Genomic DNA, 144179 nt, shown 5'->3' on the forward strand with positions numbered 1-144179 from the left:
TTCCGATGAGATTCATTCGTGATCTTTCCATAAGCAGCGTGAAAGTCTTGAAGTGGTCTTTGATGATGATGATGATGATGATGATGATGATGATGATGCCATTAAATCGCACAAATGAACTACACTTCGCAAAGCACAAACTCACTAATACGAGAACTTACTAAAATCTTAGGGGTAGATTTTAAAAGCAGCACGCGTGATACCTGGCGCGTTCACATGTACACCCAATTTTATAACTTGTGCATGCAGGCGCGAGTATGTTATAAAATCAGAGGTCAGTGCGCGCAAGGGAGTGCACAAATGTGCACCTTGTGCATGCCGAGCCGCGCTGCCTTCCCCCGTTCCCTCCCAGGCCACTCCGAGGAACTTCCCTTCACCCTAACTTGACCTTCCCACCCCTTCCCCTAACCTTTCCCCCCCCCCCAGTCCTACTGTAACCCCCCAAAATTATCTTACTTTTTGCGCCTGCCTGTTGTGCACCACAAAAAATGGCCGCTCTGCCTGGAGCCTCTGACCTCGCCCCCTGCCCCGCCCCCATTCCCGCCTCTTTAGTAAAGGCCCAGGACTTACATGCGTCCCGGGGCTTTTCGCACATCACCAGGCCTTTTGAAAATAAGCCTGGCACGCGTAAGGCCTCTTGATTTACGTGCGTAACCTTTTTAAAATCCGGCCCTTAGGGGTAGATTTTCAAATAGCGTGAATTGGCCTACTTTTGCTGGTGCATCAGGCGCAAGCAAAAGTAAGCTGGATTTTAGTAGATACGCGCGGAGCCGCGCGTATCTGCTAAAAACCTGGATCGGCGCGCGCAAGGCTATTGATTTTGTATAGCCGGTGCGCGCCGAGCCGCGCAGCCTACCCCCATTCCCTCTGAGGCCGCTCCGAAATCGGAGCGGCCTCGGAGGGAACTTCCTTTTGCCCTCCCCTTACCTTCCCCTCCCTTCCCCTACCTAACCCACACACCCGGCCCTGGCTAACCCCCCCTTACCTTTGTCGGGGGATTTACGCCTCCCAGAGGGAGGCGTAAATCCCCGCGTGCCAGCGGGCCTCTTGCGTGCCGGGACGTGACCTGGGGGCGGGTACGGAGGGCATGGCCACGCCCCCAGACCGCCCCGGGCCGTAGCCATGCCCCGTACCCACCCCCAAAACGCTGCCGACACGCCCCGAAAACGCCGCTGTGCTCGGTCCCACCCCCAACACGCCCCCGACACGCCCCCCTCCGAAAATCCTGGGACTTACGCGAGTCCCGGGGCTCTGCGCGCGCCGGTAGGCCTATGTAAAATAGGCTCACCGGCACACAGGGCCCTGCTCGCCTAAATCCGCCCGGATTTGGGCGGATTTAGGCGAGCAGGGCTCTGAAAATCCGCCCCTTAATGAATAGAACTGTAACTTGAAATCTGTGTCTGAACTTAGAAAACTGCCTTACTGGCTGTAAGACTTGAATTGAACTGGCTGAGAGTTGTTGAATGATGTCATATATATATATATATATATATATATATATTTCTCGGAACTTTCCTGATGGTAGTAGAACCTTCTAGAAAGTTCTAGAACCTTCCACAACCTTCTATAAGCTTGCAAAAGCATTTTTATTGCAAATTAAATTCTTTTTCAATCATATTCTATACTTCTTTTGAAAATTATGATAAAGAAGATAAAAACAGTTTAATATAAAAAATATCAATTTTTTTTTAAAGTCTAAAACTTCAGGGCCTTTGGGGGCCATTTTAATATTATCTGATTGAGCTGAAATTTTACAGAGAGTACTTTTACATGGATTGGAACAATTTTGGAGGTTGTGAGATGAAAAATATTTCAGTTCACAAAATCATATACAACTAAGGGCCACCCTAGGACACACCTACCAGGCTTTTCTGCCCCAATAAAAATACCTGTTCTTAACTGGTCTAGCTTCCTAAAGCCCTAATGTTTGTGGCAAGCTTAATTGTTGGGGGATACTGGATGCTTTGGGAGGCTCTCCACAGACAAGACAAGCAGAACAATAGCAACCTCAAGGAAAGGCAAGGCCAGTTCCAAGACCTCCTAGGGAAGTTCCTGCATGGAGGTAGAGCCACAGGTCCCACAGGGTCAGGGTCCAGGGCAACGAGTGGCACACAGACAGCCATGGCGGAGGAGATGCAGGGAACCCATGTTTTCTCCATGAACATCCTTGCTGGGCATGCCAGAGGATTATGTGGTTTATAGGTATCACCTCAGCTCTCGTGCTACCTTGGAATTATATGAAGAAATCCGAGGGGATTTGGATCCAGTCACCAAAAGGTCCCATGCTGGCCTCACCAAACTGTTGGCCACCCTACATTTCATGGCAACTGGCTCCTTCCAAACAACAGTAGGGGTCATGAGGGGAATGTACCAAACCAATTTATTATGCTGTCTGGACCAGGTCATAACTGCTGTCTCTGACCGCATTAATCACTGCATAGCATTTCCTCAGGACAGGCAGGACTTGTTGGACATGAAGAGAGGCTTTTAAGCCTTCGCAAACTTTGGCAATATTCTGGAAGCTATCGATTGCACTCACATGGCCATCATTCCACCCCGTGACGGGGGAAGATGTACCGCAACAGAAAGCTCTTCCACTCCATCAATGTGCAAGTGGTCTGTGATGCTTGAATGCACATCCTCAGCAAGGTGGCCAGGTACCCGGAAGTCGCACACAATTCCTTTATACTTAGGCAATCAGGTCTGTGTGAAAATTTTGAGGACAGCATGTATGGTGACAGTTGGCTTATAGCTAAGAGAGACTCTTCTTTCTCTGGCTATGTGTTTGTAGCAAACGGCATGGACATGAGGGAGGGAGCTGGAGGGGAGGAAAATCATTATTGCCATGACAAGCGACTTGTACATTTAATTCAGTAGCCCATTGCCCCAGGGCCTAGCTTTTTCTCCCCTTGCTGCAGAGGCTTGCTAATCTTATGATAGCAAACAATGCACCGGCCCTAAAGCTTGCTGTATGAGCAGGCACTATACACTTTCTACATGTTAAATTTCAAAATGGCCCTGTTCCTATCATCCATTTGGGAGCTATTTAAATCTCATTGGTTAATGACAAGCTTGAAGTGTCCACACTTCTGGTACTGCACAATCACGTGTGGCTGGTTAGTGAAGAGTCATCCACATTGTCAGTCACAGTTTGTCTTCAGTCTCACACAGCTCAACCAGAAGCAGTGTCCTGTAGGGATGTGAATCGTTTTAGGACGATTAAAATTATCGTCCGATAATTTTAATATCGTCTTAAACCGTTATGGAACACAATACAATACAGATTCTAACGATTTATCGTTATAAATCGTTAGAATCGTGAGCCGGCACACTAAAACCCCCTAAAACCCACCCCCGACCCTTTAAATTAAATCCCCCACCCTCCCGAACCCCCCCCAAATAACTTAAATAACCTGCGGGTCCAGCGGCGGTCCGGAACGGCAGCTGTCCGGAACGGGCTCCTGCTCTGAATCTTGTCGTCTTCAGCCGGCGCCATTTTCCAAAATGGCGCCGAAAAATGGCGGCGGCCATAGACGAAAAAGATTGGACGGCAGGAGGTCCTTCCGGACCCCCGCTGGACTTTTGGCAAGTCTCGTGGGGGTCAGGAGGCCCCCCACAAGCTGGCCAAAAGTTCCTGGAGGTCCAGCGGGGGTCAGGGAGCGATTTCCCGCCGCGAATCGTTTTCGTACGGAAAATGGCGCCGGCAGGAGATCGACTGCAGGAAGTCGTTCAGCGAGGGTTCCGGCGCCTCGCTGAACGACCTCCTGCAGTCGATCTCCTGCCGGCGCCATTTTCCGTACGAAAACGATTCGCGGCGGGAAATCGCTCCCTGACCCCCGCTGGACCTCCAGGAACTTTTGGCCAGCTTGTGGGGGGCCTCCTGACCCCCACGAGACTTGCCAAAAGTCCAGCGGGGGTCCGGAAGGACCTCCTGCCGTCCAATCTTTTTCGTCTATGGCCGCCGCCATTTTTTGGCGCCATTTTGGAAAATGGCGCCGGCTGAAGACGACAAGATTCAGAGCAGGAGCCCGTTCCGGACCGCTGCCGTTCCGGACCGCCGCTGGACCCGCAGGTTATTTAAGTTATTTGGGGGGGGGTTCGGGAGGGTGGGGGATTTAATTTAAAGGGTCGGGGGTGGGTTTTAGGGGGTTTTAATGTGCCGGTTTTTCGATTTTTCGATTTTTCGATTTTTAACGATTTTTAACGATTTTTCACGATATTTTACCCCCCCAAACGGCAACAATACGATTCCCTCCCCCTCCCAGCCGAAATCGATCGTTAAGACGATCGAGGACACGATTCACATCCCTAGTGTCCTGTACATGTTGGTGGCCTGGCATATTCCCTGTGTCAGGCCTCACAAATTGGTTTCTATGGAGGACATAATGTGGAGCTGGCAAGGACATTCACAATCACACCATGAGGTATCGTTTTTTCAGATTACACAGGTGTGGCAGCTCTTATGTATTGCTTCAAGGTTAGAAACCTGCTACACACAAGTAGCCTTAGCTCAGTTGTGAGGGCTTGGCACACAATTGTTGGAATACCAGATGCGATTTAGTAGTCCAGAAGAGCAGAGCTACTTTTGGCTACTACTATCCTGCACATATACTGGCCCAGAACAATGTGACATGCACTTAGGCTAAGCAAATTGGCCTTTAAGGCTCAGGGAAAGTTACAGGCTCCCTTATACAGTCTTTTAGGATGCTTGGTTTGCAAGCCAGTAGGGGTGTGCATTCGTTTTCGCCGTATTGGCGATCCGCAACGTATATTACACTGTTCATAGTATTTGTGGGGAAGCGAAACGTATAGCGATTCCCCACGAATACACAAATCTTCTCCGAATTATACGGCCACCTAAATAAAAATTTAAACAAACCCCCCACCCTCCTGAACCCCCCCCAGACTTACCAAAACTCCATGGTGGTCCAGCGGAGGTTCCGGAAGCCATCCCCTGCACTCACACCCTCGCTGCCGGTTTCATCATGGCGCCGATAGCCTTTGTCACAGGGGCTACCGGTGCCATTGGTCAGCCCCTGTCACATGGCCATCGGCGCCATCTTGTGCTCCTACCATGTGACAGGGGCTGACCAATGGCACCGGTAGCCCCTGTAACATAGTACCGACGGTCGGCCCCTGTGACATAGTGAGGGCAAAGGTGATCGGCGCCATTTTGAATACTGGCAGCAGATCGCCTTTGCCCTCACTATGTCACAGGGGCCGACCATTGGTACCTGTGACATAGTGAGGGCAAAGGCGATCGGCGCCATTTTGAGTACTGGCATCGGACGGCCAGCGTGCAGGAGGTCGCTCCCGGACCCCCGCTGGACTTTTGGCAAGTCTTGTGGGGGTCAGGAGGCCCCCCCAAGCTGGCCAAAAGTCCCTGGGGGTCCAACGGGGTCCTGGAGTGACCTCCTGCACACCGGCCATCTGATGCCAGTACTCAAAATGGCACCGATAGCCTTTGCCCATACTATGTCACAGAGGCTACCGGTGCCATTGGTCAGCCCCTGTCACATGGTACATTTACAGGACCTGGCTTCTGACCCCTGTTGCCTTTCCCAACATGTTAGCAGAGGCAAGACACAATGAGGCCTTATGTGCTACCTGCTGTGTCATCGAACACACCTTCAGAGTTCTCAAAAGTCACTTTCGCTGTTTGAACAAGGCAGGAGGAGATTTAATGTTTACCCCACCCAAAGTTGGAGATATAGTGCTGTTCTGCTGTGTCTTCCATAATATCACTTTACACCATGGACTACGAATGGATATAGTTCCTGATCTCCCCCCGGAGCCCCCATGTGTTCCCGCACGAGCCAAGGACACCATGCTGAGTGGCAGACAGCTTTGTTAAAACCTTATACAATGCTACTTTGCCTGATATGCCTTACCTACCCCATTCCCTTCCAGGGGAGACTGTTAGCTGCTGCTCTCCTCGCTATCATCTTTCTTTCTCTCACTGCTTCTCTGTCTGGTTCACTGTGTAACAGAAAACACGTATGCCTACTCAGGATTCATCTTGATAATGGAGCCATACAGTGTACTGGAAAAATAGTCGTGAAAGTACAAATGATATAAAATACATGTGGTTTGTCTCATACTGACACAAAAAGAGGCATGTGTGGCATGTGAGTTTGTGAATGATTGCCAACACAGAATTCAGTTTGGCCTAGCTAGTGCCATGTGACTTGCCAGCCCTCTACTGCGGACCCCATCCTAGCACACACATGTGGATGAGATAGTGCCACAAGTGTGATGCCACCCCTGCTGGTCTTCATGCATGGAGAGCAACAGCTCTAGAAATGCTGTAAATATCAAATAGCTCTGATGCTTAAAGGCACAGTCTAAAGGTACAAGTAGACAGTTAAAGGTTTCAATGACAGAGTTCCCATTTTACTGCCTCATTCCATAGCAGACAAACATGTGCATGTGAAGTTGTACACCTGCACTGGGTCGGCTTACTGACACATGGGTGTGCCAAGACACAGCTAACACCACAGCATCACCAATTTTAGAGCCACTGCTGACTCAGTTTTCCAATTCCATCCAGATTTCCTGGATATGTTGATCCAGTCCTGGTCTTACGCCCATGCATGCAGGTTTTGATAGTGATGTTTTGGCTTGGAAAAGCTATAGGGAAATCTGATGAAATCCCTGCATGTAATTTGTTCCAAACCAGGACAGGATTTACTTGTCCTGAAAATTGGAGCCAGTTGGCAAAACCTTTGCTGACATCAGTGTGCTCTAATAGCACGCCTTCCCTTACAGCCTTGCGTAAAAGACTTGTGGTACCTGGTGGCATTCCCACAATGCAAATAGGTCCTTCCAAACTAGCATATCTCTTGGTGGTTGCATTGACCCCCAACAAACATGCACTGTACTACACCTATCTATGCAATTTGTAAATGATAATGTGCAGAAAGTGAGGGCTTTGGCCATTGTGATGTCATGTGGGTTTGTTTAGCTTCTTGGCAAGCCTACACCAGGATGGAAGTCTGGCTCTGTGAAGGCAGGATTGGGAATCAGATGCTGTCCCGCCTTCACTTGTATTTTCCTATGAGTTCGGAGACATCATCCTCAACATATAGTTTGTAATTACTCCAAGAGCACAAACACATATTTCCTGAGCAAAAGTTGACATCATAGAAGCCACACAAAAGACAAGCACAGAAAGGCCTTGAGGGGCCCATGTCAGTACCTCAGACAAACCTGGTATATATGCCTCTGACAGTTGTATTTTAGATGGCCAGGTATTCATAATTAGTGCTGAGGGAAGACTAGCAATACCTCATTAGCAGTTATGGCCAAGTTGCCACACACATCAACGTTGTTTGATGACAAACATTCCAGAAACATACGCATTGTAGGTGCACAAAATGCTGTAGGTAGTCCCTACTCAAAAGATAAGTGTGCTAGTGGGCAACTCAGTGAGTGTCGTGCTCTTACCCTCTTTCAATCTCTGTCTTTGGGGGAGCTGTTGCACTAGGAGGTCCCTCCCTTACCACAGCAATCCATTACCCAGAGTGGGCAGTGTGTGCATTCATTTTGCACACACTGCTTTTAAGAACATAAAAACATAAGACATTGCCATGCTGGATCAGACCAAGAGTCCATCAAGCCCAGCATCCTGTTTACAACAGAGGCCAAACCAGGCCACAATGGCTGACAGTAGACAATCTCTTCTGGGTGCTGGCACAGGAATTCTGTAGGGAGAATAGTCCCAGCAGGCTTCTTCCTCTAGCCAGCACAGGAACTCTGTAGTGAGGACAAGCCCAGCAGGCTTTTTCCATCTAGCCGGCACAGGAATTCTGTAGTGGGGTCCACCCAGGATTGCTGGTATAACTCTTCTTTTTTGGCGTTCGAACCCACAATGTTTGGCCCTTTATGGCCACTTGCCATGTCATGGATTGCCACTTGGGGGGGGGAAAGGGCATGTCTTTGGGTGGCCTACCTCTCAGGCATCTCTCAGCCTGGGGACTGCTGTGGGGTGTGGACTCCATTGATGCTGGGGAAGACTCTAATGGCTGTTCAGGCATCCTTTGCAGGATCTGCGTCAGCAAGTTTATCATGCTATTGACTGCTGCAGCCAGTGTCATTAAATTCTGTGTGTTTGCAGCAGTCTGATCTCACAGGATTTGGTTCTGCTTGCTGACAGCCCTCCTGAGGTGCACTAGCTCTGCCCGTATGTGTCGGAGGTGCACCGCATGCTTCCTTTCCAGCTGTTCATGCATGGACTCCTCTGTTGATGGTGGGGATGTTGGTGCTGGGGTCAATACTAGTTGTGGTGCTGGAATTTGGGCCTCCAAATGAGGCATAATGGAGCTTCTGGGTAGCTCCTGCTAAGGGTATGGTGCTTCAGGCTGGTGCTATAGTGTGCTGGCTTGAGGTTGTGATGATTCTATAGGCTCCCACTCAAGGCTCTGTTCCTTCATAAAGCAAGAGAGGTTGAGGGGCACATTGAATGGGCTCAGTGAACCCAGGGTTTGAATCTGCAATGGCTTCTGAGCCTGTGTCTGCTGCTACTCTTCCTCCTCCTCCTCATTCACTTGGGTAGGAGCATCTATTAGGAAGGGCCTGTGCAAAAGGAGTACTGTGCTGCTAGTCCCTGGGGCTACCTGGCTGGGACCAGCTGCTTTGTGGGTGAGAGCTGGAGAAACAAAACATAAGTACCAAAGGCAGCAAGTATCTTTTTTTAATTTGGTATCAGAGGAGCACTTTGCTACTTAGCATTGTGAGCAACTTATGCCAAATGATGTGTACACTTGTTGCAGCCTGCACATTTACAGGTGAGTTGAACTTACTGGCTACTGCTTGCATGGTGTCCAGCCGCTCAGACATGCCCCCAAAGACATCCAGTCCTAGCTTTTCATGAGGCACTACTCCATGGGGGTCAGGATGATGAGACAAGGGGCTCCTCCTCTGGTTCACCTTATATATTTATTTCTGGTCTCCACCTTGCCTTGATGTCCCAGTACCTATGGGCCACCTGCTCCCCACTTCATTGGACTCCACACTACCTGGAGATACTCTGGGTTATGTTTCACCAGATCTGGCCCTGGGCTGCCTTTGAGGTCTTGGATGGCTGGTTGCCAAACAGCAATGCTCCAGGACCTCTCCAATAACCATCTCATTATCCTGGATGCTGACCTAAATAGCCCTGAGACAAGGCTGCCTGGCTGAAAGAAGGGGGTGCTATTTCTGCTTCTAGAGAGGTGTCCTCCCTTTCCTCACTCTCCCTCCCATTCCCCTCCCTTCCTCCCCCCACCCCTACCCTGCCAAATCCCTTCCCCTCTGCCTTCTGAAGTCCTGAAGTCCTCCTCCCTCCATCTTCACCTGCCTATCCCCTTCCCCCTCCTGCCTCCTCCTATCCCTTCCCTCCTGCCTATCTCTACTCCTATCCTTATCCCTACTCCTATTCCTCCTTCCCTAGAACTCCTGCCCTCGTCCTCTCGCATCCTCTCCTTCCTCCTCCCCTTCCTCTCCTCTCACCTTTCCTCTCCTCACATGCTCCATCCTCCTCACCACAAATACCATTCCTCTACAAACACTCCTCCACTCCTCCACCAATACTCCTCTACTCCTCCACCATTTTTCCACTCCTCCACAGTCCTCCACAGTCCTCCAGCAACACTCCTCCATTTCACCAACACTCCTCCACTCCTCATTCCTCCACACTCCTCCACCACCACTCCTCCACACCAAAAGACAAACAGACAAACTGCACTAACAAACAAATACTTTTACTCCAACAGAGAAGACAAAAGACTAAGGTAAACGGAAACAGATGGCAACAGAAAATAAGACAACTCACTCAGTAATCACTATAAAGAACCTTCAACTAACCACCAGCAACACCTACCTACCTCCTCTCTCCAAACTCCTGACCCATCCTCAAAGAGGCAGCTGCAGGAAGCCAGGATACATAAACTGAAACAATAATGCACCACACACTAATTTGAGGCAGCTGCAGGAAGCCAGGATACATAAACTGAAACAATAATGCACCACACACTAATTTATGCTAGCTGCATAAAATGATGCAGCTCGCGCTGACGCAACCCGTGACACACTGACACAATGTAGCATGCATTATTTACCTATGCCGATGTGGCAGGCTGCAAATTTTCCTAATCACGCCCTTTTTTTTTTTTATCGTGAGCATTATTTTTGCTATATTTATAGCGATTTGATGAATCTAGGTTTTTGTTTGTTTATCTGAAAGCAGGATCTCACTGAAATGAACAGATTTAGGGAAAATATATTAACAATTTGGAAATAGAAATCCAATATTTAGCATATGGTATATTCCCCTTTTCATAACTGGTCAGCTTCTTCAAAGTGGATTACATTCAGTTTACTATATGTATTTTCCTGTCCCTAGAGGGTTTACAATCTAAGGCATAGGTGTCCAACTCCAGTCCTCGAGGACCGCAAACCAATCAGATTTTCAGAATAACCCTAATGAATATTCATGAGATATATTTGCATGCACTGCCTTAATTGTATGCAGATCTGTCTCATGTATATTAATTATAGATATCCTAAATCCAGACCGGTTTGTGGCCCTGGAGGACAGGAGTTGGACAACTCTGATCTAAGGGCTTGATTTACTAAGGCTTTTTCCCATAGACACAGAATGGGAGAAAAAGCTTAGTAAATCAGTCCCTAAGTTTGTACCGGAGGCAACTGTGGATGAAGTGACTAGCTCAAGATCACAAGAAATGTCAGTGGGATTTGAACCTGACTTCCCTGCTTTACAGCCTGCTGCTCTAATTACCTAGCTACTCCTCCACTCATTGTTCTGTGCTGGCAGAATAAATAGATTGAAGAGACAAATTAAGGGTAGATATCTTCTATAACCTTGAACACATGGGTGTGGGCTAAGGCAAGAGTGACTACTGTTCAGCAGAAAAATATGTTGGCATTAGAGCTGGATTTCTCATTGGGCAGAGTAGGCAAATACCTAAGGTCACCTTGTTTCCAGAGGGCTCCATGCACCCTTCAGGGGGCAAGGCCTAGATGAGAGAAGATAATTTTGAGGAAGGATTGATTGTAGCATATCTTTGGAGTGGTCCTCCCTCTTGCCCCCAATTCTGTGACTTCCAAGGGAACCCCATCCCCTGCCTCCCCATTCTGATCTTGCAGCTTCAAAGTATCTAGTGGCCTCATTTTCTAAAGTATTGCAGGCCTGCGATACTTTAGGTAATGAGGGGTGGGGGGCCGAAATGGGGGGCGGGCCTGCGCTAGCCGGTAGCGATCGTACCGTCGCGGTGCGATCGCTGCCAGTTTTGCACCCAATAGTGCCACCAAAGAAGGTGTAGCTATTGGGCGCGAACTCGGACGCGAAAAGGGCCTTACCTTTTCGTCGTCCGCGGCGTCTTCGCGGAGTCAGCCCTGGTGACGCCCCAACTCCTCCTCTTCCGGGCTGACTCCGCCCCCATTTTGGTATTGCACGCGATAAGGGACTTTTCGCTTGCGAAACGTCCCTTATTGCGTGCGATCCGGATGGAAAATGAGGCTCTAGGTGTGCTCCAGACATAAATCTGGCTCTGGATATTCTATTTCTACTTGTCTCTGTTCAGGGGTTTCATGTCGGACCCCTTTCTATTCTTCTAATGCATCTTGGTCAGGGTGTGTTAGTCACATCATGATAATTTGGAAGACCAGGGAGCCAGCCTGCAATAGGCAACAGCTGTTAAGGCAGCTGAGGATCTCTCCTCCAAACCAGTGGAAAAGTCCTGGGAAGAGGTCAGTGAATCTAGGTGGGGAAGATTTCATGACATTTATTCCCACATACTGCAGTTTATTTATTCTTCCCTTCGAGCAGTGAGAATTTGAAGTGCATACTGTACTATAAAAACACCATTGAAAAATAAACCTTACAGGCTTCTGTACGACAAAACATAGTTCAACAGAAACTCAGTATACAGTGGAATTATCTCAGTTTTTATATTTAAATGTATATAAATATTTATGATATAAAAAATCAGATGAAACAGAATACAAGCAATGCTTTGGCTGATTAGAGGCCAGAGGTAATTTAATATGGTGGCTGAACCTTCTGCAGCATAATAGAAGTAACAATTAGTCAAATCAATAAAAAATGTTTCCATTAAGGGAGAAAATCAGAAAAATGTGTGTAAGTTCCACCAATTTTTAATACAAGCTTAGTACCTGATTCAGTAAGAGATTTTTCCCAAAGACACAAAATGGGAGAAAAGCCTTAATGAATCTGTCCCTTGGTGATTACGTCCACATTGAGAATGATCCCACCAAATCTACACACCCAAGTTCCGCCTGCTAAATCGTTCACACAAATGCTACCTGAAAATTTCTGTGTATATTTTTGAAACCTCAAAAGTGTGTGGGTTAAGTCCAAACCTCTCTCCTCAGCTCCACCCAGTTTGAGTAAACTTATACGTGCAGGTAACATACAGTTTGTTCACTTGCATGTCAGGCAGGCAACTTTGTAAAAGGTCGAAGCTGCACATAAAGCAGCACTGTTTTACTTTGAAAATTACCCTCCAAATCATTTTTTCAATGGTTTTAAGTATATGTGGGTGCCACAACGATCCACGATGATCTTACAAATGACATCACACACGCTGCATGAACTAATCTTGAACCCCGACCATGTGTGGAATTGGGTGAATTTGACAGTCATAAAATAAAGCTGTTACATTTTGCAATGCATTTTAAGGAACAAAACAGATGAGCAGAGCGGGTCAAGAGCACTATGTTTAGTAACACATTGGGAAGTCTTTCATCCAAGTAGGAGTTTTGAATGTGAAGTGCCCCCAGAAAAAGTCAAAAGGAAGCCTTTGTGCTCATTCTTTGCCAACCTGCAAAGCCTCTGCTTGCCCGCATATGAAATTTGACAACACTCCTCCCTGTAAACACCACCACGCCAAGTGCACTAAATCTGTACATGTCTATTTTTGGTAAGGGAGAGGAAAAATAGCAGCCTGCGTAGGAGAGAGCCTGGGATGCTGCCAAGGCCATGATGCGAAGCTTTCCAAGCCAGGGCTCAGCTGAATCAGTGCAAACATGCCTGAGTCAGGATGTGTGCTGCAGGATCTTGCCTTCTGACATTCAATCCCAGAGCTGATATTTCAAGTTAACCCTTTCCACGGAATGGGAACTTTAGGGCCTAATTGCCTGAGAGGAAACATCCATTGTGTTGGAGGCTGAAAGCACTGTATTGAGCTGAAGTGCTCTTTTCAGCTTTTAGTCTGACAACTATGAACAATGGAGTCAAAATGAAGGCTGGTAACAAATTCTCATGGGAGAAACTGAGAAAACCAAAGACAATTTTCCTAGTGTGGAGCCTTTCTTCTTTACATACCGCTGGTTATTTAACTGTTATACAACAGGGTTAGTCATTGGCCTGTTTGCATATTGAATACAAAGAACAGAGTTTAGAAGGAAGCACATAGGTCACTATATTGGTGTAGTGTTGTGCTTCATTAAATTAAATGACAATACCTTTAATTCTATTTTCTGAGGGATATAGACTGCTTTCTTGAAAATATCTTGCTACCATGGCAGAATTCTTTGCAAAGTCATACCTTTTATTGCGTTGTCAGAAAAATTATCCAGTGGTTGAGGTTTTTGGGGAAGAGAAGGAAGCAGGAAGCTTCTAGGAGCCCCTAGTTAAATAATTTTATGAAAACAGCATTGCTTACTGTGTACATCAGAACTGACGAGAGCCCCTGGAAAAGGATTTGGTAGGATGGTATAGAAATTATCCATGCTCATTGTACATGGGCTTTCAAAACTATTAGAGTCCATCTTCAGTGTGATGGAGGACTTTGCTTCAGAGATTACACTGGAAGATGGAAACTATGTGTTCCTGAAAATGTAGGTACGGTAATACTTTTGGATAATTCTTGTGTTGTGCAAGAAGGCTATTTTATAACCTACAAAGAATCCGTTTTTCTAGGACAATTATAGCTACTAGAATTCTGCACCATGTATTTGCTAGCATACAAAATCCCTTCAGCACACAGTGCAGACATTGATGCAGACCCCTTTGCTCAGGCCTTTTCAAACCTCTGCTGTTCCCTCTCCATTTCTCTCCATCTGTCTTTCCTTAAAACTACATTATTATCCTTACCTGACTCTTCTTTCTCAATCGTGTAACCAATTTGATAATTTATAAAGGAGAGTCAAGTATTTTTTTGTCATTTCAAAATTAATTTACAGCATGTTGCTTCTGTTTTGCTGAGGCCAGGAGCAGGCCTTTAACTGCCCTGTTCTGAGTATAGCTGCATGGCAAAAGTACAGTCAGTGAAGAGACCAACTTATTATAGGATTTTCTCCTTTTCTGTACCTAAGGCAAAAAGATTAAAAAAAAAATATCTGGCCCAGTAGGGTTCTTTTGTAGAAATGATGCAACAATACATAATTTGGATCTGGAGATTAATGTATGAATTAGGACAGAGTAAGCAGTTAATGCATTTATTGAAAAACAAGATGGAGGCTGTGTCAAGGCCCAAGATGGGAAGAGAACCAATAGATGGGTAGGTGAAAAAGGTGAAAGAATACAAAAGAAAAACAGGATTTTACTTGGACAAATGATAAAAAAGAAATTGATAAATAGTACAAGATTAATATTTATTATAGTTGTATCTCTCTCTATATATGTACATATATGTTTTATTTATTATGGACTCTCATTTATGTTACTGTTAGTAAGAACGTGGCAAAGGGATGTCATTGGGGTGAAATGGGGTAGGGGTGATTTCAGGATCTGTATGAAGGTGGTAGAATGGGAATATCACTATTGGCATCAGAACTATGCCTTACTTAGCTTTATATATTTTATTTTCATTTAAATTATTGTATACTTACTGTATTTTATATTTGATTGTTGTTAACTGTCTTGGTCAACTTGCTGTGTGTGCTGTAAAGAAATTTGAGAAAAAAGTAAATAAATACTTGGTAGTGAGGAAGACTAAAAGTGATGGAAGTGTGTCTATCAGGAAGTACCTGAGAGTGGGAAAGAGGATGGCTAGAATTGCTGGAAGCAGCGCATAAAGTTGGGGACAAAACCAAAGGGTTTGCTTTTTACACTGTCTGCGAAAAATGTTTGTTCATTTCTGGTTGCAATAGTAGCAGCAATATTCCTCTTGATGCTGACCATATTTCACTCTCCACATATCAGATGGCGGGGTAGGGGGCGGGAGAGGGGAGAAGCTGGAAAGAACTGTATTTAAGGTCCCCAAACAGAACAAGGGGAGGTGACAATGAGCAGGAGGGTAAGAGAAGGAGCACAGCTGAGAGGAAAAAGTAAAAATGGAGATCGGGGAAGGGAAGGGGAGAAGGAGAAACAGAAGACTGAGGAGACTGGCCAGGGATGAGGTGTAAGGAGGATGGATGCCTTTCTATGTGTGTGTGTGTGTGTAAATAATATATATTTATATATATATCTTGCACTGCTGGTGTTTAACTTACTACTTAACTATAGGCATGCAGTTTATATCCATTGCACCCCCTCCTTATTCCTACCTAATGCACCCCACTTCTTATCTATTTACCTGCAATCTACCTCATATTTGTATATCATATCTAATTTATTCATTACATAATTATGTACTCTTATGTGATCTGCCTTGGGCCTTTTTGTAGGAAAAAGTAGAGTAACTCATTTTAATAATTACAAATAAATAGTAGAGATGTGAATCGTGTCCTCGATCGTCTTAACGATCGATTTCGGCTGGGAGGGGGAGGGAATCGTATTGTTGCCGTTTGGGGGGGTAAAATATCGTGAAAAATCGTGAAAAATCGAAAAATCGTAAAATCGCAAAACCGGCACATTAAAACCCCCTAAAACCCACCCCCGACCCTTTAAATTAAATCCCCCACCCTCCCGAACCCCCCCCCCAATGAGTTAAATAACCTGTGGGTCCGGAACGGCAGCGGTCCGGAACGGGCTCCTGCTCCTGCATCTTGTTGTGTTCAGCCGGCGCCATTTTCCAAAATGGCGCCGAAAAATGGCGGCGGCCATAGGCGAACACGATTGGACGGCAGGAGGTCCTTCCGGACCCCCGCTGGACTTTTGGCAAGTCTTGTAGGGGTCAGGAGGCCCCCCACAAGCTGGCCAAAAGTTCCTGGAGGTCCAGCGGGGGTCAGGGAGCGATTTCCCGCCGCGAATCGTTTTCGTACGGCAAATGGCGCCGGCCATACGCGTATGGCCGGCGCCATTTTCCGTACGGAAAATGGCGCCGGCAGGAGATCGACTGCAGGAGGTCGTTCAGCGAGGCGCCGGAACCCTCACTGAACGACCTCCTGCAGTCGATCTCCTGCCGGCGCCATTTTCCGTACGGAAAATGGCGCCGGCCATACGCGTATGGCCGGCGCCATTTGCCGTACGAAAACGATTCGCGGCGGGAAATCGCTCCCTGACCCCCGCTGGACCTCCAGGAACTTTTGGCCAGCTTGTGGGGGGCCTCCTGACCCCTACAAGGCTTGCCAAAAGTCCAGCGGGGGTCCGGAAGGACCTCCTGCCGTCCAATCGTGTTCGCCTATGGCCGCCGCCATTTTTCGGCGCCATTTTGGAAAATGGCGCCGGCTGAACACAACAAGATGCAGGAGCAGGAGCCCGTTCCGGACTGCTGCCGTTCCGGACCCGCAGGTTATTTAACTCATTGGGGGGGGGTTCGGGAGGGTGGGAGATTTAATTTAAAGGGTCGGGGGTGGGTTTTAGGGGGTTTTAGTGTGCCGGCTCACGATTCTAACGATTTATAACGATAAATCGTTAGAATCTCTATTGTATTGTGTTCCATAACGGTTTAAGACGATATTAAAATTATCGGACGATAATTTTAATCGTCCTAAAACGATTCACATCCCTAATAAATAGATATATGAATTTCTGTGTGAATGTGTATAAGGTTTTTCATCATATTCTATTAGCTTTTGGTTATGGAAGCTGCATAGAATAAGAATGAAAGATAAAGACCGTGAAGTACATTTAGTCTGTTCAGTTTTGTTCCAGTGTAATGTCATTCACGTGGTTGATATCTGGCTTCCCCCTCTGTTCTCTCTTCACATTCTATTTGATATGTTTTCCTTGTTACACTGTCCCCTTCTGTCCTGTGGTTGTATTGTTCAACTTAGTTTCTCTGCAGGCATATAACCTTTGCTCTAATAAGTCATAAGAGCTGCAGCGTGATTGTTCTGAACTTGCTGACTGGTTATCACCTGTTTTGCCTTTTCTTATCTCTCTTCCCAATTGGTCCCTTTGACCCAAGGCATCTAGGGACAGTTTCTTCAGTTTGAAAAATGCTCTCAAGCTAACCCAGCAGCACCTTCCATTGTTCTATATTACAAAACTCTTAGGAAAAGCATTCCTTCTTCCCAGCTGCATTAAACAAAATCTTTCAGGGAAAGCACATTAAAGCAGTGACAATTCCATTTCATTGCAGCGAGTGCTATGTTTATTCATTGTTCTAATAAACATTGTTGGAAGTTAAGAACTGAATTGAGTATATCTGATATCTACAGTTGGATCAAGTTGGATCCAAGTTGGCTGTCTAGCAGCACAAGTTATAAAGTACATTCTTGTGAGGACAGCACGCCCTCACTTCTTCACAAATTGGGATCCTCTATGCTTTTCCCCTGCTTTCTTGAATTCTGCTATTTTTGCCTTTACCACTTCCACAGGGAGCTCATTCCATCCACACACCATTCTTTTCATGAAGAAATATTTTCTGATGCTGCTCCTGAGTCTACCGCCTTGGAGCCTCACACCACGACTTCTTGTTCTAGAACATTCTTTCCTCTTAAATGGTTTGCTTCTTGTATATTATTTATAGCTATGAGGTATTTGAATGTTCTGTCATATCCCCCTGTCTCTCATCTACAGTGTGTGTATATATATATATTTGTCCTGAAGTATCATTTCACATGGCTTTTCAAGCAGATCATACACCATTTTGGTAGCATTTATCTAGACTGCCTCAACCATGTCTATATACTTTTGGAAGTATGGCCTCCACAACTAGATACAATATTCCAAATAGGGTCTCACCAATTTCCTGCAAAAAAAACCAAAACATCATCTTCTTTCTTCTACTGTTGATTACATCTCTCCTTCTGGAAGCAGCACACCTCTTAATACAGAGTGAGCTTTACTCCAAACATGATCATTAGGCATGGAAATTGGAAGGAACAGCATATAAACTGTTTTTAGACAAAATACAGGGGGTGAGGAAAAAGAAAAGACGATGCAGTAGGGTGCTAGAAGGAGCAATGCAGGGGAATAGAAGATTAATGGTAACCAACTGCCAGAAGACAAATGCTGAGGCCAAGAAAGATATGTGTGTGTGTGTGTGATCAAGGTTGTCTGTATGATGAAATCAATGCATGAGTGTGTATGAGTGTTTGTGCCAAGGTTAAGTGAATATGTGACCAAGGCTAGATGTGTGTGCATGTATGACTGAAGCTTTTTGAGTTTGTGAGACCAAGACTGAGTGTCTATGAGTAAATAAGTCTGCATAAGCATACACATGCAACTGTGAGAAATTGGGACCAAGACAGTTGGGGTGTGTGTGTATAAACAAGTGAATGTGCAAGCTGATTTTCTACGTAATTCTGTTCACTTTGGGTTGCAGCAGCACTCCTTTTGATTCAGACTGACTTTCTGAGGATACATGATCTTCTCGGGGGAGAAGGGGGGGATGAGGATGGAGATATAAAGCCAGAAAGGACTGCATTTAAACTGACTCTGGCCAACTATTCGGAGTGGGAGAAGAAGAGGGTGGGTGGGAGAAAAGGATCCTGGCACCTACTAGTCTGGGATTAAGAGTGGAGGCGGGAGGGAATGACTGAGTTGCAAAACTATTCATTCGATTGTGTGAGCAACTCTGGTCAAATATGCCCCTGTGTGCATATGACTGTAAGGAGCTGGATCTGGCAGAAACGTGTATATGTGTGAATGTGAACAAAGCTGTGCACTTGTGCACATGAAAGTGTATGTGTGCGTGACTTTGTGTGTCCATGTGACTGAGGCTGTGTACTTGTGCGACTGAGGCTATGGGTAATACTGGACTGCTGAGCATGTATCCATGGGTGAAACCAGGGCTTTGTGTACATGTATGACATATATGTTTGTGCATGTATGTGAGAGACAGAATCAGAATCTACCTGTACAGCTGGGGCTATTATTGTGTGTTTATGTGTGTTGAAGCTCTGTATATGTGTATCTATAACCAAGGCTGCAATATATTTGTGTCTGTAACTGATGATGCATATGTTTGAGACAAGAATGCTTGTGTGCATCTGACTGAAGAATCAATGTTCCTTGTAAATTGTGCATATGTTTATGTGAACAGGAAAACATAGCATGGACAAGAAAAGGAAAATAGAATGTTTTTCAAAGAACTCTACGCATACATTTGTACACTATATTACACGAGAACCTTTTTTGCACACCCAGCCTACAAAAAACTAGAAGGACCATTGCTGAAGATGTGGATGTCTTACAATAAATGCACATCTTGTAGGTTATGCTCATATACTTGTAGCTTCACTTGCAATAAACCCATAGAATAATCCCATTGGGATCCGGCGTTCCTTCTATTTATTACCATGGCAATAAATTCAGCCTGCAGACAGGCTTCCCCTCACCCCCTATTTTTAAGGTATTACCTTGCTTTTGGAGTTACTTTTTTTGTTGTTGTTCTTATTGACAATGTGTGTGACAAAATCACCTCGTTTGACATTTTGATGAGTTCTGCAGAAACTTCCTATCACCTGTAATTGAAATCTAAATGATTTTTTTCCAATTGCATTTTCTCCATCATTCATGAAAAGGAAATTATGCTCTCACTCTCAGGGTGGCTTTACCATTCTTAACTGGTACATGCATTTCACAAAAATGTTCTTTGTGAACAAAAAGAGAGTTTTTAAAGCTCTAAAATCTCTTCATTGATCTCTTGCTGGGCTTCCTGAGCTCCTGATCTTCTCGGCCCCCTGGCTCTGGGTCCTCCTGCCTGACTTTCTGTTGTCATGGTGACCTTTTTGGTTTATTTGCAGTCTGCATTTCATATCTCTTCCGACTGTTCTCACCTCCTTCTTTCAGACTGGAGAACTTATGGTGCAGGCAGAGTGCACAGAGAAAGTGGCAGCAAAAGTTATTTGCTGTCAGCATTCAATACTCTTGTGACCGGCAGGGGCTGCAAGACTGGCCAGATCTTCTTTGGTTTATTTGGTGAGCACGAAGCAGGGGTGTGCATCTCCAGTCCTTGAGGGCTGCAAGCATGTCTGATTTCCAGAATATTCTAGACAAATATTCTGGAAGTATATTTGCATGCATGTGGGTGAGGAACAGAGTTAATTGGTACATTTTGGTTACAGTGGAAACCAGATCTATATGGACTTCAAGGACCAGAGGGCTGCACCCCTGGCCCCCTAGTCAGGTTAGGAGATTGCATTTAAAATCAGAGTTTCTGTGATCTTTTCTTGTGCATTTCAGTGTGTGAGTGGTTTTCTAGCAAAAAGTAACTGATGAAATTAGTCCCACTGTTCAAAAGTAGTTTGAAGGACTGTATTTTAGCTGAGTAGTAGTATAAAGGGATCAGTTCCAGGTTCTTTTCAAAGAACAGTCCCAAGTATTTTAAAGCCAGTAATGCCCAATTGGATGATGGTTGGTCTAAATAAAGCATCTGACCTAGTCCAGCTTCCTTGGAAATAGGCTTGTCTGGTTCGGTGTGAGCAAGGCAAATTCAGGTCTTGACAGTTTGTGTAATTAAGGTTTGCCAGCTTATATTCAGTTTCATGAAGACAAAATACACGCATTAACTAGAAGACTTAGCACAATGCAGCCACCCACTATATCATCTCGCAAATGGAACTCTTCAAGCTGATTACTTTACCACAGGTATTCCTACAAGATTTCATATTCAGATAGCTACGGTTTCCCATGAAATTGTAATTTAAAACTGAAGGGCTGCTGCAGACTTGATGAGTCAGCTTTGTCTTTTGACATTTGTTGCCTTGGGTTTAACATTGAAACAATCTCTGACTGCTCACACAGAGGAAGTACTTACCAGGACAGCTGTATCTTGATATACTGGGTCAGTTTGATTAATAGACACCACCATAGTGCTACATGCCAATCTGTGAAATAAATGCAGCTCACGATTCATACATTAGAAGCACTGAACCCAGCTTTACAGTTCAAAGTGCAATTGAACCCCGCAGTGCTGGTGCATTGTTCAGTGCTCCAGTAAAATTATATGAAGGTAACAATGGATTCTTTGCAGACTGTGATAACTAATGTCCTTCAACTTCAAGTTCTATAACACAACCAGCTCATTTAACTGTTCGTTGTAAATATTTAAAATGCTATTAACCTTTTCTTTTTCCTTCCTCTCCCAGTTTAAGCATCCCTGTTTTTTGTAACTGCCTTCTTCCGCACTACAGTTCCAGTTTGTTTTTTCTTTCTATGCACCACTGTTTTAATGTAAACCAGCATGATGTGATTTTATCATGAATGCCGGTATATAAAAACCTTAAATAAAATAAAAATAAATAAACTTTCACTGGACCAACATAGGCATTATCCAAAGAAGGTCATTTACATAAATCTTTAAGAGCCCATAAGTCCCTTTAGATGTTTATAGGGAAGGGGTGGCCAGACAGCTGTATTAACAGCTCTACTTTGCTATTTTTGGATAATTCTTTTGTATCGCAGCCTGCAAAGAATGAATTAGCAATGGTGGAGATAAATGATCAGCTTACTTTTACCTCTGTGGATATGTATGTACTACTGAGCTGTATCTCCACCATCTCTGGAGGAATGGCATAGGTCCTTGAAGGTGTCATCACATTCAGATTAGAATTGTTAAGCTGCTGTGCCCATGGGTCTCTAATTGTATGTACATTTTCTAAAATGTTGTATCCTGCCTTGAGTAAATTTCTTATTTGAAAAGGTAAGAAATAAATGCAAATAAATACAATAAAACAAATAAATCATCGCCTTGTCTCTGGTCCTGTGGCTTTTCAGATTCTCAGCAATTGCTGCAGTCATAGTAGCAGTTCATCTGATTGGATCTGCTAACTTCCAGAGACTTGGGGGGGTCATGTAAGCATCCTGACATCAGGAAGATGCCACACCAACACTCCTAGGAGTCAAGCAACACAAGGGCAGCCTTTGGGAGTTAATTGTGATATTTCACTGTTCCAGCTGAGGGGCTTCTTTGAGCTCTGAGCTCCCAATCTTCTCTGTGATCTCATTGAGAACAGTGCAGAGCACTGATTAAGAGTAATTAAGAGCCAGTTATGGACCATTTAACCCATCCCTCAATTGATCAATTTGGAGTCTTTTGCATTGGGAATTGATTCATTGTATCTTATTTGGATTTTTATTGCTGTTTTCTAGTTTGCTTCCCCCATGCGCTTCTTGCTTCTACATTTTTAAAAGCTCAGCTTTTACGTGATTTTATTAGGGCTACTCTTCTCCATTCATATGATTGGTTTAGAGGCATTTCATTCAAAGCTTTAGATTAAAATGTACTGAGACACTTTGGATCAATTGAAGGCAATTAGCTGTGGACTTCCCACCAATTTTCAAAGGGAAAGTGTTTGCATACTTTCCATTGGAAAATATTCCCTTCAAAACTATCTGCACTCAATTGTAGCTGCTAATATGCATGCATAGTTTTTCCTTGGAAAACTTACACACATACTTTTGAAAATGCATCCCTAACTCCCCACTCCTCCCCCCCCACAGGAATGCCTTTGCTCATTGTGGGTAAACTTAGATGCAAATAGTTCAATGTTCATAACTCTATCTACCGTGCACCTGGTCAACATGATGAGATGGGCAGTGAAATGCTAAGAGAAATTAGGGAAGCTAACCAAGGGGGTCATTATCAAAATGTGATAAGGCATTTTTGCATGCGATCACACCATATCATATGGTGCGATGCAATTCAGAAAATAGGAGGAGTTAGGGCTGGGTTATCCTGTCTGTGAAGAGCTATTGCACAGCTGTAACACCAATTTTAACTACACCTCTTTGAATTGTGTTAGGCTGTCATGATGTAAGGTTTCATTGTGATGTCTCCTGTAAGGTCTATTGAGAGAGAGAGAGAGAGAGAGAGAGAGAGAGAGAGAGAGAGAGAGAGAGAGAGAGAGAGAGAGAGAGAGAGAGAGAGAGAGAGACCATAATGTCATGGCCCATAGCTAGGTATTTGTATCCCTATGGTAGGCCCACCTAGTAACTCGAGGTGGGGATTAGGTAAGAGTGTAGGGGGTTAGGGGCCACTTTGACATTGTACATGACACCTACGAACAGAACAGTGGTCTCATGAAGACTTGATGACCTTTGGAGTGAGGAAACTCACTCCAAGATGAGATTTGGGCAAGGTTCTCTCAACCTAGCTTGATGGACTCTCTACCTGGGTAACATCAAGCTAGGTTGAGAGAACCTTGCCCAAATCTCATCTTGGAGTGAGTTTCCTCACTCCAAAGGTCATCAAATCTTCATGAGACCACTGTTCTGTTCGTAGGTGTCATGTACAATGTCAAAGTGGCCCCTAACCCCCTACACTCTTACCTAATCCCCACCTCGAGTTACTAGGTGGGCCTACCATAGGGATACAAATACCTACCTATGGGCCATGACATTATGGCCAGGCTCTCTCTCTCTCTCCAATGGTCCCCCAATGGTTGAATGCAGGAAATACAACAGGTTGGCACTTATTGCAGAATCTGAAAAGGGTATCATAATTTACACTAACTTAGCTCTTCACACAGGTAATTAGTGCAAATTGCAATAAATGCTATATTAGCATAAAACATGCCCCTTTTGCTATCGCATGCTGTACTTACCGCATTTTGATAAATCCAGGCCCAAATTGGTAGTGCTGTAATAATGGGAGACTTCAATTACCGCAGGTGAACACGTTGTACAAAAATCCTGAATTTTTCAATGTGTTATATTTTTTGATTATTTTTTAGTATTTTTTTAATAATATATTTGGGACCATCATAACACCTGCAGCCTGCATGCATATTATGCCTGTATTTTCAGTCGCTACGGGTCATTTTTAATCATCGGTCCAACACTGTAAATGTCTTTATTACTTTTTTTCTATTTTTTTCTTTTTTTCTAAAAATATTTTAGTTTCTTCAATAGAATATGTGGAATGGGTACTTCCCTTTTTGGAGCTGCCATACTGCCGCACAAATCCAATCCAGGTACTCCCCTTTTGCTGGCGATACCGCGCTGCCGCACAAGTCCAGTTCTACTTCCCTTTTGCTGGCGCTTCTGCGCTGCCGCACAAGTCCACTCCGACGTACGTTTCACAGGGCTGCTGCTTCAGGGACTATGATGGACCAATGTACTTGGAACGGTATCTTTATCAGTAGTGTACTTCTTCAACTCCACATACGTTTCCAAAGCTCGAAAATACTTATTACTTTGTTTCTATAAAATTAGATTCAACATATTTTAACACATAGAAACTTTAAAACAATACTGCACATCCCAGGGTCAATTACCCCAATACTGACCGGGTAAATGTATCATCGGGCATGCTAGAGAGATAACGAACCTGGATGGAATAAATGATAGCTTTATGGAGCAATTGGTTCAGGAACCAATGAGAGAGGGAGCAATTTTAGACCTAATTCTCAGTGGAGCACAGGATTTGGTGAGAGAGGTAACGGTGGTGGGGCCGCTTGGCAATAGTGATCATAATAGGATCAAATTTGAGTTAATGACTGGAAGAGGAATGGTATACAAATCCATGGTTCTCGTGCTAAACTTTTAAAAGGGAAACTTTGATAAAATGAGAAAAATTGTTAGAAAAAACTGAAAGGAGCAGCTACAAAAGTAAAAAGTGTGCAAGAGGCGTGGTCATTGTTAAAAAAAATACCATTCTAAAAGCACAGTCCACATTAAGAAAGGTGGAAAGAAGGCAAAACGATTACCAGCATGGTTAAAAGGGGAGGTGAAAGAAGCTATTTTAGCCAAAAGATCTTCATTCAAAAATTGGAAGAAGGATCCAACAGAAGAAAATAGGATAATGCATAAACATTGGCAATTTAAACGTAAGACACTGATAAGACAGGCTAAGAGAGAATTTGAAAAGAAGTTGGCCGCAGAAGCAAAAACTCACAGTAAAAACTTTTATAAATATATCCGAAGCAGAAAGCCTGTGAGGGAGTCAGTTGGACCGTTAGATGATCGAGGGGTTAAAGGGGCACTTAGAGAAGATAAGGCCAACGCAGAAAGATTAAATGATTTCTTTGCTTCGGTGTTTACTGAAGAGGATGTTGGGGAGGTACCCGTACTGGAGAAGGTTTTCATGGGTAATGATTCAGATGGACTGAATCAAATCACGGTGAACCTAGAAGATGTGGTAGATCTGATTGACAAACTGAAGAGTAGTAAATCACCTGGACCAGATGGTATACACCCAGAGTTCTGAAGGAACTAAAAAATGAAATTTCAGACCTATTAGTAAAAATTTGTAACCTATCATTAAAATCATCCATTGTACCTGAAGACTGGAGGATAGCAAATGTAACCCCAATATTTAAAAAGGGCTCCAGGGGCGATCCGGGAAACTACAGACCAATTAGCCTGACTTCAGTGCCAGGAAAAATAGTGGATGTGAATCGTTTTTTGACGATTTAAAATATCGTCCGATATATTTTAAATCGTCAAAAAATCGTTAGGGCCACGATACAATACCAATTCCCCCGATTTATCGTTAAAAAATCGTAAATCGGGGGAAGGGGGAGGGCAGGAAAACCGGCACACTAAAACCCCATAAAACCCACCCCCGACCCTTTAAATTAAATCCCCCACCCTCCCGAACCCCCCCCCAATGCTTTAAATTACCTGGGGATCCGGCAGTGGTCCAGAACGGCGGCGGTCCGGAACGGCCCCCTCAATAGAATCGTGTTGTCTTCAGCCGGCGCCATTTTTCAAAATGGCCACCGCAAAATGGCGGCGGCCATAGACAAAAACGATTCGACGGAGGAGGTCGTTCCGGACCCCCGCTGGACTTTTGGCAAGTCTTGTGGGGGTCAGGAGGCCCCCCCAAGCTGGCCAAAAGTTTCCTGGGAGTCCAGCGGGGTTCCGGGAGCGATTTCTCGCCGCGAATCGTTTTCGTACGGAAAATGGCGCTGGCAGGAGATCGAGTGCAGGAGGTCGTTCAGCGGCGGTCCGGAACCCCCGCTGAACGACCTCCTGCAGTCGATCTCCTGCCGGCGCCATTTTCCGTACGAAAACGATTCGCGGCGAGAAATCGCTCCCGGAACCCCGCTGGACTCCCAGGAAACTTTTGGCCAGCTTGGGGGGGCCTCCTGACCCCCACAAGACTTGCCAAAAGTCCAGCGGGGGTCCGGAACGACCTCCTCCGTCGAATCGTTTTTGTCTATGGCCACCGCCATTTTGCGGCGGCCATTTTGAAAAATGGCGCCGGCTGAAGACAACACGATTCTATTGAGGGGGCCATTCCGGACCGCCGCCGTTCTGGACCACCGCCGGATCCCCAGGTAATTTAAAGCATTTGGGGGGGGGGGTTCGGGAGGGTGGGGGATTTAATTTAAAGGGTCGGGGTGGGTTTTAGGGGGGTTTAGTGTGCCGGCTCACGATTTTAATGATTTTTCACGATAGTTTACACACCCAAATGGCAACAATACGATTCCCTCCCCCTCCCAGCCGAAATCGATCATTAAGACGATCGAGGACACGATTCACATCTCTAATAGAAAGACATGGTTTAATGGAACAAAGTCAGCATGGCTTTACCCAAGGCAAGTCTTGCCTCACAAATCTGCTTCACTTTTTTGAAGGAGTTAATAAATATGTGGATAAAGGTGAACCTGTAGATGTAGTGTACTTGGATTTTCAGAAGGCATTTGACAAAGTTCCTCATGAGAGGCTTCTAGGAAAAGTAAAAAGTCATGGGATAGGTGGTGATGTCCTTTCGTGGATTGCAAACTGGCTAAAAGACAGGAAACAGAGAGTAGGATTAAATGGACAGTTTTCTCAGTGGAAGGGAGTGGGCAGTGGAGTGCCTCAGAGATCTGTATTCAGACCCTTACTTTTCAATATATTTATAAATGATCTGGAAAGAAATACGACGAGTGAGATAATCAGATTTGCAGATGATACAAAATTGTTCAGAGTAGTTAAATCACAAGCAGATTGTGATAAATTGCAGGAAGACCTTGTGAGACTGGAAAATTGGGCATCAAAATGGCAGATGAAATTTAATGTGGATAAGTGCAAGGTGATGCATATAGGGAAAAATAACCCATGCTATAGTTACACAATGTTAGGTTCCATATTAGGTGCTACAACCCAAGAATGAGATCTAGGCGTCATAGTGGCATAGTCGCTAACACATTGAAATCGTTGGTTCAGTGTGCTGCGGCAGTCAAGAAAGCAAATAGAATGTTAGGAATTATTAGAAAGGGAATGGTGAATAAGACAGAAAATGTCATAATGCCTCTGTATCGCTCCATTTTGAGACCGTACCTTGAATACTGCGTACAGTTCTGGTCACCACATCTCAAGAAAGATTTAATTGCCATGGAGAAGGTACAGAGAAGGGCTACCAAAATGAGAAGGGGAATGGAACAGCTCCCCTATGAGGAAAGACTAAAGAGGTTGGGACTTTTCAGCTTGGAGAAGAGACGACTGAGGGGGGATATGATAGAGGTGTTTAAAATCATGAGAGGTCTAGAACGGGTAGATGTGAATCGGTTATTTACTCCTTTGGATAATAGAAAGACTAGGGGGCACTCCATGAAGTTAGCATGGGGCACATTTAAAACTAATTGGAGAAAGTTCTTTTTTACTCAACGCACAATTAAATTCTGGAATTTGTTGCCAGAGGATGTGGTTAGTGCAGTTAGTATAGCTGTGTTTAAAAAAGGATTGGATAAGTTCTTGGAGGAGAAGTCCATTACCTGCTATTAATTAAGTTGACTTAGAAAATAGCCACTGCTATTACTAGCAACTGTAACATGGAATAGACTTAGTTTTTGGGTACTTGCCAGGTTCTTATGGCCTGGATTGGCCACTGTTGGAGACAGGATGCTGGGCTTGATGGACCCTTGGTCTGACCCAGTATGGCATTTTCTTATGTTCTTAACTCTGCCCACAAACTGGATGGGCATTGCCACAAGTGAAGCAGTGTTTTCTTTCTGTAAAACAGCTTTGAAAAGTACCCTTTTTATTTCTACATATGTAAGATATATTTCTGAGATAATATATAGTATAATGTTTTATAGATGTAAACACATCGTTTTTGAATTTTATTTGATATATTTACTTATCAATCATATTTTTTTCTTTTTCTTCTGTCATCCTTTCTCTGTATGTTCCCCTCCTTTTTTTTACTCAAGCATTTTTATTTATACAATCTATAGAATTAATAATAGGACAACATTTCCATTGTATTCAGTTATGTTTACAAAGAAATATAGAAAATGTCAGTAGAAAAGGTTCTGGCAAGACCCATTTAATCTACATATTCTTGATGCCCTGATGCAAAACTGCAGAAGCTCTCTGATCTCAGGCTTTACCCTTGCATTTTCTCAACTAATAATCCTCCATGCTTATTCCAGGATTTCATGAATTTTGTTACTGTTTTACTTACAATAGAAGACTGATCCACATATCCAGTACCCGATATTCACCAATACTTTGTAATATTTGTATATTAGTTCATTTATAGATTTTATTGTGGGCAATTTATTATCTCCCCAGTACTACAGGCCCATCTGAAGGATACATGCTCTCTAGAGATGTGAATAGGAACCGGAATCGGTTTGGTTCTGGTTCCGATTCAAATCGTGCATTTTTTTTCGTCCGGCCCAATCGTTTTTTTTTTTATCGGCTGCGCCCGATCTGATAAACAAAAAACCCATCCCGACCATTTAAAACCGCTCCCTTAGCCTCCACCACCTTTCCAACCCCCCCAAAAATGTTTTAAAATTACCTGGTGGTCCAGCGGGGGTCCCAGGAGCGTTCTCTCGCTCTCGGGCTGTCGGCCGATAAACAAAAAACCCACTCAACCCTTTAAAACCGCTCCCTTAGCCTCCACCACCCTCCCGACCCCTCCAAAAAATGTTTTAAAATTACCTGGTGGTCCAGTGGGCCCCGGGAGCAATCTCCTGCTCTCGGGCCATCGGCTGCCACTAATAAAAATGGCGCCGATGGCCCTTTGCCCTTACCATGTGACAGGGTAACCATGCCATTGGCCGGCCCCTGTCACATGGTAGGAGCACTGGACGGCCAGCGCCATTTTTAAAGATGTCCTAACTCTCGTTAGTGTGCACTAACCCGATTAATGATTTTTTCATGATAAATCGGTGGAATTTCTATTGTATCGCACTCTTTAATGATTAATGACAATTTAAAAAATATCGGACGATATTTTAAATCGTCAAAAAATGATTTACATCCCTAATGCTCTCTGCAGCACTCCTAGACACTACTATATGTAAGAGTTGTGTATATAAGGGTGTTGCCAAAGCATCCTTTACTACATGCATCTGAATCTTCAGAGATGCTTAATGTATGAAGTCAGAAAGAGTTGAAGTGTAAGGTTCCCTGTCACTCTCCAATGGGAGGTATCTTTTTAAACCCAACTACACTAGCTACCTTAATCACATCCTCTGGAATTCATTGCCAGAGGATTTGGTTAAGGCAGCTAGCGTTTCCGAATTAAAAAGGTTTGGATAATTTCCTGAAGGAGAAGTCCATAAACTGCATTAATCAGTAGGGAATAGCCACTGCTTGTTGCTGGCATTAGTAGCATGGGATCTATTTAATATTTGGGTACTTGCCAGGTACTTGTGACTTGGATTGGCCACTGTTGGAAACAAGATACTGGGCTTGATAGACTCTTGGTCTGACCCAGTATGGCATATATTATGTTCTTATGGAAAAGAGTGTGTATTTAACAAATCTCATGAACCCATTCAGTTTCTTGTCCAGAGAGGGTGGTTGGGACCTGGGGGGGAGGGGGTGCAGATGGCCTAGGAATTAGTAGATTTTTTTGGAATCCAAGGAGGACTTTGAGAGTTGAAAGGATCAAGAGTTGATCTAAAGGAAGAAGGGAGTCAGCTTTAAGACTGCTAGATTGGGAAATCTACTTGCAGAGTTACTGTTGAAAGAATCTGTAGTAGAGACTAATCTCAAGGTGTATCTGAAGGAATTTGTAGTTCTGCTAGTGAAGAGTAGTCTGTATCTAACAAACAGGTATATCTACAAGGGAGCCCTAGAGGATATTGCCCAGAAGTGAGTCAGGAAGCCTAGAGGACCCCCTTTGGCTTGCTGGCTGAAACCCGGAATTTAAAATGCCAGTGTTTATCAGGAAGGAGGGAGGATAACCTCTAGGGCCCTTGGTGTAGTTGTTGAGACTATTCTTCTGCTCCTCTCTCACTCCCCAATTTGCTCTCATTGGTTAATCTGCTCTCATTGCAAAAGGGTCTTCTCCCAGGGATATACTTGCAAAAAACTCGGACTCTGAAGATTGTTTTCAAATAAAAGTTTACTTAAAGTTTGAAAAGCAAGATCCAAGCCAGTATGGCAAAAATCAAATACAACATCAGAAAAACCATAATAAAAAAAGCCAAAGTCTATTTATCCATGGTAGATCCCCAAGTTGTTCCTCTCCCAACTGAACCAGTGTCCATCTCTAAAGTATCCCTTCCCCTTGGAGGGTTGGGGCAGTGTCTTCAAGCTCCAGTTTAAAGTTAGGGCTGGAGAGGTGAAAATCCTCTTGTCCAAAAATACTACTTCCAAAACAGTTAACAGACTGCACAAAAATCTCAAAGTCCAAAATCTACAAAAACTCAGCATTCTCCCACTTCTATTGTTGACTGGGCCAAAGGTAAAAGATCCAGAACCCAGCCCTTCAAGATACCGGGGGCTTGCCCTTCTGTCAGGCAACTGGTTCAAAATCCTGGTCTTCCAAAGTCTTCAGAAAATTCAATACTCTTCTACTCTCAGAATCTCCAATCCTCTCCACAAAATCTCTTCTCATGAGATTCAGTGGTGATCTTAAGCTCCTTACTCTCTTCGGTGTCACCTTCCCTCTGGCTCTGACCATGCCCACAGGGCATTTTATACCCCTGAGCCACAATTCACAGAAAGGTGGGAATAAAACATGGGAGGAACTACAAAAATATAGGGAAAATATTAGTGACAGGCAAAGCCAAGTCACATAAGATTTTACCAGTGACTGTATGTTATTTATTTATTTTAAAAATGTTTCTGTACTGCTTAGTCAAAAAACTTTACTAAGCAATTTACAGTGAAACATAAACCACACGTTTGACAGACACATACATTAAAACAATTAAATATAAAACAATAAAAAGTAAATAAAACCAAATAAATAATTAAATTTAAAATCAGAAAAATATCATCTATGACATCAGGTCACCAAAAACTTCCACAAATAAAATGAGCCTTTAACTGTTTGTGAAGCATTTTTATATCAGGAGTAAATCTTAGTGAACCAGTTAAGAAATACCAAATTGTGGTGCCAATAATACAGAAGACACGTGATCTTGTTTTTACAAGCCAATTTTCTTTCGATGACAGTAAAAACAGTAAAACATCATCCTGAGAATGTAGAATACGAGTTGGTTGATAACAAACTATCATTTCTGACAAATAAGAAGGACAGTTGCCTGTTACAATCTTGAAGATTAGGACTGCAATTTTAAACTTAATGCATTGTTAGGCCAGTATAGGAGACGCTAGGCCAGTATAGGAGATGTTGAACAGAAAAGAGAAACCGTGCAGCAGCATTCTGTAAAAGCTGAAGGGATTTTAAATAACATTTGGGCAAGCCAATAATAAGACAGTTCCCTTAATTTAATATAGAGAGAAAATAAGTTTGAACCACAATTCAAAATCTTCTCTTGATAAAATGTAACATAATTTCCTCAATAGATGCACTTTAAGGAATCTAGTTTTTTTCAGTAATTTACGTATATGTGAGGTAGTACTTAAATTAGAGTCTAGGTGGAAATCTAAATTCCCTACCAATTCAATAAATGGAACACAGACACAGCTATGTCCTTAATAAGAAGTAGAGAGGTACATGGACGAGGATGGTGAGGGCCGCAGGGTTACTTTGCCACTTCTTTCTCCCTTCTGTTCCTGGGGGGCAGGCTCTTACTAAAAGTGGGGAGAAATAGATCATCCAAGGCCCAAGGTGGCTTTTAACCTAGGGAAGTATCATTTAAAGTTCACCAATAAGGGATGTGAGTGCAAACAAAACACTCTGGAAGCTCAAGTTGAGTGTCCAAACTAACTGTAGAAATTCTTAGATGGCAAAAATGGCACTTTTCTCATCAATTCTTGATGCAATCAGCTGAAAATCATGGTTTTCCACTTTTCTCTATCTGTGCAAGTGTCTCTCAGCAGCTGAGCCAGGGAAAACACTCTCGAGGGTTTGGACAAGCAAGATTCCCAGGTGGAAAGGCATATGCTAGGTGGATGAAAAAAATCCCCTTTCAAAATGAGTGAGGGCAAACAATACAAGATTACAGTTTCTGCCACAAAGTCCCACTTTTACCTCTTCTCCTCCAAGTATATAAGAAAAAGTTCTTACCAACAGTTCTCTTCTTCAAATGACAAACAAGTTATTTCTTTCCAAAGATCTAGACAGCAGGAAACACAGCAGATCACTTAGATGTCCCCTCTTCAGGGTAGGAAGTGTAGCAGCAAACTTACCCCTCCCAGGAAACTCGAGGCAAAACTCTTCACAAAAATTACACAAATCTGAAAATCTCCTGCAGCGAGTCACCCCTGATCCAGCCCACTTTCTGTGGGACAAAGAACTGTGGATTCTTCCTGATCTCCTGATCTAATTTAGCCAGTAGACTCCCCGAAATCCTCCAGCCAGGAATACCAGGGCTTTCACAGGAAGAAAACTCTCAAAATGATGTCCAAAATCCTTAATAATCCCCAGGAAGTAGTACCAAAAAGGGTACTGGTTTCCTTCCTACTCCAGGCAGTATTCTGGGTGATGAGGCCTAGTGCAAAGAGTAGCCACAAAAAAAAAAAAAAGCCACACCTAGCTGTGCTGCGGGCTTTTTTTTTATAACAGCAGGGGTCTGGCCCTTCCAGCAACCTCGGTGGAGGAGCTGTTCTGCAATGGTGCACCCCTCCCTGCCTCCCTCTCCTACCTAACTCATTACTCCTATTTGAAAGGGATTTAAGAACTAGGGCTGATACAGTGGTGATCCCAAAGGGCTGTCACACTACTTTTTATTTGGAATCAGGCTTCTTTCAAAGGAAAGGAGGCTCTAGAATGAGGGTTCATAGACTGAAGATGAAAGGGAATAGACGAGGGCTTCCCAAACCTGTCCTTGGAAGCCATGATTTGCAAATCATGGAGACACAGTAATGAAAATGTATCTCATGCATATACATTGGGAATATCCTGAAAATGCCCTGTCCCTACGACAGGTTTTGGAAGTCCTAGAGTAGACTCAGGAGTAATCTAAGGAAATATTTCTTTACAGAGAGGGTAGTTGTGTTGCACTCGGGGGTGGGCTCCTGTCCTGTGGCAGTACAGGGGCTTTCCACAGGGGGCGGAGCACGGAAGGAGACAGAGGCAGTGTACAGCTTCACTACTGGAATCCCCCCAGGAGGAGCCCGTAGGGACCCGGGCCGCTTGGACTTAGGTGGGCCTCGCAGGGTCTGCTGGGAGAGTATAAGTCCGGCGTGCCCAAGTCATTAGAGGAGCGCTATCGGGTTCGAGGCTGGAAACAGGTTGGAGGAGAGCGAACCAAAATAGAGATGGTGAGAACAAGGCTAGTGACAGAGCCAGAATCAAGCAAGGTCAGGCGAGCAAGGTCAAAGTCCAGGAATCAGTCCGAGGAGTGGTCAACGAAGCAAGGGTCAAGATCCATAGGTCAGGCAAGGTCAAAGAGCAGGCAGAGGTCTTGGGCAGGCAGAAGGCAAGCAGGCAGGTCTGGAACAAGCTGAGGTTTTTGGCAGGTAGCAGGCAGGCAGGCAGGTCAGGAACAAGCTGAGGTCTTTGGCAGGCGGCAGGCAGGCAAGTCAGGAACAAGCTGAGGTCTTTGGCAAGCGGCAGGCAGGCAGGCAGGTCAGGAACAAGCTGAGGTCTTTACCAGTAAGTCAGTCCGGGTTAAGACCAGGGAGACGAAACTCGAACACTGGAACAAGCAGGGCAAGGAAGCATGTACAAACAGGAACAGAACAGGAACAAGACTAAGAACAAGCAGGCAGGAACACAAGCAAGGGCAATCTCAGGAACAAACCGACCCGATTGCCAAGGCAAGGAAGTGAGGTCAGGAACTTCCTTTTAACATGAGTTCAATCAGGGTGTGCCGTGGAACTAGGCCCCGCCCTGGAACCTACATCAGGGAGGCTGGTCCACGCACGCACACATGCGTAGGGGCGTGGCTAGCTGCTGAGACGCCGAGGTCGGCGTCCGACCGAAGGCCCGGCAACCGCTGCCGTGGGACTTCGGGGCCTAGCTGGACTTGCAAGGGCCACGAGGGAGACAGGACCGGGACCCGCTGTGTGACCCCAAAGGTGAGCAGTCCAGTGCGCTGGATGACCGCGGGTGGGGCGCGTAACAAGTTGATATGTGGAACATTTTTGCCTTGGAGATGGTGGAGACAAGGACAGTATCTGAATTCAAGAAAACATAAGATAAAGATGGGATTTCTGAGGGAATGGAAGGGATTGTAAAGCTGAATAGTTGGTGTGGACAGGCAGATTAGATAGGCTGTAATGGCTTTTTTTCTTCTAGTATTTTTTCTCTGTTTCTTTTTTCTATTTGAGGAATCAGTAATTGGTTCATAACTCTTTACCATTTAAATGTGTAAGGGATACTTCATTTCTTTACCACCAGTTTTTCTCTTTGCCATCTTTGGAGAGAAGTTTTTGAGATTTTTGGACCATCTCTAAGATTTTTCCCTGCCTTGGCTGCTGGGATTGGTCCTGCCCATCCTATATAACCTAGGTTGAGCCTGTGCAGTGTGTGCTTTGTTGTAGATTTTGGTTTTGAAAGGAATGGAGTTGTGTTGGTGGTTCCCCAGATTTAGGCCCTACAGCGTGTTCCAGAGAGGTGGGAGTTTTGCCTTCACAGACCTGGAAGAGGGACTATCCTGTGTGCAGAGGACAGGGATGTGTTTGCTCCTTTTGATAGAGCTGGTTTTGTTTTGACTTGCTCCCAGCTCAAGAGGGCTTTTACCCCCTGCCTGAGGGGATTGGGATAGGGTGCCACTTTGCCCTGCGTTCAGTTAAAGTGTAGTTGCCAAGAAGTAAGAACTGTTGTTGGAGAACTTTTCTTTATTCTTGAATGGGAGGAAGTCATTTTACTAGCACCTTCCTACCCACATTTTGGAGATGAGATTTTGAATAATTTTTCCTATCACCAGGAAGGGACATTGACTCAGAGTTGGAGAGAGAGAGAGAGAGAGTGAGAAAGAGACTATGGCACTTGGAGTTTTTCATTCCCTACATATCAAAAGATTTTTATTTTATATTTTGTGATTTTTCTAATTTTTTTATCACATTTTTATGAATTACAATAAACTTTTGTTTTGAACATCACTTCAGGCGTGTTGCCTGCTCTTACTGAATTTGAAACCCAGCCTGCTGAGATCTGCTAGAATGAGTACCCTTGTAAGAAAGGTCTAGTGGGACTGGAAAGATTGTGCAGTGATCCTCACCTTGATTTCACATAGGGCCCCGGTGGTTTGTCCTCCTCTCCGCCGGTGGAACTCCGGCACCAGAGTGGCTAAACATGGTGGCAAATGGAGAGAAGAGCTAAAATCCTGGGAAGATAGCTTGGCCCTGGGGACACTATGTGGCCCCTAAATTCTGGATTTAAACCGAAGAGGGGGGTTACACATAAGAAAAAGAGACTTTGAGGAAGCGTATTTAGGAGTGAATTTTAAACGCGTTGTTTGCACTAAAAAGGCCATATATGTGAGTATCTGCAATGTGTAATGTTTAAATGAAAAGGGATGGGGCAGGGCCCACAGTTTCACGTGCAACTCTGTATTTTAAAAGCAGCCACCGTGCTGCAGCCACTACTGCTTCTAATGAGAAGTAAGTGTGCGAAATCACTGTTTAGGGCTAACACAACATGGTGACAGGTCTGAGTCAACTGGAAGGAGTGCAGGATGAAGAACCAGAGGGATCTCGATGACCTCAAGATAGACTGGGCAAAATGCCGGGATAGTGGGGAAAACTGGCTCTCACATAAGCATGTTTTAAAAAATGCTTAACTGCATGGGCTAAAGCCAACAATTCTTAAGAAAGATACAAAAAATACATTTGTTCGAGTAATAGCTTAAAATTAGGAGCACACATACAGGCTAGGTGTATTTTAAATCTTACGCGCATGATTTAAAATTCCAGCGTATGTTCACTCGCAAGCACATGTGCACATGTAGGGGCGCCTGCGCACCTGTTTTAAAGTTCCCATCCCTCTGTGTCCATGTGGTGTTTTGGCAAGAAGGCGAAGAATGCTCATATTCACCGGAAGGCCTAACAGATTTATTCTGTCCCCCATGAAAAAGAACCCTGCGTACAGAATGGTTTTTGTGTGACCTAATGAGCAAGGTGGATACATATGTAATTTGTAAAGCTCAAGTGCTACCACAGAGATTGGCAATGCTTTCTGGTAGAGTGACAAAAACACCCAAACCATCTCTCAAATGCTGGTGTGCCAACCTTTGCCTTTGGATGGGGGAAGGCAGTGAATTCCTGAATCCTGAAGGAGGAGGAGGAGGAGAAGAGAGAGTCGAAATCTTGGCTCCCGTGGCCACCCAGCATACTGCCTGCAGAACACATCGTACGCCTTGAAATGTCAGCACTGCCTCAGAGCCAGGACGGGGGTGGGGAGAAAGCAGGGGTCAAAGGGGCATCACGGGGGATGCTATGGGTATAGGAGGGGGCCCATTGCATATGCACACAGGGCTCTGCCCTGAGGACTCTATTGGTAGGTGCCCTGGCTCTCAGGCGGAGAGCAGCCCTCTGCTTCCTGTTCCAGCCTTTTCCCCTACCAGACAGCATACAAGGAACAGGAGGGGCGTGGAGTGTGAGCCTGAAGACGACAAAGTATAGTGCAAAGCAAAGAAGAGCCCTATGTTCCTTAATTCAGCCCCTCCTCTCCCCCCCTCACCTGTTTGCAGGGAACAGGAACGGAGGGGGTGAAGCTGGAGTGAAAAGCCGAGCAAAGATGTTAACTCCTGGGTGGGACAGATCCTTTTACTTGCACCCAGGGACATATAGAAAAAAAAAAAAGATGGACTCTTTTTGCAGAACACTCTGTCACTGTCTCTCAGTCTCTTTTTCACTCCATCCTGAGTCCCAGGATTCCAGTATGGGGACAAACAATAGTTCTTATACTCGGTTCCTTTTTGCAATAAGCCCTTTCCATCCCTTTCTACATCACTAACAACTATCACAGTCTATGCATCCAATAACCATGCATGAGAAGAAGGGTAGTTTACAACTCCTTTACTGATAGTTGGTAGGATAGCTTGGTAATATTTACAGCTCCAATTTGGATATCAATTAAAATCCATAAATAATATGACAGCAGATAGATTAATAAACTTGTGATTCCACTTCTTTATCAAAGTCTGTACTTTTCTCACCATTTGCTTCAGAATTACCAAATTGAAGTTAGTTCAATCTCCCTTTAATGTTCCCAATTTATTTTCCCAGCTCTTCCCACTGAAAGTGGTCAGAATACCATCCCAATAGTTTAGCAAAACTTAGTCCCAGTTTTAATACACTTCCTAGATTATTTTTAAATCTTTTAACTCATTAGGCAGCACCTGAAGGGCACTTCATTTCTCTTTGTATTTCCCTGAGTTAGCAGCAACAGGGTTCTTGTTATTTTACTTTATATCTTCTAGTTCCTTTCCCTTGTATGCCATAAGCAGGGATCCTTTCCTCCAGATGAAATCCTACAAGATACTAGGTTCTTTCAGGGTTAAAGACACTGCACTCTCAATGGTTTGGCCATCGAATCCGGGGCATCAAGGGCCATCTGCTCCTAGAGTAACAAAAATAGCCTTTGAACCCCAAAGGGGGAAATCAATCAAGAAGCAGGAAGGGAGAATAAAACATCCTTGCCTTGAACAGAGGAGTTAGTGCAAAAAAAAAAAATTACTTCAAAAATGTAACTCCTCTGCATCATATCACTGTCAGGTCTATCCTCTGAAGGAGAGAGGGCACACGGCACATCATTCTTACCTCAAATCCAGCTTTGAAGACAGGGATGCCCCAATCCACTGCAACAAGGAGGACTGGCTCCCACAAAAGGATCCTCAAAAATTGACTCAAAAGCGTTCAAAGCAAGCTTAAAGGCTGGATAGACAAGTCAACAGGAGGCTGACCCCTAAATGGGAAAACTTCCCCACTCCTTTCCCACAAGTCAGGAAAGGAGTGGGGAAGTTCAATAAAATCCAAATTAAATCCAAAAGGATATATGGTGCTTTGGGATGATAAACAGCTAGAATACACCATCTGCAGTTCCCACATGGGGAGCAAATCCCAAAGTTCTCTCACTAATCTCCACACAGAGCCTCCCCATTTAATTGGTACATTCCTTATAGTTAGGGAAACCAAAGGTTTCTACAAAAATTAATATTTTGACTGCACAGGATCTGTGTTCTGTGTGTGTGACCAGGGTGATTATTCTGTTAGAGTGTAGGTTCTGTATAGGGATCTATAGCAGTCCAGCTTTTTCTGTTTTCCCAATAAGAGGTGTATTGGTGTTTGTTTGTTTTTTGGCTCAGTGGAGTATTTGTAATGTTACCTTTTCATACAGAGTTGCTGCTGATTGAGTTTTGGGAGTTTGTATTGTTTAGTATGGCAAGTTTGCTAAATAGGTTCTGACTATATATATGTGTTTGTGTGTGTTTTACATTTTTTTTTTTTTTTTACAGTTTATCCATCAAATTCACAGATGACACATTCATTGTGACGTGTTTCTTCTTTGTCCAAAATATTTTGAGAACCGTAACACTATTGTAAATCAGGACTCACATGTAAATTGTTTCCTTTTCCTTAGTGGTCTTGCTGTCTCTCTCAATCCCTTCTCATTCCCAGCAGTGTCTCTGTCTTTCATTTCCCCCAAATCTCTAGCTGTCACTTTCTTTCATTCAATCCTCCCATCCCACTCTCTCAATCTCCCTGCCCTCCATTCTCAGCATTCTCTCTCTTTCTCTCTCTCTCTCAGTTCCCTTATCCCCAGAAGTCTGATGATCCCCTACCTCATTACATCAGTCTCTCTCTCAATCTCTCCCTCATACCTAGAAATCACTCTCTTTCTAACCACATCCCCAGCTGTAACTCTATTTTTTCTCTCTCATCCACATCAGTCACTTTCTCTCTCTCTCGCTCTCAAACCTTTCCCTCCCCACCAGTCACATCTTGTTTTTTTCAATTTCCCTTCATCCCCAGCACTCTCTCTTAAACCTCCCTTTCTTAGTAATCATTCTTTCATTCCCCCCCCCCCCCATTCCACGTGGTCTCTCTCAATCTCCTGCATCCTCAATAGTTATTCTTTCAATCCAACCATCACCAGCTGTCATTCTCTCTCTTAACACCCCTCATTCCCCAGCAGTCACTTTCTCTCTCTCTCTCTCTCTCTCAATCCGCTCTCATCCTCAGCATTCATTCTCTAGCTCCCGCATCCCCAGCAGTCACTCTCTCTCAAACTCACCCCCTCCATCCCCAGCTGCCAGTTTGGCTCTCTATCAGCCCCATGTCCAGGCTTTTTTCTCTTTGCATCCTGCCATTGTGCACCAGCACCCCCCATTATGGAGCCATATTCAGGTCCAAATAGCCTCAGATTGCAGACCCCTGGACTGGGGCATGTTACATGAACACAGAAGATTTGCTTTTTTTCAGATAAATACGGGATACTAAGAGACGTTACAAAACGTAAGATGTCATCTGGTATTACTTCTGCCTGTATGATTGAAAAATTACATGCGTGCCTAATGATTTGAAAAGGTAAGGGGTTAACAGATGTGCCACTATATATTTGACAGTGCAGCATAGAAAAAAATATGATTTCTACTAACCTATGTTGAAAACTTCTGGAAAGAAAAATATTCATTTTGTGGGATCCCTGGGTAAAAGTTTGTGATTATGGAGGCAATAATCAAACGTTTCTGCAAGCCATGTGGGTACTCTTCACCCGTGGGGTTTGCTGGAATAATCAAAGCAAAACTACACAGGGAGTTCTTGCATTAATTATTATGCCATGGAAAAATATCAGTACAAATTGGCCCCTGTTTTCACTTTCAGTGTGGATGCATTTTTTAGGAAAAAAATATGTTGGTGGTTTTGATTATTCGAATCTACCCCATGTAAGTGCATCCCCCAATCAAGCCCCGAGAATGCCTCCAAACATACAGGCCGATACAGCACAGTGCGCTCCGGTGGAGCGCACGGTTAACCCGCATTTGGATGCGCGTTTCAGTAAGGGGTAATAGAGCGTCAAAAATGCATGTCCAACCCCCCCAAAACTAATAGCACTCATATCCTTGTTTGCAAATGCATGTTGATGGTCCTATTAGTTATTCCCGTGCGATACAGAAAGTAAAATGTGCAGCCAAGCCGCACATTTTACTTTCAGAAATTAACGCCTGCCGGCGCCGGGGAAGTGCACAGAAAAGCAGTAAAAACTGCTTTTCTGTGCACCCTCCGACTTAATATCATGGCGATATTAAGTCGGAGGCCCAAAAGTAAAAAAAAAGTTTAAATTAAAAAAAAAAATTAAAAATCGGCCCGCGGGTTGGAAGACGGATGCTCAATTATGCCGGCGTCTGTTTTCCCGAACCCGTGGCTGTCAGCGGGTTTGAGAACCGACGCTGGCAAAATTGAGCGTCGGCTGTCAAACCTGCTGACAGCCGCTGCTCCTGTCAAAAAGGAGGCGCTAGGGACACGCTAGTATCCCTAGCGCCTCCTTTTACCATGGGCCCTAATTTGCATAGGCCACCATCCTGAATCACGTGCCCAGGAGAGTTGCCTGTGTGCTCGACCACTCTCCTGCGCATTTTTCTGAATCGGCCTGATAGACGGGTAAAAATACCCTCATTGCTGACATATGCAGTCCTTTTATCCGCGTAGAGGGTGGGCAATAATAAAACAAAGCCCATCTATGAGGATAAAACTGCATTTTACCCATGGGATTGACTTTGATCGTTTCCCTCAAAATACTTACAAAATGTGCTTTACATTATTACCTAGAAGTTGTGCTGGGGAAAAAAAAAAGCTTTATGCATTGGCATTTTAATTTCTTGACATAATAGTCAAGGTCAGTGAAACTCAAATACTTAGTGGCAAATACCCCACAATGCTTTGAATGCACAGGTACGCAGGTACCTCGGTATCCAAACATAGGAGGTGTTAATGTTAACTGAATGTGTTTGCTGCTGGCAAAGTTATGACTACTGGTCACCGGTATCTAGTAATCAGCTTTACTGGCCTTTTTCTTTTGCTGTTCGGATTCTGGGGTGAGCCGTGCGGTACAAGTAGAGAAGGCAGAGAAACCTGTGGCTTGTCACGGCATACGGACGTCTGCTAAAACACATGCTGAACCTTTCTAGCACTTTTATTTTCTGTGTGTGTGTGTGTGAGCCTGAACTGAAGTCTGCCTGAGCAATTATCCTCAAAAACTGTGCTTTTTATTCATGCTTTATCAGACGATTTCCCATGGTTCGCATTCCAGCTGTGAGATGTGCAGAAATATACTGTATGCACTTTACATTTCAAAAGTACACGGAACAGGGGTGACTTTTTAGATTACACTTCAATCAGGAGCCTTGGCAGTGATTAGTAGGTTGGGAATCACAGCCCTAATAATTAACGCGGTGATTTTGATGTTCCCTCTGATGAAAAAAAAAAAAAAAAGAAAGGAAAGAAAAGAAAAGAAAAGAAACAGTTTCCCGGAGTTTGGACTCTCCTGATAACTCTCACGGTTTGCCTTTTGTTCTGAGGCAGACAATGGGAAGGATGCGCTTATCTTCCGACTGACAAAGAATGCCTCTGTCTGTAGGCAGAGCTGCAGCGGCAGACTGTAAGGGGCCACGTGGCTGGGAGAAGGCCTGTGTGCGGCCGGCGCACACACCGAGCAGTGATTTTTTTTTTTCGGTCATGCGCCAATGCACCTGCTGTGGATGGAGAAGTAGCTGGGGCTGCTGACAGCTATCACTGACGTTTGGCACTTCACGGCGCACGCCAGTTATTGTGAAGCATAATTGGATGGTTTTCTTTTCTGATACTGTTAATGGCAAATTACTGTGAAAACCCGGGTGAATGATTGATGTTTGAGCAGAAGTACAGAAACAGCCGTCAGAAAGATGCAGCCAGCGTTGTGAGTGCTGCACCCACCCTCCCTCCTCCCCCCCCCTTTAGAGCGTTTTACAAAATAAGAAAAAAGCGCCTGTGTTTTCGGTTTGCCTGTCTGTCACTCTGTCCATTGGTCTGTGACAACTGATGTCCAGGTGGGGGAAGCAGGCGGACCAAACAAGGATACGAGTGTTGGTAGTGGGTTAAAGACCAGAGGGAAAAGAGTGGGGCTGTGATGGTGAGGGGGGGGGGGGGGGGGGGAGGTCTCCTAAGCCAAAGATGAGGCAGAGCTACAGTTGATGACCTCAGAGAAAGAGCTGCATTTCACGGAACCCGATCCTACCCCAAACACTTTCCTGTTTCTACACACACATTCGCACCCACACCCGTACCCCTTATAAAAAGCCCCTCCCCACCTTTCTACTCCACCACACATACCATCCACCCCACCCCCACGTTTACACCCTCCACTCCCACTACCCCACTACTCACACACAAACATACCCCACCCACACAACCTAAACTCGAATCCAGCTACCCTCCACCCCCGCCAAAGACACCCACAATCACTCCCCACACCCCACACCACATGCATTATCCCTTTTACAAATCCTAGGCACAATCTCCACTCCAACATGTACATATAGACAACCCTCACTCACTCCACATATATCCTCTCACTGATCTATTCAATCACCTGATCCCATCCACACACACACACACACACCACCCACCTGCACACAATATTTCCCCTACTTTCCCTATCCCCAACCCTACCCCTTACATATACCCCACTCGTGCCCTCCTACCCACACCCATTATCCACACATCATATCCACACATCTGCTCCTACACATAGTCCTCACCTGCCCACACCCCCCACACCCTCTACCTCACAACCCTTCATCTCGACCCCCACATATGCTCTATTCACACACCATTTCCCACCATACTAAACCATAACACCCACACCTCCACTTCCCTTTACCCACAAACTAACCACCCCAGACTCCTTCCCTTTATCCACCATCCCCCGACATCTCCAACTCATGTCTTCCACAAACTATCTCCCACCCATCATCACATTCCAAATAGCCCTCCATACAGTCCCCTCTTACCCCAAGCAAATGTAAGAAATATCCCCCCCCCCCCCTCCCCCCTGGAGCTTCTGTAACACATGCAAGCAGATCATGGAATCATAAAAGGTGCAATTCTAGACTTGCTGCACACCGTAATTCCTTTCTAACAGGGAGAAAGCTTAATCTTAAATTATAACTTTCTCGAGACATTAAGTTACTTTATTATTCAAATACCTGGCCTGGTTGGATTGTTCAGAAATAACTAACTAATAGCAAAATGCAGTTCTTCAAAGCTAAAGTGCTCTCCTGCTCGCTCTGCTGTGACATGTTGCATTTGCTTGTGCTAACTGAAAGCTATTGCTCCCTTAGACTGTGGTAATGCCTGAGAAGTTAGTGCAGGCCCGTCATACAATATTGTGGCAGTATGCAAGTTAACATATGTCGCTACTAAAGCTTGAAAATGTGAGCCTCTTTTATTCTCCCATATGAGAATTTCACAGCAGGCTAAAAGCTTAAATTGTTGTCTAGTTCTCCTTATCCTTTGCAGTAGCAGGGTCTGTTACAGTGTTTTCCTATATCATGATGGCAAGAAGAAGCTTTTCTTTTTCCCTACCAGTCTGGCAATGGTGGAGTGCTCTCACTTTGGTTCTCTAAAATGACCCCATAGCCTGGTCATTGGCTTGATTACACAACAGAGTCATGCAGACTTACGTGCCACTGTTTCAAGGGCTGGACAGCACTTTACATGCATAACTACAGACTGCAGTTGCATGTTTGAGCAGAAAAGCAGCAATCATTTATGCATTCGTAGCTAAACCTGATTTCACTGCCACTTTTGCAAGGTGTCATGGGATTTAAAATACCCACAGAGCAGGAAGGCCTTGTTATAATGTCTTCTTAGAAGCTCAATAACCCTTTAAGTACTGTATAGGTTGATCCTAATGTGGATATAGTTCACACAAGCTCATGGCTTAGTGTTCAAAGTGTAACCAAGTGTGCAATATTAACAGTTATATAATGCCTGTGTACCTAACCCTAGTGAATTGCATACTTAATTTACCTCATGAATGTTTAATTCGGTTCCATGTTGCATCATATACTGTTCTGTGTTATATGTACCGGTTCCGTATAAACTGTGCTACACCACATTGTAGTATATGCTGTTCTATCTTATATTAGTTGTAACCATTTTTATGTAACTGTAATTTATTATATTATTATTATTATTATTATTTATTTCTTTTATATACCGACATTCAATCGAGATATCACATCGGTTTCCAGATAACCAAGAGAATAGGGCGTAGTCCGCCCTATTTTACATTATAACATGGTAACCAAAAAAAACCCCCAATTATAACATATTATAACAGTGGTACATGGAACAAAAGGTTATAGGATATAACAAAAGGTTATAGAAAATAACATATGTACATGAATGTGTTGTTGATAAAATAAATTTAGGATTAGGGACTTGTTGGTAAGGTAATTTAGGAATAGAGGTGGGGGGGGATGAGGGAAGGGGGGGGGAAGGTGGGGTGGGAGGAAGTAGTGGAGTGAGGGATTCAGGGGGGTGAGAAGACTGAGTATGGGATGAGGTGTGTTGCGTTCGGGCAGGTTAAGGGTCGGGTGGGAAGGCTTTTAAAAACAGCCATGTTTTAGGTGTTTTTTGAAGGTTTGCAGTGATGGTTCATTTCTGAGACAGGTGGGGAGGGTGTTCCATAGGGTGGGTCCCGCTATTGTTATGGCTCGTTTGCGGGTTGCGTTGAGGTGTGCAGATTTGAGATTGGGGATGGCTAGGAGGCCAGTGTTGGTGGATCTGAGGGTTCTTTGTGTGGGGTGTGGATGTATTGCGTTGTTTAGCCAGTTCATTTTGTTGTTGTGTATTTTTTTGTGCATGAGGGTGAGTGTTTTGTAATGGATTCTTAGTGTGATGGGTAGCCAGTGGAGTTCTTTGAGGGTAGGTGTGATGTGGGAGGATTTTTTGTTGTTGGTGATGATTCTGGCGGCGGCATTTTGTAGAACTTGGAGGGGTCTGATGTGGATTTCTGGTAGGCCGATGAGAAGGGAGTTGCAGTAGTCGAGTTTTGAGAGGATAATTGATTGAAGGACTGTTCGGAAGTCGTGCGCTTGGAGAAGGGGTTTAAGTTTTTTCAGGGTTTGGAGTTTGAAGAATCCATCCTTAATTGTATTGGAGATGTGTCGTTGAAAGTTGTATTGGATCACTTCTCACAGCCTTCTCAGCACTAGGCTTCACTCAATTAGTTAACAAACCTACCCACAAAGCCGGCCACACGTTAGACCTGATCTTCGTTAACGCTGCAATCAATCCCGTATCTATCCCAGATTGCACAAAGGTCCCGTGGTCAGATCACTACCTCATAACAACTTCATTCTCTATAAAAGATACTAGCCCGGCTTGCATTCCTTCGCCCTCCTTCACATACAGGAAAACTTGCTCCCCAGAAGACCTCAATAATCACCTATCACCTCAACTCCTCCAACTGGACCTTACAGATCCGAACTCAGCACTTCGATCATGGAACACAATCACCGAAACTATAGCTAACAAGCTATGCCCTTCAATTACAAAAAAACCACACCAGAATTCCTCCAAAAGACAGCCCTGGTTCTCCTCAGAACTAAGAAAGCTCAAACTCCAACTAAGACAAAATGAGGCTAAATGGCGCAAAAACCCAGGAACCAACACCCTTTCAATCTACAAATCATCTCTGCACCAATACAAATCAAGCACCCTAAGATCCAAGAGGGACTATTACGCCTCGAAGATACACGACCTGGTATTCGATGCCAAAGCCCTCTTCAGCTATGTAGCCAACCTCACACAATTAAACCAACCAGAGATTCCACATGACCAAGCTCAATCGAAAGCGGAAGAATTAGCTCTATTCTTCAGCAACAAAATCAACACTCTTCTATCTCAGCTCCCCACTAACCATACTGTTCCACTAACCACTCGTCAACCCTCAATCAACTACACTCAGTTAGAAGAACTTGACACAACTTCATCCATGGAGATCCAAGGAATTCTAAGGAAAATGAAACCTTCCTCCCACCCTTCAGATCACATCCCAGCTAAACTACTACTATCAATTCCAGATTCTATCGCCAAAACCCTGGCAGATATCATAAATTGCTCCCTCACTCAAGGACTCTACCCGGACAACCTCAAACTAGCCTCACTCAAACCCCTTCTCAAAAAACCAAATCTGGACCCAAACGATCCTAACAACTTTAGACCTAGAGCCAACCTCCCCTTCATAGCCAAGATAATGGAAAAATTGGTAAACTCCCGACTCTCAAACTACCTTGAAGACAATAACCTACTATTCCCATCACAATACGGATTCCGTAAAACCTTAAGCACGGAAGCCCTTCTCATCTCTATGACCGACCACATCATCCTAGGCTTAGACAAAGGACAATCCTTCCTTCTGATCCTACTCGACCTTTCGTCTGCATTTGACACGGTCAATCACTCTCTTCTCATCAACCAACTAACAGCCATAGGTATCTCGGGCACCGCCCTATCTTGGTTTAGAACCTTCCTCAGCAACAGAGGATATAAGGTTAAGATTCATAATAAAGAATCCTCTCTTCACCCTGCGTCAGTAGGAGTCCCTCAGGGCTCATCCCTGTCTCCTACCTTGTTTAACATTTATCTGTTACCTTTATGTAAACTTCTCACTGACCTCAATCTCAAACACTTCCTCTACGCTGACGATATTCAGGTCCTGATCCCCATCAAGGAGTCACTCGCAAAAACACTGTCTCACTGGGAAACCTGCCTCCAAAATATCAAACAGCTTCTCACAAGTCTCAACCTTATACTAAATTCTTCAAAAACGGAACTTCTACTCATCACACCAGAAAACAGCTCCCTCACACCCACTCATCCAGCCTTACCAAATACTACACAAGTGAGAGACCTAGGAGTTCTAATTGACAATCACCTAAACCTGAAAGCGAACATCAACAAAACCACCAGAGACTGCTTTTATAAGCTCCAAGTGCTGAAAAGAATACGGCCTCTCTTCCACACACATGACTTCAGAACGATTCTACAATCAATCATTTTCGCAAAGCTGGACTATTGTAACACCATCATGCTTGGTCTCCCTTCTTCACACACCAAACCATTGCAAATGGTCCAAAATGCCTCCGCCCGTATACTCACTAACACCAGGAGAAGAGAACACATAACCCCTATCCTGATGGGCCTCCACTGGCTGCCTATCCACTTCAGAATAATCTACAAGACCATTCTCACCATTTTCAAAAACATCCATCAATTAGCCCCAATCGATCTCCATATCCCCCTCCGATTACACTACTCAACAAGACCGACAAGAGATGCTTACAAAGGATCTCTTCAAGTACCTCCAGCCAAAACTACCAGACACATCACGCTTAGAGATCGGGCCTTCTCCACAGCTGGTCCAACTTTATGGAACGCCATTCCCCCGGATCTTAGAATGGAACCCAGCATCTCAACATTCAAGAAAAGACTCAAGACGTGGCTGTTCACGCAGGCCTTTCCTAACTCCAACATTACTTAACCTCCTCCAATCAACATTCTTCGCTAGTAATAGCATTAATAGCCACCTCTTATAATGTTATTATATATATATATATATAATTATCTGATCTTCATTTTCCTTCTTACTCCTAGTTATTGATTCCCTGTTACATGTAACTGCTTTTCTGCACCATTGTTCAAATTGTAAAGTTTATTGCACCCCTGTTTCTTGTGAACCAGCATGATGGGACTACCGTCTTGAATGTTGGTATATAAAAAAAACTTAAATAAATAAATAAATAAATAAATAAGTTGAGTTGGCTGTCAATTGTTACTCCTAGGTTTCTTGTGGATGGAGTGAGTGAGATTTGTGAGATCTGTGGCACTCCCGTGTTGATTGAGGTTCCTGGGTGGTTGGAGGGGGTGCACTTGAGGGGATAAGAGGGACGGTCATCGTGGATGTGAAGGATTTCTGTTTTGGCTTGGTTGAGGCATAGTGATAGTTGGGATAGTAATTGGGACAGATTTGAGCTGAGGTTGTTCCATTTTTCCATGGATTAAATATGATCTGAGCTGAGGTTGTTCCATTTTTCCATGGATTAAATATGATCTGAGCTGAGGTTGTTCCATTTTTCCATGGATTAAATATGATTCTCATACTTATGTAAGCCCCCAATAATCATGTACCTTGCTCTGATTACCTTGGTAGTAGAATGAGTATAAAATCTTTGTGATAAATAAATAAATAGCAAATAACTTTTTGAAAGGAGTATCCAGTGTTATAAGCATGTACAAGAACTTAAAATAACCAAGCAGGATGTGGCAAATGAATAAAACACACACACACACACACACACACACACACACACACACACACATGCATATGCAGTCAAGGGAAAGGTATTTTGCATAATAAATGTATGATTTGCAAAGAGACTCCAATCCAATGATATTCTATTTAACAGTAGTTTAATGAAGATTTGACAAGCAATCCACAATCTGATGTGAAGGCAGCAAGCTTGTAAACATCTGAAAAAGTTGAGTTTGTATTCCACAATTTTAAATACCATTCTGGTCAAGTGCTAAAATTGATTCTTCCAAGCAGCTCTTACCATGTTAGTATCCATCACCTAAATCTGATAAATAATTAACAATGAACAAAATAATTCTCTCAAACATGTTTAGAGAGGGATAATAGCCGTGTGTAGTAAAGTCAGATAAGCGGAAAGGCTAAAAGTCCCAAAATGGTATAATCAAAATAAATCGTGAGTCACAATTTTTTTGTCTCATTTGGTAGACCTCATACGTGGGCATAGGTATCAATGCTATTTAGCAAGGACTTTTTGTGCCGATAATATAATCATAGGTCCAGAATGAATTTTTTATGCTCAGTGAAAACACCATGCATTTGTGATGTAAAATTCCAAGTATTTCATAACTTCTCATTACATTTGTAATATGTTATAATAAATAGTTACTTATCTTAATATGTACAAAGAAACGCCCTTAAGTACAGGATTGAGAGGCTTGAAATGTATGAGCCTGACACGGACTGTGTTTCGGCATCTGCCTTCTTCAAGGGGCCGAATATATCTGCGAATATTTAAGCAATAATAATGATACAACATTTTTTTTTTAACAGCTTCAATCAACACTTGACAAGGCGGTACTAATGCTTCAGCGGCATTTTTTCCAGCCAGTAATGCGTTTCCTCTACCAGAGGTGCCACACATGCGCCATTTTTAAAGGGACAATAAACCAATGGACGGGTAGCACGTAGATACACAGTGATGGCATCAATGGTTGCTATGGAACAGAAGCTCTTAAATGATAGAATACCACTCAATAGACATATTTAAACCATTGGGCTGCATGCTGTTCAAATGAAAAATCCATAGCTATTCATGTCGCCACTCTATTACAGTATATAAAGTCTGGGATGATCCCTCGTGGATTACGTCTAAATTTAGAACCTGCTATCTATGCGGATGATGAAGAATTTGTTCATAAGTGGATAGCTATCCTCAATAAATGTTCGCTGGACATCATGCTGCTTACCGTAGAAACCACCAATAAATTAGAAGAAACTGTTAAATCTACTTGTGATGAAATTAAAATTTCCTTGAAGCAACAGAAAATTTGGAGGACTATGATAAAAAACTTCATTCAATAAAACCATTGAAAAGTTCCGAGCTAATGTCCGCCAAACTAAGGCCTGGATTTATCAAAATGCGGTAAGTACTGCATGCAATAGCAAATATTGCTAATTACCTGTGTGAAGAGCTAAGTTAGCACAAATTTCAATACCATTTTCAGATTCTATGATAAGTGCCAGACCTGTTGTATTTCCTGCATTCACACACTGGGGGAGGGGGGAGAGGGGGAGAGAGAGAGAGAGAGAGAGAGAGAGAGAGAGAGAGAGAGAGAGAGAGAGAGAGAGAGAGAGACTGGCCATAATGTCATGGCCCATAGGTAGGTATTTATATCCCTATGGTAGGCCCACCTAGAAACTCGAGGTGGGGTTTAGGTAAAAGTGTAGAGGATTAGGGGCCACTTTGACATTCTACATGACACCTATGAACAGATCAGTGGTCTCATGAAGATTTGATGACCTTTGGAGTGAGGAAACTCACTCCAAGATGAGATTTGCGCAAGGTTCTCTCAACCTAGCTTGATATTACCCAGGTAGAGAGTCCATCAAGCTAAAGTCATGCATAGATGGTTCTTTTAAAGATAGACTGCACAATAACAAAGCAGAGACCTCTCTGTATTAATCCTTATTCACAAAAGAAGAGGTTGAAAAAATTTACACTCACCCCTAATTTACTTACATTCAAACAACTATTTACCAGATGTTGATCAATTATACATCCACCGCCAAGTGGTATCAGTAATAGAAAACCAAGTTATCTTTCATCTGCCGGTTCAATGGCAAGATCCTCTCAAAATTCTGTATTAACTTTTATCCCGTTGTGATGGATCCTCTCTAAATGACGGTATATAAAATTTTATAAATAAATTACAAATAAATCCCTATTATATTAACAACAACTATTTAAAGTATACACTTTACTTATCTTGAAGCAAACTTCATAAGGTCCTATAGAAAGCATGCCACCAGATTGAAATCATCCGACATGAGCTCATGTTTTGGTGGACACAGCTGCCTGCTTCCGGGGTTACCACTACTTCCACTAGAGATCTTTTTCACTTCATAAAAAGCTGCACACGCATCTTTTAGAAATTGTCAATCTGCTCTAACCATTTTATTTCTAATATTTTTTTCCCCAGCAGTAAGCAATCAGTGGAGCTTTCTTGAAAATTGGGTGAAGTGCCAAAACACTCCAATACTGGTGAATGCTTGAGGCACAATAGCCAATTTATTTCAATATGGCAAGTCACATGTCAATTGTGACGTGGTGGACTTAGATCAATTTTGTAATAATAAAGTCTGACCTGAATATAACACCCTCTGGTATGCTGCCTTCATTACTGCCAGAGGGTAACCTTGTTGGAAAAACCTTTGGGCCAACAGAAATGCCTAATGTTTAAATTCAACTATCATGAAGCATATGCATTTGATCTGAAAAAATTGGCCAACAGGCAATCCTTTCTTAAACACAAGGGGATGAAAGGATTGATATTTCAAAAAATTATTGTTTATGAAAAACTGATGTGCATAGCCCTTCTGGTTGACTGGTAATAAAATGCCCAAAAATGCATTTTGGATGGTATTGCTCGTCATAATAAATTGCAAGAACTGAACCACTGAATTCATCCAACTGTGGAAAGCTGTTAACTCTTCCAGTGAGGAATTCCAAATGAAAAATAAATCACATATGTATTTCATTCAGGTGATAATGTTTGAAAAAAAGGAGATGTGTAAATAAAAGCTTCTTCATATTCAGCCATAACCAAAGTGGCCACAGAGGGAGCTACAGATGACCTTCATTGATATGCCATGTTTTTGTAGAAAAAACTCATTATCAAACATGAAATGGCAGATCTGGTGATATGAAATAGCTATGTCCAGCTATGCCCAGGTAAAAATCCTCATTGCCGACTCACATGATACATTAATATATAAAGGCACCACGTCCATGGTTACTAGTATAAATTCAGATGTAAATAATGGTAAATCACTAATTTTATTTAACACATGGGTGGTGTCCTGTACAAAATAACGCATTTGACTGACATGTGGCCATAGACATTCGTCCAAAAAATGGATACATTTTCTAGCAATGATCCGTTGCAATGATCTATTGTTTTGTCCTCTGAATAAAGAAGAAAGATACGAGTTTCTCCTTCCATGCCACCTGTTTTCTGGTTCTTCATTTTCTTCTGCCCTTTACAGTTCCAGCCTGGTTCTCCCACCCTATTTGTTTGTAGATTGTACTGGGGTGTTTTGTCCCCAGAAAAAATCTGAAAAATGAAAATAAATAAATGTTTATGCTTCATTTTGTTCTAGCCCTCTACAATCCCAATCTGGTTCTCCTATTCTGTTTGTTTGTTGGTTATAATGGGGTGTTTTGTCCACAAAAACCCTCGGTCAGAAGGATGAAATACAGGCAGAACATGCAGAGGAGAACATGCAGAGGAGAGACCTTTACATATTCTGAATGTGGTAAAAGTTTCAGAAGGAAGAAAGAAATAATGCAACACCAGAAGATCAAGAAAGGGAAAAGACTCTTCAGCTGCAGAATGTAGGAAAAGCTAAGAACATAAGATTTGTCATACTGGGTCAAACCAAAGGTCCATCAAGCCCAGTATCAACAGGACTTAAATTTTTTTAGAAAAGGTCTTAAGACTATGATTTTTGAAGAAGCATTTGGATGAGGTTTAAAAGTTTTAGTATGACTGGGTTTATTTCATTTAATATGTTTTATTGGTATATTGTAATATTTTTATGACTGCATCATTGTAATCCACACTGGAAAGATATGAGGAAGTTGTATAATAGAAGTGTTTTTAAATAAGTAAGTAAGTAAGAAAGGAAATAAATAAACAAATATATAAATATATTGTGGCAGATTTTCAAAGGCTACATGCGTAACATACACGCGTAACCTGAGAAAATCTGCCCTGCGTGCGCTGAGCCTATTTTGCATAGGCTCGGCGGTGCGCACAAGCCCCGGGATGCCCGTATGTCCCGGGGCTTTGAAAAAGGGGCGGGAAGGGGACGTGTCTCGGGGTGTGATGGCAATCCAGGGGCGTGTCCAGGGTCAGGGGGCAGTCTGGGGGCAGGTCTGGGGATGCGTCCGGGGGCATGACGGCAGTCCGGGGGCATGTCCCGAGCCCTCCTCCGTTCCGGCCGTGCCGGAGGTTTACGCACAGATACGCCTGTCTCCGGCAGGTGTAAGACATAAAATAAGGTAAGGGGGGGGGGGGATTTATGTAGGGCTGGGGGTGGGTTAGATAGGGGAAGGGAGGGGAAGGTGGGGGGGGGGGGGCCAGAAAAAAAGTTCCCTCCAAGGCCGCTCCGATTTCGCAGCGGCCTTGGGGGGAATGGGGAAAGCCATCGGGGCTCCCTTCGGGCTCAGCGTGTGCAAGGTGCACATGTGTGCACCCCTTTGTGCCCGCCGAGCCCAGATTTTATAACATGCATGCGGCAACACACGCATGTTATAAAATCGGGCATAGATTTGTTCAAACCGGGTTGCGCGAACAAATCTACACCCGCGCATATATTTTAAAATCTGCCCCACAATAAATATCCTGTTTCCAACAGTAGCCAAGCCAGGTCACAAGTACCTGGCAGGGTTCCAGTGGGTAGATAGATTCCAAGCTGCTTATCCCAAGAATAAGCAATGGATTTCTGCAGCTCTACCTTAATAATGGTTAATTAACTTTTCCTCTAGGAACTTGTCAAAACCTTTTTTAAACACAGTTACACTAATAGCTTTCACCACATCCTCTGGCAATGAATTCCAGAGTTAATTATGCATTGAGTAAAAAAATATTTTCTCTTATTAGTTTTAAATATATCTAGTAACTTCATTGTGTCTCCTGGTCTTTGTACTTTTGAAAGAGTAAACAACTGATTAACATTTACTTGTTCCATCCCACTCATTATTTTATAGATGTCTATCATATTTCCCCTCAGTCATCTATTCTCCAAGCTGAAAAGTCCTAACCTCTTTAACCTTTCTTCATAGGGGAATTGTTCCATCCCCTTTACCATTTTGGTCTCCCTTCTCTGTACCTTTTCTAATTCTGCTATATTTTTTTTTTGACATGTGGTGAGCATTACCTCATACAATACTCAATAAAGCAAACCTCACAAATTACCAGGAAAGCCATACTAAGGAGAGACCATTATCATGTTCTGACTGTAATTAAAGTTTCAATTGGGAAAACAAATTTCAGAAGAAACCCAAGGGGTAGATTTTAAAAGCCCTGCGCGAGTAAATCCTGCCAGATTAACGCGCGCGGGGCACTCGCACAGGCCGCCGGCATGCACAAAGCCCAGGGATGCGCGTAAGTCCTGGGGCTTCGTAAAAGGGGCGGGAGAGGGCGTGTCCGGGGGGTGTCGGCAGGCCGGGGGCATGTCCAGAGTCAGGGGGCAGTCCGGGGTGGGTCCGGGGGCATGGCGACGGTTCGGGGGCGAGCCGGGAGGGCGGTCCCGAGTCCCCCGGCACTGAAGCCTGTCCCTGGGGATGCCGAGGCGACACGCGCAAGTTACGCCTGCTTCAAGCAGGCGTAACTTGCACAACAAAGGTAGGAGGGGATTTAGGTAGGGCTGGGGGGTGGGTTAGATAGGGGAAGGGAGGGGAAGGTGGGGGGACGCGGAAGGAACGGAGGCAGGCTGTGCGGCTCGGCGTGTGCAGGCTGCCAATTTAGCGCAGCCTTGTGCGCGCCGACCCCGGATTTTATAAGATACACTTGGCTACGCGCATCTTATAAAATCCGGCGTACTTTTGTTTGCGCCGGTTGCGCGAACAAAAGTACGTGCGCTCGTACTTTTTTAAGATCTGCCTCCAAAATTCCACCCAGCAGGATGATCAAGTTCAAGTTCAATGATAAAAGTTCATGCAACAAAAATGACAGTACAAAATCTGACAAGTGGCAATTGCTTTTACAGGAAGACAGACATTTACCATGGTACTCTGCTTTGCTGCTATACTTCTTATCTTTCATCTCAGAAGTGTTTCTTCCACTCAGCATTGCTGCCATACCCAGTATTTTGCACCTTGCTGTCAGTCTGCCTTGTTGTTATACCTCGGTCTCTACTCCTTGGGTGGCTGCTCTGTATATCTCATGGAGCTGTGGTATGTTGATGCCTCTTTTTGTGTTGCTTTGACCCTTTATTGGTGCTTTGGGGATTTTCCTGCCATTTTTTCTGTTTTGCTCCTTCTTCCTGGTGCCTTGTGATGCCACTTTGCCTCTCGTTCTGCTTTGAGGGTTCATGCCACTATTGTTGGTGCCCTCTTTTGAATCCTTGGGGTATTCTTCCCACTTTAGCTGTTTCATTGTTCCTCTGACATGCCTTGGAGAGCTCCTGCCACTTCTGGTATGCCTTTGTTGTACTTTAGGTTCTTCATGTCACTTTTGGTGCTATGTTGACATAGTCTTGGTGTGTTGGCGTGCCTTCTGATGATGTCTTCCCACCAGTTTCATTAGAAATGATTAGAAAACTGCAATTTGGGAGTCCAAAATAGGCAGCATTGCTTCCCCCATTGTCTTTAATGGGAAATGAAAAATAAATGAAACTAAGAAAACAAAATTTTGAAACTAATGAAATGAATCTAGGTGTCCTATGAAATGAATGAATGAACTAAACTGATTTTTTTCTGCCTCTGCACATCTCTGCTTCATATCATGGCTCCTTTCTCCTTGAATTTATTTTTCTGTGTAAAATTTCATCTTTCATACTTTATTGAAACCCATCAAATATTTAAAAGTTTCTATTATATCTTACATCACGTATCCTTTCTTTTAGGCAGTGAGAAGATTTTGACTGCCTTTTAGCCTCTGTTTATTTCAGGCCTTGTATAATTTTAGTAGTCCGCTTCTGAATCATTTTCATCCTTTAAATGTCTCTTTGAAGGTACCGCCTCCTGAAATGAACACTTACTCAATGTGGAGGCCTCACAAGTGGCCTATAAAAGGGTAATATTACCTTCCTTTTCCTGCTGATAATCAAGTATGCTGTTAGCTTTCCTTCTTGCTTTATTACATTGACTGGTTACCTTGAGGTCATATGAGATGATTACTCTTAGATTAACTTTTTTGTTTGATAGTTGTCAACTCTTGTCCTTCTAACTGATATGTGGCTAATGGATTTTTGTATCACAAATGCAAGATTTTACACTTTTTACACTGAAACTCATTTTCCAAATCCTTGACTATTCTTTCAGTTTTTCAAGTTTTCTTTCATTTTTTTACAGCACTTTCAGCATGTCTGCTCAGTTACAGATGTTTGTATCACCCACAAACATATTTTCTCCTCAGATTCCTCACTAATGATGTTAATAATGATATTGAAAAGAAGTGATTCCAAGGCCAAGCACTGAGACCCCAATGATCACTTTGCCTTCACCAGAATGGATTCTACCTCTTCTCTCTGTGTCCTGTGACTCAACCAGTTCTTCACCCAATTTACAGCTTCTTTGCCTATTTTTATATTACCTAGCTTGTGTGCCAGGGTCAAAAGCCTTACTGAGTCCAGATAGACAATATCTAGCAGATTTCTCTGATCAGGCCAGGTTGGAGGTAAGAACAGCAGACTGTGCGGGAACCCATGGACTGTTCATCGCAACAGTTTGTCCATCTTTTATTCTGATTATGTGGATAGTTTACCCCTTCCAGAGAAACTAGGCCAGGACCCTCCTAGTGACCTATACTGGCCACTATCAGAGACAGGATGCTGGATTTGATGAAACCTTGGCTTGAGTCAGTATGGCAAATGTTACGATCTTGTAGATTAAATTTTCTAGATGGTTTGACTGAAAGGTCAGCAGTGCCACCCACCTCTAGAGATAATAAAATCATGAGTAAAAGAGTAACATCACAGAAAATGGAGTCAGCAACCAGTTGTATTATAGCCAACCTGTACTGTAAGGGATCGTGGTGTGACTTTGAAATTTTACCAAGCTGTATAGGTAATACAGGAAACAGGTGCAATAGGGTCAAAAAGAATAGAATTGGGCAGCATACACATAAACGGATTCTGATACAGTTCAACGGTCTATAATATAGCAGGAAACTGTGGCAAAGAGGTCCCAAGTATTTGTACTCTGTCACACAAGCTGTGTGATAACAATGAATAGTGTCAATAGAAAGCGATGTGTTACAAAATCTGCAACACCAGAATATATATTTTCTTCATGCTGTGTTTGTGCTTTGCTCTGTCACCCTTTCCTTCAACCCAAGACTTGTTAAGACATCAGAGATGTTTTCTGACTGAAGAGAGATAATGTTACACTTGACTTGCAATATCAAGACACTTTAACTGGCACACTTTATATTGAATAATTCATGGGCATTCAAGCTTTGCTTCACTCACAAAGAAAGTGCTTTCTCTTAGTAGTGGCAGTAGATATGAACAGCTAATTCATTATTTAAAGAGATAAGTGTTAGCAATTGGTATGAGTTTTCAGAGCTTTTTTATTCCTTTTATTCAAGCTATTTTCAATCAGTCATGCATAGTACAACTTTGGAATGCTTCTACCATCTTTGCTCTTTTTTCTTACTAATTTCTTAAAAATCTGAGTGCTTCTGAAATAGATTGGCCTATGTTCAAATGCTGAGAAACTGGCTTAAAAATACAGTGTGTATCCTATATGTGTTGTGCTTATGGCCATAGGAGACCGCGACCGGCAGCCCTACCTCCGGTCCCGGAAACCCGGCCTCCCACGTCGTCCACCATGCGGCCTCCCAGCCCGACCAGGCTGGCATTTCTGCCCTGACACCGACATCCCTCTGGCCCTCCCAGGTGTGTGTTCGCGCAATATGCCCCGCCTCTTAAAGAGCCAGAGTTGGGAAAAACACCAGCAGGCCCGCTGATGACATCAGGGCTTGGGGCCTATTTAACCCTGGCCCAGCCCATGGGATCTTGCCTTGGCAACAGGTCCTACTATCCAAGTTCCTGATTCCTGTTCCAGCTCCTGCTCCTGCATTCCTGATTCCTGGTCCTGTGTTCCTGATTCCTTCTCATTGTTCCTGTGTTCCTGTTCTCCGCTTCTGGCTTCCATCCTCTCCTTGCCCTCTTGGACTGATCTCCTGGCTCTGACTCTTGCTTGACCCTCTTCTGCCTCCTGCCTCGACCATCTGCCTGCTTCCGATGCTCCTTGACTGCTGCCTGCCCTGACCTCTGGTACGTCTGGCCCTGCATCTTCACCTCTCTCCTGGGAGGGTTATTCCTGAGTGACCTGTGCCTAAGTTCTGCCGGCCCGGTGCCCAAGGGTTCAACCTGTGGAGAATGAGGGCTGGTAAACGTGAAGCTCCTGTTTGGTCTGCTCTCCATTGCTGCCTTCTGACGACGAGAACCTGCAGGGGCCTTCCCCTGGAGGTAGCGTCAACCTCGTCTTGGCCAGGGGTCCACCAAACAACAGCTTGCTGAGGCCATGGACCTGGTGGATCTTCCCGGCCTATAAGCCATTTCGGGCCTGGCCCAAAAGATTCAGCAACAGCAGCAGCACTGCCTTGAAATGTCGGCCAACACTGTGGAACGCCTTGCTTAGATGCCACAACCTCCACCAGTTCCAGTGCTTCCACACCCGCGGCACCAACTCTATGTGTATCAGCCATAGCGTCTATCCGTCTTCCGGCTCCCCCTCTGTACCCTGGAGATCCCAAGCAGTGTTGGGGTTTTCTCAATCAATGCTTTATGCATTTCTCTCTTCAACCCGCTCAGTTTTTCAAAGACTCGATAGACGACCTTTATCCTCTACTTACTGGATGGGAAAGCATTGGCTTGGACCTCTCCACTATGAGAGCGAGGGGACCCCATACTGGAGGACCTAGAATGCTTCATTCTAAACTTCAAGCAGGTCTTCAATGAGCCTGGATGCCTAACCATGGCTGGCTCTGACATCCTCCACCTCCGGCAAGGCTCCCGGACCCTGGCCGAATTCGCCATAGAATTCCGTACCCTGGCGACAGAGTTGGTGGGCAGGAAGACAGCCTCCGAAGCATCTTCCTGGAAGGTCTCTCCCCCAGGATTAAAGATGAGCAGACTGCTTGAGACCACCCTGACAGCCTGGATGCCCTCATAGACCTAACAGGAAAAATGAATCGTCGTCTGCAGCAACGACTTCAGGAAGCCCGATCGCCCCACCGACCCATTCAACTGGCTCCCTCCTTCTCTCGCTCTCCGGGCTGAACACCCTCTCCAGATCCAGGGCTCCAATGCTCAGAAGAACCCATGCAGCTGGGCCGCACCCATCTCTCTCCTGAAGAATGACAACGGAGACATTCTCTGGGCCTCTGCCTTTACTGTGCCGGGCAGGGCCACCTCTTGGTCCAGTGCCCAGTATGGCAGGAAAACTGCCAAACCTAGGTTTCAGTGGGTAGATAACCCTAGGTTGTGCCACTTCTGCTCCCCAATGCACTCTGCCAGTCTCTGTCATCCTCCTCTAGCGTATCTACCCTACTTTGGTGCTGGTGGACTCCGGAGCCGGAGGGAACTTTATATCCAGTGAAATGGTGACCCAACTGGACTTGTCTACCTCACCTCGGATTCCTCCAGTTGTGATCTCTTCAATCCATGGGGAGCCCCTTCCCGGCTGGATTACCCGGATCACTACCCAGGTCTGCTTGCGCTTTGGAGTTCTTCATGAGGAGATGATTTCCTTTCTTGTTCTGAAGAGATCCATTCATCCCATCGTCTTGGGACTTCCCTGGCTGCAAGCTCATTCTCCTCTCATCAATTGGAGCACCCTCCAGCTGACCTCCTGGGGGCCCCAGTGTCTTTCCAACTACTTCCGCCAGGTCCAAAGTGTTCCGTTGTCCTTGGCCGCCACCTCCTGTGGCCTACCTCCCAGTTCATCGACTTCATGGATGTCTTTTCCAAAAAGATGGTAGAGACCCTTCTCGAGCATCGTATCTTTGATTGCGCCATTGACTTACTGCCCAGCACCATGCCTCCCAGGGGTCGGGTGTAACCTTTTTCTCATCCCGAGACCAGAGTGATGTCCCAATACATCAAAGAAAACCTGGAAAGGTGTTTCATCTGACCATGCACCTCCCCGGGGGAGCCGGGTTTTTCTTCATTGCAAAAAAGGACAGGTCACTCCGGCCCTGTATAGAATATTGCAGCTTAAACACCATTACCAGGAAGGATCGCTATCCTTTTCCCCTGATCCCTGAGCTCCTGGATTGCCTGCAAGGAGCGAAGATTTTCACCAAGTTGGATCTCTGGGGGGCCTACAACCTGGTCAGAATCTGGCCTTATGATGAGTGGAAGACCATGTTCAATACCCGTGATGGCCACTATGAATATCTGGTCATGCCATTCAGCTTGTGTAACGCCCCTGCTGTATTCCAGCACTTGATGAATGAGGTCTTCTGCGACCTATTGCAAACCTCAGTGCTGGTGTACCTTGGCGATGTCTTAGTCTTCTCTAAAGATCTCCCATCTCACCGTCGAGATGTCCAACTGGTACTCCAACGCCTTAGGGCTAACAGACTCTACGCGAAACTCGAGAAATGTATGTCCAAGCATTAGTCTCTCCCCTTCCTGGGGTATAATTATCTCCCGGAATAGATGGCTTGCATCCAGAAGTGGCCTCAACCATCCTGCCTCTGACCCCTACAATGCATCCTGGGGTTTGCGAATTTCAACAGGCACTTTATTCCACAATACTCTTAGCTTGTGGCGCCACTCACCGCCCTCACCAAAAAGGAGGGGAACCCCAAGCAGTAGCCTCCAGATGTCGTCTCCGCCTTCAATCAGTTGAAACAAGCCTTCCTCCAAGACACCTGCCTCCGCCACCCGGACCCCACACGTCCGTTTGTTGTGGAGGTCGATGCCTCCGACACCACCGTGAGAGCCGTGCTGAGCCAGCATTCCAGCAAAGGAGACCTATTACCCTGCTCTTTCTTTTCCCGGAAATTCTCCCTTATGGAGAAGAATTATGGTATCGGAGATAAGGAGTTACTGGCCATTAAGATGGCCTTAGAGGAATGGCATCAGTGGCTAGATGGCGCCCAGCATACCATTACCATGTATATGGACCACAAGAACTTGGAATACCTTAAACATGCCCAGTGCTTAAACGCCTGTCAGGCTCTCTGGTCCCTATTTTTCAGTTGCTTTGACTTCGTCCTGAGGTACAGGCCACAAGAACGACCGAGCTGACACCCTATCATGGGAGTATGAAGCAGAGGACACTCCCAGAATCCCGGGATACATCGTTGATCCTGCTTGCATCCTCCTGGCTGCCACCCAGCCTGCTCCTCCTGGGAAAACCATGGTACCTCCACAGCACCATCAAAAGGTCCTAGCATGGGTCCATGACTCCCCTATTGCTGGCCACCCGAGAGCTAAGAGGACCTTGGAGCTACTACACTGATACTATTGGTGGCCGCAGGTCAGAAAGGATGTCAAGGCCTATGTAGAATCTTGCCTGACATGTGCTTGTCAAAAGCCCATGGTAGGGTGACCTTGGGGGCTATTACAGCTGCTACCGGCCCCCAAGGGACCCTGGACCCATGTGTCCACGGACTTTGTAGTGGACCTCTCCCTCTCTAGCGGCTGTCATGTCATTTGGGTCGTCATGGACCAATTTTGTAAAATGGCTCACTTTACGGCCCTCCCAGGGCTTCCCTCAGCTCCTGAATTAGCCCAACTATTTACCTCTCACATCTTCCACTTACATGGTCTCCCTCAACACATGGCTTCCGACCGTGGAGTGCAGTTTACAGCTAAGTTCTGGCGCTCATTGTGTTGCAAATTCAATCTCCGCTTCGACTTTACTACTGCCTACCATTCTCAGGGGAACGGCCAAGACGAGCGAAATAACCAAACCTTAAAAAACTTTCTTCGGTCCTTTGTAAATGAGCATAATGACGATTGGGCTAGTCTACTTCCTTTGGCTGAATTTTTGCACAGTTCTCACATCAATTCAGCTTCGGTCTCTTCCCCATTTCTTATAGTATATGGCAAGCAACCTGCTCCACCACTTCCCATACGCCTGACTGTGCCATCCCCTGCAGCCCAGATGACTGCGTGACAGCTTAAGGAACTCTGGGAGAAGACCCAAGACATGATCTGACGAGAGGCTTTAAGGGCTAAGAACACGACGGAGAAGCACCGACGAGCGGCACCCCAGTTCAATATCAGAGACAAGGTCTGGCTCAGTACCCGGAACATTAAACTTCGGGTACCGTCAATGCAGCAAGCTCCCCTCTACATTGGGCCCTTCTCCATCTCTGAAAGAATAGGACCAGTCACATACCAGTTACAACTACCATACTCCTTAAGAGTACATAACTCTTTCCATGTCTCCCTGTTGAAACCTCTGATTTTTATTTATTTAGATTTATATTCTGCTTTTTGCACTTTTTTTCAGCGCTTCAAAGCGGATTACATTCAGGTTTTGGAGGTATTTCCCTATTCCCAGAGGGCTTACAATCTACGTTTGTCTAAATTTGATTTTGTCATGGCCCCACAGAAAACCTCCGGAACCACAGAACCTGTCCTCCGACGATGATCAAGTCTACCAGGTGAAGGAAGTCCTGGATGTCCGGTGGTGTAAGGGGAAGTGGGAATATCTACTCTTCTGGGAGGGGTTCTCTCCGGAAGAAAACTCCTGGAAGGCGGCTTCTAATATTCTAGATAAAAGTCTCCTCAAACAGTTTCATTTGGCTCACCCCAAGAAGACCAGACCCACTGGGAGGGGGCATAGGTGAGGGGGTACTGTTATGCTTACCAGCTGCGGGAGATCACGACCGGCAGCCCTACTTCCAGCCCCAGGAACCCGGCCTCCCATGTCGTCCGCCACGTGGCCATGTCTGCCCCGACGCTGGCGTCCCTCTGGTCCTCCCAGGCGCGTGCGCACAATCCATCCCACTCTAGCCAAGCCCATGGGACCTCGCCTCAGCAACAGGTCCTACTCTCCAGAGTGTACATTGTCTGCTTCCAGTTCCCACGTTGCTGATTCCTGTTCCAGTTCTTGGTCCTGCGTTCCTGATTTCTGGTCCTGGTCCTGTGTTCCTGATTCCTTCTCCTGGTTCCTGTGTTCCTGTTCTCTGCTCCTGGCTTCCGTACTCTTCTTGCCCTCTCGGACTGATCTCCTGGCTCTGATCCTTGCTTGGCCCTTGGATTCCGCTCATCTGCTGCCTGCCTCGACCATCTGCCTGTCCACGATGCTTCTTGATTGCCACCTGCCTCAACCATCTGCCTGTTTCTGATGCTCCTTGACTGCTGCCTACCCTGACCTCTGGTACATCCAGCCCTGCTTCTTCACCTTTCTCCTGGGAGGGTTATTCCGAGTGACCCGCGCCTAAGTCCTGCTAGCCCCGGTACCCAAGGGCTCAACCTGCGGGGAACGAGGGCTGGTAAAATTGAAGCTCCTGTTGGGTCTGCTCTCCACAGCCACCTTCCGACGACGAGGACCTGCATGGGCTTTTCCCTGGATGTAGCGTCAACCTCGTCTCGGCCAGGGGTCCACTGAACAACAGTATGCTCATGGAAAAATATCATACGAATGCCATGAAGAATAGAATACAAAGACTGAAGCCAAACTAGTGTTGAGAATTCAGAGATTTTACACCTCAAACAGGGGAAGAAAAGGGACTTGGCCTTAATAAAGGGGGTTTCTCAGAGGAGGGAAGGTGGGGGGGAGGGCGAAGGAAAGTTTGCTCCGAGGCCGTTCCAATTTCGGAGCGGCCTCGGAGGGAACAGGCAACGCTCGCCGGGCTCGGCACGCACAGGTGGCACAAATGTGCACCCCCTTGCGCGCGACGACCCCGGCTACGCGCGTATCTTTTGTTTGCGCCTGGTGTGCGAACAAAAGTACGTGCTTGCGCAAAAATATAAAATCTACCCCATTGAGAATTTAAATTTGTTCTCATCAATGCCTATTGAGATATCCAAGAAATGAATCTCTTTATCACTCATTTCAGCTGCAAATTGCAGATTAGAATTTTGTGCATTCAACCAACCCACAAAGTTTTCTACATCATCTCGTGAGCCCACCCATATCATTAAGGTGTCATCGATGAAACGTTTCCACAATTTAATATGGTCTCTGAATGGAGTGCTAGCTAAGATTTTTCTTTCAAAGCAACCCATATACAAATTTGCTATATCGGCCGCTATGGAAGCCCCCATGGCCACCTCCTTGACCTGTTTAAAAAACCAATCACCCACACAGAAAAAATGTTGTTTCATTGCCCATGATGTGAGTTCAACTATGAATTCAGTCGATATCCTGTTCCTCCCTTCTCTCATTGCCATATATTCATGCACAATTTCTATCGCTTCTTCTTGCGGTATATTTGTATAAAGCTGTTGCATCTGTCTGTCTCAGATGGCTTTGACTTCTGTGCCTCACTTTTCTTCCTTCTTTCTCCTCAAGCCTTGGGAAGATGGCTGCTGCCATGTCTTCATGCCTATCCAGTGTCCCCGAATCAGCAACGGCCACGGTGTTCGCCATGATTTTCCTGAGGGCATCCTAGGGTGGATGCGCGCCCCCCACCCACGTCTTTATACACATCATGGCGGGAACCTCGGGGGCGTCCCTCCGAGTGACGTAATCACATCCTGGTATTTAGCCTGCCCTTCGTTTGCTAACAAACTGAGTTAGCAAGGATTAGATTGCCTCCGGTCGAAGCTGCTCTGCCGCTTCCCAGCTGCTGCAGGAAGCTCTCTCTGCCCTTCGGGGTATTTTCTCACTAACCTGGGTACCCGCTCCTTGGGGGCCCTTCTGGTCTATTTCAGGTATCTATCTTGGGATACTGGGTACTCGCTCCTAAAGGGCCTGTTCTCCCTAATCTGGTGCCTGCCACTGAACAACTTCTGCCTGCCAGACCTTCAATATTACAGCTTCTGCTTCAGTGAGTACTAACCTTTTCAGTCTGTCTCACCTTCAGCTTCTGCACTCTTTGTCTACATCTGGGACCTGTTCCTGCTATGCCGCGCTGCCTATCACCTACTCGAGTGTGAGATTGGTCTCCTGCTGAGGACCCCTGGACTACTTCTGCTGGGTTACCTTCACTGTACAATAAATTCAACTTCTCTGTGTCTGCATGTATAGAGTCTAGCCTAGTACTGCGGTTCCTCATGGGGCTCCTCCCCATGGGAGTGGCCATCACCGCAGTACCCAAGAATCTACTCCAACACCTCATAACCATAACAGATTGCTAACTCCATGGATTTGGCTCAGCTCACCACTTTGCAGGCCATTCCGGGCCTGGCCCAGCAAATCTCCGAACAACAGAATTCGATAGACAACTTGACTGTTGCTTTTAATCAGCTACACGAACAGATGAATGCACCAGCTGCCATAGGTAAAGAAGTTACACTGCCAGAAGTGACGGTCAAGTCTACAGTACCTCTCTCTGCTCCGACACGCTTCGCAGGTGAAGTTTAGAAATGTAGAGGATTTATTAATCAATGTTGCATGCACTTTTCTCTGCAACCTATTTCCCTACAGTGTATGCCAAGACCACCTATATCCTTTTGTATCTGGACGGAAGAGCACTGGCTTGGGCCTCACCACTGTGGGAGCACAATAACCCTATCCAGATTGTTCTTGCCACATTTCTTGAACTATTTAAGTCAGTATTTGATGACCCAGCCCGGTATTCGATAGCAGGATCAGCTTTGGTTCATCTAAAACAAGGTAATAAACCTTTACCAGATTTCGCCATTGAATTCAAGATATTGGCTTCTGAATTACATTAGGACCCTAGGTGCCTGAAAACTCTATTTTTTGAAGGCCTGAACTCCCGGTTGAAAGATGAACTGGTGACTCATGAGATGCCCGAGACTTTAGCAGAACTTATGCAGTTGGCAGCAAAAATCGATCGCCAAATTTGCGACAAAGTTCAAGAGGTCAAGAGTCCCAGAAGACCACTCCAGGGAGAGATTCGTGTCAAGTCTGTACCCAGGCCTATATTCCCAGGGCCTGCTGCTGGTGAAGAAGAACCAATGCAATTGGGCCGCAGTCTTTTGACTTCTAAAGAGAGATGATTCCAAAAGAGGTTGGGACTATGCATGTATTGTGGACAAGCTGGTCATGCTGTACAAACATGCCCTATATGTCCGGGAAACTGGAAGACCTAAGTCCTGTGGGAGGACTCTTCTTAGGTCTAACTGCACCCTCTCCTCCACTCTCTCTTCCAGTATCTTTAATCTGCGGGTGTTGGAATATCAGACCTTTGCTTTAGTAGACTCTGGGGCAGGGGGAAATTTCATTTTGAAACGTCTAATGGAACATTTGCGGATCCCTACCATTACTATGATGCCTCCATTATTATTGTCCTCTATTCATGGAGAGCCCTTACCTGGTGAAGTAACTCTGCTTACAGAACCAGTGAGCTTGTGTACCGGTGCTCTTCATACAGAGACTATTTCCTTCTTTGTGCTAGAGAAGTCCATGCACCCTTTGGTACTTGGGCTACCATGGCTGCAGAAACACATGCCACAATTCAACTGGACCACTTTGGAGCTCTCATGTTGGGGTCCAGATTGTCATGGCAAATGCTTAATGGAAGTCTCTCCACTACCATGCATGCCAAGTACCCCATTGTTGTCTGGGTTGCCACCTCAATATGCATCTTATCAAGATGTATTCTCAAAAGAAGCTGCTGATGTGTTACCTCCACACAGATTATACGACTGTGAAATAATTTGAAGCCAAATACGGAACCACCCAAAGGAAGGGTCTACCCTCTCTCCGTGGTGGAGAATAAGGTGATGTAGGAATACATCCAGGAGAAACTCCAGAAAGGTTTCATAAGACCTTCTATGTCTCCTGCCGGCGCAGGATTTTTCTTCATGGGGAAAAAGGACGGAACGTTACGTTCATGCATTGTCTACAGAGGTATGAATGAGATCACCATAAAGGACTGCTACCCTTTACCACTCATCTCGGAGCTATTTGATAGGCTATAGGGAGCCAAGATATTCTCCAAGCTTGACCTCAAAGGAGCGTATAATTTAGTTCGCATCCGCTCTGGCGATGAAGGGAAGACGGCTTTTAATACCCGGGATGGACACTTTGAATACCTGGTGATACCCTTCAGCATATGCAATGCCCCAGCTGTCTTCCAAAACATGATGAACGATATCTGCATGATTTATTCTACCATTGTGTCATTGTCTACTTAGACGACATCTTGATATTTTCTCAGGACCTGCAATTCCATCAGGAAGATGTCAAAAGAGTTCTGCAGAGGCTTCATGAGAACTGCTTGTACGAAAAATTGTCTAAATGTGAATTTTATAAAGAATCCGTGCCTTTCTTAGGTTACATTGTCTCAAACAATGGTTTCCAAATGGACCCTCAGAAGCTTGAGAGTATTCAAAAATGGCCACAACCCACGGGCCTAAAAGCTCTAAGACGATTTTTGGGATTTACCAATTACTACCGACCTTTATTAAAAATTACTCTTCATTGACTGTTCCATTAACAGTAATGACTAAGAAAGGTGCCAACGCTGCTACTTGGTCTATGGAAGCTGTGCTGTGTTCCAGAAGTTAAAAGATGCCTTTCAAAGCAAACCATGTCTCCACCATCCAGACCCTACTCGACCCTTCATTGTGGAAGTCAATGTCTCTGACGTAGGTGTAGGGGCCGTGCTAAGCCAGACTGGTGATACAAAGATCTTGCACCCCTGTTCATTCTTTTCCCGACGCTTCTCACCAGCAGAGAAGTATGGCATTGGGGATAAAGAACTGTTGGCAATAAAAATGGCATTTGAAGAATGGCGCCCATGGCTTGAAGGTGCACAACATCAGATTACTGTTTACACTGATCACAAAAATCTGGAGTACCTACGTCACGCTCAATGCCTCAATCATAGACAGGTGAGGTGGTCCCTGTTCTTCAACAGATTTGACTTTTTGCTGAAATATCGCCCTGGTATCAAGAATGTCAGAGCAGATGCATTATCTCGCTCATTCCTCTCAGAGGACGTACCTGATGAACCCCAGCATATTATTGACCCGAAGAGAGTGGTTCTCACAGCTACACATCCAGTATCCCTGGGCAAGACCATTGTGCCCTGCAATCTAAGAAACAAATTGCTAAGATGGGCTCATGATTCGAAACTGGCTGGACACCCTGGTCAATGGCGTACACTGGCCAAGCTACAAAAAGTACTATTGGTGGCCCACCATGAAAGAAGACACTCTAGCTTACGTAGCCTCCTATTCCAATTGTTCCAGACAGAAACCTCTGCCCGGACGTCCTTGGGGCCTGCTTCAACCCTTTCCAGCACCTGACGACCCCTGGACCCATATTGAAACAGATTTTGTGGTGGACCTGCTACTTTCCGGAGGTAACAATACCATTTGAGTTACAGTGGACCACTTTCTAAGATGGCTCACTTTGTGGCTCTCCCTGGTTTGCCATCAGCCATGGAACTTGCTAAGTTATTCATCAGTCACATCTTTCTCCTACATGGCATGCCTAAACATATTGTTTCTGACAGAGGAGCTCAATTTACAGCAAAGTCTGGAAAGCCTTGTGTAAGAAATTTGATATCACACTTGACTTCACCTCTGTGTATCATCCTCAGTCAAATGGCCAAACCGAGAGAATGAATAGAACTCTCCAACAGTTCCTTTGTGCCTATGTCAGTTCACAATAGAATGACTGGGCTGAACTGTTGCCCTGGGCTGAATTTGTCATCAATTCACATCCAGCGACATCTACTGGATCTACTCCATTAGAAGTGGTCTACAGGCGACAAGCTTTAACACCTTTACCAATTCCACTTTCTGTGTGGTTCCCGGCAGCTCAATCTACTGCCAAAAATATACAGCAGCTCTGGAGAAATACTAAAGAGATGCTCCAAAAAGCAGGACAAAAAGCAAAGAAAGGCTATGATGCTCACCGAAGCAAGGCTCCTGAATTCCAGCCTGGAGATAAAGTTTGGCTTTCTACTAAATATCTGAGACTTAAGCTTCCATCTGCTCGATTTGCTCCACGCTTTGTCAGACCCTTTCCTATTCTCCGATGGTTGGGCTCACTCACCTATAGTCTGAGACTCCCTCTAGCTATGAGGATTCACAATGCATTCCATGTTTCGCTGCTGAAACTGCTTGTTCTTAGCGAGTTTTCCACCAAGACACCTGAACCTACCCCAGTTGATGCAGAAGAAGACATCGAATATAAGGTTGATGCCATCCTTGACGTAAGAAAGAGAGGCAGAGTTTGGGAATACCTCCTGTCATGGGAGGGATATGGACCAGAAGAAAACTCTTGGGAACCATTGGCTAATATCATGGACAAAGAGATGCTTCATCAATTTCATCAATCACATCCTCAAAAACCTAGACCAGGTAGGGGGTCTAGAGGGGGCCCTTTGAAGGGGGGTATTGTTGCGTCCGTTGGTCTCAGATGGCTTCGACCTCTGTGCCTCACCTTTCTTCCTTCTCTCTCCTCAAGCCTTGGGAAGATGGTTTCTGCCGCATCTTCATGCCACTCTCTCCGGTCCCCCCAGATCGGCAATGGCGACAGTGTTCACCATGATTTTCCTGAGGGCCTCCTAGGGTGTGCATGCACACGCCACCCACATCTTTATCCACGTCATGGCGGAAACCTCGGGGGCGTCCCCTCCGAGTGATGTCATCACATCCTGGTATTTAGCCTACCCTTCATTTGCTAACAAACTGAGTTAGCAAGGATTGGATTGCCTCCTGTCTAAGCTTCTCTGCTGCTTCCCAGCTGCCGCAGGAAGCTCTCTCTGCCCTTTGGGATATTTTCTTACTAACCTGGGTACCCGCTCCTCGGGGGCCCTTCTGCTCTATTTCAGGTACCTGTCTTGGGATACCGGGTATTCGCTCCTTGAGGGCTTGCTCTCCCTAATCTGGTGCCTGCCACTGAACAACTTCTGCCTGCCAGGACCTTCAACATTACAGCTTCTGCTTCAGTGAGTACTAACCCTTTCAGTCTGTCTCACCTTCAGCTTCAGCACTCTTTGTCTATATCTGGGACCTGTTCCTGCTACGCCGCGCTGCCTATCACCTACTCGAGTGTGAGACTGGTCTCCTGCTGAGGACCCCTGGACTACTTCTGCTGGGTTACCTTCACTGCTGCCCACTCCCCGGGCAATACCATCAAACTGTACAATAAATACAATTTCTCTGTGTCTGCATGTATAGAGTCTAGCCTAGTACTGCGGTTCCTCACGGGGCTCCTCCCTGTGGGAATGGCCATCACTGCAGTACCCAGGATCCACTCCAACAGCTCATAACCATAACAAAAGCGAGGTGACATTTAATGTGACCATCCGTCTGCGCGGTATTGAAATTACAGAAACCCACGGGGAGACCCATTATGTCATTGAAAGGGTCTCTTTTAGAACCTCTCTCCATTTTTGTGGATCACCTTTTGCGACCATTTGTGGATGATCTTCCCTCATATATAAGGGATTCAGGCCATATAATAAGTATTTTGGAAGATTTTGTAGTCAATACCGCGCAGATGTGGATGGTCACATAAGATGTCACCTCGCTTTATACAAATATACCGCAAGAAGAAGCGATAGAAATTGTGGGAGAATATTTGGCAATGGGCAATGAAATAACATTTTTTCTGTGTGGGTGATCAGTTTTTTAAACAGGTCATGGGGGTGGCCATGGGAGCTTCCATGGCACCCGATATAGCAAATTTGTATATGGGTTGTTTTGAAAGAAAAATCTTAGCTAGCACTCTATTCAGAGACCATATTAAATTGTGGAAACGTTTCATGAATGACAAATTCAAAGCTGTGTTCAAGAATTTTTTGCTGAATCGTGTCTATAACTCTTGACAATGTACTAGAATAAGTTAGTGCATATTGCAATGAATATTAGACAATTTTTCATAAGCTAGTCTTTACGAATTTATTTATATGTAGTTGTCTTTATTTGTGTTGTTTTTATTATGTATGTAAATTTTGTATATCGCTTAGACCTAACAGTGTTAAGCGATTAATAAATTTTATAAAATGAAAAATGAAATGAAATCTTCAAGATATGGGTGGGCTCACGAGATGATATAGAAAACTTTGTGGGTTGGTTGAATGCACAAAATTCTAATCTGCAATTTGCAGCTGAAATGAGTGATAAAGAGATTCATTTCTTGGATATCACAATAGGCATCAATGAGAACAAATTTAAATTCTCAATCTATAGGAAGGAAATGGATCGCAATACATTACTCCATTTTCAAAGTTGCCATCCGGTTAAATTTCTTAGATTGAGAAAGTTATGCTCATCGACAACAGAAAGACCAAGAAATGTTTCAAAGATTCAGTGAGAGGGGGTATCCTAAGAAGGTTTTAAAGAAGGCAATGAAAAGGGGATGATGGGCTAATAGAGATCTATTATTAGCACCCCAGGCAAAGAAAAAACAATCTAATTTAGTCTGTGTTCTGCCCTTTACCCCTGACACATGGGAGGTACGGAAAAGCATAATGGATCATTGGGTTATTTTGAGGTTACACTCAGTGTTCAGTGAGAAGCCCATGTTTGCTTTTTCTAGAGCATCTAACCTTAGAGACAGTTTGGTGCATGCAGTGGCTCCGAATAAAAAAGTAGAAAATAAGATGAATACAGGACATGCTCCATGTGGTCACTGTAATATATGTCCACAATCGTTTCAAGGTGTCTTTACGGGATAGACGCCCATTTAAATTAAGATCATATACTACGTGTGAAACTGAGAGAGTAATATACTAAATATGGTGCCCATGTGGGTTGGGATACATTGGAAAGACAGTAAGTTGAAAACACACATTCAAGAAAACATGAGATGCATTAGATGCAATCAAATAGAGGCATCCCTAGTAGAACACTGGGGGGTTGCACATCATATTGTGGAAGATCTCAGGTTTACAGCATTAGAGCAAGTAGAATCAAGAAAGAGAGGGGGTGACTTAAATAGAATTCTCATCATGAAAGTACAAAGGTATATATTCCAATGGAATACAGTGGGTCCAGCAGGTTTAAATAAGGCAGTAGAATGAATGGAATGCTATGTTTTAGACAGATGGTTGGTGAAGTAGCCTGTGTGGATGTTGAAGATTTGAAAAGGGAGTTGTAAGGGCAATGCAGTATTGAGAAACATTTCAGGATTGGTCTAGGGTTTGATGGAAATCTGCATTTTGAAGAGAAACCCTAGTGGTAGGAAGAGTGCGTTCATAAGATGGTGCGTCAGTGATGTCATGACATGGGGCGGGGGAGGTGGGGGGGGGAAGGGTATATTTAAGTTACAAGGGAGCGGTTGGGCTCATAGCCGCTAAAAAATACAAATGATCGATTGAAATTATAGCAGACACCTGTGGGGGTATGTGAGGAGTGTTTTAATGGGGGGTTTTGAGGAGATACATGAATATAGATGTTACATTGTCTATTTATAGATTTATGTAAGAAATCCATTTGAAGCTCATTGAAATGTTGATGAATATTTCTTAAGTGATGCATTGGAAATAACTGCGGCAGCATGGGAATTTGAAATACAGATGGTCTTAGGCCGGAGTTAGTGTGGAAATTGTCCCCTGAGGAAGGTGGCAGGGATGCTGTCGAAACGCCATGGCGTCGGATGTGGCTAAATGAAGGCTTTGCATGTTCAAGAAAGCAAGTGTGCTTGGAAGCACTCTGGCGTTTTTGTTGTCTGAGGCTTGATGGAGGGCGTGCACTTGTGAAAAGCGAGTTGAATGGGAGTTCATGGTTTTGTTCAACCAAGGATATATTTGCAAAGGCATCAAGAACGAAGTAAAGAAAGAATACATAAGTTTGACTCAATGAAGGTTATGCCTTTTTGAAGGAAAAGGAACTTTTCACTTTGAAACAACAAGCACATCAGTATACATAACATTGAGGATTACAAGTAAAGATCAACATTGATTTGGATGGACTGCCATAGGAATATCATAGCAAATATCTGGGTTGTTGTATGTTGTAATAAGGCAATAACAAACTGTTTTATGATTGGATGTTTTTTATGATAGTGATGAATGTATGAGGATGTATGGAAGGGATATGAATGAGGAAGTATGGGGGTTGGGAAAAATTTGAGACACTTTTGTAACAATTTGATGGTGTAAATGGTCAGTTGTGTACACCAATATAACAAAGTATACTGAGTAAAATTAAAGGCATGTTTGAAAATTGAAAATGATACAGTAACATGTTTGAAGATATGAGCATGAATAGATAGGCTGTCTATATATAGTTTTACTGTTTGCAGGAGACAGTGTGGAAGCAGTGTATAGGATAAAGGGTGATGTGACACATAGAAGTATGACCAAAACTCTGTGGCTGCTATGTTGAGAAATCTTGTCACGAAAAACATCTGGTATACATAAGAACATGCCATACTGGGTCAGACCAAGGGTCCATCAAGCCCAGCATCCTGTTTCCAACAGTGGCCAATCCAGGCCATAAGAACCTGGCAAGTACCCAAACACTAAGGGGCGGATTTTCAGCGCCCTGCTCGCCTAAATCCGCCCAAAACCGGGCGGATTTAGGCGAGCAGGGCCCTGCGCGCCGGTAAGCCTATTTTACATAGGCCTACCGGCGCGCGCAGACCCCGGGACTCGTGTACGTCCCGGGGTTTTCGGAGGGGGCGTGTCGGGGGCGTGTCGGGGGCGGGCCCGGTCGACGCGGCGTTTCGGGGGCGTGTCGGCCGCGTTTTGGGGGCGGGTACGGGGCGTGGCTACGGCCCGGGGGCGTGGCCGCGCCCTCCGTACCCGCCCCCAGGTCGCGGCCCGGCGCGCAGCAGGCCCGCTGGCGCGCGGGATTTACGTCTCCCTCCGGGAGGCGTAAATCCCCCGACAACGGTAAGGGGGGGGTGTAGACAGGGCCGGGTGGGTGGGTTAGGTAGGGGAAGGGAGGGTAAGGTGAGGGGAGGGCAAAGGAAAGTTCCCTCCGAGGCCGCTCCGATTTCGGAGCGGCCTTGGAGGGAACGGGGGGAGGCAGTGCGGCTCGGCGCGCGCAGGCTATACAAAATCGATAGCCTTGCGCGCGCCGATCCAGGATTTTAGTGGATACGCGCGGCTCCGCGCGTATCTACTAAAATCCAGCGTACTTTTGCTTGAGTCTGATGCGCAAGCAAAAGTAGGCTGTTCGCGCGCCTCTTAAAATCTACCCCTAAGTCTATTTCATGTTACCGTTGCCAGTAATAGCAGTGGCTACTTTCTAAGTCAACTTAATTAATAGCAGGTAATGGACTCCTCCAAGAACTTATCCAATCCTTTTTTAAACACAGCTATATTAACTGCACTAACCACATTCTCTTGCAACAAATTCCAGAGTTTAATTGTGCGTTGAGTGAAGAGAACTTTCTCCGATTAGTTTTAAATGTGCCACATGCTAACTTCATGGAGTGCCCCCTAGTCATTTGATTTGTATTTTTTCCTTTCATTTATGTGTTTATGTATATGCTTTTGTAGCCTTTTATATGATCTGTCTTTTACTGATCTGCACTTTCATTTTATTTACTTTCATTTGTAGAATTGTCCCTCCTGACAAAACCGCAAGGTGAAACATGACCCGTGTCAGGAGACGGTGGTAGAATTAAAATTAGGGGAAGGGGTGGAGTTAGGGAGGAGTTTGGGAGGGGTTTAGGGAAATAGGGTGGCGGCACCACTGCCGGCGGTAATGTTTTGGACATTATCGCCGGCGGTAGCACGGGAAATAGCACCACTTTTTAGCGTGGCACTATGGTGGTGATATTGTGCGGCAAAGATGCACTGTGGCAGGTGAAACCGCACTGCCATGATGCAGCCAGCTGCACACTAGCACCCTCCGCCCCCTTTACTGTGGCAGCTCATCATTCCATGGGAATGATGAATCTAGGTCATTGGGAGTTAAACCTCTCCTGGTACAAAAGAGTGTTTTGAGTGTGCCGGCTGCGGCCTTGTCCTCTTACCCTCATCTGCCTGTTCCAGCATCTGGCTCCACTTCCCTCGTGGCTATGGTGCCGCCACTTTCGACCTTGGGCCACCCCCATTCCTCTTGTTTCTGCGAAAGACATCCGTGCTCCACAGCGAGCCTCCCTGCATGGTCCACGGGGAGACGCTGCCGTCCTGCGTTGTGCTCCTCCCTAGGTTCAAACGTATGTCTTTTCTCAGTCTATCAGCGGAATCAGTGTCCCTAAAGTGGCAAAAGACTGATTGGCATAAACCTAACACTCTTGAATGTTAGAGCGTGGGACTTGGATCTCTTGTCTCCACCACTGATGTTAACTCTGGACCTCTGGTGCTAGAAGTCCCCATAAGAAAATGTCCAAAATTCAATGGAATAAAAATTCCTCAAAACTCACAAACAGATTCTCTCTTTTTCTCTGACAGGTCACTGCTATCCCATCTGAACTGGGCATAAGAAATCACAGCAACTTATCCTAACCGTCCACAGGCAGGGTGAAAATTCTCTTGGGCAGAATCAGGATCCAGAAAAGAAAATTCTTCTCAAAACAAACAGCTCTCTCAACAAAATCTCGTTTTCTGCTATCACAAAATCCTCCCTTCCAGGCCTGGTGAGTACTGCCCTGGGATAATATGTGTCTTCCCCTGGTTTAAGCTGTGGGGCCTAAAACTGGGGACCACTGCAACACTTTCCTGCTTTCTAAAATTTAAACTCAAAATGCTCCTTATGCTCTGCCTGCTCTCATACAGGCTTATGACCATGACTAATTTAGGTAGCCTCAAAGAAAGTTCCTACAGGGATAGCCTGCAAACTCCTACCTCCTACCTAATCCTAACTTAGGGTTTAAGCTAGGGGCAAAGTAACTAGTAAGGAACCTAGTGGGTACCTTAAAGAAACATGGCAGCTGCAAATGCTTGCACATGTGGACACAGATCTCAGGAAAGCAGCATGCCAGCTGGGTGTAATTCTATCTGGACAGGCCAAATATGCACTGACCAGCACAGGATCATCTCTCCTTCTGGCAGACTCCAGCCACATGGGCGGTAAGCGTGGTCTACTTACTAGATGCAGGTAGGAGAAAACAGTGCATGCATAATGCAGGGGGAGAATATCTTTCATTGCCATGGCCATTCCATGGAGTGAAGACCAGAAGAAATGAATACTGTTTGATGCAAACGCAGCTCCACAGATGGCAGAAAGGGATCCTGTTCGCATGCTCGTGGCTTGATTATAGCCAAGACAAATGGGGCACAGACACCAGAGAATCTAGGCAGCAATCCAATAGAGGCATCAGAAGATCAAAAAGAGTCAAAGAAAGAGCAGGACCTCAGTAAGGCATGTGTGCGAAGTGAAGTGCCTCCTCTCTCCAGTTTGGAAGGGAGAAGACAAACATGGAGGCAGATGGGCTTCCAACATGGCAGATATTGCAGAGACTGAGTATAGCACAGAAGATTGAATTGCCCTCGGGCAAGAGGCACAAAAAGGTGGAGACCCAAGTGAAGTACAGCAACCAATACATACTAAATATGTTTGAGGTGGGGGAGTTGATGGAAATTGTCACCTTGTCTATATGCATGATGGATGGTGAATCAAATGAAAGTGTGAATGCGGGTCACCTAGGAGATTCACTGCAAGAAGTTCCTGATTCTGGCCCATCAGGACATGTTTCAGCGAAGGCTGTGTGGGAATAGCCAGATCAGGCTTTTTCTAAGAATTTAAGCAATTGAACTATGTGCTTTTCTTCCTGTGATTTATTCAAGAGGACTAACATGGAAATTATTTATTTATTTATTTACCCGTTCAAATTTGATTGATCACCTTTTCCTCAAAGCCTGAGACAGATTACAATAAAAGTAATAATATAAACATATACAAGATAATTTAAAAAACATGATAAAAAAATTGTACAAAATACAACTGCAAATAAAATCCTAATAATAACAAATAATACAGATAAACAGAGATGGACAATCAAACCACAAGTCACAGCACAAAACAGAAATCCTCAACCTTAAATCATTAAAATGCTGACTCACTAGCTGACCGAAAATAATACATTACCCAATTACAAGCTACCAAAGGCCTGGATAAACAATCATATTTTAACAATCTTCCTGATTATTAGGAGGTCTCTAAGTGAACCTCCAAGGCACTCCTATTTGATAGGGCTTTGCCAGTCACCAGTATTGCTTCCATGTGGTAATCTTCCATTGGCAGGTAGTGGGACAGGTTTGGAAGATTTACGAACCATTCTATAACCAAAACCCCACCTTTTTGGGGGGTGGGGGGGGGGTGGGTGGGAAGGCTTATAGGAGTATATAATCCCATGGAGCATGCTCAGTTTTCAGAGGGAAGGTGTTGGAAGGAAGGAAAGAATCCAAGAGGATAGAGATCCCTACTGGATCTCAAGTTGAGATGTGGGCTAGGAGCTAAAGAGAAGAGATGAGAAATCCCTTCTGGATTTCAAACAAGAGAGTTTGGATTTGGAAGAGAGAAGTTCTGGAGGTGCTGACCTCATCCCTGGAAGTCCGGTGACTTGTCTGGAAGTCAAGGAGTAAGTTGCTGCTTTTCAAGATATTTTGGGTTGTGATTGATCTGTCTTAAGGAAAGGGCAATTCCCACTAATCTCAAAGGGCTGTATCAAAGCACTTTGTTTTTGCCCAAGCTATCGGACCTTAGTAATGGATAAAGACAATTTTTGAGGTTAAGAAGATACTCAAGAGACTTGCAGAAACTTCTAAAGAATTTGGATTATAGTTGAGTCTTGACCCATGTGAGGGATTTTTCTAATGGTTTTGTATTTGGGAATCATTTTCCTACAGCTTTTGCGTTTTGGGACTTTTTTCTCTACAAAATTTATGCTAAAATTCCATTCCAGTTATCCCACCCTCCAAGAGGAGTATATTTTCTGTAAGGATGAAGGTGCAAGAGAGCCTAGAAGGAAGTTGCAGTAAACATTTAATTTGAACACTACTCAGGAGTGTGTGAGTGTGGTTATTTTCCAAACCTCTAGTGAATGGATGGTGTGACTCTGATACTTTTGACTTCTTTGTTACTGTATTGAACTGTTTTGTAAATTGGGGAGAATATACAGTTAGAGTGTGACTCCTCAGATACATCAGTGACTGACTGTGCTAGATGCCCCAAAAGATAATTCTTTCTTTCCATCTGCACTCAAACAAACCCGGACTTGTAGTACATCTGATTGAGGCTAAAAACCCACACAGGGGACCCTCAACACCTGTGACTTTCAGTGGAAGGAGCTCTGTACTTCTGTATTTTGAGGAAGACTATGATGGCTGCATCAAAAAGGCAGGCAAAAATGATACCATATTTGGAAGAAAAAAATAGAGAAAAATGCATGCCAGATTATGCAATGACTCACTTCTGAGAGTGGAGGGTAAGTAAAGGGGCCGATTCTATTTTGGACATATTACCATATCAGGTTAAAATGTTTTGGTGTTTTTTGGTAACACAAAAGAGAAGACAGAAGAAAATGTTATAGTCAGGTAACCTCCAGTTGCACCAAGCAATGAAAAGGGAAAAGGTTTCAAAACAAAGTGAGTATAGAAATTGAAGGGGAAAGCAGTATAGTTCATAATAAAGGACAATATCCAAGGAATGACAAATTGCAAAGCAGGAAAAAGAAAGGACTGAGACATTTCCTTGTCTACATTTATTTCTCAGGAGACCGCAATTAAACACAAAACTCTACATATAACATAGACATTTTGCTCTGTCCTGTGTCTTGTTGTTCCACAATGAAAGGGACTACATACTAGCCTTGAAATGAGGACTTCATTCGGTATGGTTCAGATTTACATGCATTCCCTTTATCTTGACATCACCCTCTTTTATCCTATAGTTAAGGAACCATTCTGTATTGCATTATGACAAACTCATTCCAGCTGTAAGGGGAAGGAATCAAGACTCACAAACGTATGTATGCGGTTTGAATCACCCAGTCCCAGAGTGAGAGCAGAACATTGCCAATAAGGTTTCAAAACAATGGCTATCTTGAAATCTTTAGTGTGCAGGGTTTATTTACCCCCTACCATTATTTATACTCTACTGCTGTCAATTCTATTCCTTAGAGCTGAAAGAAACCACAAAAAAATGTATTGATTTAAGCACTCCTTTTGTCCTGAGTTTTGGGCCTACTTCACACACTTCCAATGTGCAGTGCTTTCTGTTCATTGAAAACTCATCTAAAAATGAATCACACTGAAGTTTACCCACAAACCTTTTCCAGATCCTAAGCTCAGCAAAAGAAACACACAGTACCTATCTAATCTAATTCTTTATCGCTTGTTTCACTTGTACTGAAAGTGCTCAGAACTTTTTCATTAGAGATGGAGTTTTGTTTCTTTTTTTCTTCCACTCTGCAGCTTGAGCTCATTGCTAAGAAGATTATGGTGGCTGAACTGAATTGCCATTTTTGACACAAGCTTTAGTCTGACTGAATTGAAGCATTGTTACCAGTGGACTCACTAGCACCCTAGTATGTGCAGCCACATGACATATTAGTTGGTACCAAAACCAAAATTGTTTACGATCTATTTATACTTGCACAAAATAATGCTAGCATGCATCAGTGAGCATTATTATCGCTTGGCCCATGTTCCAAATTATCTATAGCCTAGGACAGGCGGTGTCTCAAAAGTAAAAGGGATCGTGCAGTGCCTTACTCTAAGTAGTCCATGGGAGAGAAGTAGGGACTGTGCACTTTTGAGATTTCTATAGTGAAGGCTGTATATCTTGTAAAAGAAATGTTCTCTGACTATGGGAAACCTGATTATTTTATTTTGAATTATGCTGTAAAAAAAACCCCATCATGTATGAGTTTTATTTTGGGGTTTTTATTAGTGGATAATGGGGCCAATTGGTAAAATCTCTGCACAATTTGACTATACAATGCTGGAAAGAAAGTTGGTTTTCTAGAGGTTGCCACTGCTGAAATCAAAATAAGGATGTGCATTTTATTTTGATAATCTCTTAATGGTGCCTGAAGCTGAACACTTAAAGGTTCTTTCTTCATTCCCAAACGTGAAACTGTCATGGATATACCATCAGCTTGCATCTGACTTTGAAAACTTTTATCCTGAGGTCACTATTTTAACTAAACTTTGAAGAAAATAAGCTTGTTTCCTGAATACTGGATTTTTTTCTTTCTATTCAAAGTCAATTTTATGGTAGGAAAAATAATAAATTAGACCTTAGGTAGATCACAGAGTACAAAAAGATGTCTGAATAGTCTAGCAGCCTGCTACCAGCTCATTCGTTTCTATTAGGTAATAGAAGATGTAGGAATGAATCAGGCTGCTCTGCTATAGTGATTCAAACATACCTTGGCTTTAGATTACTGGCCTTTGGAGCTTACTAACTGGGTGGTCCAGGAGTATCACTGCCAGAAAGTATTATTCTTACTTTCTTGGGCTTTTTTCATTACTTTTATATGGATGACTTCTACAAGTGCATGACAAGCGTAATTGAAGGTATCTGAAAGAAAAATCCTCTGAAAACAACGCTCTGTCTGATTTGTTGGCTGGGGATGAAATGTGAGGTAAGAGAAAGAAATCATTTAAGAGTGGAACAGTGGTAGTGCCTCTTGAGATTTATCAGTGCCTTGATAACTATGAGCTTTTAGGAAAACACTCAAGCCGATTCTGTAAGAAACGCGGGAGAACGGAAGCTCTGTGTTGAGCGCCCGCTCTCCCGACGCGCGCCCAGCCACATCTCCTGGGCACGCAATCCTATATTTAAACGAGCATCCCCTGGCACCTCCTTGGCCCAGGAGAGGTAGCTCTATCAGCGGGTTCATGAGACCGACGCTCAATTTTAGGAGCATCAGTATTCCGAACCTGCTGACAGTGATCGGTTAGCAAAACAGACGCCAGTAAAATTGAGCATCTGTTCTCCAAACCAGACCAGCCGACACATTTTTATTTTTAAAAAATTTTCTGCTTTTCTGTACACTTTTCTGGGATGCTCATAAATTAATGCCTGCCCAAGGGATTAGACACACATTTAACTTTGCATGTGATGAGCGCTATTAGTTTTCAGGGGGTTTGGCTGTGCATTTGAGGCGCTAAACCCCTTACACGTGGCCAAACCCATGTTAAACAGTAAGCATGGCTGAGTGCACTTTACAGAATTGGCCTGACTGTGTGTAAAAGATGGTGGTGGTACCAAGAAATGGAAAATGTGCCATTGTTTTTTATTTTTAAAGCATCAATGCTTTCTATATATTATTAAAACTTTTTTTTTCCAGTTAGAATGAAAAATGTAATAAATCCTGGTTTGTTTTAATTTAATATGAAGGAAAACTTGTATTTTATTTATTAAAACATTTGTAGGCCATAGTATTCCTTGTTCTAGGGATACAAAAATACATAATAAAAATTAAAATAAAAATAAAATCAAACAAACAAGCCTATAAGTTGTTCAGCTTGGAGAAGAGACGGCTGAGGGGGGATATGATAGAGGTCTTTAAGATCATGAGAGGTCTTGAACGAGTAGATGTGACTCGGTTATTTACACTTTTGAATAATAGAAGGACTAGGGGGCATTCCATGAAGTTAGCAAGTAACACATTTAAGACTAATCTGAGAACATTCTTTTTCACTCAACGCACAATAAAGCTCTGGAATGTGTTGCCAAAGAATGTGGTTAGTGCAGTTAGTGTAGCTGGGTTCAAAAAAGGTTTGGATAAGTTCTTGGAGGAGAAGTCCATTAATGGCTATTAATCAATTTTACTTAGGGAATAGCCACTGCTATAAATTGCATCAGTAGCATGGGATCTTCTTAGTGTTTGGGTAATTGCCAGGTTCCTGTGGCCTGGTTTGGTCTCTGTTGGAAACAGGATGCTGGGCTTGATGGACCCTTGGTCTGACCCAGCATGCTAATTTCTTATGTTCTTACTTTAAAATAATCAAGTAGTAAAATACCTTCTGTCTCTGATTTAGCACCCAGTTTAAACTACAACAAGAGAAGAAAAGATTACCCTACTAGAACAGTGTATACACTGTTGCTGGTGTGGACCCCTAGGCTGAGGTGGAGTTGACACTACCTGCAAGGAGGAGCTCTGCAGATCCCACCATTGGCTGGCAGAGCTGGCTGTGACAGAGGCCCAGTTGGAGCTTCACCTATACCAGCCCTCATTCCCCTTAGGTCGAGCTCTCGGGTGCTGGGGCCAACAGGAAATAGGTGTGGGCCTCTGATGGTGAGGTGAAAATCGATAATTGAGGCACAAGCCAGAGTCTAGGCCAGACTGAATGCAGGTAGAGTCAGAGTCAGGCAGCGGTCAGGGCAGGTGGCATTCTGGTTAGTCAGAGTCAGGCAGTGGTCAGTGGCAGGCAGAGTTCAATTGTAGTTGAGAAGCAGGGAGTGGACAGTGGTGGGCAGAGTTCAATCAGAGCCAATGTCAGGTAGGCCGAAGTCAAGTCAGAGATCCGTCCGAGAACAGGAAGGACAGGTGGGCAGGCAGGGAGGCATGGAACAGAACAGGCAGAGGAGAAGACACTGAAGAACCAAAGACTGATTATGAAGACAAAGAACTGAAGACTGACCATGAAGACAAAATGAAGAAACTCAGGAACAAGGACCAGGAATTGACAAGATGAAGACCAGGAACACAGGAACGAAGACTAGGAACTACTGAGGCAACTTGCTTCTCCCTAGGTAGTCAACCTATTGCCGAGGCAAGGAACAACTTCAGGAGTGGCCATAGATGGGTCCCAGGAGGTGATGTCATCAGTAAGTGCAGATCACTGTTTCCCACTGCTGACCCTTTAAAAAGGGCAAGGTCAGGGCTGTTGCAGCATCGAAAGCTAGCTGAGCACAATGTTAGGACATAGGTATGGTGAATCCTTGAGCTGGCTAGGATAGATGTCAGCGCTCTGTGGGACAGCCCACAGAGGAAGTCAAAGCCGGGAGGCGGTCAGGAGAATCTTCGCCCTGGAAACCAGAGACCACCCCGAGAGGAGCTCCTAGTGGTCCGGGTCACTGGGACTTAGGTGGCTTTGCCCTGGAAACCCAAGGTCCCCTGAGAGGAGCTTGTAGGGACCCCCAAGGAGGTGTATCTTCGAAGCCAGAATCGCCAGGACCAGGACAGAATCCAAGCCAGAGGTCAAGAGCCGAAGCAGGGTCGGAGTCCAAAGCCAAAGGTCAAGAGCCGAAGCAGGGTCAGAGTCCAAAGCCAGAGGTGTCTTGCTCAATGGCCGGATTGCAGGGTTCGGGGGCCTTATTGTGGAAGACCGACAGAATCAGGGGTTTGAGGAGAGACACGTGGAAGACGTTGTGGATCCTCAAAGAAGGTGGCAGCTGGAGACGGTATGAGACCGCGCCCACTCACTCCAGAACAGGGAACGGCCAATGTACTTGGGAGCCAGGCGCATAGAAGGGAGCCGCAGTCGGATGTTCCTGGTGCATAACCACACTTTAGCCCCCTGGGCGAAGACTGGGGCAGGACGCCGCAGTCGTTCAGTGTACGTCTTCGCCCTGACACAGTTTGCCGAAGTCTCTCCTGCGTGGCCCTCCAGAGGCGTCTTAACTGCTGTGTTCTAAGTTGCACTGCTGGGGTAGGAACCGTCAAAGGCAAAAGCAAGGGGGGTTTTAGGCGTTTTCCATAGACCAACTGATAGGGGGACCTATCCGTAGCCGAGTGTTTATGGAAGTTATAAAAAAACTCCGCCCACGGCAGCAGCGCTACCCTGTCATCCTGGAGATCCCCTACGAAGGCTCGAAGAAAGGCTTTTAAAGTTCGATTGGTGCGCTCCACCTGGCCATTACCTTGGGGATGGAAGGCCGTGGTAAAGTCTAACTGCACCCCAAATTTCTTACAGAGACTTCTCCAGTATTTTGCTGTGAACTGTGACCCACGGTCCGAGGCAATATGAAGGGGTAGTCCATGCAAGCATAATGACATGTGAAGTGAACAGGTCAGCAAGTTCAGGTGCTGTGGGTAGCTTCGCAAGTGGCACGAAGTGGGCCATCTTAGAAAATCTATCAACGGTGACCCATATTACCGTCTTGCACTCCGAGGGGGGTAGATCCACTATGAAGTCGGTGGATAGGTGGGTCCAAGGTTCTGTGGGAACCGGCAATGGTTGTAAGAGCCCCCAGGGGCGGCCCACCGGGGTCTATTGATGGGCACACATTGGGCAGGAGTTAACGTACAGTCGGACATCTTTTCGTACCTGGGGCCACCAGTAATATTCCGTTAAGAGTTCCAGCGACTGAGCTATCCCTGGGTGGCCTGTGGTCAAGGAATCATGGGCCCAAAAGACCTTCTTCCGCAGTCAGGACAGGACCAACGTCTTACCCGTGGGGACCACCCCTGAAACTGCCAGCAACACTTTGGCCGGGTCAAGAATATACTGAGGCGGCGCTGGGTGATCCTCCACCTCCGATGTACGAGAGAGGGTGTCGGCCCTAACATTCTTAGAGGTGGGTCTGTAGCAGAGTACGGAAAATGGCGCCGGCAGGAGATCGACTGCAGGAGGTCGTTCAGCGGAGGTCCGGAACCCTCGCTGAACGACCTCCTGCAGTCGATCTCCTGCCGGCGCCATTTTCCGTACGGAAAATGGCGCCGGCCATACGCGTATGGCCGGCGCCATTATCCGTACGGAAAACGATTCGCGGCAGGAGATCGCTCCCGGACGCCCGCTGGACCCCCAGAGACTTTTGGCCAGCTTGGGGGGGCCTCCTGACCCCCACAAGACTTGCCAAAAGTCCAGCGGGGGTCCAGAAGCGACCTCCTGTGGTCGAATCGTGTTGGTCTATGGCCGCCGCCATTTTGCGGTGGCCATTTTGCAAAATGGCGCCGGCTGAAGAAAACACGCTTCAACAGCAGGAGCCCGTTTCGGACCGCCGCTGGACCCCAGGGTACTTTAAGGCATTTGGGGGGGGATTTAATTTAAAGGGTCGGGGGTGGGTTTTAGGGGGATTTAGTGTGCCGGTTTTCCTGCCCTCCCCCTTCCCCCGATTTAATTTAAAGGGTCGGGGGTGGGTTTTAGGGGGATTTAGTGTGCCGGTTTTCCTGCCCTCCCCCTTCCCCCGATTTAGCTATGGACCGCGCTGGACCCCAGGGTAATTTAAGGCATTTGGGGGGGTGGGGGATTTAATTTAAAGGGTCGGGGGTGGGTTTTAGGGGTTTTTAGTGTGCCGGTTTTCCTGCCCTCCCCCTTCCCGCGATTTACGATTTTTTGACGATAAATCGGGGGAATTGGTATTGTATCGTGGCCCTAATGATTTTTGACGATTTAAAATATATCGGACGATATTTTAAATCGTCAAAAAACGATTCACATCCCTACTGTCCTGTATTGCTGTGCCTGTTTGTCCAGGCTTTTTGTCCCTACAAGGGTTTGACCTCGATTGCTATGCCTGTTCATCCAGGCCTTATGTCCCTAGGTGGGATTGACTCTGTCCTCGACTGCTGTGCCTGTTCTTCCAGGCCTAATGTCCATACATGGGCTTGACCTCTGTCCTCGATTGCTGTGCCTGTCCATCCAGGCCTTATGTCCCTAGGTGAGATTGGCTCTGTCCTGTATTGCTGTGCCTGTTCATCCAGGCCTTATGTCCCTAGGTGGGATTGACTCTGTCCTGTATTGCTGTGCCTGTTTGTCCAGGCCTTATGTCCAGTCCTAATGGCTGAACCCTCGTTGCAAAGGGAAACCTTAGTCTCTGGTAATTAAAACTAGTAATCCTTCACAGCATGGATCCTTAAATAAAACAAACAGTTTTCTTTAGTTTCAGGGCAGAGAAGAGAACTTCCTCCATCTTGCTTATGAAGTCATGATCTGTTTGCAAATGTTTAAATCCTAACAATTTGTATCATTATACACTCTAGGGGCCAATCCATTCCAGGGAGCCCTTTCCTGCTCAAAGAAAGGGAACTCTCCCCGGTGTTGCAGCCTATCTTTTAGTACCTGTTGACCCATGTTCAGAATGAGAAAAGATCTCCTAGGTACTTAGACTGTGGCAAACACAGTGAGACCATGCTCACAGTGAGACCTCCTCCACGTCGCCACACTTTGAAGGCTCGTGTTCCACTCTAGGGGCCAACCCATTCCGCGGAGCCCTTTCCTGCTCAAAGAAAGGGAACTCTCCCCGGTGTTGCAGCCCATCTCTTAGCACCGGTTGACCCATGTTGAACAGCTGTTCACATGGCACCCTGCTCCACATCGCCACGCTTTGAAGGCTCATGCTCCACTCTAGGGGCCAACCCATTCCGCGGAGCCCTTTCCTGCTCAAAGAAAAGGAACTCTCCCCGCTGTTGCGGGCTATCTCCTAGAACCAGTTGACCCATGTTGAACCTCTGTTCACATGGCACCCTGCTCCAGGTCGCCACACTTTGAAGGCTCGTGCTCCACTCTAGGGGCCAATCCATTCCAAGGAAGCCCTTTCCTGCTCATAGAAAGGGAACTCTCCCCGGTGTTGCAGCCTATCTCTTAGCACTGGTTGACCCATGTTGAACCGCTGTTCACATGGCACCCTGCTCCACATCGCCATGCTTTGAAGGCTCGTGCTCCACTCTAGGGGCCAACCCATTCCAGGGAGCCCTTCCCGGCTCAAAAGAAAGGGAACTCTTCCCAGGTGTAGCCAGCCAGTATCTACCCTCTGACCCATGTTGAACCGCTGTTCACATGCACCCTCCTCTGTCTCAGCCTTGAAAACTCTCGTTTGTATATCAGCTACGTCCACCAGATTTTAAAGACCAGCGAGAGCTCACTAGACACCAATGGAAACACCCTTCTCTAGGGGCAAACCCATTCTAGGGAGCCCTTTCCTGCGCAAAGGATAGGGAACTCTCCCCGGGTATAGCCAGCCTGCATCTACCCTCTGACCCATGTTGAACCGCTGTTTACTTGGAAATCTACTCCGCCTTGGCCTTGAAAATTCTTGTTTGTATATCTGCTAACTCCACCAGATTTTAAAAGACCAGCGAGAGCTCACTAGACGCCAACGGAAACACCCCACTCTAGGGGCAAACCCATTCTAGGGAGCCCTTTCCTGTAGAAAGGAAAGGGAACTCTCCTCGGGTGTAGCCAGCCTGTATCTACCCTCTGCCTCTGTGCCTTGCTGCCATACACTAGATGACTCATTCAACTCCTTGTGTTCTGGCCACTATCATAGTTGCTCAGTGTGTTGGTGCTAGTCTTTCTGCTTGCTATGTTCCCCCTTCATTGTGCTGTAGGATGTTGATACCACTTGTCTTGCCACTTTGCCTGTTGTGCTGCCTTCGAGGGTTCATGCATCTGTTATCGGTGCTCTCTTTTGAAGCTGTGGTGTGTTTTTGACACTCTTGCTACTGTGCTTTGTGCCTCTGTTAAAGCACTCTTGCCACTTCTGGTACCCCTTTCCCCCTTTACAGTGCCTTAGGCTATTCATGCCACTTTGGTGCCACTTTGCCACAGTCTAAGTACATTGGAGCTGTTTTGTTGTTCTGATGATTGCTCCCCAGAAGTTTCATCAAAATTGATAAGAAAACCCCATTTCTGCAGCCAAAAATAGGCTGCAAATACTTCCCCTATTGACTTTAATGGGAACCGGAAAACAAATGCACGTATCAACATATCGGGGGCGCCATTGGACGAATGCAACGAATTTGCTTGCCGCCGAATACGAATGCCGAATCGGACAAATCCGTGCCCTCTGCACATCCTTAATTCTCATTTCAATTAATGGAAGAAAACTATACATTTCGGAAAAGGAGAAAAACACAAGAATGGCATTGCTGATGGAAGTGTTAGTTCCAAGTTACTATGTTGTATAATGTATGGACAAAAAAAAAAGATCTTCAGGTACCAAGAGATGCAATCAGAGGCCAATAAATATGGCAGAAAGATACAGTAATAGTCCTAATTTTAGCGAGTGCATCCAGTCATATTAAAAAGAATTTCTAAGTGCACCTTGATATGTTGCCTGTGTATATTACAATGATATCAATAAATCCTCCCACTCTTTCTTTTCACTGTTTTTGACACCAAGATTATCTAAAGAATATAAAGATCCACTATACTGGGCATACTAGGCTATTATTTTATTATGTCTCCGCTACAGTCCTACTTATAATTATAGGTCCAATACTGACAGCCACATTGTTATCTTATTGTTATACTGTTTTCTTGATTATATGCACTTAAAATATCTTACAGTACTTACCTCTCATTAGAAATCTCTCCCCTTCTTTTATCCCTGATAAGGGGGCCATGTTTCGAAATGTCCATTTTTAGGTAGAGTCTCCAATATTTCTCTTTAACTCACTTCATTCATTCGATGTCACTCTTACGCCAACTTCTATTTAAATATGTAAAAACAAGGATAGACACAGGCATTCATTTCTCACTTCCAAATTTATGAAACAAAATTGTTCTGTATCTCATTACTTTCGCATTCAAACCTTTAGCATGGTCTTAGTCAAAATGTGGATTTTCGCCATGATCTGCATCTTCCTGGAAGTGAGCACCAATCCTACTACCTCCTCTGTTATATAAAAAAGAATTAGTCAAATAAATGTTCCTTGTCTCCCATATTATTTATCTTCCTTTCTATATATACAAATCAAACTTCCTTGTCTCCCATATGATTATGAGTAGGGCTATAGCAGAGAATTAATAATAACCTAGCAGGCTCAGTATGATGTCCCTTTATATTCTTCAGATAATCTTGGTGTCACTAACAGCAGTTTAAAGAGAGGGTGGGAGGATTTATTAATATAATTGGTTTACATGAGTGATCCCCCTATAATATTGGACTGATATTCGCAGTACGGTATATTTTATCATTATATCTATGAGCTCCAGAAGAAACCTCCCTTTGGCACAATGTAACTTTTGAGAAGCTGAGATCATTCCCAACGTACCTCAGAATCAGGCTGATTAATTAAAAAGCACGGGAGGCCCGGTGCTCCGTGTTGAGTGCCTGCTCTCCTGACGCACGCCCAGGCACCTCTCCTGGGCACACGATTTTGTATTTAAATTAGGGCCCGCGCTAATAAGGAGGCGCTAGGGACACTAGCGCGTCCCTAGCACCTTCTTATTAGCGGAAGCGGCGGCTGTCAGTGGGTCCGACAACCAATGTTTAATTTTACCGGTGTCAGTTTTCGAACACACTGATAGCCACAGGTTGGGAAAACAGACATCGGCAAAATTGAGCATCCATTTTGAAACACGCTGACAGCCATGAGTTTGGAAAACAGACGCCGGCAAAATTGAGCATCCGTTTTCAATCCCGCTGACAGTTCCGAGTTCGGAAAACGGACGCCAGCAAAATTGAGCGTCCGTTTTCGAATCCGTCGACCGGCAGGAAGATTTTAAAACATTTTTAAATTTATTTTATTTTTAGGGCCTCTAACTTAATATCGCTATGATATTAAGGCAGAGGGCGTACAGAAAAACAGTTTTTTCTACTTTTTTGTACACTTTCCCGGTGCTTTATATGGTTAACGCCTGTCTTTGGGCAGGTGTTAATTTATGAGAGTAAAATGTGCAGCTTGGCAGCACATTTTACTTTCAGTATTCCGTGGTAATAACTAATAGGCTCATCAACATGCATTTGCATGTGATGATCTCTATTATTTTTGGGATGGTTGGTCGCGTGTTTGCCAAGCGCTATTACCCCTTACAGTATAAGGGGTAATATTATAACAGTGCATCTAAAATGTGTGGCCAAACGGGGGCTAAACGGTAGGGGTGTGCATTCGGATTGACCGCATTAGTAAAACGCAACTCATATTTTTTTTTTACTTAAAAAATTGATTCGACATAAACGATCGGATTTCCCACATATCGAACATAGATATGTTCGATATGTGGGAAATCGCGATTGTTGAGCCAAAATAAAAATATAAACCCCCTCACCCTCCTTAATCCCCCCCCCCCCGACTTACCACAACTCCCTGGTGATGGAGCGAGGAGTGAGGACGCCATTTCTGCAATCCTTGGCGAGAAGCATGTGACGTCGGCGGCACGTCGAGTGACGTCGGCGGCACGTCGAGTGACGCCGGCGTCACGTGATTCCCGTCGAGTGACGCCGGCGTCACGTGATTCCCGGCGCGAACTTGCCGGCGCGAACTTGCCGGGAATCACGTGACGTCGCGTCTGAGTGACGCGGCGCCACGTGATTCCCGGCTCGTTCGCGCCGGACGACTCGTTCGGCCCAAAAAGAACTTTTGGCCAGCTTGGGGGGGTCAGGAGGCCCCCCCAAGCTGGGCAAAAGTTCTTTTTGGGCCGAACGAGCCGTCCGGCGCGAACGAGCCGGGAATCACGTGACGCCGCGTCACTCGACGTGCCACCGACGTCACATGCTTCTCGCCAAGGATTGCAGAAATGACGTCCTCACTCCTCGCTCGATCACCAGGGAGTTGTGGTAAGTCTGGGGGGGGGATTAAGGAGGGTGAGGGGGTTTAATTTTTTTTTTTGCACATATGTACATATACCCAACTCATTGGATTTTTTTTATGTCCATATTGGCCGCAAGTGGGACCCCCTTTCGGACATAAAAAATATGAACATAAAATTTTGCTCTGCACATCCCTACTAAACGGTGCGCTCGGCTGAGCGCACCGTTCTGTATCGGCCTGCTTATGAATAAGATTCATGTCAAGATATGTGTAAAATAAAGCCATTTGGAGACACTACTATTAAAGAGATTTTTTAAATCAAGATGTTTGAGCCTTAGTTAAGGGTACACATCTAGAGAGAACCACACTGATGCTCATAAATATCTCACAGTTAATATTCCCAACATCCTAATGAAGTCCAAGAATTAAGAAAGGATATTGTATCTATTTAATTCCAAACATGCAATCAGCAAAACAATTAGAGGCCAATTTTCAAAAAAACATACAATAGATAACTTATCTGGACAAAGTTAGCCAGATAAGTTATAGAGGGTATGCAGCAGGAATACCCTTCTCACTGAATATATTTGCATATAGTTGTTCAGGTAAACCTTCCAGGTTAACTTTGAAACCTAAGTGGCTAGGTTAGGTTTCAAAGTTATCCAGGGCCATGTACCTGGATAACTGTAACCTTAACCAGATATATTCAAAAGCTGGTCAGGTGGCAACCTGTTAAAAAACCATAAAGCTGCTAACAGGCAGCCTGATCCTCTTCCTGAGTTCAATAAATGTCGGCACTGGCTGATCCCCGTCCTTTCCAAAATATGTTTGAATGGTTACGGACCTATAAGCCTGAAAAGCCTTCTTCACACCTCTCCTCTAAACTTGCATAATTTAATTTAAACCAAAGGTTCTCTGTAGCAGCCCCCCTCCCCTCTTTATCCTCCTCCGCCCGTCCCATCCTGAACCCCCCCCCCCCAACCCCTTACCATGACCAGAAGCTTGGAATAATCATCCAGCTCCTGACACATCTAGTGTTGCTCTGATATAAACACTGGTAACATAAGCTTTTACAAATTGTATTTGTTGTGGCTCTATTTAGCTGCTCTGCCCATGTCAATTTTTATATCCAGGTGTCTAGGTATTCCGATCCCTTTGCAAATTGCCCTCCATGAGACAAGAAAAGAGACTGAGGTAAAGCGCTATTCAAGGGAGTGAGATGAATATCTTATTCACTATTCTTTGCTTGAAAAGTAGATTCTTGAGGACCTGAATAAAGATGAATATGTTAATGATTAGCATAATATAAAGGATTTTCACTTGTTCCTCTGGTGTGTTCAAAAACCCCTTGCTGTCATTAGTACAAAGCATGAGGAACTGTTAGCATGGAATGATCAGAATGTGTCAAAACTTAATAAAATGCCTTTTCCTATCTATGCAATCTTTTTACTACCTCATTAAATGACAGCTATTCTACCTATTGGTGTACAACATTGGCTCCTTGGCTAGCAAAGCACATACCTTTTCCTTACACAGACCATTGAATATTCAACCCCTGCACTGATTTCATAATTTCTATTCTATTTTTTTATTTTATTAATCATACAGTGCCTTAAACTTGGGTGCTGTTTACCAAATTACCAACTGGTATGAATCCCTGCCCTGAAATCTTACAATCTAAGTGGACACCTCAGACAGTGGGACTTACCCAAGGTCATAAAGAGTATCAGGGGGAGAAACAGGATTTAAATCCATAGTTCATAAAAGTGTAACTCCATCTTTGGGTGGCAGCTAACCATTGATGGAGCCATAAAAGTATTTGTTGTCTCTTCAGGGCTGAAACCACTCCTGACTAGCTCTTTAATGTCTCTTTCCTCCAGTGTCTGGCTTTGTTGCTGGTTGGGGGGGAAAAAGGAAACTCTTTTCAAGGCCCAGAGTGCTAGGGGTGTCTCTATGTTTCTTTCCTTACCCTGAGAGAGGGGAATTTTCCTCTATGTTCTGTTAGTGCCAATAACTACACTGGAGCCACTGATCATGTGTCCAAAAATAAAGTCTCTACTGATGGGTAATTAGGTATTATATGGCACAATAAACTCAGTTCTCAAAACCACAGATTTACTTGTTGCTTACATTTTCCTTATAACTGTGCATGGGTCTCTGTAACCATGGCCTGGCTAAGTGAAGTTCCCGGGTGGGTAGGATATCCTTTGTTTGGGCAGGAAAACCCCTTCCAAACTGGCAAAAATGGGTAACTCAGTCTCTGCACAGAGAGTCCACAATCCTCTCTCTCCCCAGGGATGACTCAAGTGAGTGTCCTCAGAAGATGTCAGAATGATTATACTCACAGTTAGGCGGTGTGCCTCTCTTTCTCTTACTCTTTTTCCTTGAATCCCACAATGGTAGGGATCCTCTCAAGAACAGGAAGCTCCCACTGTTCCTCCTCAGGTAGGAAGGGGCAGTACACTTTTCCTCCTGGGTCTTCTATCTCAAAAATCCTTTACCCAAAATAGAATCTAAAACACCAGAATATCCTTGAATCAGGTCACCACCATTTCCCTGGTCCCCTGAACAGGTTACAGAGGGGCAGGTCTTCCTTATCTTGGGCCCCCTCAAGGACATGGTTCCCCATGCCCTGCCTCCAGGCGACACCAAGTTAGTAGACTGGAAGAACACCTCCCAACGTTGCTTAGGATTCCCCAGGCAGGTTTTGCCTGGTTCTTCCCAGTAGGCCTGAAAACTCAACGCAAATAATGCTCCTTATTGACACCTAACTCTTCAAAAACCTAAAAGCACTGTTCACAGGCTCTCTGTTGAGAGCTTCTTATAAACCCTTTCCAGGGGGACAGCCATTCCAACACACTCAAAGGGAGGGGCTGCATATGAATGGTTCTTCCCCTTATTTTCTAACCCAAAATGCTCTGGCTAAGACAGTTAAACTAGGCCACTAATGGTACTGAGTCTGAGGGACTCAGTACCATTAGCATTGAACACATTAACATAGGATAGCAAGGATAGAAATAGTGTGAATGGAGACTCATATGTCCCATAGGACTACTCGAACTCTGCCATAGCTGTCCTGAAGGCCTATAATCAGGACACAAATAATAGTACTGCTCTTATATAGGGGGCTCTGCCATTTTATATGAAACTCCTGCTAGCACTCTGGGACTTTATACCATACCCCTATCACACACATTCAAAAAGTAGACTACCTTCTAATGTTTTAGCATAATAGAGGATAATGTATGTTATCATACCAGCAGTCAAACTAAGTATACAGAGAGACATTCATACCCTTCCCCAACCCCTGAAAGAGACCACAGGATAAAAAAGAAAATATTTTTTTTTTCAAATATATTAAATAAAATATGTATAGTTTATTTAAAATATGTCACTTGTTTCTTTCAGAAAGGTTTAGTGGTATGTATGAGCATGGATGATGGGTATTCAGTGTAGGAATATGATGGCATCTAGATTCTATATAGTGTAGATGCACATCATGTATTTATGGGAGATAAGATCTGCAGATGATGTATGAATGAAAGAGAGGGCCATGTATGTTCAGAGAGAGTGATAGGCTGCTTAAACACTTGAAAAATGAGTAGTGTGATGCCCAGCAGAGCAAATGATACCATTTCTTTAAAAACAGCAAGATGGGTTGTGAAAATGGTACTTCTGTGAACCCTATCCAGGCACGCCTTCTGTATTCTATCTGAACAGAATATAAAAGAGTAAATGGACTGAAAATGGTATGGTCCAGTTGCCTTGATTTTCCATGGAAGGAAAAGAAAATAATTTGAATACTTTTTTCCCACAGAAAAGCAGCATGAATATAAGAACATAAGAACTTGTCACACTGGGTCATACTGAGGCTCCATCAGGCCCAGTATCCTGACTCCAATAGTGGCCAATCCAGGCCACAAGTATCTAGCGAGATTCCAAACATTGAATTTCCACTCATATAGATTCTACTATGCATTTAGTCTCCTGCAGCATCTTTATCCTGTTGGACTCTATACCATCCCAGCATAAAGCTGTACTCTCCTCACCAGGTTGATCCACTCTATCATTGCAATATAATTTATACCCTGGTATAGCAGTGACCCATTGGTTATCCTCCTTCCACCAGGTCACTGAGATGCCAATTATGTCCACATTTAGTGATATTCATTCTAACGCTCCCCATCAGACTTCAGGCATTAGCATACAGACATTTCAAAGCATGTTTTTTGTTGGTATTAACAATCAGCTTATCTCTTGATAGAGGTATTTTGGAATCTTTTAATTCAGATGGTTCTTTACTTATAGCTATGTGGGATACTATTGCTTTTATTGGAACCCCTCTATATGGATGCCCTAATTCCTCTATTGTTTTAGTATCCTATGAAGATACCTCTCTCCGAACCATGCACTACTGAGTGACTGTCGGCTTTCCCCATGTTCTAATTTAAAAGCTGCTCTATCTCCTTTTTGAAGTTTAGTGACAGCAGCCTGGTTTCACCCTTGTTAAGGTAAAACACATCCCCTCGGAATAGGCTTCCCTTTCCCCAAAATGTTGCCCAGTTCCTAATAAACCTAAAGCCCTCTTCCCTGCAGCATCGCGTCATCCAGACATTGAGACTCCATAGCTCTGCCTACCTCCAGGGTCCTGTGCAAGGAACGGGGAGCATTTCAGAGACCTCGAGGTCTTAGATTTCAACTTTCTACCTTTGAATCTAAATTTAGCTACCGGATCCTTCCTCCCACATCTTCCTATGTCGTCGGTGCCCACATGGACCACAACAGCTGACTCTTCCCTTGCACTGTCTAAAATCTTATCTAGGTGACGCGTGAGGTCCGCCACCTTCGCACCAGGCAGGCAAGTTACCACGTGGTCCTCATGTCCATCAATCACCCAGCTATCTACATTTCTAATAATCGAATCGCCGACTATGATGGCCGACTTAACCCTCCCCTCCTGGGTACTAGCCCTTGGAGACTCATCTTTGGTGCAAAAGGAGTGCAATCAGCTTACCTTCCTTTAGCAAGAGCAAATGTATTCAGGGCAGAAGCATCTGAGAGGTGAATAAAACCTAAAAAAGTATGTGGGCCAGATCAGAGATGGACTGGGTGCAGTGATGAAATGTATATAGTGGCTCCATTTCCTGCTCTTCCAAAATATCTTTACTAAGCTGTGGTGTACATCTTTTTGATAGCCCTCCATATCTTCCAAATAAACCTTTTTGCAACATTTGCTATTTGGGAAAACACAAATATCTGCTGCTATTTGCCCAAGAAAGGCTGAAAATTGCATTGATGAGATCCCATGGTGATTTCTTTTTGCAGATTTGTTTTGATCCTAACCTGGTACTGAACTTCCAGCCTAAAATGGTAGCACTGGACAAATTTCCTGCACAAATTATGTCCCTAATTTATTGCAGTGGATAAATGCCACCAGAGACAAATATTTGGGAAACATTTGTCTCATTAAGCCCCCCCAATGCTTTTCTTTGATAATTACATTTGTGAGCAAACAGCAAGGTGCTGATGTTGCCTTGCAAAAGGGCATGTCAAAGAGAGACAGTTTTGGATTTCAGAAATGTGACCATTTTTTATGTAATTTGTTTTTGGTAGAAGGTGATGCACTACAGAAGTTATTTGTGTGGTTTGTAAATACCGGGCAATTTGAACCTTCTAGACATGAATCTTTGGATAATCCTGTTTGGAGCTATTAGTTTAATAACAGAAAAAAAAATAAATTTCAAGCTCTTTATATTATTTGAAGGTGAGATCTAGCAATTAAACTTCTCTAAACATTAACAATGAAAGAAAGTCTGATTATATGGCCATGAGTTTAGCTCACAGATTTGGAAACTGTGATTTCCAAGGTGCTGTCAATGCTGCTCATTTCGATAGTCTCTAAAAATACCTTCTCATTATGTGGTTAACAAGCCTTTTTAAAGATGGAATTGGACAATTAAACTGTCATAAGCAAGCAGACCCAATGGAAAACTGTAGGAAAAATAGCCAAGAAACTATGGAAAATGTGGAGATTAAATAACCTAAAATAAATAATCTTTACCAAGCACTGAGGTAGATTGGGTTTAAGAAATGTTTGAAGAACTGTAACTGAAAGCACTTCAGTGGCATAACGAATGCTACCATGGAAGAACTCAGGTGGCCCCTTATTTTTTTATGAACATGTCATCCCATATCAGAGCAACTCAGCGTTTCCCAATCCTGACTTGGTCACCTGACCAGTCAGATTTCCATGATATCTGTAATAAAAATGCATGAGCTAGATCTCCATAAATTAGAGATTTAGAGGCAGATTTTAAAACATACGAGAGGGCGTACATTTGTGCGTGCAACCTGGCGCGCACAAATGTACGCCCAATTTTATAACATGCGTGTGCAGCCGCGCACATGTTATAAAATCAGGGGTCGGCGCGCGCAAGGGGGTGAACACTAATGCAAATTGTGCATGCCGAGCACTCGGGGAGCCCCACTGGCTTTCCCTGTCCTCCTCCCACCTTCCCCTCCCGGTCCTGTTCCCCAGCCCTAAAGAAACCCCCCCGTACCTTTGTTTTTGAAGTTACACCTGCCAGAGGCAGGCGCAACTTGCGCGCCCTGTGCCGGAGTCCTCGGCCACGTCCCTGGACCACCCCGCCATGCCCCCGGACTGTCTGCCCCACCTCCATCCCATCCTGCCCCCTGCCCGCCCATTCAGAAAAGCCCAGGGACATACATGCATCCCGGGGCTTTACGCACGCCACCAGGCCTTTTGAAAATAGGCCCAGCGCGCGTAGGTCTTTGAAAATCTGCCCCTTAGTGTGTAGTAACATGTTATCTGTTATGGGTTGTAACTGCCACTCCGTGCAGGTTGCCCCCTGCCTTTGCTTAAGGGTAGTAATGTGCAGTAATCTATCTCAGGTATATTCATTGTGGTAATGCTGAAAACCTGACAGGAGAGTTCTGTGAATCACTGTAACTTTCAGGGTTGTAGTGAGCCTCCTACTGGAACCTCCGCTGTAGCAAGTAGGAGAGTGGGAGAAAAGATCTGTGAAACCTTTATGGACTGCCTCGGAATTCTTGGGATATGCCCTTATAGGGAAAGTCCAGGATTTTAACTGATAAAATAACCCAGGATTATTTCATCCAACATAAATTGTAGAATTTTGGGTTTTTGACATTGCATATATCCATAAAGCATACTTCCAGTGCTGGATATTCTGAGAGGAATGCACTCTGAGTTTAGACAATGGTTAGGCTATCCTTCTTTTTTAATTGCCCATTCATTGTTGTTATGTAGTTATTTCAATGAAGACTGAACAATCACTATACAAATGTATAAAGCAATGAAAAAATCCTTCCCCACTCCAAACTTGGCAATCGGTGGAGGTTCCTGTGCTAACATTTTTCCCTAGAGTCTACCTGAATCTTCATGCACACTAAACTTTTTTCATCTTCAAATGGTCATTTGCTGTTAATTAGTATTGTAAGTTAGGAAAGTCTTCAGTGGCAAAGTTACCATTATTGCACAACTATTTGAGTAAAATGTCCTTTTTCTAAACAGACTGAAATCTATTTTCCTTACCCTTAAATGATGCCCACTTGTTTTGTTTGCTTATCCTCTTTTTAGAAAGGTTACCTGCAAGTTCCCTCTATGGTCTGCTCATATTTGTACAGTATAATGAAATTTCTCCTTAATTGTATTTTTTTTGTAATGAAAAGTAGCTTAAATTCACTCTCTTTCTTTCTGTCTCCCTCTTTTGCGTCCTTATGATGAGTGAGTAGACTTCAAGTGTGATTTTACAGGGAAAGGGATTAAAACTTGTCAGAACAGAATTTCATGGTCTAATCTTCCCTGGTGGTAAAGAAATAGAAAGCAGAGGATAAATCTTTTTCAACTAGTAATATTGCTTATTGTTGCAGATGTGGACCCTTGGACTGAGGGGCGATTGGCGCTACCTGCGGGAAGGAGCCCTACAGATCCCCACCGTCGGCAGGTTGAGCTGGTGGGAGCAGAGGCCTAACTGGAGCTTCGCCAATACCAGCCCTCGTTCCCCCTAGGTTGAGCCCTCAGGTGCCAGGGCAGACTGGTCTTAGGTGCGAGCCTCTGAGGTGGTGGAAATCCATGAAGAAGGCCAAACTGTCATGCAGGCCAGACTGAAGAAGTGGCAAGAGGACAGGCCAGGTTCAAGTTTGTGATCAGGGCAAGCACAGTTCTTTCAGAGTCAGAGTTCCAGCAGAGGTTGAAGGCAGGTGGAGAACAATCAAGATGGGTGTCCAGGCAGTAGTTGGAGGCAGGTGAAGAAGAAGCAGAGTCGGAGTCCAAGCCGAAGTCAACAAAGAGATCCATCTGAGGGGAACAAGGAACGAAGAGGAGGCAGGAAGACACAGGCAGGACAGAAGACACCGAAGGTTGGGAGAAGAGATGTTAAAGACTGTTCATGAAGATGAAGGTAAGACTCAGAAGCACAGACAGGAATACAAGTACCAGGATCAGGAATGCAGGACCAGGAACAGGAACAAATCAGTGGCAACTTTCTATCAGGAGGTAGTGGACCTATTGCCGAGGCACTGGAAGGGCATCCAAGAAGGCCTTATATAGGGAGGAGGCTGTGAGGTCATCAGAAGGCTCCCCTGGTGGATTCCCGCCACTGACCCTTTAAATAGCATGCACCCTAAGAAGGAAGCCTAGCGAGCAGTGGCTTTGGAAGGGGACCATGTGCGGTGACCCATTGTGCAGCAGGAAGAGGAGCTGAGCTGGGGTTGGTGGAGGAGCAGGGAGAGTAATTGTGCTGCTTGGGGGTCAACCCCGGTGTCAGGGAGCATCGGGACCTGGCCTGGACAGGAAGTGAGTGCTGCGGCTCACAGGAGGCAGCTGTATACTGATGGGACCATAAAAGTACTTCATGTCCCTTCAGGACTAGAACCAGTCCTGACTAGCTCTTTCACAGTCTCTTTTCCTCCCAGGGTCGGGATTCATTGTTGGTGGGGGGAAAGACTTATCTTTCGCTGCCCAGAGTGACAGGGTGACTTTTTTACTCTTTCCCTGGGAGTGGTATGCTGCTCCTCCACTGTGTGTGCAGTAAATGCTAAAAAGAACACATTGGAGTCACTGATTGAATGTCCAAAAACAAAGTCTTTACTGAAGGGTAATCAAGTGAAATCTGGCACAATTAACAAAATCCTTAGCACCACAGCAACTCTCACATGTACAGTCGTTTCCCCCTCCAGGGTTTGGCTAAGTGGAGTTCCCAGGTGGACAGGGTATTCTTGAGTGGTCAGAAAAAAACCCTTTCCAATACCAGCAAATGAGGGTAAAACAGTCCACTACACAGAGAATCGAAAATCCTCTCTCCCTAGGGCAGAAGATTCCAGATGGGTGTCCTCAAAGGTCTTAAGTAGTTCTTATTCACAGTTAGGTGATCTTTCTTTGTTCTCTTTTACTCATATTTGAATCCCTGATGAGAGGGACCCTTTCTGGAACATGCTCTGTGGATGTTCCCCAAAAGGGCAGGAAGATTGGCAGCAAAATTCTTCCTCCCTGATCTTTAGCCGAAAAGCCTTTCCCTCAAAGGTTAACACTAGAGTTTGTTCCTTGCCTCAAGTCACCATCATACCTCCTCCTCATTACAAGTATAGAGGAGCAGGTCTTCCCTACCCTGGGCCCCCCAGACACATGCCCTGGATCCAGAAGATACCCAGAGGTCTCATAAGGCCCCTACCATGAAAATGCAAAATCCCAAAAAATAACCCAGAGGAAAGCTCCAGCCAGTCAGTTAGTGGACTGGTAGGAACTACAATCCAATCTTGCTTAGGATCCCCAAGCAGAATTTGCCTGGATCCTCCAAGTAGGCCTGAAAATCCAACAAAACAAATGCTCCTTACTGTCACCTAACTCTCCAAAAACCTAAAAGCACTGACCCTGGTCTCTCAGTAGAGAGCTGCTTATAAATCCTATGCAGGGGAATAGCCATCCCAATACCCTCAAAGGGAGGGAACTCTACTTGAATGGTGCCTCCCTCTCATTCCACAACCTGTACTATCCCTAGTTAAAAGACTAATCCAGGGCCTTAATGGTAACGAGCCCAGAGGGGCCATTGCGCTTATTACTTATATATTGATACTAACCATGCACCACACTGTTTCCACAAACCAGGAGAGCAGTGGTCAGTGTTTTAGCTACTGAAGGAAAGCAGCTAGGTTTCCAGACTACTTAAGTCTAGAGAAGTTGGATTTGATGCTGAGAAATGTATTTAGCTTTGCTCCAGAGTGCCCTGCTACGGAGGGAATTCAAGTAGGTCAATAAAAGAACCTTGCCCTGACACATAGAGTGATATTAATGTTGTGGTATTATAGGATTAGGTTATAATTCTCTGAGGTAAGGAATAAAAAACAGTTTATTTACCTGTTCATGTCTGCTACATTCCTGTTCAAGCAAGATATGAAATCTATTAAAGGATCAGAGGTTCCGAAATGCATAATTTATGCATCAGAACTACTTAAGAACATAAGAACATGCCATACTGGGTCAGACCAAGGGTCCATCAAGCCCAGCATCCTGTTTCCAACAGAGGCCAATCCAGGCCATAAGAACCTGGCAAGTACCCAAAAACTAAGTCTATTCCATGTTACAGTTGCTAGTAATAGCGGTGGTTATTATCTAAGTCAACTTAATTAATAGCAGGTAATGGACTTCTCCTCCAAGAACTTATCCAATCCTTTTTTAAACACCGCTATACTAACTGCACTAACCACATCTTCTGGCAACAAATTCCAGAGTTTAATTGTGCGTTGAGTGAAAAAGAACTTTCTACGATTAGTTTTTAAATGTGCCACATGCTAACTTCATGTAGTGCCCCCTAGTCTTACTGCAGGTAAGTACATTGGCCTCCAGTTTAAAATTTAAAATTTAAAAATTTAAAATGTGAACATTTTAAACTATGAAGATTACAATCAAACTTTGAGGATAATTTCTAAACAGTCTATATTTATTTATTCATGATTTGGCTTTATTGCCTACCTTTTTGAATATCAGATTTACCCAAAGTAGTTTGCAGCATCTTAAATTAAAAGCAAATAAACATAGGTCAATTGCAGCTTCACAACAGGGCAGGTGTATAAAAAATTAGAATAGCTGCAAAAAGACATCTAACTTGGCGATAAATAGATGTACCTTAGGTCTAACTTTAGAGAGCTCAGCAAGCATTGACATAGCAGTAAAATCAATGTGCACACAAACTTTATTGAGTTTTTTCAAAGTGAACTTATGTGTGTAAATTGCTTTGAAAAATGTCCCCTGTCATACTAGGACAAAGACAGTGTAACCCGTGGGCTTTGTACCTGTTCTCAAAGTGAAAGCATCTGTGCACTTTTGCTTTGAAATGCCACTGGTACAAAGTACATGCAGTCATTTACTCTTGCTTTTTTTTTTCTGCAGGTAGAGTTTTTTTATTGGAAGAGTACACATGAATACTTGAAAATGCAATTAACGTGTGTATTTCCTTCCCTGACGTAAACACATCCTAGAAAGCCCCTCCCTTTAATGTGCCTAAACGTTTGCACATTATTCCACAACGTGCAGAGCATCAGATAGCTGATTAATGTAGGAAAATTGCTTTTCACTTATGTAAATTGCTTTGAAACTTGCCCTGGTTAACCTCAGCTTTCCCTGGTCAGACTCCTGCCTGAAATCCTCAGATCTTGTTTGATGTTTTTCCTCCTGTGGTATTTTGCTATTCGATAATCCAGAGTCCTTTTATTTATGAGCTCTTTATGTTCCAAAATATAGTTGTTATTAGCCACTTGTGCATCTCATGTATCCTAGCCCACATGGAAATTTTAAGAGGCATACCACTCACAGGGTGTTGATTAATACTTTTTTATCTTAATTTTTCTACCTTTTCATTGGGTGGGGAATTCTCCATGCCGTATGGGATAATATATACATATCCCACTTCTAAAATTAAGTCAAGGTTAGGAACCAGCTTTTCTCCTTTGTCCAAGTAAAATCATGATATTTTGCCATAATCTGAATAATTCTTCCCCTGATTTATACAACTATCTTTTCTATAAAGTTCCCATGTAGTATATTTCTTTGTCAAAATTGTTTTTATGAATAATTATATGAATTTGTTCACTCAAAGTACTTTATCTGTCTAAAATAATTTGATCTCCATTTCTATATTCTGTACATATTGTTCCTTGCACTCTCAGAAGAGACACTATTTGTTTTTGATGACTTGCTTCTACTATATTGATCCTACTTTTTATGTAACTTCTCTCTTTAAACCTCTTTCTCAATCTGTTAATACATTTTTTTAAGTTTTCCCTCCTCATCAAAATTCTGTTTCATCTTGAGAATTTGACAAGTATTTCTGAGCCGTAAACTCTCATTATCTTATTTTTTCAGTTGGATTTATGAACATACTGAAAACTTTTTGGGGTACCATATGACATATTTGAGTTTAGGGATGTGCAGAGGGACCGCATACGTTACATTTGGTATTCGTATTCGTGTGGGGGGGGGGGGGGGGGGGCAGATACGTTGCATTCAGCAAGGGGGGGCTCCGATCCGTTCATGTGCTCCATTCTTATTCATTTCCTGGCTAAAATTTAATTAACTACAACCCCCTACCCTCCTGACCCCCCCCAAGACTTGCCAAAACTCCCTGGTGGTCCAGCGGGGGTCCAGGAGCCATCTAATGCACTCACACCGTCGGCTGCCTGTATTCAAAATTGCACCGATAGCCTTTGCCCTTACTATGTCACAGGGGCTACCGGTGCCATTGGTCGGCCCCTGTCACATGGTTGGAGCAATGGATGGCCGGCGCTATCTTGTGCTCCTACCATGTGACAGGGGCTGACCAATGGCACCAGTAGCCCCTGTGACATAGTAAGGGCAAAGGCTATCGGTGCAATTTTGAATACCGGCAGCTGACGGCCCGAGTGGAGGAGATGGCTCCAGGACCCCCGCTGGACCACCAGGGAATTTTGGCAAGTCTTTGGAGACCCTCCTGACCCCCACATGACTTGCCAAAAGTCCCTGGTGGTCCAGCAGGGGTCAGGGAGCGATCTCCTGCACTCGGGCCGTTGGCTGCCAGAAATCAAAATGGCGCCGATAGCCTTTGCCCTTACTATGTCATGGGGCTATCGGCGCCATTTTGAATACCAGCAGCCGACGGCATGAATGCAGTAGATGGCTCCCGGACCCCCGCTGGTCCACCAGGGAGTTTTGGCAAGTCTTGGGGGGGTCAGGAGGGTGGGGGTTTTGTTTAAATTTGCTCCTTTAGACAGCCGAATAAATCAGCGAAGATTTGTTGTATTCGTGGGAATCGCGAGACGTTTCTTTTCCCCACAAATACAACGAATATGGCCCTATACGTTGCGGATTGCCAATACGTTGCAAATGAATGCACACCCCTAATTGAGATCACATTGTCTTCCCGGCCTTCAGATATCCATGGTTACTAATATTCAGGAAGGCTGAATCAAGAGAAAAGACTCACTATAATATTGTCTGTAACCAATGAAGATATTGCCCATGAACAAATATTCAGATGACACAAAATTATTCCGAATTATTAAATCACAAGCAGGTTGCAAGAAATTACAGGAGAACCTTATGAGACTGGGAGACTGATCATCCAAATGGAAGATGAAATTTAATGTGGAACAAATGCAAGGTGATGCACAATGGGAAAATTAATCCAAATTGTATTTATATGCCCGCAGGTGCACATGTTATAAAATCGGGGGTCGGCACGTGCAGGGGGGGTGTACACTTGTGCATCCTGTGTGCGAGGACACCTGCGGCCTTGCACAATTCCCTCCCAGTCTGCTCCAATTTTGGAGCGGACTGGGAGGGAACTTCCCACCCCCTACACTAATCTCCCTTCCCCCTTCCCCTAACCTACCTCACCATCCCTAAGCTAGCCCCCCCCCAAAAAATTTTTTATTTTACCTATTGCGCCTGCCTTGGGGCAGGCGCAGTTTGTGCGCGCCGGCATCCTGCAGGCAAGCGATCCCCTGGAACAGCGGCAAATGACTGCTGTGCTGGGGGCCTCTAGAAATGCCCCACCCCACCCCACCCCACCCTCTCCCTGCCCCTTTCTCGAAGCCCCATGATTTACACCCATCCCGGGGCTTTTTTGCGCATGGCCAGGCCTTTTAAAATAGGCCCGGCGCGTGTAAGGCCACCTACATGCGTAAATCCCCGGAATTTATGCGCATAGGCGTTTGAAAATCCAGCCCATAGTGAGGTGGAATGGGTAAATGTAAATCAGTTGTTTACTCTTTCAAGAAATAAAACAATTAGGGACATTCCATGAAGTTACAAAGTAAAACATTTAAAACAAACTGGAGAAAATACTTTTTCACTTAATGCACAAACCAGTTTAGAATTCATTGCCAGATGATGTGGTAAAGGCAGCTAATGTAGCTGGGTTTAAAAAAGGTTTGGAAAAGTTCTTGGAGGAAAAGTCCATAAACCATTATTAACTAGGAGTATTAAAAGCCACTTCTTGGCCCTGGGCATATGTAACAAGAAATCTATCTACTATTTGGGTTCCTGATAGGTACTTGTGACCTGAATTGGCCACTGTTGGAAACTGGATACTGGAATGATAGACTTTTGGTCTAACCCAGAATGTCAATTCTTATGTTATTAATAATTATATGCATTTAAGCCTCATTTTATAGAGTTGGGTCAGAAAGACATTGAAAGGGGAAACATTTTTAAACATGTCAAATTACAATTACTAAACCGTTTTTTGTATTCTAAATGGTAGTTCAGGATTTCCATAGCCAATTTGGGCCTAGAGTACAGTAGAATTTGTACAAATTGCAAAACCTTTTATTAGCCCAGCATAAAAATTATGCAAAGATGAAATTGATTTTAGGCTTTTGAGAAAACGTAAATCCTTTCTTCAGATGCATTTTTTCAAATGTGTTTATTTATTCTATTATTTTATAGATCAGTGAATGCAACTATTGATAATGACTGAAGAAAAGACTTGCTTAAATCAACAGCCTTTCCAGCCAAAACACTTCTGATGGTTGCATTCTTATTCTAGTTTGGTCCCAACCAGGAGGGTCAGAGAGATAAAAATAATTAATAATATATGATTCTCGCATCTTTATTAAGATTAATTAATCAATTAATTAATTAATGGCATTAATTAATTCAGATACCTCTAAAGACCCAATGGCACAAGATGGCACCGCCATCCATTGCTCCTACCATGTGACAGGGGCCGACCAATGGCACCGGTAGCCCCTGTGACATAGTAAGGGCAAAGGCTATCGGCGCCATTTTGAATACCTGCAGCCGACGGCCCGAGTGCAGGAGATCGCTCCAGGACCCCCGCTGGACCACCAGGGAGTTTTGGCAAGTCTTGGGGGGGGGGGGGTGGGGTCAGGAGGGTGGGGGTTTTATTCGTTAATGATATGTTGCATTAGTGGGGGTATGCCATAAGTTTCGCGGACCCACGAATGCAATGAATAGGGACCTATATGTTGCGGATTGCGCATTCGTTCACAACGAATGCACATCCCTAACTATCAATATTCGAGTTAGCTGGTAACTCAACTCCTCCCAGTTATGCCCATGGAACGCCCCTAAGATAGCCTGCTAAATTCTAGGCACCTAACTTATTAGGGGGCTAGAATTTAACTTCTTAGTTAGCCAGCTAAATGCTTTTGAATATGGATCTCTCTTTCTCTTTCTCTCTCTCTGTATGTATATTTTGTTTGTCTTTGTTAACCTTTATTTTTGTGCCCACCATAAATGGCAGTGAGTGGTGCTGGAGTATGCTCCAAGTAGGCTGAAGGTTGAGATGTAGCAGAGAGTGAGGATAGACATCAGTAAAAAGAGTACAAACGGCATTAAAGATGGAGGAGTACAGAGATGTGTACCTAAAATAGCAGAGGGAAGGAAGAAAGGCAGGTGAACAAAGGCACTGATGAAATACAGTAGCAAAGGCAGTAGAGGAAGAAGACACGATGCCAGAGAGAAATTACTTGTTTGTGACATTCCAGAGAAAGACAAGAAAAATCTACAGAATATCAGTCAATGATTTTCCTTTCTGAAGCAATAAACAGTAAATCCCTGGCCATCAGCTATGAGCAGTGGTGGTTGATAGATTAATTCAGTTATCCAGTCTCTGTCTTGCTCAGTCTGTAGGAGTCTGGGGCTCTTTTCATAAAATAAACACAGGTACTTAGTTTCTGTGAATCCCTGGTTGAAAATGGCCTAAATCTGATCATAGTAAAAAATGATTAATTCTAATGATTTTTTTGAAAAAGCTGAAATTTTCAAAGAAATGCAAAGATTTTTATCATTGGGATTAATCTTTAAGCTTATCCTTCTACATTTATTATCAGATATTAAAAGAAATGTAATAAGCATCTCTATATTAAACAAGCTAAGCGGTGTTTCCAGACTCTTCCTTCTCTACCACTTCTCCAATTTTCATAAATTGGGTATCATTTGAAAATCTAGGACATCTCCAAAGGTCATGAAATTTCACCTTTGATTCACATTTTAAAAAGACAAAATGGTTGATGCATTGCACACTATTTTTGTAGCTGTCAAGAAACTTCTAATAGGCCAACTCCCAGGCCAGCTGCTCTTGCTGGCCAGAGCACATACAACATGGCACTTGTATGGATGCCCTTCCTCTCCATTTTTCTGTTTCTCTTTGTTGAGTGATAGGGTGGCCAGTTATAGATACATATTTATTTACATACTTACTTACATACTTAATATTACTTTTATACAGCTTACTATAGAAAGATTGGAGTGGTTTACTAGCCCCCATCACCTGTGCCAGGGTGGTTGTACACTTTAATGTAGCCAGGAATCCAGCCCTGGTTTTCCTGTGGCTTGCAGGATATTTACTGCGGTCAGTAGCATGCAGTCATGGCCCTCAAGGGATTCAGTGAATCCACAGCCCTGGACCTTTTTTTTTTTTTTTGGTGGGGGGGGAGGAATTTTTTTTTTCTGCTGCACATCTGTGCAAACAATAGAAACAGCAGCCTGTGGCTGCCTGCAAGCTGCACCTCAGAGGAAGCCAATAAAAGGAAGGTTCAGGCAGAGCAGGTAGGGGGCCTCATGGTTGGGACCAATCACAGGGACTGGATGCAGGCAAGTGGAAGCTCAGGCACTGTTGAAACAGCAGCACAGTATGAGGTAGAAGGCAGAAACCTCCTTCGGTTGGAAGAAGGTCCTGCCTTCTACTCCACAGTAAAAAAAAAAAACAGGCTGGCAGGGAGTGTGAGACAGGACATCTTCAAACTCAGAGCTACGCCCATGTGGATCCAAGTGTAGGTGTTAGGAGGATTAGTAAATACGGTGTGGTTTTTTTTTCTTCTAGGATCTCAGTGCTGGTGTTTGAGCTGAGAAAATGTCAGTGAGCTATGAGCGACAGTGTGAGGGGAGAAGAGAGGAGGGGAGGGGAGTCTGGAGAGCAAGATGATGTGAGAATCGGAGGGGGAGGGGCTGAGAAGCAAGACTATTGGGGGAGTGGAGGGAGAGGATACTGGAGAACAAGACTGCTGGGGAGAGGAGACTGGGGAGCATCACTGCTGAGGGCTGAAGGGATCTAGGTGGGGATAGGGGGCTAGGGAACATGATTACTGGGGGTCTGGGTGGAGAAAGGGGCTAGGAAAAATGACTTCTGGGGATTGGATGAGGAGCAGAAATATAACTGCTGGGGGATGGGGAGAAGGAACTGGGGAGGATGACTGGGGAGGGCTGTGGAACAAGATTGCTGGGGACTGGGGAGCTAGGTGAAGGGACTGGGGAGCATGATTTCTAGGAACTGGGGAATCTAGGTGGGGAGAAGGGTCTAGGTGTAAACAGGGGTTAAAAATACAATAAGAGGGTAAAAGACATTTGGTTTTTCTGACCTGAGTTCTGGGATTTTAAAATAGCATTGATGGGATGTAGCTTGCATTTTTTCCATCTCTGGGTAAGTGTCTGCCTGGGGGAAAGGAAATGTAGTGTATCAGATTTGAAGAACCTGAAGCTGTGTGACAAAATTCTCTAAGTGACAGGCTGAAGAGAATGCAAGAGCAAACAAACAGTATCTTGTTATCAGTGTTGTCAATAAAATAACACCTCCAGTAGACTTAGAAGCCTAGGGGGAGGTAGGGAGAATCAGTTGTAAATTTCTTTTTTCTGTCTTCCTGTACGTTTAACAAGAGGTGGGTGGGAGTGCAGTAGAATGGCCTCAGCAGGAAGAGGAAGACTAAAGATTCTGATTGTCAGCTTGCTATGTCAGTCCTGTCAAAGCGAAGGCTTATGGGAACTCCATGCCAAGACATATGCTAATGACTAGCCCCCAGGAGCAGAAGAGGTTTTTGCACATGGAGAGATGGGATACAGAGAGAGAAGGGCATACTGTATTTGCTCCTTTTATAGGGCCCTTTTTGCTGTGTCTGAAAGGTTGAAATTCAGAGGGAATTGTTGGATAATGCACTCAAAGTAGAGTGTGTGTGACAGAAAGGAAGGAATGAGATTGCGATGTAAACATTTTGTTCAAATTAGAGAAACCCAGGTAAGAATAGTGGCAGCATGCATATAGTAACAGTCAGTTATTTAAAATTACAGCCAATATATGGAGATTTTAATTGGCTTATTTCAGTTAGACTGTTTATAGTGAGAAAATTTACCGAGTATGAGAAATTGAGGAATATAAACACACAGTGCTAATATTCTTTTTTACTTGGTAACTGAAAAGTGTAAATAAACTTTTTCAGTCTGACCACACTGTGAACTTTTGCTGCATAAATTGATAGAGTCTGACAGTTAATGAGCGCAAATACTTGGCTCAGATTCTGGTCTGAGAGTAACTGTGAAATTTAAGTGAATATTCAGTGTTCCATATGAAGCAGGACTAGATATTTCTGAATCAAATTTAATTCAAAATCTCTGAGAACAGTAATATATCAGAGGGAGAGGAACTATAAGTATGTTTAAGCTGTTTTCACTAAAGAGCTTAGGGTGTGCCAGCATGTTTGTGTGTGTAAAGATTTTTGAACCATCCTGAACCAAATCACTTACCCTTTTTTAGTGAGTTTAGGGTGGGAACTGATTATCCTTTATTTTACACACCAACAGGCCAACACAGTCAAGTGCGCTCCACCGGAGCGCACTTGACTGTGTTGGCCTGTTGGCCCATCAACATGCAAATGCATGTTGATGGGCCTATTAGTTATTCCCGCATGATACAGAAAGTAAAAGATGATCGAGGGGTTAAAGGGGCACTTAGAGAAGATAAGGCCATCGCGGAAAGATTAAATGATTTCTTTGCTTCGGTGTTTACTGAAGAGGATGTTGGGGAGGTACCCGTAATGGAGAAGGTTTTCATGGGTAATGATTCAGATGGACTGAATCAAATCACGGTGAACCTAGAAGATGTGGTAGGCCTGATTGACAAACTGAAGAGTAGTAAATCACCTGGACCAGATGGTATACACCCCAGAGTTCTGAAGGAACTAAAAAATGAAATTTCAGACCTATTAGTAAAAATTTGTAACTTATCATTAAAATCATCCATTGTACCTGAAGACTGAAGGATAGCAAATGTAACCCCAATATTTAAAAAGGGCTCCAGGGGCGATCCGGGAAACTACAGACCGGTTAGCCTGACTTCAGTGCCAGAAAAAATAGTGGAAAGTGTTCTAAACATCAAAATCACAGAACATATAGAAAGACATGGTTTAATGGAACAAAGTCAGCATGGCTTTACCCAGGGCAAGTCTTGCCTCACAAATCTGCTTCACTTTTTTGACGGAGTTAATAAACATGTGGATAAAGGTGAACCGGTAGATATAGTATACTTGGATTTTCAGAAGGCGTTTGACAAAGTTCCTCATGAGAGGCTTCTAGGAAAAGTAAAAAGTCATGGGATAGGTGGCGATGTCCTTTCGTGGATTGCAAACTGGCTAAAAGACAGAAAACAGAGAGTAGGATTAAATGGGCAATTTTCTCAGTGGAAGGGAGTGGACAGTGGAGTGCCTCAGAGATCTGTATTGGGATCCTTATTGTTCAATATATTTATAAATGATCTGGAAAGAAATACGACGAGTGAGATAATCAAATTTGCAGATGACACAAAATTGTTCAGAGTAGTTAAATCACAAGCAGATTGTGATAAATTGCAGGAAGACCTTGTGAGACTGGAAAATTGGGCATCCAAATGGCAGATGAAATTTAATGTGGATAAGTGCAAGGTGATGCATATAGGGAAAAATAACCCATGCTATAATTACACAATGTTGGGTTCCATATTAGGTGCTACAACCCAAGAAAGAGATCTAGGTGTCATAGTGGATAACACATTGAAATCGTCAGTGCAGTGTGCTGCGGCAGTCAAAAAAGTAAACAGAATGTTGGGAATTATTAGAAAAGGAATGGTGAATAAAACGGAAAATGTCATAATGCCTCTGTATCGCTCCATGGTGAGACCGCACCTTGAATACTGTGTACAATTCTGGTCGCCGCATCTAAAAAAAGATATAATTGCGATGGAGAAGGTACAGAGAAGGGCTACCAAAATGATAAGGGGAATGGAACAACTCCCCTATGAGGAAAGACTAAAGAGGTTAGGACTTTTCAGCTTGGAGAAGAGACGACTGAGGGGGGATATGATAGAGGTGTTTAAAATCATGAGAGATCTAGAACGGGTAGATGTGAATCGGTTATTTACTCTTTCGGATAGTAGAAAGACTAGGGGGCACTCCATGAAGTTAGCATGGGGCACATTTAAAACTAATCGGAGAAAGTTCTTTTTTACTCAACGCACAATTAAACTCTGGAATTTGTTGCCAGAGAATGTGGTTAGTGCAGTTAGTATAGCTGTGTTTAAAAAAGGATTGGATAAGTTCTTGGAGGAGAAGTCCATTACCTGCTATTAAGTTCACTTAGACAATAGCCACTGCCATTACTAATGGTTACATGGAATAGACTTAGTTTTTGGGTACTTGCCAGGTTCTTATGGCCTGGATTGGCCACTGTTGGAAACAGGATGCTGGGCTTGATGGACCCTTGGTCTGACCCAGTATGGCATTTTCTTATGTTCTTATGTTCTTAAAATGTGCAGCCAAGCCGCACATTTTACTTTCAGAAATTAATGCCTGCCAAAGGCTGGCGTTAATTTCGGTCGGCACCGGGAAAGTCAACAGAAAAGCAGGAAAAACTGCTTTTCTATACACCCTCCGACTTAATATCATAACGATATTAAGCCGGAGGCCCCAAAATTAAAAATAAATAAATAAATAATTTAAAAAGAAATTAAAAATCTGCCCACGGCCCGCGGGTTGGAAGATGGAAGCTCAATTTAGCTGGCGTCCATTTTCCAAATCCGTGGCTGTCAGCAGGTTTGAGAACCGACGCTGGTAAAATTGAGCTTCGGCTGTCAAACACGCTGACAGCCGCCACTTCTGTCAAAAAGGAGGCGCTAGGACACACTAGTGTCCCTAGCACCTCCTTTTACCGCGGGCCCTAATTTACATACCTGGGCTTTCTGAATCGCGCGCCCAGAAGAGTGGCTTGTGCGCGCGTCGGGAGAGCGGGCGCTTGCCGGCTCTCCCGCGCGTTTTTCTGTATCGGCCTGCAAGTTAGACCAGTTCAACAAGACGTCGATGGCACCACATTTAGAAACATTATTTAAACACATCTTTGGAAGATGGGGTCATGGATATTATATTCAGGGAATCAATGCTTTGATTTATTTTAAGATAGGTAGGACTTCAAACACCTGCACCAAGAGATGGAGAGAAGAGGAGAAGAAAAAGCCTACAGCCATCTGCATCCAGCACCTGGAAAGGACAAAGGGAGAGCTGCAGTGAGGAAAATAGGAATCATTCTGGAAGGATTACAGGATAGCTAAGTGAAAGCATCGCTCACCACAAAATTGTGGGGATGACACAATACAGTAATAATGTGAGAAAGCTGCATACTTATATACTGCATCGGAGTGAAAATAAGGAAACTGTGCTACTATTGGTATTTTTATTAGTGAAGCAAAGAGAACATTAAAGATAATAATATAAACCAACAAACATATTTACCATCTTTTTTGCATCACACCTGAGGATCAGCCTGAACACTTGAGGTAAGAAAGTTTTGAAAGGATCATTTTATTTTATAATTAACTTTGGAAAGATATATATACCTTATTCTGTCCCGGGACAGAATAAGGTATTGAATTAACACATAATATATCAATTATACTTAGCTGATATGAGCTCCATATTAGCAGGTACTGGTACCAGACAGTGTTAGGAGGAACCTCGGCTGCGCTGGCCTGCGACCAGTCCCCTCACCTGCAACAGCTGAAGGCCCGGCTCTGCTGCCGCCGCTTTCGGCAACTAACTCCACCCGCAGCCTGCTCTTGCGGCGCCCTGAGCACCGCCGACTCCAGCTGCTCGTGATCTCCTCTCTAGGCACGTGCGCGCTCCGAGTCACAGGATTTAAAGGGCCAGCGGCGGGAAAGTTTCCTGTGGCCCGGGTGGATGATGTCAGGCTAGGCGGGTATTTAAACCCTGCCTCTCTGCTCCCAATTCATCTCAGCAATGGGTCCTACTCTCCGGAAGAGTGTGAGTTGTCTGCGTTCCTGATCCCTGCATTCCTGACTCAGTCTTGCTTCATTCCTGATTCCTAGTTCCAGCATTCCTGTTCCTTGCCTCTGGTCCCTGCCTTGCTCCTCGTCCCTTGGATTGCTTTCTTGGCCCTGACTCCTTGCCTGGTAATTGACTCTGCTTGATCTCCACCTGCCCTGACTCCTTGCCTGGTACTTGATTCTGCTTGATCTCCGCCTGCCCTGACTTCTGGCCTGATACTTGACGCTGCTTGATCACTGCCAGCCTCTACACTTGGACTCTTCCTACGCTGTCTCTCCTCGTCTACTGGTTCCTTGCCTTGGAAGACCCATGCCTAAGCTCTGCCGGCCCCAGTACCCAAAGGCTCAACCTGCCGGAATGAGGGCTGGTATAGGTGAAGGTCCTGTTGGGTCTTCTCTCTGAGAACCGCCACCTGATGATGAGGACCTCCAGGGGCCACCCGATGGAGGTAGCAACAATCTCATCTCAGCTCAAGGGTCCACTTTTCCAACAGACAGAGAATAAGAATTCTAAGAGGAAAGGTGATATAGGAAACAAAAGAGTTCTTTAATACTATTTTCTATTGTAAAATAATACTTTCTTTCTTAAATGTTTCTTTTGTAAACTCACAAGAATTGTAACTACTGACTTATGTTAGTTTCTTGGTAGACAAACTGTTTCCTTTAAGTTTATATTCAATTTTTCTGAATATTATATTTTCAAAGAGTCTGCTTTCTCTCCCTGCTCCTGGGAGACTGGTTGCTTGGGTTTCAGTCCCTTGTTTCCTGTTTTTGGAAGACCTGACAGGAAGGAGAGCAAATATTTCCTCTTGTAGCCACTCTTTTGTGGACCTAGTGGCTCCCAGAGTAACACCAGAAACCCCATATCCCAGTAGCCACCGTAGCGAAAGAATCATTTAGGGAACATGACAACCTGGAACTGGGGGGTCTGGGTAGAGAAAGGGAGCTAGGGAACGTGACTACTGGGGGTTTGGATGAGGAGAGGGAACTGGGGAGCATGACTTCTGGGGATGGGGAGAAGAATTGGGGAGCATGACTGGGGAAAGGAGAGGGGAGGGGCTGTGGAACAAGACTGCTAGGGATTGGGGGCTGGTTGAGGAGAGAGGATTGAGGAGCATGATGGCTGGAAGGGTCCTGGGTGGGGAATGGGACTGGGAACCATAACTGTGGGGGGGGGGGGGCAATGGCGAGAGGGGGCTGGAGAGCAAAACTGCAGGGAAATGGGGGGGGGGTCTGGGTGAGAAGAGAAGGGGGCTGGGGAGCAAGACTGCTGAGTACTGGGGGTTCTGGATGGGGCTGGGGAGCAAGACAGGTGGTGACCTGGGGGTCTAGGTGGAGAGAGGGACCAATGCTGCTGGAGACCGGGCAGGGAGAGGAACTTGGGAGCATATGTATGGGAGCTGGGGAGGGGAGTGAGCTGCGTGAGACAGAAAGAGAGGGAGTAGTATGAGTGAAATCATGTGAGCATGTGTGTGTGTGATCTAGGATAAAGTATGTGTGGACCCTTCCCCCAATCTATGACATTCTCAGGGTGACTGGGAATCAAGAAATCCCATGTATGGGGAGCAGGAGATTTTTTAGGTCTTATAAGTTTCATTATTGGATGTTTGATGCATCTGCTCTTTTGAAATATTATATTGGTATTTCTGGAAATTTATAAAGATTTTTATGAGGTTTGAATTATTCTGTTCATCAGCTATCTTGAAATATTAATTTTTTCATATTACTATAATTTTACTATTATGATCGATGCTTTATATTTCTTGATTTCATTGGTGGTCTGTCTTCCAGTGTGAACAAGGGGAAAGATTCTGCTAGTGAGTAATTTCTGAGTAGGGATCTCTAGCAGTCTGGCTTGTTCTGTTTTCAGTAGGAGGTGTATTGGTTTTCTAGGGCCTGTTGTAATATTTTCAGTGCTGCTCTTTCCTGGGTGTGATGGTAACTGTTTGAGTCCTGGGAGTTAGTTTTGTTTTGATATGGCAGATTTGTTTTTTTGCGGCAAACTGTAGTCTTGGCAGGCTGTGATAACTTTTATTGGACTGTGTTTAAGTATTATCCAAAAAACTGTATGTGAGCTATTGAGACAATGTACGACCTGTCTTGTGAATGTTTCTGATCTGACATCTGAAGAAGGGATCTTTGTAGTTTTAAAAGCTTTTGTACAATATTTTTAGATGCATGTATTTGTATTTTACAGGCAGCCTGACATATTCTGTTTTCCCTAATAGAAGGTGCATTAGTGTTTAGGGCCTGATGTAATATTTGCAGTGTTGCCTTTTCATAGATAAGGTTGTTGTTGCTTGAGCACTGTTTTGGTATGGGATGTTTACTATATTGTAATTCCTTATTCATGCCTTTCTGAGAGTTAAGCCCACATCCACTATACATTAAAATGGACCTAATGCCATATGGAATTCAAATATCTTCTGTGTCTTGGGGAGAAGGAGTTGAAGGAGTAAGACAGCAGAAGACCTGGGGGAGGGGACAAGAACCTGAATGAGCAAGACTGCTGGTGACTTGGTGTGGGAGGGAGGTGAGACTGAATCCCCTGCAACAAATGTCACCGCATGCCACTGACTGCAGCAAACTCAAAAGTACAAGGGCTAATCTCATGGTTTTTGCCAGGGAAATACCAACATAGAGACACTAAAGTAGTAAAGTGACAGGCCCCTGGGGACTTTGTCTGGGAAAGCACAGCTACTTTAAAAAATGCACTCACTACCTAGCTTGTTTGCAGCTAGGTAGAGAGTGCATTGTACAAATCAATTCCTTTTCTACCTTTCATCAATTGAAAAAGCAGAAAATCTTCAGTGATGTGTACTTTCCTGTTTGTACCTCATACTGTGTATGAAAAACTACCCCACCCCAAACCCCATCCTGAGATAAAAGTGCCTCCTCTTACAGTGGTATAAATAGAGAGTGACATATTGCCATCCATTGTTGCGCTTGGAGGTGGCCTCTTGTCCTGGAGCAGTGGAGAACGGCTCCCTGGTAGGGACCAGGAAGCACCTGCCCCCAGGGGGTGGAGCACAGGAGGAGACAGAGGCTAGGATGAGCTTCACCACTGGAGGCTCGAGGTCCCCCCGGATGGAGCCTGTAGGGGCCCAGGCCGCTTAGACTTAGGTGGGCCTCGCAGGGTCTCCCAGAGTAGTAGTAGAGAGGCGTGCCCACGAGCAGCAAGGGAGCGCGGTCGGACTTCACGCTGTTGGCCTGGAGAGGCAAGGAAGGCCCAAACAGCATAGGCAATGACAAGGCAAGGGACAGATCCAGAATCAGGAGACACAGTCAAATGGCAGCTGAGGTCAGAATCCGAGGATCAATCCGAGGAGTAGTCATTGAGGCAGAGGTCAGTTTCTGGAGGTCAGACGAGGTCACAAGGCAGGCAGAGGTCAGGATGCTGGCAGCGGACAGGAAGGTCAAGTGATAGGCCAAGGTCAGTACCAGAGAGACAGTCCGAGGGTACTACCTGGGAAGAAGGACAGACATTTTCAGGAACAGAAGGATGCTGGAACAGTAAGAACATAAGAAATTGCCATGCTGGGTCAGACCAAGGGTCCATCAAGCCCAGTATCCTGTTTCCAACCAGGCCACAAGAACCTGGCAATTACCCAAACACTAAGAAGATCCCATGCTACTGATGCAATTAATAGCAGTGGCTATTCCCTAAGTAAACTTGATTAATAGCCGTTAATGGACTTCTCCTCCAAGAACTTATCCAAACCTTTTTTGAACCCAGCTACACTAATAAGAACACAAGACACTAATAAGTAGGATGCTGGAACGAGGCTGGAACAAGACTGTGTCAAGACTATGAATGCGGAAGCAAACTAGTACACTTACAGTGCCGACCCGATTGCCAAGGCAAGGAAGTGCAGGCAGGGACTTCCTTATAACGTTCCATCAATCAGGGTGCACCATGGAGCTAGGACCCGCCCCTGGCCCTACAAGAGGCCGGGCGGTCCGCGCGCATGCACATAGGGGCATGGCCAATGCCACTGGAGACGCTGAACTCCGGCGTGAGGCCTGGAGCGCAGTGGAAGGCCTGGTGACCACCACCGCAGGACGTCGAGGCCTAGCGGAGCTCGCGGCTGCCGCTGGGGAGGCCAACCCGTGACCTGTAGAGGAGCTAGCGAGGTGAGCAGGCCCGTGTGCAGGCCGGACGCGGACGGGGCGCGCAACATCTATGCAGTCTCTCTCTTTTCTCTCTCATTATGTGCTAAAAACCTTTTTCTTGTAATAGGCTTGAGAAATGTATTGTGCCTTGCAGAAATTTCCTATGCAATGTGGGAACAGGGAAATTAGCCTAATCACATCCCCCCCCCCCTTTTTTTTTTTTTTTTTTTTAATCACAGGCACTATTTCTATTTTATTTATAGCATTTTGATAAATCTAGAGGTAAGTTTGTAACAAAACTGAGCAACTCCAGATAAGTGTGCACACGCTTCTGTGAATCCACTCACTAGGTCTGGCCAGGTTAGTAAAATTTATTGAAATCAACAGGAAAGCAACACAAAAAAACAGACAAGACTGACAAAACAGTAAGCACATACAGAGAAGAAAAGAAGGATACCTACCTTCAGGGAACTCTGTATCAGAAGAGCTTAAAAGAGGAAACACCACAAAGACTCAATATTATGGTAGAAATTTGAAATCTGGACATAGAGTAAAATAAAGAGAAATAAAGGAAAGAAAAACGTATCTGACTTATAGTTGGTTCAAGTTTAAAGTTCTGCAAAAGAGGAAAAAATAATTGTTAATATTGTTTCAAAAATATTTCTCTGCTAGAAGAAAAGTTTGAATCTGAACAATTTCAGTGTTATCTATGTATACCTATAAAAAAAAAGTAAAAATTGTTTTACTGTATTGTTTTGAAGATATATACTGAAAGATCTTGAATACCTGTTATATTGTTTATTGTCAGCTATTTCATTTTACTAAAATAAAATTGTTAAACCTAAAATTATTTATTTCAGAGGTTCTCCAGACAACATCCTCACTCAGGACATTTATCCTGGATTTCCCTCCCATCCCCTGAGACACTTTGCTGGCTGTGTAATGGAACCCTTTTCTGAACAGGAGACCTAATTGGGAAGAGGGCATCAAACAGTACACCCTGTGATGTTCCAACTAGAAACCTTGCAATTCAGGCCCACCAAACACCCCACCAACTTCAGCCACAACAGTGAGAAAAGGCCTCTGCCAAAAGAAGGCGCTGTTTAGACACAGCTGGGGTTAGTTAAGCTGCTGCTGCAATTCAATGTGCTTTTAGTAGAATTGGGTAGGGAGTCAGAAGAAGTGACTCAGAAGCAGTGGTGCTCTGGCTGTTAATCATTTACATAGAAGAGATATTGTGGGGAAGTAAGCTCTTGGAAGTCTAAATGGGGCTTGTGATGGCTTACTGTTATTATCCAAATGCTGTAGAGTGAACCTGGTGTCTCAAGAAATGACTAGAAAGCTGGACCTATGAAGTGATCTCTGGCATTTAAAATAAAGTCGCTTTTCTCTGCAAATAGCTGTCTCTGATCTTACATCCTAGAAAATGTCAATATGTTATGCAATGCTCAGGCAGTGGCCTCTGAAATAAATGGTGGCAGCAGTTGGATGTGCATGGACATGCGAAACAGACTCCAGAGGAACTGAAGCAAACTTTGGACAGACCAGCAGCAAAGAAGCATTAAAATAGCATAGACAAGTGCAAGAGATCTGAGGGAGTGACCAGTCTAGGCAGGGCACAGAAAGAGATGTGGAGAAGCGGCAGGAGTAGCCTAGATGAAGTGAGCTGTGTAGAATTTGAGAGGCCCATGTTTTCTCCACTCTGGCTACTGAATGAAGGAAGGCTGGGGAAAGGCAGTGCAGCAGACTGTAAAGTGATCTAGTGGAAGATGGGTGGTTGGTCCAAAATCCAGGATCCAAGATCACACTGTGCAGCCTACACTGGGGTGTTGCTGAAAGAAGAATCTCGGTCTCACAGATACCCAACCGAAATGGACACAAGTCGTTTTCTGAAAGGGGACTATTATGGCCAACTTAGGAGAATGCGCTCAGGGAATGAGCCCTCTGTTAAGAAACTACTTGGCTTATTCCACAGACACAGGAGATCTGGTTTTAAAAATGTGGTGATGTGGAATGTTTGTGATAAAGAAAAGTATGGGTTACCTTGTAAAGGATCTCTGCCTGAATGCAAGGGGCATAAGTGCAGGGAGGCTGTACTCTCTGCAGGGGTGGCATGTGAAATTGTACTTACTGCAGGGGTGATGCCTAGTTTAAAAGTGGAGATCATCTTTGGGAGAAAGCAGAATATCAAATGTCCACAAATAAATAAATAAATTTCAATAGAACACTAGAACAGATCTCTTTAAAAAAAATTATATCTCATCTGAAAACTGTGCTTTCTCTGCTTTCTGCAGTATTTAAAAAACACATAAAAAGCAATAATGCTCATCTGGCATCTACTGAAAATGTCACTCCTAAGTCATTATTTCTGAAACTTTCAAGACGCTCCCCTGTAATTATCCAGGATCCCTGGAAGCAAACGTCTCAGCAAAGAAAATCATAAATTTTCTCACACTCAGTCCAACTGGACCCATAATAGGCACAATGTCACATATGCAACTGTACACAAGCCAAACAAATCTTATTCTCCTTACCTTCACCAGAACATACAGCGGTATGGAAAGCAATGAAGTGTGTCTGTACAGAGATCAAGCTAAAAGGATCAAGTTTTAAAAGAATAGAAATGTCTCATGTACTGAGAGCCAGGTACAATAAAATAAAGATTTTTTTTTTCCAAAAGACATAAAATGAAAGGAAAGCCTTCGTAAATCAAGCATAGAGTGTATTTATTTAGTGGGGCCAGACTCCAATGAAATTCAGACTTCTTAGGAAAAGATGATTCAGTGCTCCACTGGTTAGCATCTCTTGTATCTATATCTGCATACAATAAATAATAAAAAAAAAAAGCAAAATATATCCTAAAATGATGTCAAATGCTCATTTAAGGACCATTTTTCTCCTATACTACATTGCATGCCTTTTTGCCTCTTATTTAGCAGCCTTAATAAAGCATTATGTATGTCCAAAGTTCCAAAAGACATTTTCTCAGCTCTTTTCTTTGACTTTATGTGTATTTCTCATTCAGCAATGTATCATTGCAGCACATTCTAGAAATTAGACCTTGCGTCCCATTATGCATTCAGACATTTATAACAGTATGATAAACCTGCCTCTACCTTGGGGACTTGGCTTTATAAATCAATGCTTCTCGTAAAAAGATTAGTCTTCAATATGAAGTTATTGGGGTTCCACAGCCTTGTAGCAGGATTGTCTTCACAGGACTACAAACAGCTGCAAGGGAAAATGTACATTAAACCTCTTCAACTACAACAAAATAGGTTTTATTTTATTTAAAGAACTAGCTGGGATTTATGCTTCAATTCCCAGCTACTGTCTAAATCAGGGCTTCCCAAACCTGTCCTGGGGACTCCACAGGCAGTCGGGTTTTCAGGATATCCGCAATGAATATGCATGAGATACATTTGCATACCATGGAGTCTCAGTATATGCAAATTTATCTCATGCATATCCATTGTCGATATCCAGAAAACCCGACTGGCTGTGGGGTCCCCAGGACAGGTTTGGGTAGCCCTGGTCTAAATCCTCTGCCATTTAGATTCATACAATCCTTGGAATATTTCAAATTAGAGAAAGAAGCTAAAAGCATCTGCTATTCCCAGTGTTCAAGCAGGCAGTAAATATATTATAAATAACAGGCAAAGAGACTAAATTCTTTAATTACTGAGAAAAATAGCCATTAATATAAGTAGTTGTGGGAATAGATAGTGGAGTACATACAATAACCCACAATCATTTCAACTGCTCATGATTAAGTTCTACTGGGTTTGTTATATTGCAGATTAGGTCTCAGATTAGTTTAATTGTTTAAGCTTGGTCTCTAGGGTACAGTTTTGCAGATAATAAGATCACCATACAGCAAGAAATGCAGTAACAGCCAGGTATTCATAAAACCAGTCATCTTCTTTTAATTCTACAATTGCAATTCCAAGAAGATGCTGACCAAAAGTCAAACTGTATTCTTTATGAACTCTATTCACCCAAAATTCATTTTGGCCAGAAAGTGAACAACATTAGTAGGAGATATTCAGTTTTTATTAAATGCAAACTGTCATAAATATATATATTTGAGGCTGGCCTAGTGACTCAGTAGGAGCGCTGTGTAGTGCCATGTGAAAGCCCTCAGTAAGATTCCCAGGTCAGTTCTTCCACTCCATGCTCTGGCCATCACTGAGGATGCCACATGGCAGGAGGAAGTCTCATTCATTGTACAAGAGAAAGTGGCCAGAAATAAGAGTCCATGATTGCTGGATTCCGGAAAGAGTCCTGGTGCATAGACTCTGGCTGAGGACAGCGTATAGAGGAGGTGGACAGTTGGCCTGAGGTGGTGTTGCTGCCACCTGTGGGGGAAATTCCCACAGGTCCCCATCGTCAGAAAGTGAGGCCAAGCGGAAAGCAGAGGCTGACTGGAGCTTCGCAAATACCAGTCCTTGTTCCCTGAAGGTTGAGCTCTTGGGTACCAGGGCTGGCTAGACTTAGGTGGGCCTCCGCATGGATGATCCCGAGAGAGGCGGGCCTCTCTTTCAGATGTCCAGGACTTCCTGCACCTGATAGAGGGTGTCGGTTACAGAGACAAAGTGCCAAGGCTCAGGAGTTCTGCAAGAAGGCCAGGAAAGAACCAGTGGCTTGAGAAGGGATACATGGAAAGAGTTGTGAACTCCCAGCGTAGGAGGAAGACGAAGCTGATAAGTCACTGGGCCGATGAGTCGAGTGACTAGAAATGGACTAATATATCTGGGCGAAATGCTGTGATGGAAGCTTCAGATGGATGTAGTGAGTGCTCAGCTATACTTTGTTGTCTGGTTGGAACTCGGGCTGGCCTTCAGTGAGCATTCGTTGATCTCTTAGCACGAGCAGCCGTCTCTTGCAGTCTTTGATTCGTGTGGATCCACAGAACATGAAGGATATCTACAGCCGCTTGGGCCAGTAGAGAAGGGACTGTAAGAGATATCGGTAGATGTGGCCGAGGTTGTCTCCCGTATACTATGGAGAAAAGGGAGGCTCCTGTGGTGGTGGAGACATGTGAGCTATGAGAAAACTCTGCCCACGGGAGCAACTGAGCCCAGTTATCCTGTTAGTCATTGGAATGTGAATGTGGAAACAACTTGAGTGAACGATTCAAACATTCAGCTTGACCATTAGCCTAAGGGTGGTAGGAAATAGTCAGTCCTACCAATATCCCAAATTTCTTGCAAAGGGAATGCCAGTAGTAAGCGACAAATTGAGGTCCTCTGTTGGAGGTATATGTTCAGTTAATCTGTGAAGATGGAATATGTGCAAGAAAAACAGGCATGCTAGTTCAGGTGCAGAGGGCAAGCTAGGCAGCGGGATAAAGTGAGTCATCTTGGAGAACCTGTCCATTACCACCCAGATAATGGTATTGTCATTAGATGTAGGAAGGTCCACCACAAAATTGGTAGATGTTAGGATTCTGTGATGTCAGAAGGCCTGGGCCAAAGTGAGAGATGGTATCGGTGGAAGGGGATTAGGCACCCTAGGCGAGCCTTCTCCCTTGCGCCCCCCCCCCCCCCGGTCTCGGCCCTGACTCCTACATCATTCTCGATCACGCTCACTGACTGGGTGGTTTTCTGGGTCGCGAGCAGGTTGGGCACTGCTCGCGGCACACCAAATCTCCACTCCACTTTGCTGCCGCTTGCGGCCCCATATGGTTTGCATCTAGTGGCATACCAAGGGTCTCCGGTGCCCGGGGGCTGTTGCATGTGTGTGCCTCTCCAGCATCCCCCCTTAATCCTTCTTGTACTAATGCTTAAAGTCACAGAAAATCAGTGGCATCTCTAGACAGAAGAATTTTTTTTTTGGGGGGGGGGGGGGGTGGGCGGAGCCAAAATGACATTTCTTCATCACACCCACCTCTATAGCATGGATCCTGCTTTAAAATTGGTTAAAAAAAAGTGTTAATAAAAAGTCCAAAGGCTCTTCTGCGTAATTTTAAAAAGCTGGCCAGTTTCACACTTCTAGTAAAACTACTATAAAATTATTTGATAGCCTCATTCAACTAATTCTATATGGCTATGAGAGTGAAGTCTGAAATATATAGGAAGGGACAGAATGTCAATATAAATCCTGCACCTCCAGTTCTCTAACTCTGTGCATCCACTGAAATTCCCCCAAACAATGGAGCTTGGATGTTTCCCTTACAGCTCATCATAGTAAAAGATATTTTCAAATTCTGTTGTCACCTCACAGTAACAGCCGCACAAACACCTTCCACTGCCAGGCACATTGTGAACTAACACAAAACCCCACAAAAAATACACTCAAAATCTATACTGTAATCCCATCGTAACATAACAGTAATAACACCAAGGACCCAAACAACAATAACCCTACCTGTGAAAAAGCAAGGATAAATATTACACTGGGTCCTAGAATACCAATACACCACCTACTGAGGAAATAAAACAAACCCGATTGCTAGATCCCTATACAGACACTACATGCTAGCAGAATCTCTCATCACGGTCACACACACAGAGCAGAGACAGACTCTCACCAAATACAGAATACAAAATAAAGGAGCACAAATTAGACAAAAACTGAAATGGAAACCCTAAGAAGCCAGACTCTGTGTATTAACAATGGAAAAACAGAACAACCAGTCCTCATAAAACAAATAAAATCAAGAAACATAAAGCATCAATAATAATAATAATAATAATAATAAAAGAATATTTTAAAACTACTGATAAATAGAATTTCTATTAAGATCATATACATTTTTTACAATTTCCCAAACACCAATCAAATATTTCAAAACAGCACATATATCAAATAACATCCAATAATTAAAACTAATAAGGATTTTAAAAAGCCCCTGCTGTCCCCCTCTGTGGGAGCTCTTGATTTCCAGTCACCCTGATATTGTCGAGGATCAGGAGGTTATCCTCTCTCTCTCACACATACTCACATGTCCATTCTCTCTCACATATACACTGTCACATACATACACATTCATGCTCTTATATCCACCATATCCACCATAACATCTCGCTCTCACAGACACTGACACACTCTCAGGCTCTAAGGCACTCTCTCCCCCTCCACACCCCCCCCCCCCCCCCCACACACACAAACTCTTACTCCCCTGGATTTTCTCATACACACTCATGCTCTCACACTCACTGGCTCCCTCACATACACACAAACACCCCCCCCCCAGGCAAGCTCCCAGTCATTCTCTCTCTCACACACACACACACACACACACACGCATACACACACACACACACATGCACACACTGAGCCCCAGGCAGGCTCCCATTCATTTTAACACCACTCCCTCCCCATCCCTCAGGCATGCACACATTCATTCTCACACACACAGACCCCCAGGCAGGCACCCATGCATTCACACACATACACCCCCAAGCAGAGTCCCATTCATACACATACTATAGGCAGACCCCCCTCTCTTTCTTTTGCCAGCAACCTCAGAACCTCTCTCATTCCTCTGCTGCCACTGTCACTGCTGCTGCATGGCTATTGGGGAGGTGCCGATTGCTGCTACTGGCACTGAAGCCCATTCTGCTGCTGCCTCTGTGCAGGCCCCATGGGCTTCCACTTCCTCCATGCTGATCTTGCACATTGTGAGATCCACATAGAGAAAGTGCTATTCTTGCACATTCCCAAAGATTACAGGTGCCAATCAGTAAAAAGTTGTTTTTTTTTTTTTTACCTTTGCTGTCTGATCTTAGTTTTCTAATCGGTTGGTCACAGGCTTTTTTTTTTCCACCTTCCTTTTCTTATTTTTTTCCACCTTCCCTTTCTTATTTTTTTTCCAATTCCTTTTATATAGTCTTTTTTTCTATTTCTTTTCTCTCCATCTTCTTCCCTCAAACACACAGTCAGGTTCTCATTCTCACATGCTTTCTCTCTCTCTCTTACACACATAAGAACATAAGAACTTGCAATGCTGGGTCAGACCAAGAGTCCATCAAGCCCAGCATCCTGTTTCCAACAGAGGCCAAACCAGGCCACAAGAACCTGGCGATTACCCAAACACTAAGAAGATCCCATGCTACTGATGCAATTAATAGCAGTGGCTATTCCCTAAGAACATTGATTAATAGCCTTTAATGGACTTCTCCTCCAAGAACTTATCCAAACCTTTTTTGAACCCAGCTACACTAACTGCACTAACCACCTCCTCTGGCAACAAATTCCAGAGCTTTATTGTGTGTTCTAGTTCCTCTATATCTTTTTTGAGATGGGCAATCAGAACTGCACAAGGTATGGTTGCACCATAGATCTGTATAGAGCAATGGTTCCCAACCCCGTCCAGGCTCTCACTGTCACATGCCCTCTCTCATACAATCATTCATACACACAGTCTCTCACCAGCACATGCTGTCTGACTCACACGCCCAGGCTCTCTCTCACTCCCACATGCTGTCTTGCTCAAGCACAGGCTCTCACTGTCACATGCTCTCTCTCATACAATCATTCACACAGTCTCTCACTGGCACATGCTATCTCAGTCTCACACACACAGGCTCTCTCTCACTCCCACATGCTGTCTTGCTCAAGCACAGGCTCTTACTGTCACATGCTCTCTCTCATACAATCATTTATACACACAGTCTCTCACTGGCACATGCTGTCTGAGTCTCACACACACAGGCACTCTCTCACTCCCACATGCTGTCTTGCTCAAGCACAGGTTCTCACTGTCACATACTCTCTCTCACACACACAGAGGCTCTCACATGCTGTCTCTGCAAACATTCAGGTTCTCAATCCCATACACAGTCTCTCAACTCACTCTCACACACAATGTCTCAACTCATCTCATACACGCACACATACACATTCTACAGACCCTCAGCCTTCTCTCACCTCTGGGCCTCCTCTTCACGGGTCGCTGTAGGATGGGCTCTGTAGCCGCCCTGATCTTCTCGGGCCGCCCGCCGCAATGTGGGATCCGCAGTGGCCCTGCTACTGGGCCTCTTCCTCTTCTTGGGCCGCTGTGACTTGGGATTCATGGCGGCCCGTAAGCGCTGCTCCTCTTCTGCACATGGCTGATGATCCTCCTCCTTCCTGCCCACGTGGCTCCGGCAACATTTACTTCTGGAGCCACGCAGGCAGGAAAGAGGAGGAGCACCTGCAGGCTTGAACGCGACCTTTTTCTTCGGGCCGTGGTGACGTGAGCTCCACCACGTCCCTGCCGATCTGCCTGCTATGTGTTGCTGCTCAGCCGCCAGTGGGATGAGGTCCACCGGCGGCTGCGTGAGCCTCCATGCACCCGGGGGCATTGGCTCCCTTTGGGATACCACTGCTCGCGGCACCTCCTAATACTCGGCGCCCTAGGCCAAGGCCTAGTTCTCCTAGTGCTTCCGCTGGCCCTGGGTACCGCCCATGGGGAGGAGCCCCATGAGCCTCACTGTCGAGAGGCTAGGTCTCAGCAGAGGAAGGCACGAAAAGAATAGAGTCTTTATTAAAGAGATAGAAGCACTACCCGTGGAGCGGGAGGTGCCAGGGAGAGAAAGAGTCCACACAGGCCCTGTGACACAGGGTTGATGAGATAGGTAGTGCCCTGAGGGAATACCTCCATAGCGCTGGTAGTAGTCAGTGAAGCGAGTATACTGGAGAGGTCGCCTATAGAGATGGCAGTGGCCCGCAGGGCGGGGTACACCAATGATGTCCTCAGTAATTATGGTAACCTGCAGAGTAGGAAATGCAGATGAAGCCCTCAGGAGAGGTGACAGCAGTCCATAGAGAAAGGAGCACAGTTGAGGCCCTAGATGGAGGTAGTAATGGCCCACAGCACGGGGTACACCCAATAGGCACTTAGTAGATAGAAAGGAATCCGCAGGGTGGAGCACTCACAAGGAGTGAGTTGGTTCCTGGAAGCCCCGAGGAATGGAGCAAACAAAGTTCCATGCATCAGGCCTTCCGAGGAGCGGATAGCCAGGATGAGAGAGAAGCCCCCGAGGGGCAGGTACCTGAGACATCCACGTCGGAACTGGAACTGGAATGCAGGGTCCTCAGAAAGCAAGGCGGAAAAAGCAAGTATGTCACTCTTTGCCAAATAATCTTTGGAGAGGGCCATCAGATTTAAATATCCACAGATCTTGACGTCATCTGGAAGGGACGCCCCCGAGGTTCCCGCCATGACATGGATAAGACTGGCCTGTATGCGTGTGTGCCTTGAGAGATCAGATGGCAAAATGGCGGTCGGCGGCATCTGTGCCGACCCGGGAGGCCTGGAAGAGGTGGGCAGGTTGTAGGTAGCTAGCGGATGCTGCCAATCTACCCCATGGAGTTAGGGAGGTGAAGAAAGAGGCGGGCATAACAATGGACAGGTGGGTCCAGGGCTCCCTGGGGGACAGAAATAGCTGTAACAGCCCCCAGAGTTGTCCTATGGGCGACTTTTGCTGCGCACGTGGGACAGGAGTCCACATAAGCTTGGGTATCCACAGACATGGGTAGCCACCAGTAGTAGCGCTGAAGAAGAGACAATGTCCGTGTGCGTCCTGGATATCCAGCAACTCAGGAGTCGTGTGCCCATTTTAGCACCTTTTTGCGGAGTCTGCGAGGGACTACCATCTTTCCCGCAGGCATGGTCATGGCGACAGTCAGGTAGATGTATGCTGGGTCAATAATATGCTGAGGCTCCTCCGGAGAGTCTTCAGGTGCAAAGGAGTGAGATAATGCATCAGCTCGTAAATTCTTTTCTGCAGGGTGATAACATAAATCAAAATTAAATCAGGTGAAGAATAATGCCCAGTGGGCCTGGCATGAATTCTAGCACTGAGCATGTCGGAAGTTCTTCTTATGGTCTGTAAATATTGTGAACCGATGTTGGGCGCCCTCTAGCCAGGGGCGCCACTCCTCCAGGGGGAGATTAATCGTGAGGAGCTCATGGTCCCCAATACTGTAATTTCATTCAGTGGAGGAAAACTTGTATGAGAAGAAGGAGCACGGATATAGTGCCCTTAATGGAGTATTGACTTAAGACTGCGCCTGCTCTGATGGAAGACGCATCCACTTCATCTATGAATGAACGAGTTGGGTCAGGGTGCCATAAACAGGGTCCATGTGTGAAGGCCTCTTTCAAAGCCTGAAAGGCTGCAATTGCTTCAGGAGTCCAATTCTTGGTATCCACTCCCTTATGGGTAAGCACTGTAAGGGGCGCTGCGATAACAGAGTAATTTGCTATAAAATGTTGATAATAATTTGTGAAGCCTAAAAATCGCTGTAGTGCAGCGTAAACCTACTGGCTGGGGCCAGTCTCGGATGCTCTGCAGTTTACTAGGATCCAACAAGAAACCATGTCTAGATACGATATACCCAAGGAAAGGCAGACTCTCCTTCTCAAATAGGCACTTGTCTAGCTTGGCATAGAGACAGTTGTCACGCAGACATTGAAGCACAGCGTGTATGTCCTGGCGATGGGTGGTGATGTCTTTGGAAAAAATGAGTATGTCGTCCAGGTAGGCGACGACTTTCTTATACAGGAGATTGCGGAATATCTCATTTATCATATACTGAAACACCGCAGGGGCATTACAAAGGCCAAAAGACATGATGAGATATTTGTCATGCCCGTCTCTGGTATTAAAGGTGATTTTCCAGATGTCTTCTGGGTGTATGTGATTCAAATTGTAGGCTCCTCAGAGCTCTAATTTAGTAAAGATGGTGGCTCCTTGGAGATGATTGAATAATTCATTGATTGACGGTAGAGGATACTTATCTTTGTGAGTTATGGTGTTAAGCCCACGATAATCAATACCTGGTCTTTCTTAGTAACGAAAAAGAAACCTGCACCAGCAGGTGACATGGAAGGGTGGATAAACCCCTTGGCCAAGTTCTCTTGGATATAATCTGTGTTGCGTCCATCGGTGCTAGACAGCTTCGCCCCGTTTGCCTCACCTTGTTCACGGCTCCTCCTGCTTCCCTTGGGAAAATGGCTGCCACAGCATGTATAATCCGACCTCTCCAGCGTCCCCGGAATGGCTATGGTGCTGCCTCCCACCATGCTCCTCCCAAGGGCCTACTAGGGTGCGCTCACGCATGCCACTCATGTCTTTATTCCAGCATTGGCGCGAACCTCGGGGGCTTTCCCCTCTACTGACGTCACACCATCCGGGTATATAGCCTGTACTTTGTTGCTAGCTTGTTGAGTTAGCAAAGGATTGGTTTCGGCTGGTCTAAGTTACTCTGCCGCTTCCGTGCTGCTGCTGGAATCCCTTTCTCTGTCCTTCGGGGTATTGCTAACCTGGGTACCCGCTCCTTGGGGGCCATCTGCTTTTTTTCAGGTGTCTTACAGTGATCAGGTACTCGCTCCTCAAGGGCCTGCTCTCCCTGGCACGGTGCCGCTACCAACTTCTTCAACCTGGTGGAATCACATACCAACAGCAACCATTTAGTGAGTAATCTAACTCTCAGTCTATCTCATCCACAGTACTGCCTTGCTGGGAAATCCACACCGGAATCCCCCTTTACCAACGGGGTGAGAAGAGTACCCTCTGCCGAGGGTCCTGAGACTGCTACATCCAGACTACCTCACTATTGCCACCTCTGGTGGTACACTTCAAGCTGTTTAATAAAAGAACTAAACTCTGTGTTTGTGCATCTGCGTTTAGCCCAGTACTGCGGCTCCTCATGGGGCTCCTCCCCGTGGGCGTGGTCATCTGCCTCAGTACCCAAGAATCCACCCAAACACCGCTTAACTGTAACAATCTGACAGCCTTGGTTTCAGGTACAGAAAAAGGATAGGTTCTACCTCTAGGAGGTGATGTTCCAGGCAAGAGATCGATGGGACAATCAAATTTACAATGGGGAGAGATGCTGACCTTCTATTTGGAAAAGACTTCCTCAAAGTCAGCGTAAGGCGCTGGAATGCCAGAGACGGTTGCAGCCAGAGGAAGCACGGGAGGTGATTCCACCTTTTTCATGCAAGAATGAAGACAATATGGGTTCCACTCTGACAGATGCAGAGTTTCCCAATCAAACTGCGGAGAGTGACGCTGAAGGATGGGTAGGCCTAAAACCACCTAGTGGATGGATTTGTCAAGTATGAAGAATTCAGCCTCCTTCTAATGCAGGGTTCCAATTTGAAGACAAACAGGAGTGGTGACCTATGTAATCCTCCCAAGTAATGTATCACAATGTATGGAAGTGATGAGTAAAGGCATCTCAATGGAGTGGGTAGGGATACCCAAGTGTACAGCAAGATCCTTCAGAAAGTTCCCGCCGGCTCCAAAATCAACCAAGGCCAGCATAGGAAAGGAGCAGGAATTCCAAGTCAAGGTAACTGGAAGTGTCAACTGGGGGGCTGGACAATTAGTACCTAAGTTCAGGACCCCCACCGGAATTAGGCCTGAGAGTTTTCTGGACGGATAGGACAATTAGACAGACGGTGTCCTTCAGCACCGCAATACAGGCACAGGCCTGCTTGTTTCCTTCTGAGCTGCTCTTCTGGGGTAAGACATCTACACCCTAGCTGCATTGGCTCCTCAAGTTGGTTTGGAGGGGTCTTCTGCAGGACATGGGCCCCTCAGTGGGAGGAGAACAGGAATATTCCACAGCTGGGCAATGAGACACCCGGGTTTCCCAGTGGCGCCCCTGGAGGTGATGATCTATATGACCCATGAGGTTGATTAGGCCCTCGAGAGGTCGGTAGTTCATGGGCTGCAAGCTCATCCTTGACCTGAGGCGAAAGACCGTCTGGTAAATGGATCTAAAGCAATCTTCTTGCAGCCAAGCTCCGTCGCTAGGGTGCGAAATTCTATAGTATAGTTGAGCGCCCGACTGCCCTGCTGATGGTGCAGAAGGTCCGAACTAGCCATTGCCTGCCTCCCTGGATCATCAAAATCCATCAGAAGATGGAGATGAAGCATGGTAACTCTTGGAGAAGAGAATCCACTTGCTCCCAATGGGGAGAAGCCCAAGCCAACGCCTTGCCTTCCAGGCGAGAGAGAATGAATGTTACCTTCGTTGTGTCATCCTGGAATACGGAAGGCTGCAGGGCAAACTGCATATAGCATTGGTTTATGAAGCCCATACAAAGCTTCGGGTCCCCATTAAAACAGGGCCCTGACCAAAGTAGCCGGTGAAGAGGGACTGGACGAGACTGGTGTGGAAGTCACTGAAACTTGGTGAGAAACCAGGCGAGCATTGAGGCATTCTATGGATGCAGCTAACTGCTGCTGCTCCTGGATCTTCAGAACCAGGCCCAGAATGGCCTGGAGGGCCCATGGCTCCGCTGGGTCCATGGCCTTGGCAACCTGTTGCACAGGTGGACCGTTGGTTTCAGGTGGTGTTGGAACAGGAACTGGAACAGGAACTGGAACAGAAATGAAGCACATAGCAGAGAAGTGTGGATAACTGTTGCCAAAGCAGGCTCTGTGCATCTGAGCCTGCCTTATATAGTGAAGCCGGTTGATGTCATCACCTGGGCCCATGGGAGGCTTTCCCGCCACATCCCCTTTAAATTCTGGAGAGATGCACGCGCGTGCGCCTAAGGCCGACAGGCTGAAGAGGAGGAGGTGACGGTGTCTCCCTGTCATGCAAGCGGGGAAGCCTAGTCGGCCCTGGAGGAACTCGTCATGGCACAGGAGAATCCCAGGAGCATGGGAGGATCATGGGCACGGAGGCGATTGCCCACCACCGGCAAGGAGGTCGGCCAGCTCCGGAGGCCCGGCATCGGGGGTGAGTGAACCCAGCCGCAGGTCTGCCATGGCAGGGGAATGCAGCTCTGTAGTCGTGATAACTAGGCTGGGTGAGTTGGAAAGATGTATAGTATAGATGATAAGAAATCCCTGGATAGCTGCAAATAAATGATCATGGTGCCAGATCTTAGTTTCAATTAAACTGAAAGCCTCAAACATTGTAGAAGGCTGTGTACTTCAATATTCTCAATAGTCATGGCAAATTAGGAAGATCCTTCAAAAGAATTGGCAAATAGTGCAGAGACATGATTGTTTAAGGACACTGATGTCAGAATAGCCTTTTCTCATACTAAGAATCTCTAGGAAAATCTTTGTTCATCATTTTTTCAGGAACTAGAAATTAGTAATTCACAAGTTTTGGTACATTAAATCTTTGGACATTGTTTGACATGTAAATTGTTTATATCATGAAGAGAATTTATGCATCCTATTACAAATGATATGGCAGCTGGGATTTAATGCCAAGAAGTGCAGAGTCATGCATCTGGGGTGTGGTAATCCAAAATAGCTGTATGTTATGGGGAGTGAAGGGCTGTTGTGCATGGAAAAAGAGAGAGACCTTGGGGTGATAGTATCTAGCGATCTGGAGACTGTGAAGCAATGTGACAAGGCAAGAGCAAAAGCCAGAAGAATGCTGGGTTGCATTGAGAGAGGAATAACCATTAAGAAAAAGGAGGTGATAATCCCCTTGTACAGATCCTTGGTGAGACCTCACCTGGAGTACTGTGTTCAGTTCTGGAGACCGTATCTCAAAAGGGACAGAGACAAGATGGAGGCAGTCCAGAGAAGGGTGACCAAAATGATGGTGGGTCTCTATCAAAGGATTTATGATGAGAGGTTGAAGGTCCTAAATATGAATAAACTGGAGGAGGTGCAGGGGAAATATGATATATTGCCGCACATATAAATTGGCCAAACTCGGGGCCATGGTTGCGCCCATGGCAGTCCCGTTGACCTGCTTATACCACATGTTGTTGAAGACAAAATAATTTTCGCATAATGCTAATCTTGCTATTGCCATCAAAAAAGATGTTGGAATCCGATGCGGCCGTTCTCTATTGTCCAAATAGTTCTCCAAGATTACTAAAGTGTCTTCTTGAGGTATTGACGTGTACAAAGATTTTATATCCAGAGTTACTAAAATCACTGGATCTGTGACGTGTAGCTCTTGTAATTTGGACAGCATGTGTTTGGTATCTTTACAGTAAGATGTCGCGCTCATCACCATAGGATGATATCAAGAACCAATTCAATTTCAAGATAAGTATTGAGAATACTGTTCAAGAGTACAGTTAATTTATATTGGATGAGTTTTAATGCACAGAGCACTTGAGCATGGAAAAATTTAAAAAAAGAGTAATATGGACTGACCAATGATTATATATAAGGCAGAGTGAAAAAATGGTATGGATTACCACACAATGATGCCTATTATGAAGGTCAAGAAGTGAATGCGCTGATGAATGTTAACAACAGAGGTGTGGGGATTTACAGATACATTTTAGATATCACATTGATTCCCATCTCATAAAGCGATCTAGAGGTCGATTATAGGGAGTATTTGTTTAGGAAATATTTCTTTACAGAAAGAATGGTGGATGCCTGTAATGCCTTCCAGAGGAGGTGGTGAAGACAAAAACAGTAAAAAATTTCAAAGGATAAACACTGTGGATGCTGCACTGGGAATGGACCCTTGGCCTGATGCAAGATTGGTATGGCCCTCCGGTCAGACCCGGAGAGCATCTGCCACCAGGAGGCAGAGCACAGGAGGAGACAGAGGCCATCTGGAGCTTCACCAGTAGCAACCCGGGGTTCCCTTAGGTTGAGCCCTTGGTTACCCGGGCTGCCTGGTCTTAGGTGGGCCTCACAGGGTCTCCTAGAGAGGAAGTTCAAGGGAGTGCCCACCACGAACAAGGGTGCACAGTCGGTGTTCAGACAAGGAAGTCCAGAGGTCGCAGGAGGCCAGAATAGAGTGTCCGAGTGTATAGCCAGAAGTAAGGCCAGAGTCTTGGTACAGAATGGTCAGCCAGGCAGGGTCAGTAACAGAGGTCAATCCGGGCATAGTCAGGTCAAGCATGAGGTCAGGTTCCAGGTTGCAGACAAGAGTAGTCAAAGTTCCAGGCAGAGGTCAGGGCAGGCAGCAATCAAAGAGTAGTCAGAGTTCCAGGCAGAGATCAGGGCAGGCAACAATCAAGGAATAGTCAAGAACAGGCAGAGGTGTGTTGTTTAGAGCAAACAGGAGGAATCTTTAGTAGTCCTTTATTTGCAGATCTGACGTTTCTGTTTGGAGAATGCAGTTTTATGGAAGAGCTTAGCCAGTTTGTTTGTTTTTCATATATTATTTTGTGTAGTTTGGATAGTATTTTATATTCAGTCCTAAATTTTATTGGGAGCCAGTGAAGTGCTATAAGTGTATGAGAGATGTGATCATGTTTTTTTGTTCTGGGAGTATTCTTGCACTTGCGTTTTGTAGGATTTGTAGTGGTCGGATGGTGTTAAGAGGTAAGTTGAATAGTAGGGAGTTGCAGTAATCTAGGTTGGAGAAGATGAGTAGTTGAAGGGATGATCTGAAGTCATTAGGGGAGAGGAAAGGTTTTAAATGACATAGTGTTAGAAGTTTGTGATATCCATCTTTGATTTTAGTTGTGATGTGGTTCTTGAAGGAGAGTTCTTTGTCAATTATGACTCCAAGGTTGTGTGCATGACTGACTGGAGAGATAGCCACTTTTTGGTTCATTAGGTTGAGTGGTGGTAGTCGATGGGTGTTGGTTTTTCTATCTAGGATTATTATTTCACTCTTATCGAAGTTTAGTATAAGTTTCATGTTGGTTAGTAGCTGTTTTATTTTGTTTAGGTAAGTAGCTGTTTTTTTGTAGGTATCTTCCAATGAGTTGTTTATTGGGATTAATATTTGAATGTAATCTGCGTATATGAAGTGGGTCAGATGAAGGTTTGAGAGGAAGTGACATATCGGAAGCAGGTAAATGTTGAAGAGTGTCGCTGATAGAGCTGAACCTTGGCGGTCTCCAGTTTCTAAATTTATTTTTTTTTGAAAGGGTGTCATTGATCCATACTTGGTAGGTTCTTTGTGATAGATATGATGTGAACCATTGTAGGGTTTTTTCTTTTGCAAGAATTTCGTTCAATCATGATAGAGTGGTTTACCGTGTCAAAGGCTGCTGATAGGTCGAGTAGGACTAGAAGGTAGCTTTGTCCATTTTCAAAACCTTTGAGTATGGTGTTGTTTATTGATAGTAGTAGAGTCTCTGTGTTTAGTTGTTTTCTGAAGCCAAATTGTGTGGGTAGAAGGATGTTGTTTTCTTCAAGGTGGTCACTGAGATCAGAGTGGACAATTTTTTCAATGATTACACATCAACTAAAACATAAACTTAGTCAAAGGGAGCTGCTAAAAATTCATATGTTGTCATTGATGGGAGTCTACATCATCATCAGTATTGATGGGAAAGGAACCTGTGCTTCCTCCAGGGAGCTATAATCCTATTACTACACACCTAAAATACAATCTAAGATCCGTGTGAGACCATTTACAACTTTTTATAGTATATTTGCTTCTTGAAGGAAGTGATTAGTACATTTTGCTTCTCTTTATATTTAATATGTCACTACTTTGTGTTTTCTGGTCATTATAGTGCACCTTTTGGTAAACATAAACATACTATCCCCTTTTATAATAAAGTAACAGTAATTAGGAATGGTTTCTTGTGAGTTTGTCATTTTACCATTTTCTAGGGCAAATTGACAAACCAAAGAGCAGCAAATCACCTGTACCAGATGTATACCATCCCAGAGTGCTGAAAGAACTGAGAAATGAAATTTCAGACCTATTATTGGAATATTGTAAACTATCAGTAACATCATCTATGGTACCTGAATACTGGAAAGTTGCCAATATAATGCCATTTTTTTTAAAAGGGATCAAGTGGTAAGCCAGGAAACTGCAGACCAGAAAGTCTGACATCTGTTCCAGGCAAAATGGTAGACACTATTATAAAGAACAAAATTGTTGAGCATATACATAAGCATATTTTAATGGGCAAAGCCAATATGGATTTAGCCAAGGGAAGTCTTACTTCACAAATTTTCTCCATTTTTTTGAGGGCATAAATGTGGATAAAAAGGAGCCAGTTGATATAGTGTATCTGGATTTGCAGAAAGCATTTGACAAAGTCCCTCATGAGAGACTTATTAGGAAATTAAAAAACATGGGATAGAGTGCAGTGTCATCTAGTGGATTGCCAACTGGTTAAAAGATAGAAAACAGCATAGGGCTAAATGGTAAATTTTCCCAGTGGGAAAAGGTGAATAGTAGAGTGCCCCAGGGATCTGTTCTGGGACCACTGCTTTTTAATATAATATACAATTGACCTGGAAATGGGAATAACAAGTGAGGTGATCAAATTTGCAGATGATACAAAAAATTTTCAAAGTTGTTAAATAGCAAGAGGATTGTGAAAAGTTGCAAGAAGACATTGCAAAATTGGTAGACTGGGAATTCAAATGGAAAATGAAATTTAATGTGAACAAGTGCAAAATGATGAACTTATGGAAGAGTAACCCAAATTATAACTACATAACACAAGGTTCCATATTAGGAGTCACCACTCAGGAAAAGGATCTAGATGTTATTGCTCAATCTGCAGCAGCAGCCAAGAAAACAAATAGAATACTGGGGATTATTAGGAAGGGAATGGAGAATAAAGTAGAGAATATCATAATGACTCTGTATCACTCCATGGTGCGACTTCATCTTGAATATTGTGTGCACTACTGGTCACCACATCTCAAAAAAGATATAGCAGTATTAGAAAAGGTATGGAGAAAGATGACCAAAATGATAAAGGGGATACAATGATTCCACTGTGAAGAAAGGCTAAAGAGGCTAGGATTCTTCAGCTTGGAGAAGAGGCAGCTGAGAGGAGATATGTTCTTATCTTTTTCACTCAACGCACAATAAAGCTCTGGAATTTGTTGCCAGAGGATGTGGTTAGTGCAGTCAGTGTAGCTGGGTTCAAAAAAGGTTTGGATAAGTTCTTGGAGGAGAAGTCCATTAATGGCTATTAATCAATTTTACTTAGGGAATAGCCACTGCTATTAACTGCATCAGTAGCATGGGATCTTCTTAGTGTTTGGGTAATTGCCAGGTTCTTGTGGCCTGGTTTTGGCCTCTGTTGGAAACAGGATGCTGGGCTTGATGGACCCTTGGTCTGACCCAGCATGGCAATTTCTTATGTTCTTATATGATAGAGGTCTATAAAATAGTGAGTGGAATGGAATGAGTAAATGTTAATCAGTTGTTTACGCTTTTGAAAAGTACAAAGATCAGTGGATTCACAATGAAGTAACTAGGTAATACGTTTAAAACTAATAAGAGAAAATATTGTTTTACTCAATTCATAATTAAGCTCTGGAATTCATTGCCAGAGGATGTGATGAAAGCTATTAGTATAGCTGCGTTTAAAAAAGGTTTGGACAAGATCCTGGAGGAAAAGTCCATTAACCATTATTAAGGTAGAGTTGCAGAAATCCACTGCTTAATCTTGGGATAAGCAGCTTGGAATCTATCTACCTCTTGGGACCTTGCCAGGTACTGGCTTGTCCACTATTGGAAACAGGGTAGTGATCCTGATGGACCTTGATGGTCTGACCCAGTATGGCAAGTCTTATGTTCCTATGTTCTTAGAATGAAACTGAAAACCTTGTTTCAATTATTGGAGTGTACCCTGTATGGTGATCACAGCAATCATCTCCTCAAGATGTGTGAGCAGCTCAAGTTGTGATGCTCCCTTTCTAGTGTATTTGGTATCTAATATATCCTAAGTTAGAGGTCACTTTCTGAACTCAGATCTTTCTACTTGTGTATTAGTTACTCCAACTTGCTTTCCAGCAATCTAATGCTACTGAAAGCAAATTAGATAATACCTCTAATTTGCTATTTCCAAGCAATGCCTCTGTTGCTAAGGTGTTCCCTATAAAGTTGTGGAAATACTAGCTCACATTGTACACCAATGTTTCCAATTCCTGGGTTAAACGTTCACTTTGTAGGATGTCCTTACCTTTCTGTATTTGGAACATTGCACAAATCTGAGGCTAGAGTATGGTGAGAGGCAGAGAATTGCTGGAAGTCATGGCTACTGGAAGTAACCTTCCTGATCAAATAGGTAGAGTTCCCCATAGGCTATCCTTTCTTCATATAGGAGGGATATTGGGTTTCTCCTGATGTTCCCCTTGTCAATACTATCATTATATAATACATAAAATGGTTGGCCTTATCCAGCATTATCTTACAATATGATTTTTCCTCTTGCAAAGTTAATGAAGACACAAGGTACATAACCATGTGCACCTGGCTTACATCATTTATAAGCCAGGTTAATTTCTGTATCTTTTGCTGTTCATTTTGCAACTTTTCCCCTTCTGTTGAGTAATCTCTCATGTCTGGTGGATGAAAAAACCTCATTAAGTTTTGCATAACTGAAATTATGCAAAATTTTGTAAGCCAGGCATTTTCTTGTGAATGATTATCTTCTGTTTAGATTCTTATTCTCTCTCTCATACAGGTGTAGGGCACTAATTTCCTTTTATTTGCCTTATTTCACTGATAATTTTTGTGTGTGGAATGAACATGACTATATTTTCCATTGATTCCTATGGAGATGCCAAACTAATATTTTAATATTTTTTTAAAGACAAGTGGAAAAGAGACATAGCTTAGGGAATGCTTTCCAACTAAAGGGGGTCATTTATCAAAATGCAATAAGGTGCTTTCGCATGTGTTAAGGGCTTATCGCATGCGAAAATGTGTTTTAATGCATGTGATAGCACCATATTGTATGGTGTGATGCAAATTCAGAAAATAGGAGGAGTTAGGGGTGGATTAGCCTGTCTGCAAAGAGCTATTGCACAGCCATAATGCTGATTTTAACAACACCTTTTTTTAATTGTGTTAGCTGCTGTGACCTAAGGTTTTATTGCCTTTTGTGCTGTCTCCCATAAGGCCTGTGTGAGAGAGAGAGAGAGAGAGAGAGAGAGAGAGAGAGAGAGAGAGAGAGAGAGAGAGAGAGAGAGAGAGAGAGAGAGAGAGAGCACCTGGCCATAATGTCATTGCCTTAGGTAGGTATTTGTATCCCTATGGTAGGCCCACCTAGTAACTCGAGGTGGGGTTTAGGTATGAGTGTAGGGGGTTAGGGGCCACTTTGACATTCTACGTGACACGTACGAACAGAACAGTGGTCTTTTGTGAAGATCTGATGGCCTTCGGAGTGAGGAAACTCACTCCAAAATGAGATTTTGGCAATGATCTCTCCATCTAGCTTGATGTTACCCAGGTAACATGAACTTGTTCAAGTCCTTTCATGATTTTGTAGACTTCTATCACCCCCCCCCCCCCCAGTCGTCTCTTCTCCAAATTAACAGCCCTAAATTCTTTAGCCTTTCCACATAGGGCAGACGTTTCATGCCCCTTATCATTTTGGTCACCCTTCTCTGCACTTTTGCTAGAACAACTATATCCTTTTGGAGATGCGGTGAGCAGAACTGCACACAGAATTCAAGCTGCAGTCTCACCATGGTGCGAGACAGAGGCATTATGACATCCTCCGTTTTATTTTCCATTCCCTTCTTAATAATTCCTAACATTCTGTTTGCTTTTTTGATTGCCACAGCACACTGGGCTGACGATTTCAATGTATTATGGCACAGAGTCCAATAGAGATGTGAATCGGAACCGGAATCGGTTCGGATTCCGGTTCAGAATCACATCGTGTTTTTTTTTTCGTCTGGCCCGATCGCGGTTTTGTTTATCAGCTGCGCCCGAGCCGATAAACAAAAAACCCACCCTGACCCTTTAAAACTAATCCCTTAACTTCCCCCACCCTCCCGACCCCCCCAAAAAACATTTTACAGGTACCTGGTGGTGCAGTGGGGGTCCCGGGAGCGATCTCCTGCTCCCGGGCCATTGGCTGCCACTAATAAAAATGGCGCCGTTGGCCTTTGCCCTTACCATGTGACAGGGTATCCATGCCATTGGCCGGCCCCTGTCACATGGAGGGAGCACTGGATGGCCGGCGCCTCTCCTGATTTTCAGGATGTAGCTGGGTCCGTAGATGCTGAATCTCTTCTTCTTTATAAACCAGGAGTGACACAAATCCTTTCATGGTTCGTTTGTGTTCCCTTTCTAGGGTTTGGTATTCGGTCATCCTGTATGAAGGTGCTCTCTTTGTTGTGTAAAGATGGTCTTTAACAGATTCTTGTGGAGGAAGTTGGAATTGGTCTGAGATTCTTGGGACCTCCTACTAGGAGTCGGAAGATTTGGCAGGGTGGTGGCCATGATTAGAGAGTGGGAAGGTTCACTCGGATCCAGATAGGACTCTGAACACTGTGGTCCCCACTGAATCAGGTCGGCCATAGCCCAGTTGAACTGGGGCTGATGCTTTTGTATCCATGGTAGGCTCAAAATGATCGGCTTCACCGCTGTAGGTAGGATACAAAAAGAAATGAGCTCCAAGTGAGCTTGATCGATCTTTAAAGTAAGGGGTTGGGTGGCCTGAGATATTACTTCGGGGAGGACGTCTCCGTGGACTGAAGAGAGAGCCAATGGTGACATTAACTGGTATGTTGGTATATTTTAAGTTGAAGAGTGGGCATCTATTCTTAGCCTCCTACCCTCCCTCTGTTCTGATACCAGGGACTGTGTATGCTCAGTGTTGCATCGGAGGTAGAGCCTTGAGCCAAGGTGGGGTTGACGCAACCCGTAGGTAAGGACCTACGGGTCCCCACCATCTGAAGGTGAAGTGGGATGATAGGCAGAGGCCACTGGAGCTTCACCTATACTAGCCCTCGTTCCCCGTGGGTTGAGCCTTTGGGTACTGGGGCCATCAGGACTTAAGTGGGCCTCTGTATATAGTTGCAGGAGAAGTTGGTTCAGCCCAGAGACAGCAGGAAAGAGATGGTACAGTCCTACTCCGGACTGGATAATGTCCTGGAAACTCGGGCGCCATTGGAATGAAGGCAGACAGAGGGTGCTCAAGCAAAGGTAGGCCGAAGCCTGATGAATCCACATTCAGGGAGTAGGCAGAAGAGGCATCCAATGGTAGGCTTGAGTCAGGGCTGGCAGCAATCTAGAGGCAGTGGCAAGCAAGGCTGAGGTCTGATCACAGAAATAGTCAATAGCGTAGTCGGACGAAGCAAAGATCAGGGTCTGGAGATAGGCAATACGTAGTCAGAGAAGCAGAGGTCTGGGGCTCGAGATAGGCTGTAGCGTAGTCAGGTGAAGCAGAGGTCTGGGTCTGGAGATAGGCAGTAGCATAGTCAGGTGAATCAGAGGTCTGGGTCTGGAGATAGGCTGTAGCGTAGTCAGGCAAAACAGAGTCAAAGTCCGTGTAGTCAATCCGAAGCATAATCAGGGCAGGAAACAGGAACCAGGAACAATGAGGAACAGGAATGCAGGGAGGAGATGAATCTCTTAGTAGCAATGAGTACTCGACTAGCAAGGAGACCTGTTGCAAAGACAATGCGAGGGAGCAGAGTCTGAGCTTAAATACTTATGTGTTATGATTCTACCCGCGGCCAGAGCTACGGGAAGCCTCTCACCTCCTTTTTCAGCCTCTTTTGTGGCCTGGAAGCCATCGGCATTCTGCCTACATGGCCGGGGTGGCTGCCTTTCCCTGCGGCTAGGAGGCCACCGACGTTCTGCTGTGCAGCGGGAGGGAACCGCTGCCGTGCTTTTCATGTGGCTGGAGCCGCTTGGGCGCTGCCCTTGCAGCCAGGAGGCTGCCGAAGGCGTTTCCACATGGCCTGGAGGTCGCCGACCTTACCTTCTCCCCTCCGTAGGGAGGGTTCTCTGTCCTCAGCTCTACCTGTGGCAGGTAGCCGCTCCCAGCCTCTTCTTTGTGGCCTGGATGCCGCCGTTTACATCGGGGTCTGTTCTGCGGCCTGGTCCTGCTCCTGCTCTGTATTGTGGCAGGGACACCACTCTCCACGGTCCTGCCCTAGGTGCGAGGCCATGCCTCTCTTTTATTCTTAAAGGTCCAGAGTGGGAGTGGCACTGTGGCCCCACCTGATGAGGTCATCGTGGAAGTCTCTCTTCAGCCTTATAAGAAGGGGCTGTCTTCATTGCTTCATTGCCTTCGCAAGGAGCCAGTCCTCCTTAGGACTTCTCTTCATTCCAGCTTCTCCTAGGCACTCTGTTCCATGTTGGAATTCCATGTCTTTGTCATGGTCTCTCGTCTGGTCCTGTGTCTCCGTCTCATCTGTCCCAGACGTCCTGATGTTCCTGTCATCCTTCTCTTCAAATCTCCTGACATCCTAGATGTCTCATCTTCCAGATCCCCTGAAGTTACAGTTGTCCCGATGTTCTTCTGGTCCTTCTCTTCAAATCTTCTTAAACCTCTTGATGTCCTAGATGACTTCTTTTATTTCAGATGTCCTTCTCGTCAGCAGCGCAAGCCTCCGGAAGACTCCTGCTTTTAATTTTCCAAGCACCGAGTCTCGTCTCCTTGTTCCTTGCTCCGAATCCCATCTCCGAGCTACGAATCCTGAATCCTGAATCCTGTCCGGGTCTTCGGAGTCCCTTGCGTCTGCCTCTGTCCATGCTTATGAACTCTGCCTTAACCTGTTCTATTCCTGCATGACCCGAGCCTTGCCTTGATTGGCTGTGGAGGGCACGTCTCGGTACAGGCCTTGCCGGAGTCTTTGCCTTCTTCTGAGACTGGAATCTGCTTCACAACCGCATGGTCTGTGACCTGCCTTGATTGGCTGTGTAGGGCACACGGTGTAGCAGCAGCTACTCAGTACTCTCAGTAATCCTGAATCTTCAAGCAACCTGTGACTCCATCTGAGTCCTTCAAGTATCTTCAATCTTTATTTTAATCTTCAAGCAACCTGAATCTCCAAGTAACCTGTGACTCCATCTGAGTCCTCCAAGTATCCTGAGTTTCATCTCACCTTTCCAAGTATCCTGAGTCTCGTCTCACCTCTTCAAGTATCCTGAGTCTTCGTCTGAGCCTGTTTGTTATAGCCCTCAGCCTCTGTCCGCCCTGTCGCATCTGCTGTTCACGTACGACAGGTCCGAAAGGGCTATTGAGTGGCTGGAGGGCTACTCCAGAGACCAGCATTGCATTGCTGGGTCTCTTTGATGAGTTCAGGTTCGGCAGAGGCCAGGGCTCCAAATCTCTTGCCCACGTGGGCACTCCTCGCCTGCCTCAGCGATTTCTCAGAGCTCCTTTGCAGTTGCATCGTGGCCCAAGGGTACACAATCTCCAGAAATGGGACCACCTTCAGTGGTAACATTATGGATAGGTTGCATCATCATCCAGGGCCGCGGCTAGGTTCCCGCCACGGTCCCTACTTAAGAATCAGCAGTGCGCATGCGTGCACCTAGGAAAGGGCGCGACACGAGTAGTGGCGTCTCTCCGTGGGCCACGTGGAGAGGCCCGACGAGCAGTGGCAGCAGGACCAGGAACTCCCAGGACTGTGGCAGAGCTGGAGGCAGAGCTGGAGGCACCGGGGGAGGCCCGAGGATGGAGCTGGTGGCCCACTGCTGCCAGCGAGGAGGAACCAGAAGCTGGAGTCCCTGTGGAAAGGTGAGGGGGCCATGCCGCAGGTCTGCCGTGGATGGCACACATAACAGTGTGGTCTTTCTACTACATCTCAAAATATTGTGACTTAATCTATGGGAATGAATATTGGAAAAGGGATAATCGAGTTATATGCAATAACAGCAACAGAAATCATGCAAGCTTGGAGTAAGCAGAGATGATCTTTATTTGAGAAGAAATTAAGATAAATGCTGTAGATCAAGTAGGTTTGCAGTATTGCTTTAAGAAAAGATAACAGGCTGTCTAATGAACATAGTTTCCTTCATCAGCCATCATAGTCTACTTTTACATGAAATAAAGCTGATAATGTATTAAGCAATTCAGAGTAAGAACTATCCAAAACCCTATCAAAGGGTTTACATGGCAATCTCAAGATATGTAAATATAGAATGTGATTATTTTACATATTTTTTAAATTACATATCTTTCATTTTTAAAATGTTTCTAATCCTACATTTGAGTGAATCTATTTCCAAAATCTGATCCCTTTCTATGAGGATAAAAGAAACTAAAAGTTCCATAAAGATTAATTAAGCCTACTGTGTAGAGCACATACATACTTGTGTGCATAAGCCTAAGTGGATATAGAAAAAATACCATTGTCAGACTTATCTTGACCCCTAGATATCACCTGAATATTTGGTGTTATTCAGATGCAAAACCCAAAATTTAATAAGTGGCATAACTGCATGCATATGGAATACATAAATTCACCCCTAAAAATTCCCTATAGAATTCCTGACAAATTCTGGTTTGGATCAGAATAT

At 44.6% G+C, this 144179-nt stretch overlaps 1 long non-coding RNA gene across 2 annotated transcripts; it reads left to right on the forward strand.

Moving 5' to 3' along the window:
• The first annotated feature begins 49623 nt into the window (after positions 1 to 49623).
• LOC115081925 lies at positions 49624 to 118460 on the forward strand. 2 transcript variants are annotated; one of them, XR_003854005.1, is made up of 3 exons: positions 49624 to 50214; positions 75437 to 75621; positions 117947 to 118460. It is a non-coding gene; the product is annotated as an uncharacterized LOC115081925 (long non-coding RNA). The 2 variants fall into 2 exon arrangements; XR_003854008.1 differs by lacking the exon at positions 117947 to 118460 and adding an exon at positions 98272 to 98374.
• Positions 118461 to 144179: the final 25719 nt, after the last annotated feature.

Source organism: Rhinatrema bivittatum, chromosome 1 (genome assembly GCF_901001135.1).
Source record: "Rhinatrema bivittatum chromosome 1, aRhiBiv1.1, whole genome shotgun sequence".
In the NCBI taxonomy this organism is placed as follows: domain Eukaryota; kingdom Metazoa; phylum Chordata; class Amphibia; order Gymnophiona; family Rhinatrematidae; genus Rhinatrema; species Rhinatrema bivittatum.